The sequence below is a fragment of the Vipera ursinii genome (genome assembly GCF_947247035.1).
Source record: "Vipera ursinii genome assembly, chromosome: 4".
Classification (NCBI taxonomy): Eukaryota; Metazoa; Chordata; class Lepidosauria; order Squamata; family Viperidae; genus Vipera; species Vipera ursinii.
The window spans coordinates 84200269-84316901 of record NC_139514.1 but is presented as its reverse complement, the minus strand read 5'-3'; the positions used below and the strand labels follow the sequence as shown (position 1 = coordinate 84316901).

General features: G+C 38.9%; 1 protein-coding gene across 1 annotated transcript; it reads left to right on the top strand.

The window, feature by feature from the left end:
• Window positions 1-4584: 4584 nt before the first annotated feature.
• Window positions 4585-95355, top strand: VWA3B (von Willebrand factor A domain containing 3B; the record flags this gene model as incomplete). The annotated part of the gene is made up of 28 exons (XM_083362560.1): window positions 4585-4651; window positions 6943-7161; window positions 7379-7473; window positions 9629-9879; window positions 11224-11383; window positions 14657-14826; window positions 16395-16507; window positions 31357-31473; window positions 33883-34079; window positions 35519-35673; window positions 36841-36979; window positions 38340-38471; window positions 41659-41757; window positions 43948-44130; window positions 46697-46824; window positions 57301-57473; window positions 58222-58314; window positions 59196-59235; window positions 59339-59495; window positions 60655-60773; window positions 61448-61498; window positions 66551-66770; window positions 78611-78701; window positions 82869-82993; window positions 84901-85038; window positions 87630-87727; window positions 89875-90113; window positions 95072-95355. 28 exons carry the CDS (start codon window positions 4585-4587, stop codon window positions 95353-95355), a joined length of 4053 nt encoding a protein of 1350 aa, XP_083218686.1.
• Between the last annotated feature and the right edge of the window lie 21278 nt (window positions 95356-116633).

Here is a 116633-nt window from a genome sequence, read left to right as displayed (position 1 = left end):
AATGTTTGCACATGCCCTTTATTGTACACATACTGTATACTGAGGGTTTTTTGTGTATTAACTAATCAATCCATCAACAGCTGTATTTTAAAAGGTTGTCAAGGTGACTGTTGCTGCTGGTATTGACTATTTCACTGTTGTGATTTGGATCTATGACAGATGACATATAATTGAAAAAGGATCAAAATAAAAAAGTTGACAGGCAGAGTGATTTAGGGATTAAAAGTAGAAAGTAGAAAGCCAACCAGAGTTTCTGAATTTCAATCATTTATCAACAAAATGAATTTTCCCACTTAGGCTACTAAAATGCTCAATTTAGGTAGGGCACTTTAAACAAATCCTAGGTTTGGAATGATCTTGGATATAATATTGAAAATAATATTATTTTAAATCTGAGATTGGATTTCTGGTGAAGCCGTAATCCAGGGCTGAAGTCTGCCAATTCTGATATGGAGCCAATTTATTTATTTATTTAGCGTATGGCTGGTCACACACAGAATTAAAAGCACTTCATATTTACAAGTTAGAACAGTCAAAACAATTTTTTTAAAAAAGAAGCAATTATAAAACCTAAGAGGAAAACAGAAATAACATTTCAGAGTTTAATGTCGAGTTTGGAGATCCGGTCAGTAGCTGCCGTTGTTACGCAGAGGAAGTCCTTAAAATCTCCTGGGTATCTTCTATTAGTGCATTCCCTCACTATATGTTGGATAGTCTGTCAGGGAGCCCCGCAATCACGTTGTGCTGAAGCCAATAAGAGCCAATAAGAACAATAAGCAAGTAGAGAGGCTAATCAAGTCTTTTGAGAAAGGCACCTTAATGCCTCCTGCAGCCCTGCCTTCTGTTTTCCTGCGGTTGGATTTTTAAAATATGCATCCTAAACTGTGGTTTACTAGTAAGTGTTATATAAACTCAGGGCCTTGGATTTAGCAAACTATGGCTCAGTCAACCACGATCATTAAATGGTTAGGAAATGTTTTAGTTTACAAGGAGCTAAAAATTTGTTTGAATACAGATGTCTGAAGGTTGAGTCTGAAAAAAAGCCTGGACTGGGTGCCTTTTGGATTTGATAAATTATCTGAACTAACCAATTTCTTTATTGATTTAGTTCATTTTGTTGATATCATTTCCTAAAAGTTTTTTTTATAACCTTATTAGATTTCAGAAATGTGTAAAATATAAAGAATAAGAAAAAGGTTAAAATGGAAAAAAGCAAAATCAGGGAGTGCAGACAAAAAGGGAAAAGAGGGTATAATCTGTTAAAGTAAAACAGTATTTGTGTAGCTAATAAATGGATTTAGAGAATAAGAATGATGATCTTGACTAAAATATGTGAACTCTGTTATCAAAGCAATGACATCAAAGGAAAAACATATCTCACATTCACAGCAATGGAAAATATGTAGAAAAGCTCAGGGCGACACCTCCCTAATTCACATGAGTATAAGAAGGAGAAAGACATACCCTACAATCAAACTTGCAAGATTTTGTTATAACCAAACTGAGTAAAAGTATTTTTAGCCTTTCTGTAAAATTGTCTCGTGGGTCGGTCTAACTGGTAGGTCTGACAATGGGGCTCTTCCTTGCAGACGTTTTCCAAACTTTTTGTTCTGTTAATTTTTTCCCCAAAAGTCACTAATCTAATGAAAGATTTATTTAATTTTGTGGAACTTATCCTGGCAGTTGACAAATTCAATTTCTAATATCAATATACAGGTATCTGCAGTTGGAAATTTGGGCACCAAACCAACACAGATTGATCATGAATAATTGTTGGATAACTTTATCACAGAAGTTCTGCCCAAAGGGCATGGCTATCAGACATGCAATCTATATCAATTGACCTCCGACCCTGTCAACACAGTCTTGAAATAGTAACAAGTTTATAGTGTAATTTTAATGATATATAGTGCTACCTATGGTTTATGTTCAGGATCCATTCTTAATGATTAGATGAAATAAATTTAAAGACAAATGTGTAATAATATGAAGAGGTCTCTGTGAAATTGTTATGATTTCAAATCCCAATTCGTTCTCCCAGAGTTTTAAAAGATGTTGGAAAGAATCTCCTGTGTTTTATTATAAGGGTTTTATGTAATCTCAACCAGATTCCTTTTCAGGTAGTTCTTCCATGCAAGCAATAATGATGTCATGTGATTAAAATTCAGCTGCATGGCAACTGACTCATATTTATGACGGTTGCAGTGTCCCTGAGTCATGTGATCACCTTTTACAACCTTCTGAAGCAAAGTCAATGGGGAATCCAACCATGATACTAATTTAACACTAATGCCTCCTTAAGTAACACCAGCTGCCTGCAATTAGTGCAGGTTCGCATCCCACCAGGCTCAAGGTTGACTCAGCCTTCCATCCTTCTGAGGTAGGTAAAATGAGGACCCAGATTGTTGGGGGCAATAAGCTGACTTTGTAAAAATGCCACTGGGGCCCCCCCCGAAAGCCCTAATAAGCAGGCATATACATAGAATGAAGGCTATTGCTAAGCACATTGGTTTGTGCTTAGATTGTAAGCCGCCCTGAGTCTTCGGAGAAGGGCGGGATATAAATGGGATTTAAAAAAACACAACTCAATGAATGTCTCACTTAGCAACAGAAATTTGAGGCTCAGTTGTGGTCTACCTGTACTAGCTTATAGGGCAGAATATGCATTTGGCATGCAAAAAGCTAAGTTCCTGCATGCAAATTTGCATCTGAGATGCTTAACATCAATACCATCTGCACTGAACTACCAGGATCTAACCTGGTCAGTGATCAGAGCTAGCATCTCTAATTGTACAGGTGAAACTCGAAAAATTAGAATATCGTGCAAAAGTTCATTTATTTCAGTAATGTAACTTAAAAGGGGAAACTAATATATGAGATAGACTCATTACATGCAAAGCAAGATAGTTCATCATAATTGTGATGATTATGGCTTACAGCTCATGAAAACCCCAAATCCACAATCTTAGAAAATTAGAATATTGTGAAAAGGTGCAATATTCTAGGCTCAAATTCTCCCACTCTAATCAGCTAATTAAGCCATAACACCTGCAAAGGGTTCCTGAGCCTTTAAATGGTCTCTCAGTCTGGTTCAGTAGGAATCACAATCATGGGGAAGACTGCTGACCTGACAGTTGTGCAGAAAACCATCATTGACACCCTCCATAAGGAGGGAAAGCCTCAAAAGGTAATTGCAAAAGAGGTTGGATGTTCCCCAAGTGCTGTATCAAAGCACATTAATAGAAAGTTATGTGGAAGGGAAAAGTGTGGAAGAAAAAGGTGCACAAGCAGCAGGGATGACCGCAGCCTGGAGAGGATAGTCAGGAAAAGGCCATTCAAAAGTGTTGGGGACTTTCACAAGGAGTGGACTGAGGCTGGAGTCAGTGCATCAAGAGCCACCACACACAGACGGATCATGGACATGGGCTTCAAATGTCGTATTCCTCTTGTCAAGCCGCTCCTGAACAACAAACAACGTCATAAGCGTCTTACCTGGGCTAAAGAAAAACAGACCTGATCTGTTGCTCAGTGGTCCAAAGTTTTCTGATGAGAGCACCTTTTGCATCTCATTTGGAAACCAAGGACCCAGAGTCTGGAGGAAGAATGGAGAGGCACACACTGCAAGATGCTTGAAGTCCAGTGTGAAGTTTCCACAGCCTGTGTTGATTTGGGGAGCCATGCCATCAGCTGGTGTTGGTCCACTGTGCTTCATTAAGTCCAGGGTCAACGCAGCCGTCTACCAGGAGATTTTGGAGCACTTCATGCTTCCTTCTGCAGACGAGCTTTATGGGGATGCTGACTTCATTTTCCAGCAGGACTTGGCACCTGCCCACACTGCCAAAAGCACCAAAACCTGGTTCAATGATTGTGGGATTACTATGCTTGATTGGCCAGCAAACTCGCCTGACCTGAACCCCATAGAGAATCTATGGGGCATTGCCAAGAGAAAGAGGAGAGACATGAGACCGAACAATGCAGAAGAGCTGAAGGCTGCTATTGAAGCATCCTGGTCTTCCATAACACCTCAGCAGTGCCACAGGCTGATAGCTTCCATGCCACACCGCTGAGGCAGTAATTGCTGCAAAAGGGGCCCAAACCAAGTACTGACTACATATGCATGCTTATACTTTTCAGAGGTCCAACATTGTTCTATGTACACTCCTTCTTTTATTGATTGCATGTAATATTCTAATTTTCTGAGATTGTGGATTTGGGGTTTTCATGAGCTGTACGCCATAATCATCACAATTATGACAAATCACGGCTTGAACTATCTTGCTTTGCATGTAATGAGTCTATCTTATATATTAGTTTCCCCTTTTAAGTTGCATTACTGAAATAAATGAACTTTTGCACAATATTCTAATTTTTTGAGTTTCACCTGTATATGTTATGTATTATGTGTTTTTAAAGTCTCACCCTAAATATTTACTGCCTTTGTGGGTAGTATGAGATTTTATTATTTATTTATACCTTTCAAACCTATAAACTATATGAGAGTACGTATCTGACTGATTTGATCATTCCTTTCAAGAATACATGTAGCTAGATAAGCCTTTCCTAACCTAGTGCTTTCCAGATGTGATGGATTTCAATCCCTATCATTCTCAACAGGAAATACTGATTAAGATACCTATGCTAAGTGTAGGAGGTAAGGTTTTGCTGGATTTGATAGAGTGGGCATGCTCCTAGCCTATCCTTTGAAGATTATCAGCTGATGGGAACTAGGAAGTATACCTTTTCTGTGGCAGGCCCTGGTCTGCAGAAAATGTTTCTCCATGGAGACAGGTTTTTCCATGGACTGGAGGGGGCATGGTTTTGTGTACTGCCTGCATCTTGTGGATGGGGCTTTGCTTGTTTATGTGGCCTGGTTGCTGGCATGCCGCAGCCCTGTACTGGTCCATGGACTGGAGGTTGGGGATCCCTGCTATAAAGGTACAGGTTAAGATTCCCCTGCACATGCGCGCTGGTCATTTCCAACTCTAGGGGCTGGTGCTCATCTCCGTTTCAAAGCCGAAGAGCCAGAGCTTGTCCAAGGACGTCTCCATGGCTGGCATGACTGGACACCAAAGGCACACGCAACACTGTTACCTTCCCACCGTAGTGGTCCCTATTTTTCTGCTTGCATTTTTACGTGCTTTCGAACTGCTAGCTTGGCAGAAGCTGGGACGAGTAACAGGCGGTCACTCTGTTATGCAGCACTCGGGATTCGACCCGCCAAACTGCCAACCTTCTGATCGACAGGCTCAGCCTCCTAACCCACTGAGCCACCGCATCCCTGCTGTAGGCAGCCAAAACTGTTTAGCCTCCACAAGAATTGGAGCTTTCATACTTAATTCTACCACCTGAAAATAGGTCCAAAAAGGCAGGCAATGTGATTAGCACAGAACAGATATAATTTAAGTGTTTACCTTCTACTTTAAGAATCTTGTGGCATTTTAAAGACTATTAAAAATTCATTGCAGCATAAGCTTTTATGGTCTGCAAAAGCAGATTATAATTTGTGAAAGCTGATGGCATCATAAATTTGTTAGATTTGAGGGAGTCTTTCCATTTATTGTTGAAAAAGTCTTTAAATTTATTGTAATAGAAATCATTAAATGTATAAATACTGTTCCTAGTTTAAGTTTATTGAGACAGCCTTGAATAAATGCAGTCAATATAATAAATTATATTTGTTTTTATTGGTTATTTAAGAGGAACTGAAGCAAAATAAACAATCTGTGTCCTTGGGGTAACTTGCAACATGAGTAATCAGCTTGCTTGGAGTGAACGTGAGTATCTATTAAATGCTTACTCCTGAAATTCCTACTAGACATGTCTAGTATATCTTGACAAGTTACAAATAGCATTATATTGCAGTGTCTTACCTCAATGGTGCAGCAAAGAATTATTTTTTCTTCAGGATTGCACGTTTGGATATCCATGTAAATAAGTAATATTAATAATAGTACAGTAGGACTATTTCTCTTCCTCTTGTGGCTGGAGGATATCCTTGGCAGAAGTGCTTATTCCATTCACTCCAACAGTGGTAATAAAGATTAAGGTTTTCACTAGTTCTTCCATTCTTGATGCTCTGGTAAGCAGGCCACTTGCAGGAACTCCCAGGTGATCTTGCTTTTTATCTTCCTTTTTCTTTCTCTGAGAGTGCTTTGGCCTCTGAAGATCCAGGTAGTCCTTTGCTATTCCTTGTAGTTCTTTAGGGCCATTGTTCTCAGCGCTTGGCTTTTTGAACAAAAGGCTTTACCAGAAGGCAAAGCAACCCGTCATGTACTCTATTCACCCCAAGGACTATCCTCAAGGACTAATTAGTTGGTTGATGGCAGAAATTCCCTGTGCTGCTTTTCCTTAGTTTATCTGAGGAGGTAAGGGACCTGGAGCTCAGAGAGGTCAGAACTACACAGAGGAGAACAGCATTTTCCTCTTCCTCCTTAATAAAAGCAGTAACTTTCCCTCTGTATTTTTACTGTAGGTAAGAGATGTAGTGCTTGCTAAACACTCCCCAAGATCACTTGTCTACATAGTATACCAGAAAGGTCTGCCCTCAAAAGAACCTAGAGATATCAGTAGAAGTCTTCATTTGAATTTTCACTCTCTTCCCTGTGAAGGTCTAAAAATAAAAGGAGCATCAACACATGCAGTCCATTGAAGTAGGGGAGAACATTACTTGTTCTTGCTCTGTTTTTGCAGGTTGGCTATTTAGTGGTTTTACTTAATAAAATTGCGTAGAAATTACAGCAATTTGCAAAACATTATGTTGAAGAAATGGAGCAATCATAGTGGTTGGAAGTTCTAGGACTTATAGCAGATTACAGAGATATTATTACTTTTAGCAGTGAGTAATTTATTAGTGATAGCTTTTAAAAAAGAAAAGATAATACCTAGGGAAAGAAGGGGACATCTAAATAATTTTGCTATAGATAAGTTTCTTTCCCTTTACAGAAGGTACTGTTGATGGAAAGTCTAAAAAAGAACACAAAACATCTCAGTCACTTGTTGCTTTTAAGAATGCGATAGAAGCAAAAGAAAGGACAAATGATGTCCAATGGGATGTACAGCATCTCATTTCCTCTGCTAAATGGCTTCAACTTCATGGACTCAAGAAAAACAAGATGACTTTTTCTCAGATTTTTTCCCAAATTGGATTCCAGCACAAAGAAGGTATTTCTAAAATATGACGTGCAAAGCTATCTCTTTTATGTTACAATGTGTTGCTTTTTTAGATATTTAGACATCACTTTTGTTAATAAACAACAACGTGTATGAGTTTGTACCCTTGCCTTAGTAGGAGTTACTACTTCATGAACTTGTGAGAGACTGTGATGAAGAAAGAATGCACATGATGTAAACTATACATGAAAAACAATTTATATTGTAGATTATGTCTCAGTCTTGGGAAAAATTGTGGCTTCACGATATGCAGATGGTCTGTATCATCAGTACAGAGCAATATCTGATGGCAAGCTCTATAATGTAAGTGTGATACATTTATATTTTATTAGAGTAATGAATTCATTCCTTTTTGAAGAAAATGTGCAGGCACATAAAATGGTCAGCTGTGGAACTTACTTGTGTCAAGCATGTTTGCTGCTTGCACAAATCTGAGGAATCTTTAAATAATGGTATTGGAAAAGCTATCTTTTAAAGGAGGGAGTAAATTCTAGGGCATAAGAGCAAGATGTAGCTTCCCAAATTCTCCCCAAATTTCTTGGTCTGCTCCAAAAGCTGTCCAATGTTTGGATAAGAGATATCACATATCTATTCATGTTATTATTTATTAAACATATTTCTGTGCTATCACAGTTCAGATAACTTTTATTTGTACTATGTTGATGATATTACCTTGAAAGGCAAAAATTTAAAGGATCTGCAAGCTCTAATAATAAATGTTTAAGTACTGAAGTGAAAGAAATTGGACTAAAATTGTAAGGAAAACCACACTAATGACACAGATTGAACAACAGCCTTAGCATTGATAGTGAAGACGTCAAAGTGATGGATAGCTTTTGCATTTTAGGATCAACCATCAGTAGCAAAGAAACAAGCAGTCAAGAAATATACTACAGATTGACAATTGGTAAAGCAGCCATGAAGGTCTTGGAATAGATATTCTAATGCCATGATGTGTCTATACTTACAAAGATCAGAATTGTGCAAGCCATGGTATTTCTTGTGACACTCTATGGAATTGAAAGTTGCACTTTGATAAAGCAGGCTAGGAAGAGTATTGATACTTCTACACTTTGGTATTGAAGATTCTAAGAATACTGTAACAGCCAAGAAAACAAACTAGTGGATCATTGAACAAATCAACTCAGTTCTCCCTTGAAACTCAAATGACCAGGCTTAAATTATCTTGAATATGACATATTATGTGGAGACTTAACTGTTTGGACAAGGCTGTAATGCTAGGAAAGGTGGAACAAAAGAGAATAAAAGGTTGATCAGCAACAATATGGATGGACTCTGTTATAGCGGTGATGAGTACACTGTTGGAAGACCAAGAAGATCAAATTAGGAACAGAGCACCATGGAGAAAATCTATTTATATGATTGCTAGGAATCAAAATGATGGCCATAATCAAATCTAAATTAATAATAAAAATGCTTCAGAAATACAAAGAAAATAAAAATAAGGTAATATCAGATCAAATTGGGGAAAGTTCTCCAAAATAGCTTGGTCTTTAAGATCAGCATCTTCTTGCTTTAACCTCCCTTTGTCCCCAAGTTCCTGAAACTGGAATTGGTAGCATTTTTTTTCCTACTAGATCTAATTTGGTTGACTGAAGATGGATCTGAAGGTGATCCTGAAAGCATCTGGGTGTCAAATACTTTTTAAGTCAAAACCAGTATCTTAAATTGGACCTGGAGACCAATCGGAAACTAATGCTGGATCCACAAAACCAATGCTATATGCTCCCAATGCTAGGAGCCCAAAAGTATGGGGGCTCCTGCATTTTGAACCAATTGCACTTTCCATATATTCTTTATTAACAGTCCAATGTACAGTGCATTACACTAATCGATATGGATGATGGTAAGACAACAATTAGTGTTGCCAATTCCTCTTTAGCAGCATTCTGACCAGCATTAGTTAGATCCTGTGTACAATTATTCAGCAGATATTACTGTCCCAGATTCTATTCTAAATCAGCAGTTCCTCTTTCAATTAAAGAAATTCAAAGAATGACTGTGCTGGAAAATACTTTTGAAATATTGTCACAAAAACAAACACCCTTTGGTCATTTTTGATCTATGTCCAAATATGATTGGGCAGTAGATGCATGTAAGTTAAAGGGCATTATAATTCTAAATATTTCCACATCTTATTGCCCACACTGCTCATGAATAATATTTTCTTGTTCAGGGCAACATGGTTAAATATTTTTTGCAGAAGGGTATGTCCAATTTGGCTTCTTATTGGAAAACTCAGTTTAATATGTCTTCAGTAAACATAGATTATAATAAGCCCTTACTGATCTGTTGGAAGGAAGGAAGGAAGGAAGGAAGGAAGGAAGGAAGGAAGGAAGGAAGGAAGGAAGGAAGGAAGGAAGGAAGGGTTTCTACATTTCTCAAGTTTTCTAGTCATTACCTTGAAACTTAGTATTCTCTTTTTATTTAAATATAGCTGACAGCCAAAAAGAGCCTTCTCCTTCATTTTGCAAATAGTCTAACTGTAATGATTGAATTGTACAAACGAAGAATGGAGTGGTTAACTTCTGAAAGTCGTCAGATTTTTGGAGTAATACAAGAACAGAATATCACCATTGCTCTGGATTTTGGAACTGCTTCTTTAAGTGAGTTCAATCTCTGCCAAGAAGCACTTTCTATGGTCTTAAAGCAGCAAGTGGCCCAAATTGAGAAATTTAACTTAATCCGGTGAGTTGTCTATATTTTATTAGTGAGATATGCTAATTTTTTACCACTGCATTTTAGATGACAACAAGTTATTTGGAAAGTCATATACAATATAAATAACTGAGGAAAAGAATTGCACATTTTTTGCATATTTTTAAACTATTTCTGAGATGAGAATTATTTATTGTCCATTAGGCATAATAGAGGTGAACTTGTGATGGGAAAGTGATCAAGAAAACATGCTGAAGTAGAGGCAGCTCCCAAAAGTCATATTATTGCCTCCTTCATTTGTACAGTGCTTTCTCAGAGACAGGTGCCAGCTCATGTGAACTAGTAGAACTTTGTCACAACTTTGTGCAATTCTATCTGAGCGGCTGAGGACATGTTCTGGACATTTGGCACCCCAATCATATGTCTGTCTAGACATCAGATAATATCTTTCTGCTTTCTGGTCTTAGGAATATATATGTATATGTATATGTATATGTATGTATATGTGTGTGTATGTTTGTGTATGTATGTGTGTGCACAAACACACACACACACACACACACACACACACACACACATATATATATATATCCCTAATAAGTATAAAAATACAGATCCCAGGCATATCTGTATAGCAGTATGAAATTCTCAAACTCCAGGAACAATATAAAACAGCTGTTTATTGTATGCGGACGAGGCAGGGGGGAATGGCACCACAGTGTGTGCACACACCCACGTGCGATGAACAATCGGAGGAGATGAGATCAGCAGGATTGAATGGTAGAAGGCATAAACAATGGCTAGATGTACTAGGGAAGGAAAGGGGGAATGGTAATTGAGGGGCATATAAAACGCCAGCTCAGGACACACATCCTATGATGACTGTGGGATCACATGGCTGGACGCAAGGAGGACGGGTTGAGAAGATAGAAAAGGCAGGAGAGGAGGCACAACAACGAAGGGTAGGACTGACAGAGGTAGGAGGGGCAAAGAAAGGAAAAACAGGAAGAAAGCAAGCAATAGGACTGGAACAAACGCAAGGAGATGCGGGACAGCTAGGACAATTACGGTTAGAACAGGCGGCCCTATTACATGGGCAGAGCACTGAGTCAACAAGGTTTATAAACAAACTCCCCACCCCCTAGCATTTACTCTGATGGCGCTGGCAGTGGACCAGTGAAAGCTAAGGTTGTTTTAGGTTTGTAAATAGTTTTTATTGGTTTTTACTATTTTAGCAATAAACAGTTGTTTTATATTCTTCCTGGAGTTCGAGAATTTCATACTGCTATACGTGTGTGTGTGTGTGTATATGTGTGTCTTTGTAAGAGGATAATGTAGCATTTCCTCCAAATATTTTAGTTACTTCCTTTGCAGAGTGGCTCAGGATCTTGTGAAGTGGCAAGGGAAACCTGTTTTTGTTACAAAGGACTCTATAGAAGATGCCATTGAGTGGCTCTGGACGCTGGAATATCTACCAGCTGTTTGTCACACTGGATCTACAGAAGCAATCTTGGAGGCATTGTTTGATCATACGGTAATCTCCTATTTCCAGAAGTGTTCAGTTAGAACTAAGGATACCCCACTGAGATTTAACTGCAAGTACTGCAGGAATGAATTATGAAGGGCCCAAGTACTAATAAAAGAGCTTGGGGTTTATTTAGAAGGAATTTCTTTCAAGTTATTCTGCAGGCTGAAGTTTACCGATAATAGATGTATATGACAGCATCCTGTTCTGTAGGCAGAAGCTTTCCTTCAATTCCCCTTGAAACAAGGGGCAGAGAAATATTTCCATGACACCAAAGAGCTTTGAAATATATAACCCTGGTTGGAATGATCCCTTTTGGTTAGGTGGAAATATTCACAAACATTTTTTCTCTGCATGCAGCCTTTCATGGGAATATCAATTTTTCTAAGTCTAATTAAATATAGAGTGGTATGTTAGATACTGGGTTTGTCGCTTGATTGATGAGACAAGGCGAGTGAGTTCAGCAAAGATCATTGTTTATTTGGTTGCAGGAACTGAACTGAGAAACAGGGCTGCGAATGCAGCAGTTTATACCTTGGCCTCTAGGTGGCAGCCAATAGGTTTGAAGCAACCTATTGCCGCCCTAGAAGCAGACAATGGCGGCACTGGAGCCAGGTTGTCTGAGGAGCTGGAAGCCGTTAGCCAGCTTCCCTGCTTAAGCAACCTTCCAGCAATTAACCCCACATGATATTCCAAAGCAAGACAAAACCCAATACATCACATGGTATTTAAAAGTTGGTGAAATCTTCTGAATTTTCTATATTTAATTGGCTTTTTCTTTATGTTGTTTTAGGAATTGTAGGGAGAACAGATCATATTTTAGGTCATGTTTATGCAGTAATAATGAAAATGCACTAGGGTTCACAAACTTTTTAATTTCCTCTTTTGGCTTGCCAAACTGAGGCACAATAGTCATTGTCTTAAAAAAAAAGCCAAACTGTACTGGTTTGTTCGGAAACAATTGGAAATTTCTCGATCTAATTGTGTGAATGTGCCACACAATATATCCAGGCAAAAAATATTGGTGCTGATCATACCTTAGTAAATGAAGATATGATTATTTGAAGGTAGTTATGTATATCTGAAGCAGAGATCTCTGAACTTATTTGTTAAAACAGAAATCTTTAATAATGCATATCTTAGTAAAAGAAAGCAACCCTGTTCCCTGTTAAGTATGGAGGCTACAGATTCAGCACTAGTGAATCTAATGAAGTTGGCATCCATTCCTAACCAGAATGAAGCCAAAATCAGAAAGCTTGCATTGTAATATCATGATGCAAATATACATTTGAGCCATAACATTGCATACAAGTATGCAAGGACTGGTGTTTGCATCATAGCATTGTAACTCATGTTTTCTTACTTACCCCTGTTTGCCTTCCATGGATATGTAGGCCATACATTGCTGACACAAAAAAGCCAGGACTTACATTAAAGCTGAGGGTCATACAAAATTGTATTACAGAAAGGGAAATGTTTTTGTTAAGACTACTGTATATACAACCTCAATTAGGAAATAGCTTTCTGTATTTCTGCTACAGAAATATAAACATAGCAAGTCCAAATATTGTCAATCATTCTGGTAACACAGCATAAGAGAGAAATTTAAACAGTTCCCCTTTCTGGAAAATGGAAGCTTTATTTATTTATTTATTAAATTCATCAGGTCATCCATTGTGACCTTGATGGCACACAATATGAAAACAATTTAAAAAAACAAACCACAGAACAACAGGTATCTGGGGGGAAACATTCTTTAAAAAGAGCCATATAACACGACCCTTCTGATATAGTCAGTGGGTTCCACATCAGTCAATGAAACTGGTTTCTGATATAGAATATGGACAAATTATCACTGTGTCTAGAGCTTGGAACCCAATCACTCTTGCAAAACTTCCTGGCATAACATACAATTCCTGCATTGTCTGTGGTGATAGAATTTGTCACCAAACTCTTCTAGAGGGCACCAAATTGAGGAAATCATGAAAAGACAATCCTTTTTATGGAATAAGAAATAATAATTTTTATTTTTTATTTTTATAAAAAACTACTACTTTTATGAAAAACAGTTGATAAAACATCAGAAGTGGTGTTTTGTGAAGTGAGTAAACTCACCTTCTGAATTTGCTGCTTCAGCAATGAAACAGATACAGTTCCCAAATATCCAGAAAAACCATTTCAAGCCTCTAGACCTCCATAGATGCCCAGAAACACACTCACTAGGACTTCTGCTGAAGGCCTGAAAACTTCAGAGTGTCTACCTTGATGCTTCAAACAATGACTTCAAAGGAAATGTTTCAGTTGCTTGGCAAATGTCTCTTCAAATGATTTGTGAAGTCCTTCTTTGTAATATTGATGTCATGCAGATATCAGAAGCTCTTAGTTTATGCAACTGAATCTGGTCGGACCTAGGTTAATACTAATTCCTTCAGGTAATAAAATCTTCAAACTGCTCACATAAGCGGCAACATGGCCATAGAATGGTCATTCTTCATCCTTTCATTAAAAATGTTAACTTTGTTCCACGTAACTTTGTCCTCATAAAACTGATCTTAGCTATCAAAAACAATTTGTTCCTAAGCCTGTTTCTTCCTGGGAATAGATGTCCTGGGGATGTATTGTTTCAGTACACAATTCACTAGTTATCTGAATTCAGAATGCTGGAACCCATTTTTTAATTATTACATAGTTTTAGGATGTAGTAATTCAGTCCTGTGAGCCCTTACCTGCAGTTTGCTGTAGTATGTCCAACCCCCTCAATAATTCCCCCTTCAAGAAAGTGTATTCTAGAACCGTATATGGATACAGGTTGTAAAATTAATAGTTCTGCTACAAGACAATCCACATATTTCAGTTAGAGCAGTTTTTCAGTTTTTCACAGCTGCTTCTTTTAGTCAAATAATGATGCACCAGAATCCTATTCCTTAACTACTATAAACTTTCTTTTTTCATTTTTAAATGAAAAGTGTGATAAATTTATCAGGGCATCCAACTTCATTGTGACCCTGATGACAAACAAGGATGACATTTGACACTATTTAAAATGTGTACTGTACAAGTCCACATATGAATTGAGCATGAAGGTCCATATTGGTAATATGAAGACTGCTGTATATCTTAGCTTTCTCTGAGTATTCTGCATGCTAGGGGCATTCTTATCATTTTAGCAATTTTGTCAATCAAAAATAGAAAGGATGTATAGTTCTATTGTGCATGTGTAGCATGTTTTCCTTTGACCTGAAGATCTGTAACAGTTTTTGTTGAATGACTTCTTCACTTCAGATAGAAGCTGTATACTATTTTGTTGTGGGTGATATACCAGAATGCGCAAAGCACTTGCTCACACAGAAGATCTCAAGAGGACCATGTCCAATCCATACCATATCTTTCAATGCTAGAGAAGAAGAAACAGTTGCTTTCTTAAAGGATCTGAGTCAGCTAACCACTGGCAGGTATGAAGTAAATGGGATATCTAACAATGTTAGCTCTATATACCCCTATGATAATAGGTCCTTCTGTAGTTGCTTACACTGATGCTTTCTGGCTAGATTAGACCACATTCTTCATGTTATTTTGGGATGATGAAGTCTAACATATATCCATGTTGGAGAAATCTGGACTATGCAAATCTTTGGTGTATCACTCATTTCTCCTATCTCCTATCATATTTACTGTCTAAAGAGAATACAAATTGCAAGCAATTGACTAAGTCCATATACTGCATTAAGCTAACATCAAACAAACCTCATGATGGCTTAGCCTTAGCATGATATGTGAAACCAGCCATAGATAAAAAATAATTATGGCAAGGAATGGCTTGGTAGTTATTTCCAAGAGGCAACAATGGTGAAGGCTGAATCTTTATTTACCTTTCTATTGAAGCAATAACTAAGCATATTGGAATAATTGTAAGGGTTGTATCTCTCTGGTGCTCTGAGGGCATATCTATTATCTTTCTAGATAAAAACACTTAGAATATCTTTTCCAATCAGTTCTTTGGATGTGCTGATCTGCACTTTCTAGATTTTCAAGGCATGATGGCCAGGAACACTGATGTACTGGAAAAAAATAAGTTATTTATTAAATTTATATAGCTACCCATTTTAGTATGTAACTCTGGACAGTGTACCATGAAAGAAACCCAAGAAAGGCAGATTTTAAAATAACTATTAAAAATAATCACATACTATATATAGGAGTTTTAAAACTCATATCTCATAAAGCTGTCTAGTGACCTTGTTTTCAAGGAATCCCCAAGCCTGGTTTGAAACTCACTTCTTGAAAGATCTCTGGAAGGCCAGTAGTGTCGGGGCTAATAAAAAAAATGATTGTAAATCTGTTGTCTAATGAAGAAATGTAACAGCTGATTGAATGTGTAGTTCTACAGCAGGGGTGCCAAACTGCCGGTTTCATCATACCGAAGCCGTGCCCACTCCATTGCCAGCAATTGAAAAAGAGTCGCGATACGTCGCGATACGTCACGTGATGTGGCGAGTTTGACACCCGTGTTCTACAGTTAGAAAGTTGATGTCAATGAACTAGCTATGGTTCTTTTAAAAAAATTGATAAATTTTCTGTTTAATACTATGACAAATGCCCTGATTAACGAGCACATGGTAAAAAAAATGAATAATGTAGAAAACAGTTATATAACTTGACTTCTTGAATGACTTCTGTTTTGGCACCCTCTTCTAAATGATGTTCCAGAATAGATTTTATTAACTAGCTGATAAAGTCATGAGAGTATCATATTGCCCATGTCTGTTTACCAGCTGTTTTGGAATTTAAATTATATTTCTATCTTCCCAAGGAGCTTAAATTGGCAGAGATTGTTCTCTGTCCCCTCTATTATAAGAACTATGCGAGGTAGGCAGGGTGGGAGAAGTAAAGATCCAACATCATCCAGAATGGTACAGTACTGTTTTATTTTTAATATTTTTCCTCCTAAGGGAGGTCACACTGTGATTCCAGATGTAAATTTATATCCTATGATTACAAATTAATATGCTTTACACTTTAGGTTTCATGCATTTGCTGAAAGGACTGATGAAGTGCTTGTGATGGGCCCTTCACTCAGTAAGAATGAGAAAGCTGCCCTGAATTCAAGAAGGCTGAAAGGAAGACTCCCTTTAGGTAAAAGTAAACAAAATAATGCAGTTTGACACCCCTGTCCTAAATAGAATTATCACCAAGAACTATGAAAACACAATTTGTCCATCTTACAGCTTGTTTGAGCTAATGCTAAAGCCATTGTATTAAAAGCTATTGAAAGATCCTCCAAAATTTTCAAGGCCATATTCTTCTGTCTTCTAGATGCAGGTTATCCAAGTCAGTTTTTGTGCTGAAACCAGATTTGATACAAAGTCCTGTTATATTTGTGTCTAAAACGACCTAGAAGTACTGGTCACTTACTTGCTTTAGTTGTTTGCTCATGTACACTTGCAACCTATGTTATTTTATAGGCATTTATTACCAAATGTAGAGAGTATTGATAAGTATTATAAGCAAGGGCTGAACACACTGTTAATAGATCACACCTTTTTGACTCTTTAGCCATGTTCTTATTCACAATAAGTAGAATTCAGCTCATAACCTGGGCTTGATGAATCCTCTTAAGTGAAATGGTGATAGATTGATGATATTAAGAATGTCATGCAGTGAAGCAGGATATTTAATGGGAAAATGAATCACTAGTACATTTCAGATTCAAAGAAGGATATCAAATTTCATTGAGAACTTGATCAGAAAAATAGATGAACTTTTGATGAAATAATTGGGAAAAGAGAAGGAATCAGAAATACTGGGGAAGATTGAGATCTCTACCATATGATCTTGTCTTCATGCACCAAACTCTTGAACAGTTTAAATCTTACCTATATTTTTCCATAATATGAGAGGCTTTGAAATGATGCTACTTAACCAATTGGAGAGGAGCAAGACCCTATTTCCTTTGTTACATTTATTTTTTAAAAATGTGGGGAAGCTGACAAACTGCTCCTTGCTCCCTGCTCAGTTAAGAAAAAAATGCTAAAAAATGGGAGTCTGGGGTGGAGAGTCCAGAAGACATGTTCTTGTTAATGGGAAATCGGGTCATTCCAAATTCTATGGAATTCCAGCATTTCAGCTGGAAAGTTGAAGCAAGTTCTGATGCACCACAGTTGAACCAGAAAAAAAAATCAGAATTGGCTCAGTTTCCTAACTTAGATGAGGTACAGGACCTGATGGAGCTAATCTGGGAGTGATGCAAATGTTATCTGTGAAAGTACTCTGAGCAAAACCACACAAGAGTCAAAAAGAGAGAACTGGGGAAAATGCTGAGTGGGTGTGAGCTTTCAGTTAACTCAGTGTTGAAGACAAATGTCAGTCCATACCAAAATGTTTGGTTTTTCCCCCCTAAGACTATAAAGATGTGTGATTATAAGGAAACAAATTAAGCAGCTGCTTCTTATTCAACAGGACAGACTCTGAATGCCTTAATACATTGCTCTTGTTATGGGCATGTGGTAGGTACAGGTAGTCCTTAACTTACAATAGTTCATTTAGTGACCAAAGTTACAACGACACTCAAAAAAAAGTGACTTATGACCATTTTTCACAGTTATGAGCTTTGTGGCATCTCCATAATCATCTGATCAAAATTCAAATTCTTGGCAACTGGTTCATATTTACCGTTATGACTGTTGCTGTGTCCCAAGGTCATGTGATCACCTTTTGTGACCTTCTGACAAGCGAAGTCAATAAGGAAACCAGGTTCACTTAACAACTGGGTTACTAAGTTATCAACTGCAGTGATTCACTTAACAGCTGTGGCAAGAAAGGTCGTAAAATAGAGCAAAACTCACTTAAAAATAGGGCATGTCTCACTAAGAACAGAAACTTTGGGCTCCATTCTGGTCGTAGGTTGAATTAGCCTTTAAGTTCCTTATGGACTCCTTTGCTCAGTGAATCTAATAGCAGAAACTTTCCAGATTTATATGTATGTATCTACAATGTGTATGCACTCAGTACATGGAATGTGACAGTTTAAGCACCCACTGATTCACACAATATACAGGTAGTCCTTGACTTACTACCACAATTGAGCTCAAAATTGATGCGGCCACAGTTTTAACTTATGAAATGTAGAGAAACCTGTCTTGATTGAGCTACTGCTGTGTATATTTTGAAATCATCATAGGTCTGCTTTCATACTTACTGGTACTTTGCAAGGGAGAAATAAAAATTAAATTGCAGCAAGTTATGCTCCCTGATACTTCTGATGTGGGACATTTTATAAAATATAGTGTCATAAACAAGACACATCTAAAATGCTAAATCATAATGTAAAGGAATATTTTATAACTTCTAAAGAAATTCACTGTTTACTTTGCTTTATGGGAAGAAAAAAAGATGTTATTTCAGCAAAACACCCCCTATTTCCTGTGTTTTAGGGAAGAGTGAAATTAATATTTTTTTCTGAGAAAGTGAAGTGGGGAAGATCACCTGTTTCAAAATAGAGATCATTTGTATATTTTCTAAGTCTGTTTTAAGTGAATGTGTAGAAGTTTCCAGAAGAGGAAAGAATTGCTTTCCAAATTGGGTATGTTAATTAAAAAAAACCTATCCAGAGTGAACAGAACTAAGCAATTCTGTGATTTCACACAGATAATTTGCAAATGCCACTTATTTAACAACAGCTGAGGCAAATGCATTAAGATTGCACGTTTTTCAATTTTTTTTCAGAAGAAGTGATCTGGAACTTCTGCAAACACAATACTTTTCTAAAATTCAGCAGCAGCTCTTTTTTTTTTGAGTTGTCCAAGGATCCTGAATAAAAATTACAGCTGATTTAAGAATCCTATTAACTTTAACAGGGGATCTATTTACAGGGATCTTTTTTCAGGCTCCTGCCTTGATGTTGGAACTTCTCGTATGAAGAAAAGCTGCTTTATTTGCTAATTATTTTGCTTATCCATTCTTGTAACATTTCCATCTCTACAATATCATTTTTTGGGGGTATTGGCACTAGAGGTTTTATTACAGATACATCAGGGAACTATGGTGCTTTATTTTTGGCTCCTTAATGGTTCTAAGCATGAAATTTGCTTTGTAAGTTTTTGATAAAGTCTTGAAACAGATACAATAGAAGCTGCAAAAGATCTGGAAGTGGAGATAGCAAATTTTGTGCCATTATGGTTTCCCCATGGCTCATTGATGGATTGTTAGCAGCAATGGGGAAAGGCCCTAAGAAGTGTGGGTGGGTGGGATGATACGACAATTCGAACATGCAATGGCAGTGCCTAAGCTAGAAAAGATGAATGCTCCCCTGATTGATTTACAAGCAGTCCTCGATTAACAACAGTTCATTTACTGAACATTCAACAATAAAATAGCACTGAAAAAGTGACTTATGACTGTTTTTCACACTTAGGATTGTTGCAGCATCCCCGTGTTCATGTGATTAAAATTCAGACAACTGGCAACTGGTTCATATTTATGACGGTCGCAGTGTGCCAGGGTCATGTGATCAACTTTTCAACCTTCTGACAAGCAAAGTCAATGGGGAAGCCAGATTCACTTAACAACCATGTTACTAACTTAACAACCGCAGTGATTCACTTAACAACTGTGGCAATAAAGGTCATAAAATGGGGCAAAATTAATTTAACTTGCTTAGCAACAGAAAATTTGGGCTCAATTGTGGTTGTAAGTCGAGGACTATCTGTATTAGATTTGTAAGGCTGCCCAATTCTCAAATCTCTCTTGGTAGTTGGCATAATTAAAAGAACCAAAAAGGGAAAAATATTTAAAGAGAAAAGGGGTAAAAATATACTATTTTCTTTTTCCAAAGGCCCTTTTTATATGTTCAGGGGCCATTTCAAATTCTGGTCTGATTCTGACAACCAAGATGTAGATGGTGTTTCTCTGTAGGTTAAGGATGTCAGAATTCCTTATGAATGCTTGAATTTCTCTGGTAGGGATACTGCCTAATCCACCATATTGAGCATAAGAGACTAACAGGAGTGGCCAGCCTATATGCATCTCTCTCTCTCTCTATGCCTCCAAATCAGCTGTGACTCCTGGCAAGTGCCTGGAGCAGTCACTGCAGGGTTCTTTTTTGCAAGATTTTGAAATTACCTGCTTCCTAGGGCTGAGAGAGAATGACTGGTCCATGATCACCCAGCTAGCCTTGTGTCTAAGATGAAACTAGAACTCATGGTCTCTTCATTTCTAGCCTGGTGCCTTACTCAGTACAGTACACCAAACTGGCTCTCATGTGCAGTAGCTTTTTGGCAGCATTTTTTTTAAAAATCCAAGAAGCATTTTGTTATATACTGGGTGCGTTGCTTGATTGATGAGACGAGGCGAGTGAGTTCAGCAAGAATCATTCTTTATTTGCTTACAGGAACTGAACTGAGAAACAGGGCTGCGAATGCAGCTATTTATACCCTGGCCTCTAGGTGGTGGCCAATAGGTTTAAAGCAACCTATTGCCGCCCTAGAAGCAGCCAATGGCGGTGCTGGAGACGGGTTGTCTGAGGAGCTGGGAGCTTCCCTGCTTAAACAACCTTCCAGCAATTAACCCCACCTGATACTCTTTAGTAAGACAAAACCCATTTACTTTCCTCAGTTGGCCAAAAGAGGAAGCATTATTTCTGACTGTTTAGAAATCACCATCATGGAGAAATTGTAGATGATTTGAAACTGATACAGAGTAAAGAAGCTTTGGATAAAATGTGTTGGCTATACAGTTAGATTGCAATTCTTTAGGAGAAAGTTTTTTTAAACCAGAGGTTCTGCTTTAACTGTTTTTCAAACATGGATATATCTAGGTTAGAACAATCCTCCCTTCCCCCAGAAAATAGTTGGCTCATTAAGGAGCAAATTGTGTGGGTCTCTGTTGTTTGAACATAGCCTGCCCTGTTTGATTCTGATTAGCTGAAGTGGCTATTTTTATGTATTGCAGTATGATAGTGGTAGATGAACCCCCTTCCACTTTTGTGCCATTGTTTCCCTTGTAACTTTGATGATGTGGACTTCAAGTGATTCCCAATGATCTTTTCTTTTTTAAAAAATAATCCTCCAACTATTTTTTAATTTATTGCTAACCCCTAGGTTACTACTTGCATTCATCTTGGTTCTCCCTTGTATCATCAGCTGTTTTGTGAGGAATCATGCTCAAAGGTTTATCAAAATCCATTTGATAAATATGCTAATTAAAGCTTTCCCACAGAGGTAGGGAAAATTAACTCTGAATGCTTGGTTGATTTTCTCCAGCCCTCAGATCACAAGAGTAAATTGCAGATCTTGGAAAGATGAAAACAAAGGAAAATTACATACAATTGACATAAGAAGAAAGGATATGAATTTCTTGTTTTCTTCAAAATTGTTTAGGACCGTGAAGCTCTTCACAGATATACCTTCCTAATTCCCCTTAATTTTGATTCAGCAGTTGTTTAATAATTTCCTGCATCTAAGTAAGCATCTCTACTGGCTTTTGCTGATAGAGGGAAGCTTTCCCTCTGCTTCTCTCTAGGTACCTGGTTTATAGTTCAATGGGTGGGCTGAGAAATATTAAAATAATGCCCGTGCCTTTCTTTTTATGAGTGAATTGTGGTGTGGTTTCAATCAGCCACAAAGTGTAGTAATCTTCTAGAAATGCTCAGTATGCTGCATCCTATTTTATTTATTTTATTTATTTTATTTTTATTCCATTTATATCCCGCCCTTCTCCGAAGACTCAGGGCGGCTTACAAGCTTAGCAGTATTATTAACTATTAACATCCTATTAACACATTAAATGGGAATACAAATAATCCTGGGCATTTAACTGACATTATTGTTGTAGTTACGATGTCACTCCTAGCTATTACTGTGTGAGAGCTTTTCACCAGCAGAAAAGAGATCAGAACAACATTTTTGTTTTAATTTTACTTTTTTTCTCCCCAGTGTGCTTAAAAAGAACAGCATTTGCATTCTAAAATATTTTGTTCAAAATATGGAAAACGAAATTGGTATAAAGTATTTAAACTGAGTTATTATATAGTGTGTTCATGCTAATATTTTTTTTATTTTAATTCCATTTATATCCCGCCCTTCTTCGAAGACTCAGGGTGGCTTACAAGCTTAGCAGTAGCCTTCATTCTATGTATATGCCTGCTTGTTAGGGCTTTCACACACACACCCCAAGCGGCATTATTACAAAGTCAGCTTAATTGCCCCCAACAATCTGGGTCCTCATTTTACCTACCTCGGAAGGATGGAAGGCTGAGTCAACCTTGAGCCTGGTGGGATGCGAACCTGCACTAATTGCAGGCAGCTGGGGTTACTTAAGGAGGCATTAGCCCACTGCTCCACCAAGGCTCTAGAACAGGGGTGTCAAACTCAATTTCATTGAGGGCCACATCAGCATTGCGGTTGCCCTCAGGGGGCCAGGTGGGTATGGCCAGGGTGGGCGTGGCCTACTGGGTGGGCAAGGCCAGAGTGCATATGGCCTACTGGGTGGGCGTGGCCAGCTCTACATCGTTCGCATCAAGGGTGCCTATGGGGACCTGGGCAGGAGTGGGACAGATCTGAGGGTCTCTGGCAGAAGGAGGGTCTCTGGGCCAGGGCCAAGGCAGTGGGGGCCGTTCCCTCACTGTTTCCAGGATGGCTTCGTGGGCCACATAAAACCACTTCGTGGGCCGGATCTCGCCCCCGGGCCTTGTGTTTGACATGTCTGCTCTAGAAGATAGAATGTTGTAGTCTGTTGTTCTAAAATGTTTATGAAGGCATAAATCAAACATCAAATAGAACCATAGATGACTAAACATTAATTATTAAAGTTATTCGCCACCTATCTTACAGTTTGATGCGACTGAACAAAGACAAAGAAAGTTGTTTCCCTCATGCCATTACTCTGCTAAACACATAATTCCCACAGTACTGCCTTATGCCTAAGGATATTTAATCATGTACACATCGAACACAGAAATGTGACTTACACGTTCTACATGTTTTCTGACAGAATAGAATAGAATAGAACATTCTTTATTGGCCAAATGTAATTGGACACACAAGGAATTTGTCTCCAGGGTGTAAGCTCTCAGTATACATACAAGCAACAAAGTGATAAATCATAAGATACAATCATATATCATAAGATACAACCAACAAAGTGATAGTCATAAGATACCAATAAGAGTAGGTAATAGGAAAGGTGAGAAGGATAATAGTAATACAGTCGTATTACATGATTAGATATACTTAAGCATAAGACAGGGCTGTGGGAATTATGTGTTTAGCAGAGCGATAGCATGAGGGGAAAAACTCTTTGTGTCTAGTTGTTTTGGCATGCAATGCTCTATAGCAGTGTCCTGAGGGGAGGAGTTAAAACAGTTTATGTCCAGGATGTGAGGGGTAATAATTATGTTATTTAATATAGTTTATTAAATAAACACCAAAATAACTTTGCACACAGAAGTGACCCTGAGCAGCTTCATTTATTTATTGCTGAACTTCTGATTTTCAAAGGACTCAGTAATTTTCTTTCCCAGGTGCTTTTGATATAATTTTGTAACTTTCAATAATTCCATGATGGGCAGCAAGGGAAAAGACAGCTTGCTAAATCCTAGCAGCCATCAGTTGAAACAGTTTGGATCAGTTTCCAGGGACAGCTCATATTGTGAGCAAGCAAAATATCTAAGGAAGCAGATTTCACAGAAGTTGTTTCCAAAAGAAAGATGCTTTTAGAATTGGGCGTGAGCATACTGGTGACAATGTGATGTGAAGGCCTTTGCTATCTATTTAATGTATGGGAAATGATTTGGGTTCCTATATCAAGACAGATATAGGAATCAAAAATTTCCAGAGATTTGGTGTCATTCCAATACATAGAAACTGTATGCAATATACAGTATATAAGTATGCAATATACAGTGTATATTGTATGCAATATTCAGTATATACTATATGCAATATACAGTATATACTAAGTTAAATGCTGAATAGATAACTTCTAAAATGAAAGAAACTAATTAAAATGAATATTGAAAAGGTTCAGACTTTAATAAGCAGGAATTACCACTTTCATTTTTAAAGCATATTATTTACACATCCTTAGATTTAAAAATGGTGGAAAATATTTGTAGCTCTGGTGACAGATATTGGTGGTGGCTTGTTCTCTGAGCTTGTTGTTCAGTTTCCGAACATTTCATCACCAGGCTAGGTAACATCATCAGTCGATCCAATTGACCACATAAGACCTATAAAAACAGAAGAGAACTGAAACAAGACACTTCAATCAAAGTTTTGCTGATGATGTTACTTGCCTGGTGACGAAATGTTCAGAAACTGAACAACAAGCTCAGAGAACAAACCACCATCAACATCCTTAGATTTGTGCTGTCCAAGTGTTTCAAAGACAACTTTTATATTGAGTGTATCCCCTTTGTTTTCCCCTCTCTTTCAAAACCTGGTTCTTTGTTTACTGCCATCAATACAAATTATTCTGTTAATTCTTGGCCATTACTGCATTGTTAGAGACTAAATCCCGTTAATCAAGTATGCATTGTGAGAGAAAATAGTTTGTATTATTATGTTTGCCATTGGGATAATTTGGTGTTCTGTCATTGGGATGAGAATCAAAAAAATATTCAATAGAACACTGGGAAGGTTTCAGAAGCAGTTAAGCTGTAAACAATGATGGTGATAAAGACAGCCAGCAGTGCTCATTTTCCACAACTTATTGTAACAGCTGTTGACTGGTACTTATTGGATGAAATCCATACCCTTGATGAATTATTATGAAGTATAGGTTTCCCGTGATAAGTTTATAGAGATTCAAAACTTGGAAAAGTGTTAATGAGAGGAACGATGAGCCAAGTCTTTTGGGATGTTATATGTTTAGATGGTAAATGTTGGTATTTGGGGATTTGTTTTCTGTGATAGAAATGAAATGACATGCAAATGAAATTGGCTTTGACATGTTCTGACCTTTTCTTTCAGGGAAATATACAGGTGAAACTTGAAAAATTAGAATATCGTGCAAAAGTTCATTTATTTCAGTAATGCAACTTAAAAGGGGAAACTAATATATGAGATAGACTCATTACATGCAAAGCAAGATAGTTCAAGCTGTGATTTGTCATAATTGTGATGATTATGGCGTATAGCTCATGAAAACCCCAAATCCACAATCTCAGAAAATTAGAATATTACATGCAATCAATAAAACAAGGAGCGTACATAGAACAATATTAGACCTCTGAAAAGTATAAGCATGCGTATGTACTCAGTACTTGGTTTGGGCCCCTTTTGCAGCAATTACTGCCTCAATGTGGCGTGTCATGGAAGCTATCAGCCTGTGGCACTGCTGAGGTGTTATGGAAGACCAGGATGCTTCAATAGCGGCCTTCAGCTCTTCTGCATTGTTCGGTCTTATGTCTCTCATCTTTCTCTTGGCAATGCCCCATAGATTATCTATGGGGCTCAGGTCAGGCAAGTCTGCTGGACAATCAAGCACAGTAATCCCACGATCATTGAACCAGGTTTTGGTGCTTTTGGCAGTGTGGGCAGGTGCCAGGTCCTGCTGGAAAATGAAGTCAGCATCCCCATAAAGCTCATCTGCAGAAGGAAGCATGAAGTGCTCCAAAATCTCCTGGTAGACGGCTGCGTTGACCCTGGACTTAATGAAGCACAGTGGACCAACACCAGCAGATGACATGGCTCCCCAAATCAACACAGACTGTGGAAACTTCACACTGGACTTCAAGCATCTTGCAGTGTGTGCCTCTCCATTCTTCCTCCAGACTCTGGGTCCTTGGTTTCCAAATGAGATGCAAAAGTTGCTCTCATCAGAAAAGAGGACTTTGGACCACTGAGCAACAGACCAGGTCTGTTTTTCTTTAGCCCAGGTAAGACGCTTCTGATGTTTGTTGTTCAGGAGTGGCTTGACAAGAGGAATACGACATTTGAAGCCCATGTCCAGGATCCGTCTCTGTGTGGTGGCTCTTGATGCACTGACTCCAGCCTCAGTCCACTCCTTGTGAAAGTCCCCAACACTTTTGAATGGCCTTTTCCTGACAATCCTCTCCAGGCTGCAGTCATCCCTGCTGCTTGTGCACCTTTTTCTTCCACACTTTTCCCTTCCACATAACTTTTTATAATGTGCTTTGATACAGCAGTTTGGGAACATCCAACTTCTTTTGCAATTACCTTTTGAGGCTTTTCCTCCTTATGGAGGGTGTCAATGATGGTTTTCTTCACAACTGTCAGGCCACCAGTCTTCCCCATGATTGTGATTCCTACTGAACCAGACTGAGAGACCATTTAAAGGCTCAGGAACCCTTTGCAGGTGTTATGGCTTAATTAGCTGATTAGAGTGGGACACTTTGAGCCTAGAATATTGCACCTTTTCACAATATTCTAATTTTCTGAGATTGTGGATTTGGGGTTTTCATGAGCTGTAAGCCATAATCATCACAATTATGACAAATCACAGCTTGAACTATCTTGCTTTGCATGTAATGAGTCTATCTCATATATTAGTTTCCCCTTTTAAGTTGCATTACTGAAATAAATGAACTTTTGCACGATATTCTAATTTTTCGAGTTTCACCTGTATGTGTCAAGATTGTTGAACTTAAGTTTAAAATAGGAAAATACATATGATCAGTCAAGATTGGGAAATATGGACAGGAAACTATTGCACAATTCATTCAGTTTTAATAAAGAAATATATGTCTTGGGAATGTAATATTTGTTGTATGTAAATGCTTAGGCTATGATAGCCAATGCAATCTAGCTTTTAAGGACCGTTTTCACCCTTGCTCAATATCAGAATTTATCTTACTTGAAAATTGTAATTCTTTTCAGTCCACTTCTCAAAACTCTTTGTAAAAACATTAAGCATTCATGCACCACAGGCAATCATATAGAGTTAAGAGTCACAAATACAATAATCATAGCCATTGGCAGGAAGCTATGATGATAAGAAATACACTATGCAAATGCTGGCCTTTCATATTTCCATCCCAATGTCAGGTGCAAATATGTGAATTGTGAAGCATATATGATGGGATATCCTAGTTTGTGTTTTGTCACTTGTCCTCCTCCCAGTGCAATGGCAGTGACACTATTTAAATTGGATTTAATATTAAACGGTATTTAGAGTATTAGATCTACTAATCTATCAATCCATAAGTTCTGATTTAAATTAAATATCCTCTGTAGTTGCTTTCTAGTATTTTGTACAGACTATTTTGTTTCTCATACACTGAAAAACACTGAAATAGAAAATACAGGCTTAAAAAAACAGGAGTGGAAGTTGAATTGCTTGTTATTTGAAAAGGGGAGACAGAGTTCATGAGGCTGGGGCTTGCGTCAACTTCTACTCCTGATAGAAAACCATGCTTTCCCATGTCAGAACCAGGTAGACATTTACAGTGTGTGCAGGATTGCAAACCAGTCAAAAAAAGAAAAGAAAAGAGAATTTAAACTATATTAATAGGCATTAACATTCTTACTTGGTTTCAGCCAAAACAAATCTCTACATTGGTTAAGAAAATAATTTTTAGAAACTGTTGCTTAAGAAGCCAGGCAGGAGAATTTCTTTTGAATATTGGCTTTATCCTCTTTGAAACTCAGCATTCTGCCTTCTTTGATAATTATATGTTGTCCCATGGGTAGCTTTGTTTCTCTAGAAATGCTTTGCGTAAAGGAACAAGTGTGGGCCGTGATTTTTTCTTTCATAGTTGTAAGACAAATTAAGGACCACTTAAACTTGCCTGAATAATAAAATCTTTCTCTTGGGCCTTCTAGAGTCCCACTCTCTGAATCACAGGTAGCAATTAAGGAAGAGTCTTTTCTGCGTTTGTATCCTGCCCATATTTTTTCTCCCCTCACCATATCTACTCAAGAGAGCACACTTTGGATCCCCCCCTTATGAAACAATATCATCTTATTGGGCTCTGGAGTTATCTCAGTGGCAGCATCTATCCTATGAAACAGCATCTTCCCTGGAGAGCTGGATGGCTCTGACCCTGGTAGCTTTTCATAAGCTCTAAAGACCTGGCTGTTTCCCGGGCATTTGAGATTAGGTGTGTTCCGCTATTGATGTGGTTTTATGATTGAGATGCAGGGCTTTTTTTCCTCATAGAACGCTCAGAACGGAGTTCCGGCACCTTTTTTGGATAGAACCTTGTAGGGTAGGCAAGGCGGGTTGTATGACATGTGTGAGTTCCGGCACCTTTTTCTTTTACAAAAAAAGCACTGTTGAGATGTATTGTTTTACCTTTGGTGCCATGGATTACTGTTTTATACCTCTTGATTTTTATTCTTTATACATCACCCAGACTCACTGTTTTGAGATGGGCAGCCATAGGAATGTAACACGCATACACAAACACATTCACACATTCATTCATACCATGGCAACAGCTTATTTCTTTGCAATATGAATTACATTCTTGTTGTACTGTGTAATCTCACCCCTATTTTTTCAGAATGAAATGTTGATTTCTGTGGATTTTATCCTCAGTCAGATGGTATAGGATTACAGGCAAAGTGATTCTAATTGCTTTGCCTTTTTCTTTTAAACATGTGGTTTTTAAAAATTGGTGCTTTGTAAATTATCCTTTGGGCTTCAGAATTGAAAAATGTATTAATAGTATGATAATTGTACTTATTTTTATTTATTGTTATTAATAAAAATCATAAATGAAATGAATGAGATCCTTCCATTTGTTAAAAAAAATGTAGAATTGGTTTATATTCATTTCAGTGTTTTTTCACTCAAATAAAGGAGATATAGAAAAATCCCAGGAGATGGCAGTATACAATAACACATAAAAATGCACAATGAAAAGTAAAAATGAAAGACTCAGAATAGCTTTACTACTTCTCATAGAATTGTTCTGGAGTTTATGAAAATTATGCATGCATTATTTGTATTGACTTATATTAATGACAGCAGGAATCCATTGCTGCCAAATCTCTGACATATGGCCCTCTCTGAAATCTGCTGTGCTAGCAAATCAGTTCATGACGTGGTTCACACCAACTGCGGTACCATTGCGGCACCACTTATGACAGAAGCATTTGTGGAATAGCATTCATCTGCATTATATAAACATAATTATATTGCATTATCAATTCCTTAATTATATTGCATTCATGACTCCTGGATGTCTGGCACTTTTCTGTGCTGTGTACATTGATGAGGGCTAGATGTTTATTCGCTGCAATAATACTCACATGTTTGGGAGAGTTTGAGACATAAGGCTTTGGAATGAATGGTGGTGATACATTTATGTTAAGAGAAAGCAAAAGTGGTCTCTAAGAAGCACCATAGAACTGGAAGTTGTTGTTAGTTGCAAAGTCATGTCCGACCCATCGTGACCCCATGGACAACGTTCCTCCAGGCCTTCCTGTCCTCAACCATCTTCTGGAGTCCATTTAGGCTCATGCCTACTGCTTCAGTGACTCCCATCCAGCCATCTTATTCTCGGTCGTCCCATTCTTCTCTTGTCCTCAACCTTTCCCAGCATTAGGCTCTTCTCCAGTGAGTCCTTCCTTCTCATTAGGTGGCCAAAGTATTTCAGTTTCAACTTAGGATCTGGCCTTCTAAAGAGCAGGACTGACTGGTTTGATCGCCTTGCAGTCCAAGGGACTCACAGGAGTCTTTTCCAGCACCATAGTTCAAAGGCCTCAATTCTTTGGCGCTCAGCCTTTCTTATGGTCCAACTTTCACAGCCATACACTGCAACTGGGAAGACCATAGCCTTGACTATACGCACTTTTGTTGGCAGGGTGATGTCTCTGCTTTTTAGTGTGCTGTCTAGATTTGCCATGGCTTTCCTCCCCAGGAGCAAGCGTCTTTTAATTTCTTGGCTGCAGTCCCTGTCTGTGGTGATCTTGGAGTCCAGGAAAATAAAATCTGTCACTACCTCCATTTCTTCCCCATCTATTTGTCAGGAATTGAGAGGGCCAGATGCCATGATCTTGGTTTTCTTAATGTTAAGTTTCAAGCCAACTTTTGCATTCTCCTCCTTCACCCGCAACAAGAGGCTCTTTAGTTCCTCTTCACTTTCTGCCATTAGAGTGGTAGAAGTGGAAGTACAGGATGACAATTCTTAATTTCTGATAAGACTGTATTTCAGAATTGATCTTAAAGGGACTCATTTTCTTCATAGAATGACTTCATAGACTTCTATGATGGAAGCTGTGTGAAAGAATCTTGGAGAGGACGGTTTCTATTTATTTCTCTTCATGGCATACACACTCACTTTCCATACTGTCATGAAGAACTGCATAGCCTATCAACACAACTTTCCTCAGCTTACATGGGGCTGCACAAGAAAAGAAAAAACAACAACAGTGATACTCCTCCATTTTTCTCACTTGGTTATTCCCAGTTTCATTCTTTCAAGACAATATGCTTAAATAACCTGGATGTCTGGGTGGTTTCACCAACTTTAAGACTGGTTAAATACATGTTAAAATAATGTGTGATATTTTTTATAAAAGGCTCTGGACACAATTCAGAGAAAGGTATGTAATTAATGATTATGTGTCATTAAATTAGTGTCAACTATAGATTTTCTTCATGACAATTGGTCCCTAAAAAGGTCCTTCAGATCTTCCAGTGTTAGACATTCCAGCCATTTCCACTGTAACTGAGTTCATCCACCTTGCTGCTGGTCCTTCTCTTCTTCTCTTTCCTTCCATCTTTCCAAGCATTAAAGCCTTATCCAGGGAGCTAGGTCTCTGCATAATGCCCTGAAGTATGATAATTCTGGAATTAATAGGTTTAGTTTGTTTTCATGAAATATGAATACAGCATAGAATTGGCTCCCCAGAATTACATAGTCATGAACAAGCTCTTTTAAAAAGGGTAATGATTTGTTGTAGCTGCCCTAGGGTTATCAAATACAACAATATTTAACGATTATGAAAGGGTAGAAAAACTCTCATCAGTGTTAGCTAATCTATTCTCTGTGTCTTTATATCTTCCCTCAAATGCAGGAACTGGTGTCAGAGAAGATGTCTATCTGATTTGGAAGGAACTAGAGGAAGCCAAGAATATCTTAACCCAGATAGAGAAAATTGTCATAGAGTTTGAGAAGTCTGAAACAGTGGCAGGTATTTTATAAATGCATAATTGCCAAAGGCTTGATTTATGAACAGTTTGATGGAAAGCATTCTCAATAGGTGCAATCCATTAGAGATCAATCTACATATTGTAAATCTGTAGAAACAGTATAAATGTTAGAATAAAATTCTCCCTGACTTGACTGTTTTTATTTGTAATCTACTTCTGAACTTGAGAAAAATAACAGAGCTAAATTGGAGAAGTTAAGAAGATCTAGCTTATTAATCCTTCAGTGTACATACATATATATTCATTTACTGATGCAATAGCTACTGTTTGTTCAAATTATTATGATCATCACCTTCACTTGGTCTTTTGCCACAGCTTGCCTCAGTAGATCTGGGTTCAACATAAGATCTCTCTTCGGTGGGAAGAATTTATTACAAAACTGATCCTAACAGGCTTATTTCCTCTGATAAAAGAGATTGTTGGTTAAGGAAGGAATGAACTGGACTGTGTTCAGCATTATTGGAATTTCTTCAGTTCAGCCAAAACACCTGCTTTGTGTAGGGGGAAGAACTTTTCTCAGGGTCTTCTGCCACATTTTCTCCCAAAAACCAAGGTTTCTGTACTGGTAGTCAATTCTCTCTGTCCCCTTTAAGTCTTGAGTGAAGATGTCACCTGCAACCATGTGGATTCTTCCCAGCCTTCCAGAATCTTGAATGGAGGTCATCCGTCTGGGTCTTTGCTTCCTGTCTTCTAGAAAAGCCACCCTTGGACCCTTCTTTCTCCCCCAAAGGTCATTTACCCTGCACACTTCACTCTCCAATTTCTCTCCAGCTTCTCAATCCACAAGAGAAGACATTAGTCTTTTAGTCTCCTCTCCTGTCTTCTCCCCTCCCCTCTCCATGTCCTGTAGCTACTGAGGAGATTGGTGTTCTCCCAGAGACCCCAACACTTATATACCTTGCTGCACCAATGGAACTGCTTATTCAAAATTTCCCCACAGTAGCTCTGAATAGCAGTCAGGTCACTCCATCAGTCTCATGACAACGCAGCTGCCCCTCAAGGTCAAAAGTGAGCTGCTTTTTCTCCTTATCTCACTCCAATGTCCAGGAGAACAGCAGCCCTTCCCAACCACAAATTTCTTTTTTTATATAATATTTTATTAGTTTTTCAATGTTTACAATAATATCTTTAAAAAGCAACATGGTGTCTGAGTTACAATAGTTCCATTTCAGACAGATACTTATTATTACAAATCTCCACATTATTATAGCCAATACTTCCTCTCTCTTTTTTCTTCGATATTTATTATCTCTTATCCAAATTAATGTATTTCTTATTGCTATCCATCAATCACTTAATAGTTTATTTTATTTTATTCTTTGAATGTATATCCATCGATCTTTTAATATATTTCATATTTTAACATTCCAACTTTAAAACATCAAACACCTTATCTATTTTTTCTAGCTTTAATTTTACATTAATATTAAAATTAAAACGTTTAAGATTTAGATTGCATATTACTAAATAACCTCTTTTTCCTTTATACAATTCTCTTCAATACTTAATAATGTAATCCAGTTCTCATGTATCTCATTTCCATATCTGTATCAATTTTACAATATTTTAAATAGTAGTCATTAAGATACAAATTGCAAGGAGAAAAAAAAAGAGAAAAAGAGAAAAAAAAGATACAATTGTCCTGGTCCAAGTAAACATCCTTCCATATTTTCTCCATCACCATCTTTAGAAACCTGTATTTGTTGACTATTTAATTCTTCTGCCAATGTATTTAATTATTCAATTTCTTCTATTGAGTCCTGTCCCAATAAGATATTAGTTGTAATCACAGTCTGAGTTTGAGCTTGTTTCATCGAAATACTTTCTAACTCTTTTCCAAAGGCTCTTATTTCATCGCCAGCTGTAGAAAGAAGCTGATAAGTTTCGTAGGCTATTTCCCACAGAGCATGAATTTGTTTTTGAAAATCTTCCATTGTAGACCCTCACACCTGGTGTTCAAGGTTACTCTTTATCCCCAGAATTGCAATTTCAAATTTACCCACTGGGTGTCCTCCAAGTAAACTTTTTTTTTTGTTTCCAAAAAAGCCCCCTGAATTTGTTTGCCGCCTTCCGAGGGGAGGGTTAAATCCCCCCTCACTATCCACAGGGGGGAAAGTACTTAGCAGCTTAATTAGGTGAAAAAAAGCTGATTGAGGTACAAGAGGTGATTCTTACCCTCAACTCTTCCACGCTGCTTTAATGTTGCCTGATGTTAGCTTTGACTTCGGCTGTCTGCAGCTTAGGAGCTGGCCATATTCCTATGGTCAGTCATTCGTCCGCCAGTACAAAGGAAATGCAGGCACTAACGAGGGGGTTGCTTCCCCCTTCAGACTGATATTAGCTTCAGACTGATATTAGCACATGCTAATTTATTAACATTTTTGTATCAGCAGAAGAAATGGATAAAATAGAATGTGAGCCAGAAGTAAAAGATTTTGTGAATTCCAGAGAGTGGCTTCAGAAGAATGGTTTGAAAGCCCAGAATCTGACCATACCTAGAGCTTTTTCTGATTGTGCTTTTCGTCATGTAAATGGAATTGTAGATATAAAATCCAAGCCAGAAGATGAATTTCTTCAGACAAATGCTGTAAGAAATCTTCCCATTGTTGTATTATAATTTTTCTACTTTTTTGTGGAGTTGTGGGAGGTTAGTGGGGAGATCAAATAGATTTCCAGATCTATGTTAGCTTTGTTTCTTCTATAATAGAAAGCTTCATTTGCACTTCTGGCCACTATCATGTTGATACCCTTACAGGATCCCATTGTTTGCCTAGCAAGATTTCCTGCTGTTATTAAAACTGGTTAGGAATTGTGACTGAATGGCGTAAAGAGTATGTTTGCTATTTTCTTAGTCCTCTAGGACAGGGCTTTTTTTCAACCTTTTCATCCATTGTACCACTTTTAGGATATGGCAATATCCGAGTACCACCAGTTGCCTAGCAAGGTGTTAAAAACTTGATGACCCCCCCCCAAAAAAGGAAAAAAAGTGATAAAGTACAGGTAGTCTTCAACTTACAACAGTTTGCTTAGTGACTGTTCGAAGTTACAATGGCACTGAAAAAAGTTACATGACCATTTTTCACACTTATGACCATTTCAGCATTCCCAGGGTCATGTGATTTACATTCGGATCCTTGGCAATTGATTCATATTTATGATGGCTGCTGTGTCTCAAGGTCATGTGATTCCCCTCTGCAACCTTTGACAAGCAAAGTCAGTGGGGAAACCAGATTCACTTAACCTTTTATATCAGGGGTGTCAAACTCAATTTCACTGAGGGCCGCATTGGCATTGTGGTTACCGTGCAGGGGGTTCCTTCCTTCCTTTTTCCCTCCCACCCTGCCTCCCTCCTTCTCATTCCCTTCCCTTCCTTCCTTCCTTCCTTCCTTCCTTCCTTCCTTCCTTCCTTCCTTCCTTCCTTCCTTGTTCCCATTTTATGATCTTTCTTGCCACTGCTGTTAAGTGAATCACTTCAGTTATTAAGTTAGTAACCCGGTTGTTAAGTGAAGCTAGCTTTCCCTTTGACTTTGTCTGTCAGAAGGTTGCAGAAGGGGATCACGTGACCCCCAGCACATGGCAACCATCATAAATGTGAGACAGTTGCCAAGCATACGAATTTTGATTATGTGACATGGGGATGCTGCAACAGTCGTAAGTGTGAAAAATGGTCAGAAGTCACTTTTTTCATTGCCGTGGGTAACTTTGAACAATCACTAAATGAACTGTTGCAGGTCAAGGATTACCTATATTTCAAGGTTGTTGATCTATGTGGGCTTGTCTCTAATGTGCTAAATAATAATTCACAATATCCTAGTCTCTGTAGGGGATTGTACTTCAGTGTATTTAAATTGCATCAGCTGAGACAAGGCTAATCAAAAGTTTACAAGGCCTCTGATTCTTTTGTCCTGTTGCACACCACTTACTGAATTCATTTCAAACTCATTTACATCTACTGATTTTAAAGCTTGAGTAGATTTAGGGAAACTTAAGAAATCATACTCACAGAGGAAATCTTTGTTCTTTTAGGAGACAAATAAAAAGGTAATCCATGCCAAATACTGTAACAATTTTATATATACTGTCTTGGAAGATGGGTCTATAATTCATTTACATTTGAATAAAGAAAGATGCAAGGAGTTTGAAAATAAAGTGAAGAACGCTCTTCATCAGATGGAAGAAAGGTTAGTTTGCATCCGGATAACATATTTTCTAAAAACAGATCTTGTGCTGAAAAAAGGCTGATGTATCTTATTAAAAATATTTTTATTAAAAAGATATTTAATGCGGAGTACTGTAATTGTTTAAAAATTAAGCATGGGCAATGTTAAGGGTCTCTAACTATAATATCAAATGTGTGTATACTGTATTCATTTATGAAGATTCATTTGAGTAGCATAATTACATTCCATAACCTTAAAACCTAATATCTTATTTTTAATGAAATTCAGCTGTAAAAACATCACTTTTATTCTGCAATGCCCCATACGCTGTATATTTTACTAAAATAATGACCAAAATTCTAGAAGTATTCATCCCAACATACAGTAGTCATACATTTCCTTTAATACATTTGCATCATGTTGAAATTATGACTATTCAAGTCTTACTTTATTTTTTAATCTGAGATTTTGAATAAAATTTGAATTAAACAATTCATAATAGTTACCATGGAGCTTCTAAAAGCAAGTATTATTTCTTTAATATTGAATATTTATTCAGTATTTAGGGGATATTTAGTTTATATTCCCTCTTTGTTCAAAGCCGATGGAAAGAGAAGTCCAATTGAAATGTACCCTCTCAATCATTCCATAAAGTAGATTAGGTTATGTGATGGCACAGTTACATGGTAATATGAAGACTACAATCTGATTATTCCTAATCCTCATTTGATGCTGTAGGTCAGGAGTGTCAAACTGCCAGCCTGCGGAAGCCATGCCCACCCAATTGCCAGCAATGGCAAAAAGGCTCAGATACTTTGCATGACGTCACGTGACGTCGCAAGTTTGACATGTCTGCTTTAGGTTTTCTTTGCTGAGAATAATGGAAATTGTAATACCAATTCAATGACTGACAGCTGTTTTAACTCACTACTAACATAAAATCTACAGTATGTAGCCTAGAAACTATATTCCTGCAAGTTATCCAATAATCTTTGTTTATCTTCCAATTTCAAATGTCTTTTAATTAATAATATTTATTTGTCTTTCTTAAAGTGATTTACTTGGCATTCTTTTATCCTTTATATTAAATTAATAAAAATAAAATGATTTAGAATACTAGGAAGTGAGCATTTCAGACATCATTCTTGCTATGCCTTTCATTTCATGTAAAAAAGTATTCTTGTGTAGAATTCAGGACCTTAAGAAAGGAAGCCGAGCGCTCTTTGGAGATGTCACAGAAGGCCACATCTATATCCTCATTGATGTATCACAGTCTATGATATATAAACTGCCTGTGGTGAAGGAGAAAATATATCAACTCATAAGAGTGAGTGACAGCAATTTTGGTGCAGACAAGTGTCCTAATGTGGAATGACTGACTTTTTCTGAAATGGGTCTAGATAGAAAGTTGCCTTTTACAGATAGTCCTCGACTTATAGCAGTTTGTTTGGTGACTATTCAAAGTTACAACATCACTGAAAAAGTGACTTATGACTGCTTTTCACACTTATGACCGTTGCAGCATCCCCAGGATCACTTGATTTATGACAATTGCAACGTCCCTTGGTCATGTCATCCCTTTTGCTACCTTCTGACAAGCAACGTCAATGCAGAAGCAAGATTCACTTAACTGATTGATCCCCTGTAGCAAGAAAAGTCATAAAATGGGATAAAATTCACTTAACAAGTGTCTTACTTAGCACCAGAAATTTTGGGGCTCAATTGTGGCCATAAATTGAGGATTTCCTGTACTGTTGGTCTCTCAAGTTCAGTGGTGTCAAATTGCGGGCCGGATGCGTCCACCCCATTGCTTGCAATGGGAAAAAAGTCGCGATATGTCACAACACGTCACGTGACATCGCAAGTTTGACACCCATGCTCTAGCTGAATATGTGTTGCCTGGAATTAGTTCTGAATGTAATCTTTTCCAATCTTCCCTGGAGTTGTTAAAACTGAGCTAGAACCATATTCTTCCACATCAATGTTCTGCTAGTTCCCTCCAAGTGGAAGAGATTTCCTAAGTCCCATTTTCTCAGATGGAATGGCAGACAATGAATTAGGACATTCCCCATATCATTGTTCTCCAGTGATGGTGTCATCATTTGCTATGTTGTCACTGTTTTTGTAATGGATGGTTTTAATCTTTTCAGTGTTTTTATGTTGTAAGCCACCCAGAGTTGTTGGATACGAGATGGGTGGCAAATAAATTTTATAAGTAAGTAAGTAAAAGTAAGTAAGTTCACTTACTTACTTTTACTTACTTACTTATAAAATGTTGGGGGGAGAGAGCACAGGGGGAGGCTCAGCTAATCTCAATGTACACATGTTGTACTTTGACAATAAAGGTTTATTATTATTATTATTATTATTATTATTATTATTATTATTATTATTATTATTATTATTATTATTATTATTATTATGCTGTGTGGGAATTCTGGCAATGCTGAGCTCCCAAACCTCTTGTGAGTACCTCATAGAGAAAATTAAGTACAGGTAGACAGTGTTTTTAAGACATAGCAGAATTACAATTTCCAAAACATTTAATACGTATTTTCTAGACAAATGAAACATTATCTCATAACTGACTGCTTCTTATATATGATGACAGGGTGGAATGGTGGGTGGGCAAAGGGAATATGACTTTTCTCATTCAGAGAAATCATTCAACAGACAATTTCTTACAGGAACAGTTTCAGAACAAAACCAGGTTTAACTTTGTTAAATTTGATGCTGAAGCAATAGCCTGGAAAGACAAACTTGCTGAAGTTAATGAAGAAAATATAGAAGATGCTATACTTTGGATAAAACAACTTCAGGTAACTATAGAAAAAAAATATGCAAATGGAAGGGAGCTAAACTATTTTTGGAGTTCTCCTTCCCTTCCTCCATGCTCTATGTCAATATATTTGTGTTACAGGACTTCCGGTGGCTCCGCGGCGCCGGAGACAGCCTTCCCGGGCTGCCCGCGGCTCAGCTGTGTGATTTTTCGCCCGAAACAGCGCCGATCAGCTGTTCGGGCGAATTTGAAGCCCCCTCCTCGGGAGAAGAGGAGGGGGTGAGCCCCCAGGTAGGGGTCGAGTTCTCCGGGGCCGCCTGAGCTTGGAGCTTGGGCGGCTGAAGGATTGAACTCCCCCGTAGCCTGGGCTGCTCCCAGCTGGCTAGCGTCTCTGCTCCGGACTTTATGGAGCAGAGCCAGGCGTCTGCGACCATCCCTGCTTGAAGGAGAGACTATGAAAGGAAAAGAGCAGGCAGAGCAGTACAAGAGGGAAAGATGAAGAGATGAAGAGGATTATTTTATTTTACTCTCAAGCTTGATGGACTTTGCTTAAAACTTAAAGTGAAAGTGCGTCACAATTGTAAGTAAAAGATGGCGGCTAAACCTCCCCCTAGAACTTTTTGGAGTGCTGGAAATTCTCCGGTGCAACAACAATCATTACTGCAGGCGTTGCATTCTCCTGATGTATTGACATCGAAGGATCTTGAAAAACATACCCAGTTAATTTTGGAGTCAATGGGTGTTAAATTTGCACAGATGGAGGAGAAATTGGAGAAATTGGAGCAGAGAATGGAAGAAAGGATGGAGCAGAAACTTAGAGAGATGAAGGTAGACATTTTGTCCTCAGTGCATAAAGTAGCTAAATGTGTGGAGGTGCTGGATGATCAAGTGGAAGACTTGACTCAAAGGAATGCTATATTAGAAGCAAAAGTATTGGAAATTGAAGATTTAAAAGACAAAATGGATAGCGAACAGAGTTTGGCTCAATTTTACCAGATGCAGTTTGCTGTTAGAATTAGAGGCCTAAAAGAGAATATTAAGGAAGATCTAAAGCAGCTGGTTTCTGAGGCTTTTGAGGGGGTATTGAACCATCCAGCATCTGAAATAAAACAAGGCATGGACAAAGTGTTTCGTGTGAATTCGTGGATTGCTAAGCAGAGAAAGTTGCCTAGAGATGTGGTGGTTTATTTTGTAAAAAGGGAAATTAGAGATGAAGTTATACAAGCTGCCTATGATACTAAAGTTGTGATTGCTGGTCAAGAAGTTTTGGTTCTAAAAGAAATTCCTCCAAAGATTTTAAAGAGAAGGAAGGACTTTATATTTCTTGTGCAAGAGCTCAAGCAAAGAGATATAAGGTTCAGATGGGAGATCCCAGCTGGGTTGAGCTTCATGTATGATGGCAAAAGGTACTGTTTGGGTACTGTGAAGCAAGCGCATGATTTTTACAACAATGTTTTAAAAGCAACCCCATCAACACTTCTGGAAGCTGCAGAGGGATCTGGAGAAGGAGAACATCAAGAGGATGAAGATGGACAGATAGACGAGAAGGGTACAGGAGGAGATCAAGCTGCAACTCTTTTGGATGATCCTAGAGAACAGAGGGTGACGCGTGCTGCCTTAAAACGCTCAAAAAAGAAATAAGACCAGTAGAAATCTATGGAACTTCCACAATATACTTATAGTCAAGTGGTAGTTGTGTTTTTAAGAGTTTTGGGATGATATGTCTGGTAACAGAATGTTCAATTTGGAATTAATGGACAATTTACTACAGAGGAAGAGGAAGAAAGTTTTGTGGGTTAATGCGGGTTAATTTGTGTAAGAACTATCTATTATAGCCTATTTTGGCTAGAGAGGTTAATAGGGATAGGTGCTTGTGATGTGTAAGTGAGAATATGTCTAGGTAATAGTGAATTGTGGAAGAACATAGATGGGAATGATGCTAGTTTTCTTTTATTTTAGTTTTTTATACATATTTAGTATTGTTAAGGATTGGTTTACTCTATATAAGCTAGAGAGTGATGGATTTTAGAGTTTATAATTGTTAGTATATGATTGTTTATGATTGCTTTTTAGATATATACCTTGTATTTTGCTCTGGGAAGTCGGGGGGGGGGAGGGGGGGAGGAGGGGAAGTAGAGGGGGGGAGGCAGGGGAGGGAGGAGGGAGAGGGGGAGGGGGGGAGATAGGGGGGAGGTAGGGAGGGGAGGAGGGAGGGGGAAGGGGGGTTTTTCAAAGGAAAATTGTATTTTAAAACTTTTCAATAAAAAAAAATATATATTTGTGTTACAGTAAAATTTCATATGAAGGGAATCCTTCCAAGTAGACAAATATGATTTAGGTTATCTCTACCATCAATATGGTAATTGGTGTTTTTATAAACACTTATACTTTTATTATATTAATTTCTGTTAATGTAGTAACCATGCTTACTAGAATACAGATTTGATTTAAAATAACTCAGCCTTCTTTTCTATAGTAATATTTCTAATGAGCAAGAATGTTGGTTCAGAAGGACATTCCTGCTCCAGGAAGGAATATTGAGGGATATTGGGAATGTTCATTACTTTGAAGGAAATGACCAGGGTTTCTCAGCCTTGACAATTTAAAGATGTATGGAATTCAATTCTCAGAATTCTCCATCTGACATGCTCATTGGTGTAGATACACTTGGTAATTTAAAGCAGGACAAAGGGCATGGCCCAAAAAGAATTATTAATTGGATTGAGAGGCCGAGTATCTACTGCACATGTACTTCATATTCCCCACCACTGCTGTAAAGGAAGAGAGAGAATTCAGTAAGCCACCTAGTCTCTTGATTGTGAGATGGGTGGCATATAAATTTTAGTAATAAATAAGTTAATCTTATCTGAGAAAAATCATTTCTGAAGCTGTCTTCAGGCTAATGAAGTGCCAGTAGTCTGTCATTTAATCCAAATAGTTACTGGTAGCTGGTTTCCATTTAACAGTTCTCTTCTCTTCCAGCAAACTACAGAAATATATTTTTGTAGTCTTTCATTACAGAACTGTTACTTTCAGCTATTGAACATATCAGTAAAGAATAATGGGATTTTAAATATCACATATATTATCTACAATGTGAATTAGATTATACAGAGTTTAAAAATATGCCCCACCAGCACACCTGAGAAATAATTTTTATAACCCATTCCATAAATCTGCCCACATTAACATTTTAATTTTTCTCTGTTCCTCCACTGACTGCCTAGGTTGGGACTTCTACAAACATACTGAAAGCGCTTCAGATTGCCTTTGCTGATCGTGACATTCAAGCCATTTATCTTCTTACTGATGGGAGACCTGATCAGGTAGCTATGAAGAAGCAAATCATATCAAGACAATATGATGATGTAACACTGGCCAGATGACAAAGCAAAACAATGATGTAGACCAAGGATGGTCAAACTGACTACAAGGTGACAGATGAAGGAAGGCATACATGCCTGTGTCTCCTCCCAGTGTTTATTCCATCAACACATTGGAAACATGAGAGATTGGGAGGAGGATATGGTGACAGTGGACGGCAAAGAAGCATTTCTGTATCTAAAGTAGGGCATTCCAAAGTGTGATGTTTAGGGGAAAATGGGATTAGGTTTAGGAAGGGAAAACAACAATTTTGGAGGCTGCTATCTGAACAAGAGTCTTTCTAAATGAAAGATTGAGAAGGGAACAGGGCTGGCAATAGTCATAGGAGGATAAAGCTGCAGTGGAAAGACAGCAATTGTAACCCTGTGAAAGAAAGGTTTAGCTGATCTAAATAGAGGTGATTTTAATGGGGTATAAGAGGCAGAAACATGATGATGGCAAAAATGGAAATGCTCAGTCTATGCATAAAATAGAGAAGCGATACCAGAAATGGCAGCTGTACATTTAGCGTTGTTTTTCTTTTAACACCTGGTAAAACCTGATGCTCTGTTGGTTATTTTTTTACATATACTACTAGCAGTCAGTGGTGTGCATCAGAGAACATACACTATCAGAATTTGAGCTTCATGTGAATAGTGATGTTGGAACTTTGAAATTTGTATTGCTTATTCTGTGGAGTTTGGGTTTCCTCACTATGCTGCAAAGTAATGCTATTGTAAATAATGATTAGAAAAGATTTAGCCAGTAAATAAGTTGTGGACCTCTGAATCTAGTCTTCTCCCCAAGTGATACTCCTTCAGAGGTTCAGCTCATTCGACTATTGTTATGATATAAAACTGAGGGACAAGATGGGGGAGACTCTTTAAATACATTTTTGGTTTGTTTCTTTTTAGTTAAATATTCCATAGAAATAAGAAATGTATAAGTAAATCTGACAACCCATGGTCGAGAACTTTCAGATTGAGCATAACTATTGTTGAAATGTGAACCTTGATATTTTTAACTTAGTTCTGGCTATAAGGTGTGGGCTTCAGAAGTATGGACAATCACAGCAAAGATTTATATATCTATTTGTTCCCATCTAGTAATCATCTGGATTTTTGTGACCAAATCTGTTAGGCTGAGGTACTTTGCAAATCATCAAGAGGAAACAGGTTTCCAGCCATGGTCTGGAGACAGTAGCAAACAACAAAAAGCAAATTCAACATTGTTTAACTCTCTATTTAAAAAAACCACCCTTAAAATATTGACTACTTTGGGGAAAATAATAGGGTTCTATAGAAGGTAGAAGAATAACATTTAATGTATTATAGAATCTGATATAGTGTAAATATGGATTTTATGTGTATAGTCACAGAAATGCAAAAAATAGTTGACGTAAAGTTTGATATTTTTTTAAATGTTGGTTGGGGAGGTGTTTGCAAATACCAGCATTTTCCTATGCTTCACGCAAGTAGCTACTGTTTTTGGCATAGGGATGAAAAGTTTTAGAATGTAGTAGAGAGCATAAGCTCTCTCCAAAATGCCACTGGAGACAGAGGTTAATGCATTCTTCTGGAAAGTAACAACAGTAGATGAGAGAAGCCTGTAGTGAACATTGTAGTGCTTAGGTTGGTTTTGTCAGCTATGTAGACCAAGTGAAGCCAGATAAATCTGAAGCTTCTCAATTTATTTATTATTTGTATAAATAATTCAAGGAGAGAACACACATACTACTCCTTTGTCCTCCTATTTTTCCCACATCAACAGCCAAATGAAGTGGGTTAGGCTGTGTGAGAGAGAATGATCCAAGTTTACCTAGCTGGCTATCATGCCTAAATGTGGGTCTCTCAGTTTCTGGTTGATGCCTCAAGCACTAGACCAAATTGGCCAACCAACTAAATTATTGTCCAGAAATACTGCAACATAGAAATTAGAGCCATTTGGACAAGGGCTTTTACGTTGGAATGTAAAGCTCATCCAGTGGAATTTGGCTTCTGATTTAAGAAAGTCCCAACCACTGATTGCTATGGAATAATGATTAAAGGCTTCTACACTACTTGATTTATTGTTAAAGGCTAAGTGATCATTTAAGTACTTTCTATTTGGATATCTTTAAATTTACACATTTTCCCTTCCTTTTCTTTGCACAGCACCCGAGCAGAATTTTAGATGAACTCAAATTTCGGCAAAACATTCCAGTTCACACTATATCATTTAACTGTGATGATACTGGAGCCAATCAATTTTTGCATGAGCTGGCCAGCAGCACAGGTGGACGATTTCACTACTACCATATTTATCTGACAGATCCTGATTCCCCCAAACCTTTTGAGGTAAGCCTTTAAAAATGGTCCAGGCCCATTTTTACCAAAGAGAAAAATAAAGAATAATTTAAGAATGATTTTAGACACATTGGAATATTACAAAATGCACCCAGGGAAACAAATGGCTTTGATTTTTTTTAGATGCATAGAAAGCTTTTGATAATGTCAATTGGCAATTTATGGTCCAACAACTAAAATATATGGATTTTGAAGAAAATTTCATGAATATAATTCAAACAATTTATCATAGACAAACTGCCAAAATAATTGCGAATGGAGATTTTACGGAGAGTTTCAACATTAAAAAAGGCACAAAACAAGGGTGTCCATTATCTCCACTATTTATTTTAACTCTGGAAGTGTTGAACAGGAATGTTAGACAGGATCTAGAAATTAAAGGAATGGAGATAAAAGATGAAAAGTAGAAACTACAAGCATTTGGGGATGTCTTGGTTTTTATATTAGAGGATCTGTTAGAGACAAGTTCTAAATTATTAGCAAAGATTGAAGAATTTGAAGAAGTAGCAGGATTGAAAATCAACAGAGAAAAGACTAAAGTTATAGTTAAAAACCTTACAAATAAACAAAAAAAACCAATTATCAGAAAAAACAGACCTCCAAGTAGTTAAGAAAGTTAAATATTTGGGAATATATCTAACAACAAGGAATGTAACAATAAAAGAAGATAATTATATAAAATTATTAAAACAAATAAAACTAGATTTGGAAAAATGGAAAAATTTACAACTATCAATGTTAGGAAGAATAGCGACTGTGAAAATGAACATTTTACCAAAACTACTTTTTTAATTTCAAACAATACCAATAAAAATTAACAATTTTTTTCAATGAATTAAATACATTGATATTGAAATTTATCTGCCAAGGAAAAAAGCGAGAATCTGACTGAAAATGTTACAAGAAGCAAAAGAAAATGGAGGCTTTGGGCTACCAGACTGGGTCTTGTACTATCAAGCAGCTGGATTAACATGGTAAAAAGAATGGATAACTCTTAGAACAGGAGTATTCAAACTTGGCCCTTTTATGACTTCTGGACTTCAACTCCCAGAATTCCTCAGGCAGTTATAAAAAGGCCAAGTTTGAAGACCCCTGTCTTAGAAACAAAAGAGTATTATACCTGGAAGGGCATGACCTACAACTTGGATGGCATGCTTTTCTATGGTATGGGAAGAACAAAATTCACAAATACTTTCAAAACCACTATGTAAGAAATGCACTCCTTTTCACATGGGAAAAGGTAAAATCAAGAACCCACATGAAAATACCAGGATGGATTTTGAAAACAGAGGCGTTTGTACACCCAAATTTAATTAATTATGAGAAATTTGTGACTTATAAAGATATTTTGAATACTGAGGGGAAACTACAAACTAAACAAGAATGGGAAGAACAAGGCATTGAGCTATCATGCTGGCCACATCTGCAAATGGAAATGAGATATGAAAAAGATGCAAAAATATATAGTTTTTACAAAGATCAGTTAAAGGTATAACTTCATTTTGATACCATTTTAGTTTCTGGCTCAAATTATTGTATTTTCTCCACTGAATATAGTCTCTGGGGCACTTGAGGAAATTGCTGCTCTATGTATGGCAATGCTTAATTAACATGTGGAAAGTGTTGATATCAAAACCAACAGTAATATGGTGATAATTAAAATAAGGTTATTTATTTTAGGGACATTTGCATGCTTTTGGGCTATATAGTGCCTACAAAACTAATTAGTAGCTCATAAGCTATTGTGAAGATAACATTATAAAAATCTCTGGCTAAAAATATTACATACTTTGTGCTCTCTGAATTTGGTTGTTTGTTTGCAGACATTTTATTATCTGACTAGGTAATATCATCAGCACTAATCAGGTGTTAGTTGGTGAGGTAACAAAATGTTTGCAAGAAATCAATGAAGCTCAGAGGGAGTCCATAGTTCAACCCCAAGCTGTGTAAATTCTTTTCTATTGGAATTACATTCTTTTAGTTAAGAGAGGGGGGGGAAAAGGCTAAGAACTACTAAGGGTTAAGCCTTTTGCTGTCAGGATCCTTTCTCACATTTAAAAATTATGGAGGACTCTAAAACAATTTATATTTCTATGGGATATATTTATCAATATTTCTGAATTAAAAATTAAAATTCATGCATTCATCAAATATTTATTGAATATTAAATCCACTAGATATTAACTAAAATATTTTGCATTCAAAAAACATATTTTTGAACAAATAAAAATAAGAGGGACATTATTTTAATTTTTTGCAAATATCTTCAATGTGTGGCAAATAATTTTGATATTGTGGACCCCTGACAGACATGCAAGGACCAAGGACCATACTTTAAGAAACACTATAGAAAATTCTTCTTGGGAAATCAATGCTCAGAAAGAATAGGTGAAGCAATAAAATATTACTCTAAAGCCTGCTTAATACGTGAAGCGGTTGCACTATAGACTGTATACTGTAGATAATGCCTTGTAATTATTTGCTTTTTTCTCCCCAAAGATGTTCTGTGGTGTTTGTGCTGCTCAACAGTTGTAACAAGTGGTTTACTTTTTGACAGAGTGAGGATATATATTTGGTTAGAAGAGAGATAGAACGAGGAGCAAAACAACTGAAGGAAGTACAATCCCTTTACACTGGCAGCAATTTGATGGATTTGTTTAATGGAGCAAAAGATCTTCACGATAAGTATGTGCTTCTTCTTTGTTTCTTCATTCTTTAGCTCTTATGTCATGATTTTACTTGACTAAAATATGCATAGGACAATTTTTGTCACAATGGTTTTTATTTTGAAAGACAAGGGTAAGGAAATAATCATTGATGTCAATAAAATCAAGCACTCTATGAGACGAAAGAAACAACTAGAAAAAGCCAGTGCTTTTATTGCTCAAAACAATAATGAACTGGAAAATATACTGCTCAAAAAAAATAAAGGGAACACAAAATAAGACATCCTACTATTAAATACAGTACGTTGTATTGTTTAAGTGTTCCCTTTATTTTTTTGAGCAGTGTATAATACTCCTCTGAAAAACCTCAAGGCATCTTTACAGGTAGTCCACAACTTGAAACAGTTCATTTAGTGACCAAAGTTACAATGGCACTGAAGAAAGTGACTTATGACCGCTGCAGCATCCCCATGGTCATGTGATCATAATTTGGACGCTTGGCAACTGACTCATATTTATGACAGTTGCAGTGTCCCAGGGTCATGTGATCCCCTTTTGTGACCTAACAAGCAAAGTCAATGGAGAAGCCAGGTTCACTTAACAACTGTGTTACTAACTTAACTGGAGTGATTCACTTAACACTTGTGGCAAGAAAGGTCATAAAATGGGGCAAAAGTCATTTAACAACTGTCTCATTTAGCAACAGAAATTTTTGAGGACTGCCAACATTGTAAGACAGTCTGAGATAAAATAAATGTACCTCTATAGCAGGCATGTCAAACTGCCGGCCCGTGGGCCAGATGCATCATGCCGAAACCGTGCCCACCCCATTGCTCTTTTTTAGTTTTGTTAGAACCCATGTTTTTGTGCAAAGATTCCCATTTCTTATGGGAGGAAATGATTTAAGTGCTGATAGTTCCTGTATTTTTCCCCATGAATGGGCATCAGACACATCCCTTACTCTCAAGTGGGATTCCTTTATTAAATCAGTGACAACTCCTTAATTCTAATACTGAGTCTGTTTCAGACTGTTTGTCAATAGCCCCTTCAGAATCAGATACTATTTCAGATTCTTCTGACTTATTTTCAGTAACCGCTTCTTTTTTTGAAACAAGTTTTATTAATTTTCCAATTTTACAGATATTTATGAAGCAATGTGGTGATTGGGTAATCAAAAGTCCAATAACAAAATCTTTTTGTACATATCTCAGGTTACATCAGCAGAAATTCCCTCTCCAATTCCCTTAATTACAATATCACAATCAAATTAATACATTTCTCGTTATAGCATGGTCAGTTGAGACAATTATCAATATATTTTAACTTATACTTATCCATGTCCTGTTTATAAATTTTACCTAATTTCAATTACAGTGTCTAAATTAGCCTTTAGTATACATAATACTTAGTTTTCAAGTAACCCAAATTTCCCCTATTTCATTATATAGTAGTTGTCCGATCTAAAATACATACCATATACTTGAGTATAAGCCGACTCGAGTATAAGCCGAGACCCCTAATTTTACCCCAAAAAACTGGAAAAAGTTATTGACTTGAGTATAAGCCGAGTATAAGTATAAGCTTGGCCCCTTCTTAGCAACATATCTATATTCTGTGCCACGACGAGCTGCTCGTTGACTCCGCCGGCGGCTGTTTCTTGCCGCCTCTCAGCTGATGGAGCTGCGCAACCACCGGCAGCCGTCTCCAGCCTTCTCCCAGCCATCCCTGCCGGCACATGTGCTCTGTGGCCGTTCATGGCCCCCCGTTCGCCCCTGACCGTGGGTGCAACCGCGGGTCCGGCGTTCGCCCGCCGACCAGCTGATGGGCGCGGGCGTGGCCGGGCTGTCCCCAGAGCCAGGCGGGTTCCACCGGCGTTGGGTGTTCGCCTGCCGAACAGCTGATGGGCGCGGGCGTGGCCGGGCTGTCCCCAGAGCCGGGCGGGTTCCACCGGCGTTGGGTGTTCGCCCGCCGAACAGCTGATGGGCGCGGGCGTGGCCGGGCTGTCTCCGGAGCCGGGCGGGTTCCACCGACTGGGCTTCCCACGGCTGCCTCAGCAGTTGGCGCGGCCGCAGGTCCGGCGTTCGCCCGCCGAACAGCTGATGGGCGTGGGCGTGGCCGGGCTGTCCCCAGAGCCGGGCGCCTTCCACCGGCTGGGCTCCCCACGGCTGCCTCAGCAGTTGGTGCGGCCGCGGGTCCGGCGTTCGCCCGCCAAACAGCTGATGGGCGTGGGCGTGGCCGGGCTGTCCCCAGAGCCGGGCGCCTTCCACCGGCTGGGCTCCCCACGGCTGCCTCAGCAGTTGGTGCGGCCGCGGGTCCGGCGTTCGCCCACCGAACAGTTGATGGGCGCGGGCATGGCCGGGCTGTCTCCAGAGCCGGGCGGGTTCCACCGGCGTTTGGCGTTTGCCCGCCGAACAGCTGATGGGCGTGGCCGTGGCCGGGCTGTCCCCAGAGCCGGGCGGGTTCCACCGGCTGGGCTCCCCACGGCTGCCTCAGCAGTTGGCGCGGCCGCGGGTCCGGCGTTCGCCCGCCGAACAGCTGAAGGGCGCGGGCGTGGCCGGGCTGTCCCCAGAGGCGGGCGGGATCCACCAGTGTTGGGTGTTCGCCCGCCGAACAGCTGACGGGCGCGGGCGTGGCCGGGCTGTCCCCAGAGTCGGGCGGGATCCACCGGCGTTGGGTGTTCGCCCGCCGAACAGCTGACGGGCGCGGGCATGGCCGGGCTGTCCCCAGAGCCGGGCGGGATCCACCGGCGTTGGGTGTTTGCCCGCCAAACAGCTGATGGGCGCGGGCGTGGCCGGGCTGTCTCCAGAGCCGGGTGGGTTCCACCGGCGTTCGGCGTTTGCCCGCCGAACAGCTGATGGGCGCGGGCGTGGCCGGGCTGTCTCCGGAGCCGGGCGGGTTCCACCGGCTGGGCTTCCCACGGCAGCCTCAGCAGTTGGCGCGCCCGCGGGTCCGGCGTTCGCCCACCGAACAGCTGATGGGCGCGGGCGTGGCCGGGCTGTCCCCAGAGGTAAACTTCGTGACCCACCCAGCCCATGCATAAAACAGAAATGAAAAGTCTTAAAAAAGTTTTGCGCGGTTAAATAAACAGCATTTGCATATTGTTTCTCCATGGAGCACCGACAAAATTCGCTCGAATTAAGGAACGTGGGGAGCTAAAGAATCGGGCTATAGGGAATGTCTGGCATGACGGGTAACCCTGGGAAACACGAGGACTATAGTGCAGTGGCATAGCGTGGGGGGTGCAGGGGGGGCCCGGCCGCACTGGGCGCAACATCTGGGGGGGCGCGACCGGCGGGCTAGGGCAAGGCTGCTCGCGAGCGAGGGGTATCTGTGCCTGCGCCGACACAGAAACGCTTCTCTCTCCGGGTGGGGGAAGGCTCGGCGGCTCCCTGGGTCTATATACGCCTCTGTATGCACACGCCGCCTCGCGCTCCCGTGAACGAGAAAGAAAGAACGGCAGCGGCGGCGTTCCTGGGTGTGGGCGTGCCTGTGTCTTTGGGTGTGAGGCTTTCGGAGAGGCTGCCTTTGGCTCCTGGTACTTGCAGCCGGTGTAAAAGAAATGAATTCTCGCCCGCTTTCACAGACTTGTTCTTTTACACCGGCTGCAAGTACCAGGAGCCAAAGGCAGCCTCTCCGAAAGCCTCACACCCAAAGACGCAGGCACGCCCACACCGAGGAACGCCGCCGCTGGTGAGGCTCGCAGATGACGGTGCTGCCGTTCTTTCTTTCTCGTTTGCGGGAGCGTGAGGTGGCGTGCCCATACAGAGGCGTATATAGACCCAGGGAGCCGCTGAGCCTTCCCCCACTCGGAGAGAGAAGCGTTTCTGTGTCGGCGCAGGCACAGATACCCCTCGCTCGCGAGCAGCCTTGCCCTAGCCCGCCGGTCGTGCCCCCCCAGATGTTGCACCCGGTGCGGCCGGCCCCCCCTGCACCCCCCACGCTACGCCACTGCACTACAGTCCTTGTGTTTCCCAGGGTTGCCCATCATGCCAGACATTCCCTATAGCCCTATTCTTTAGCTCCCCACGTTCCTTAATTCGAGCGAATTTTGTCGGTGCTCCGTGGAGAAACAATATGCAAATGCTGTTTATTTAACCGCGCAAAACTTTTTTAAGACTTTTCATTTCTGTTTTATGCATGGGCTGGGTGGGTCACGAAGTTTACCTCTGGGGACAGCCCGGCCACGCCCGCGCCCATCAGCTGTTCGGCGGGCGAACGCCGGACCCGCGGGCGCGCCAACTGCTGAGGCAGCCGTGGGAAGCCCAGCCGGTGGAAGGCGCCCGGCTCTGGGGACAGCCCGGCCACGCCCGCACCCATCAGCTGTTCGGCGGGCGAACGCCGGACCCGCGGCCGCGCCAACTGCTGAGGCAGCCGTGGGGAGCCCAGCCGGTGGAACCTGTCCAGCTCTGGGGACAGCCCGGCCACGCCCGCGCCCATCAGCTGTTCGGCGGGCGAACGCCGGACCTGCGGTCGCGCCAACTGCTGAGGCAGCCGTGGGGAGCCCAGCCGGTGGAACCCGCCCGGCTCTGGGGACAGCCCGGCCATGCCCGCGCCCATCAGCTGTTTGGCGGGCAAATGCCGGACCCGCGGCCACGCCAACTGCTGAGGCAGCCGTGGGGAGCCCAGCCGGTGGAACCCGCCCGGCTCTGGGGACAGCCCGGCCACGCCCGCGCCCATCAGCTGTTCGGTGGGCGAACGCCGGACCCGCGGCCGCGCCAACTGCTGAGGCAGCCGTGGGGAGCCCAGCCGGTGGAACCCGCCCGGCTCTGGGGACAGCCCGGCCATGCCCGCGCCCATCAGCTGTTCGGCGGGCAAACGCGGAACGCCGGTGGAAGGCGCCCGGCTCCGGAGACAGCCCGGCCACGCCCGCGCCCATCAGCTGTTCGGCGGGCGAACACCCAACGCCGGTGGATCCTGCCCGGCTCTGGGGACAGCCTGGCCACACCCGCGCCCATCAGCTGTTCGGCGGGCAAACGCCGGCGGCCGCGCCAACTGCTGAGGCAGCCGTGGGAAGCCCAGCCGGTGGAACCCGCCCGGCTCCGGAGACAGCCCGGCCATGCCTGCGCCCATCAGCTGTTTGGCGGGCGAACGCTGAACGCCGGCGTAACCCGCCCGGCTCTGGGGACAGCCCGGCCACGCCCGCGCCCATCAGCTGTTCGGCGGGTGAACGCCGAACGCCGGTGGAAGGCGCCCGGCTCTGGGGACAGCCCGGCCACGCCCGCGCCCATCAGCTGTTTGGCGGGCGAACGCCGAACGCCGGTGGAAGGCGCCCGGCTCCGGAGACAGCCCGGCCACGCCCGCGCCCATCAGCTGTTCGGCGGGCGAACGCCGAACGCCGGTGGAAGGCGCCCGGCTCCGGAGACAGCCCGGCCACGCCCGCGCCCATCAGCTGTTTGGCGGGCGAACGCCGGACCCGCGGCCGCGCCAACTGCTGAGGCAGCCGTGGGGAGCCCAGCCGGTGGAACCCGCCCGGCTCTGGGGACAGCCCGGCCATGCCCGCGCCCATCAGCTGTTCGGCGGGCAAACGCGGAACGCCGGTGGAAGGCGCCCGGCTCCGGAGACAGCCCGGCCACGCCCGCGCCCATCAGCTGTTCGGCGGGCGAACGCCGAACGCCGGTGGAAGGCGCCCGGCTCCGGAGACAGCCCGGCCACGCCCGCGCCCATCAGCTGTTTGGCGGGCGAACGCCGGACCCGCGGCCGCGCCAACTGCTGAGGCAGCCGTGGGGAGCCCAGCCGGTGGAACCCGCCCGGCTCTGGGGACAGCCCGGCCATGCCCGCGCCCATCAGCTGTTCGGCGGGCAAACGCGGAACGCCGGTGGAAGGCGCCCGGCTCCGGAGACAGCCCGGCCACGCCCGCGCCCATCAGCTGTTTGGCGGGCGAACACCCAACGCCGGTGGATCCTGCCCGGCTCTGGGGACAGCCTGGCCACACCCGCGCCCATCAGCTGTTCGGCGGGCAAACGCCGGCGGCCGCGCCAACTGCTGAGGCAGCCGTGGGAAGCCCAGCCGGTGGAACCCGCCCGGCTCCGGAGACAGCCCGGCCACGCCCGCGCCTATCAGCTGTTCGGCGGGCGAACGCCGGACCCGTAGCCCGTGCGGAGCCCAGCCCTCCCTTCTCTTAGCAGCCTGTTCCGAACGAAGGGACAGTTCTTTTTTTTTGTTGACTGGAGTATAAGCCGAAGTGGAGTTTTCAGCCCAAAAAAGTGGGCTGAAAAATTCGGCTTATACTCAAGTATATACGGTATATTGTTTGCTTAAATACATTCTTATTTTATTTCACAAATATATTCTATTTCTCATCTTAATGGTTCAATTATTAATAAAGTATTATTATATCATCCCCAGTTCTATAATATAATTCAAAACTATGTTCTAATAGCTGATTTTCATTTCCCTTGCAAATCTAAATCCTAAATCTAAAAACAATTTATATCTTTTAAAAACTCCGTTTAGCCCATTAAAAGAGATTTCAGGCTCTGTCATTATAAATCACAAAAGAAAAGAACCCATTTTTAAAATCTAACTCTGGCTTTCTTTTTGGGCCAAGCAGGCTTCCATACCAGTGCCTTTAAGTTCTCAAGTGGGTCTCCCTTCATTCCTACACATGTTGTTTCAATCAAGTGAGACCATCCAGTTGTCAATTTTTCAAAGGAACTGGCCCCTTTATATTCATTAAGTTGTTGCTCTAATAATTCAAATCCCCATGTTTGATTTAGTATAGTTGTCGTTGGTTCAGTCTGGTCTTCTTCTTCTTCCGGTCCTATCTGGATTGGATAAGAGGTCATGTCCAGTGTTGTAGTTGTTGTTTGGCTGGCTGGATTCTCAATATACTGTGCTTGAAGATCTTTAACACCCTCCATCTTAGTGTTGTTTTCTTCGGCTTCTGTTGTTTTTTGGATTGTAGGTTTTGTAATTGAGATCAAGGTTTGTGTGTCAAAGCTCTCAGTAGATTGTACTTGTTGTTCTTTAAACTCCCCTGTTTTAATATTAATTTCTTCCTCTTCTGTTGGTTTTTGGATTGTCAGTTCATCAATTGCAATCAGGGCTTCATCTGGTAGGTTTAAGCTGGCACCTTTATCTTTCAGTCTGGAATTCATTAGTTCAGTCACTTCAAGGATTTTTTCAAGTATAAGTTTATAGTTAAGTTGTGGGCAGTATTCCTCCATTTCTACAGTGTTTACAGATAGGTCTTTGGTGGAGGCTATTTTTGATAAGGGTCAGCAAATGTCCACCTCCACAATTCCTAGAAGTTGTTTTCGCTGTCAGGTGTTTCAAGTTCTTATATTTAAAAATAGTGCCAAGGACAAATCTGGGCTGCAGCCAGATCTCACAATAAAAGGAAAGTTTCCTTGCTATACCAGGCTTCGCCACAAGATGTCCACAATAGCATGTAAAATCTTTTTCCAGACTCAAATAAAGCTTTTATCCAGTTAAGTTTTTTTTTCATTTTTTTTCCTTTTCCAGCTTAAAAGGTAAATAGGGTAATAGGTCCCCATAGAAATAAGAACTTTTTGGTACCCCAAATATTCCAAAGGTGCAAGTCCAGTTGTTTAGTTAGTTAGTTTAGTTATGTTTTTCATTTCTTTTGAAGCTTTAATTCCCCAAGTAGGCAGACACCGCTATTCCAAAAGGGGGTGAAGAAATTTTCAGAATGCTCCCATAGGAAAGTAGTTGGGGAAATAAGAAAGGTAAGATCTCACCCAAATCCTCCACGTTGTTTTCATTGTGCTTGGTAGTAATTTTGGCTTTCAGCAGGAAACAGCTTAGTGATCGGCCATGTTAATGGTGAATCTTTTCTTCGTCGGTCCAAAGGAGCTGCTCTGGATCAAATGGAGGGCTGCCGCCCTTCTGCAATTGATTGGAGGGCCTCCTCACAGTCGTTGCCCCTCCAAGGTGACTTTCGACCCTTTTCAGGGTCTCTCAGTGGAGAAAAACCAGATGGCGGAGAGAGCGCTCTCCTCGTATGTCCGCGAACGCAAACCGGAAGCCAGTAACCGCTTCTGAATGTGTGGTGTTATTATTAGCTGTTTTCCCTTGTGTACTTTCTGGGTTGACCCAGATGCTTTTGGTAAAATCAGGTTGGTGTGTCTGTCTATTTATTATATATAGATATTGTAGTTTATCTGGGATTATCCTTCATTAAAATAAGTAATAATGCCTGGATTTACTTTTCCAGTTTTAATTTTTCCAGTTTTAAAAGTCTAAAATCCTGTAGCCTTTGATATCCCAGCATTATTTCTAATTGGCTTTTATAATTTATTCCTAAGGATATATGCATAAGCTTTGCATCCAAATATCTTTAGGTGTGACACATTTGATTTGTCCCTCCCTCCTTCTATAATTCATACTGGGGTTATCTGCACTTTTTGGATGCAGATAAGTAGCTGTGTTAAGTGCTTCACCCCAGAAATCATTGAATAACCAACAAAAGGCATCTTATCATAGTTAGCGGGCTTTGATTCTTTCTTTCTGCAATCCTATTGTGCTCAGGTATATTATGCATATATCCTGCTACTCCTCTGGTTGCTCTAGATTGCATAAATTTCAGCAAATTAGTTTGATTGTATTTTCTTTATATCATGTGCATTTTAAAGAACAACCTCACATTTACACTGCATAACATAAGATTTATGTAATCTGCATTCATTTCAGGTATGTATGTGCTTCTTGGAATATTATATACCTGCTGTCATAATTTATTATATTATTTATAACATTTATATTATTATTTCAGTTTACTACTGCCTTTTACACATTTACCAAGGTTCTATTAGCAAAATTAACTTTAATCAAGACTTTTAAACATACCCGTGTTGCAGGTATATCGAGTATGCACTGTTTACATGCAAAAATCCGTTTTTCTTTTCAAACTAAAATCATGTTCAATTTCAAGTATACAATGCTAATATATATTCTCCATCTATAGCTATTTTTTTACAGTCCCTGTGCAGGTTCAATATTTCTTTTAGGATCTTTGATTTCACTATCTCTTTCCATTATGTGAATTTTAGTTCTTTAAAGTCCCTATCCCTTTAATATGTTCATTACCATTACAATAATGTATGAATACATTTCCTTTTTTATTTTGTTTAGAGAAATGTCTTTAGCTATGTCACTCAAAGCATGCTGGTATACCTCTAATTGCCAAAAATTCTAAAGGGAAACTTTATCATGAAATCTGATTAATCTACAATATATCAACATACAAAATATGATACATTGTATATATTGGACAAATATATTCCATATATTTACAATTTTCTGATTATCTTAATAAGAATTCGTTATTAAATCATCAGAAAAGTTCATGCTTTGTCACTTCAGTATCTTTTAAATAGAATGGTACTAATATCTAGTAAACTTCCAATCCTTAATAGTTCCAGATTCATAAATTTTTAATATTAAGGTATTATTGTTCATTTCATTGTGTCCCTACATCTGTCTTAACTTGTCCTATATTTCCTTTCCTGAAGTACAGTATTGAATCTACTATATGTCATGCTCAATTTCAGAATTATTTTAAACTTTAGTATATATATCCTCTTTTCTCTAAGTTACCCTGGTTTGGGCTTTTTCTGGTCATGGCATCTCTAAAATGCCAGAGAGGTTCTACTTTTCAACCAGTGCCTTTATCTTTGTTTTCCAGATGTTGTACTCCTTCCTATCTGTATGAAATTTTTGGTTCCAGTGTAATAATTTAAAAAAATGTTTTATAAGAGGTAAAAATGTGTCTTAATTAGGACATTCTAACTCTCAATGAGTATCCATAATCTGTGGCTCTAAATGCTAGTTCAACCATATATTTGACCAAGTGCCTGAAATAAATTGGGTTAATTATTTTTACATAACTGGAATCATCTCAGTACTCAGTGTTTAGTTATGGTCCATAGCCTTTGGTTGGAAAATGACTTTGGGCAATTTCCAAATTTCCATTTACACCCAGCATACTTCCCATTAATCCTATAACCCAATCAGAGCATGCACATAAATTCAGCTAGCAAAAATATAGGTTGAAGCTTATTTATTAAACATCAGCAAATATCAAAATAACTGTCCAAATGGGACAAAAGACAGACAAAACTGGGTAAGGGAGACATGAACAACAAGCAAGAAGTACAAAAGGCAGAGAGGACTTAATAGCAGCAATCGATATTAGCAATATTTCTATATCTATTTCAAAAGGCATAGAACTTTACAGAGCCACTGAAGGCAATATTGGAAATAATTAGCATGGACAGTCCCAAGAGGAGAAGTTTTCACTTGTTCCACTTTAACCCTTTTTATATACATAAAAGCAGCAGAAGTGACTAAGTGATCCTGCTATTCTGTGCTATGAAAGAAGCAATATAGCGGATGGGGATGTTGTATTCAACAAAATCTTGATATGTGGATTAGTTTGATTGCAGTTCACCTTTCTCAGATATGTATGTTCACCTTCTCACATATGTATTTGTGAGCCTTGGCTTAGGTAGTGACTTGTCTGTTTCTTAAACAGACAACCCAGGCAGACTTTTGCTACAATCCCAGTAACCATAGAAGTTGAGGGACTGAACCCCTCATCTCGAGTTAGGTCCTATTCTGCCTTTGAAGAGACTGCATCAGCTTCATCAGAACCCGATATGGCATTCTCTGAGAGTCCAACCACAAAGAAGAAAGTTTTATATGCAGGTAAAGGAAATTACAGGGATTATTCAGTTACAATATGTCTCATCTTTTGAGTATAGATTTTCTTCTACATTACATGTTTCACACTGATGCTCACTGTAACAGTCCTTATGATTCCCAGACCTATGCAATCAAGGATCTGAAAAATGACCATTGTGTATGTGATTTAATAATACTAGAGGTATGTGTGGTCAAGTAGTTTTAGATACCTCTTTCTTACTTCATAGTATGAAGTCTAATAGATAAAGCTTGGAGTGTAGAGAGAGTGTTTTCAGATGGGAAGAGTCCCACTTGTAATCATTTTTATGGCTTTTTCTGATGTTTCTTTATACATTTCTTGTGCACACACACAATTCTCCCTGCAACCTCTTGAGAAAGAAAAAAAAAATAGTCACATATTGTAGTGTTCTGTAGGAGATAATGGTAAGAGTCATCTATTTAGAAGCATCTTAGGGTTTGTGTCTTAAGATCTATTGTCCTTGGTAAAAAAAGAGGAATAATCTCTTAACTTGGAATTTAAAGTACAAATTGAGGAACTGTTGAAAGCTACTTCATTCCCACAGTCATTAATTTTCTAAGTTAACTGGGTCCTTTACTGAATTTTAATATCCACCAATATCTAAAAGTTGAAAAGTACAGAAGAATTGATAGAAAAACAAGTGATTGGAAAAACATTCTTGCCTAAAATATATTATTGATCATTGTGAGACTTCTTTCCTTATTTATTTTTATATGTAAATGTCTTTTGTAGAGCCAACAAAGAGTAGCATGCTTAGAACTCAACGCTACATAGCCAAGCCTTCTGAACAAAGTCAAGATGGAAAAACTTCAGCTGAAAGAAAAGGTAAGTTTTCCAGGTGAGCTTTCCCACTTATCTATCTACCATTCTGCATCAACAGCTTTAACAGTTACCTTTCATGCATATTGTATCCCTCTTGTGCTCATTTTCCCTTGATTTGGAGGCAACCATTTGCTTCACAGAGGCTGGCTAACTTAACTGGATAGCAAATAGTACTTGGTGTTTATCACTGGATTGATTGTTTTTAATAGACTGCCTTTTTATCTAATATTTTTTCCATTGAGTCATGGGAATGGAAAATGTTCATTTCCATTCATTTTATTTATTTATTTATTTAATTAGTTTTCTATACCGCCCTATTCCCAAAGGACTCAGGGCGGTTTACAGGGCAATATTTAAAAGACAATATAAATTAAGATAAAAATAGAATTAAAAAGAATTAAATTAATAATAGCCCAACAATAAAACAATGTTAAAACTTAAAACTAAACTATCCTGGAAACATTGCTGTGAGGATTTAAGATGAGAGATGGGTGATCAAGAACACCCATGACTGAATATCTGAATCTGTTTTAATCCAAGAAAAGTCATGTTCTAAGCCTATTATTTATTCTCTTTTAATGTAGTAGTCTTATTGTGTAATACCTCTGCATACTCCAGTACTGTGGTTGTCTTACTTCCTTTGGCCTGACCTGCTATAAATGCCTCTGGGTTTCTCCTAGTTTGTACCCCTGAACACTGTTGGTTTGGCTGCCTAAACAGTATACAACTTTCATACACTGCAGTTTTCTTACCTATTAAAATTGCTTTCAGTCTTTTTCTATTTAATATCCTAGCCCAGATTTTATTCTGCTGAACTTGAATTTTTGATTATCAAAGTAAACAACACTGACAGTATAAAACAAATTTTTAAATTTCCCCTACAGAACAGAAGAGCCCAAAACCTGAACAAAAGATAAATGACAAGTAAGTATATAGGCAACAAAAAGAGTATGTTCATTCTTTTGAGAATAAACTGTCACTATTGGGTTGGTCATGATGTGTTTCTCTCATTCTTTCTTTTAAAAAGCTCTTTGGATATCCCTTCAGCTCAATGGCTAAAGATTCACGGTTTGATTGCTAAGAGACTTACCATAATGGATGCCTTAGCCCCAACAGCAGTTCCTCGTACAACTACTTATGTTCCAATTTTAGATAAACATGTTGTTTCCAAAGTATTTGATGATGTAAGTCTTTCTTTGTGATTTTTTTTTGCTGCTTTTAAAACATTGTATTCTCTATTATTCTAGTCACAGATTGTAATCAGATCTGTGCTACCTACTGTATTCTTTCATTTTAATTGTGGTGGAAAGTAGAACACCTAGCAGAATCTAGGAATGTTTTCTTGTAGATGTTTCCTATGTTCTGAGGCTATTATATTTGGGACTACCCTTTTGGTTTCTCCAAATTAATAGTATGCCATCCTAAGAACATGTTAATATAGTGGCTGGTTGACAAGAGTAGCAATGGCAATAGCACTTAATATAACGCTTCATAGTGCTTTATAGCACACTCTAAGCAGTTTACAGAGTCAGCATATTGCTCCCAACAATCTGGGTCCTCATTTTACCAAATTTGGAAAGTTGGAAAACTAAGTCAACTTTGAGCTGGTCAGGATCGAACTGCTGGCAGTCAGCAGAATTAACCTGCAATACTACATTTTAACCACTGCACCCAATGGAGTAAGGTAATTGGTGAGGTTGTGTTTCAGAAGACATGCAACAGGGAAATGGTTGTGCCTGCATTATCTTAGTGACACTGTACAGCACTGAGGGTTAAAAATGATGGCCACAAATAGCATTCCCCTTTTGTATGTAATAAGCTAGCTAGAAAATGGTTCATTAAATGTGTAATGATCTCCGAGAGCTTTAAATAGCAATAATAACAACTACACACTGTCTCAATTTAAGGTAAACAATAAAACTAGTAAAAGCTTTTATGAGATTTTCAACAATTCTATAACATTCTTTTTTGCTAATATTCTCTTAAAGTGCTCCATAATTTGAGATAATAATTTATATCTTATTGTTACTCCAGTGATGCTGCTTATATCAGTTGCTACATGAACACTAGGCAAATGTATTGCCATTTTTGTTTGTTTTTTGGTTAAATAAAGTGGATCTTTTTCTTTATGATACTTGAAGTCAGTTTTATTATTAATATGAATTACTTTTAGCTGTTGTCAGGCTTTTAATGTCATTTTAAACTATACTAGGAATTTTGTAAAAGGGGTGTGTGTGATACCCATTAGAGTCTAATAAATGTTAAATTATGTGGGAAAGCTGGGAAATTAGATTCCAAGGTCTTTAGATGTAGGAATAAATGTTTTGTTGTATTATGCTACAGATATTCCCATTTGCCCATGTGAGCAGTGATAAGAAATGTGTCACCCTTCTTAATCCTCAAGCAGTAGATCTTGATGCCTACAGAAAGAAGGTGCAAGAAGCAATAACAATGTATGAAAGGCAAGTCTGATTACAGGATTTAACCAACTGGAAATTTTTCTGGTGGTGAGAACTCAAGTTCACCTATTGATGGGCTTTTATGGGTGAATGATTATTATTGAAGAATAGTTTATGTTAAGGTGCTACACTCACCAGAAATTTTTGAGTGGGTGCTGGGTTTTTCCTTTCCTTTTTGTAAATACTGATTGATGAGAACGATTCCCACAACCAGCAAGAAGTACCTACATATACATTCTTCTTTTCTGAAATATTTTGATATTAGATGAATGTTTGTTGTGTCTCTGTTGTACTATTATGAATCAAGTGGGGGTTTTATTTTAGCAAAATATTTTTGAGAGAGGCAGCTTTGTGAGCTGTTTAGCAAAACCAAGACAGTTTTGTGATTTCCAGAAGACCAAAGTTTTTATTTTCCTGTGAGCTTTTGAAGATCACAGTCCATATCAAATGTGAATTTTCTTGAGGTAGATTTGTCTAGGACAGACCTAAGATTCAGAAAGCTACAAGGATAATCCTTGACATCGCTTGTTAAGCTGATAGAAGACCTTAGTCAATAGAAAGCCATTGCCAGGCACAAAGAGGATCCGCTTCTATGCATACACTTATTCTTTTAGATTGTTCATTGCCTTTAAACAAGTGAGCTGCACTCTGAAAGATTGTTTCATTTATCTTTATAGACGCCTTGACCAAATTGTTTGGAAAGCATTACCGCAGAAGGAAAAAGAGAAGTAAGATGCCACATTCTGTTTCCTTTATAATATGTTGAAAGGATTAATGGGGTGAATGTTGCCGTTACCTTATTTTGAACACACTATAATATTAAGAACTTTTGTATATCTTCAGTACTTCCCACATTCATATTGGATTGGGGAATGAAAATTATATGGAAATTCTGTCCCTGGTGCCTTATGAATTATTGTTGTTTTCATGCATGGAAACCATATTTGATGCTTCTGAACTGGGAAAAAGCTTTTTTTTCTAACTGACCTCAACAGAAGTGCATTCAACCTGCCTTGAAAATATAATATGGTTAATTTAAGGTTTTTTTTATTTTTTACTAAGTTTATTTTATTAAATATGAGCCTAAGTGCCATTAATTATAATGTAAAGTAAAAAGCAGGAGCTTGTCACACTGTGCTCACACTGTGAATTCTTCATACTGAAACTACCCAATGGTAGCATTGGGATCAAATGGAACCTAATTCTAGTTGCTAGTTTCAGTAGTTCTGTATGACAATTTGCAGTGAATTAACAGATTTCTATGTAGGACAAAGCAAGAAAATGCATTTCGATACCCTTCAGATCTTTTTAATCTCAAAGTCAGCTCTGTTCTAGGAGTGGCTTTGGGCCTTAAATGCCATGACTTTAGTTTTCTTAATGATTGAGTTCTAGCTGGTCTTCTTTGCAGTATAGTGTTTCTGTTTTCCATGCTCTTTTTAAGATTTTTGTTGGTGCATCAGCTGCATGGTATAGAGATGCAGCAAGGTTTGGGGAGTGAATGTTTGGTTGTGGAGATGGTCCATCCTGGAGTTAATATAGAATTTGACAGAGTGGCCAGTATGCAGCCATGCCTTTCACAGTTTCAGTGGCACTGGTGAGATGGCCCTGGGTGGTTAAACCTTATTTAATTTTCAAGTGAGGTCTCTTCACCTATCATACATTTTAAACAAAGTAGATGTTAGTCAGTTAAGGTAGCCTCCAGTGTTTTCCACAATTTAGCTGAGGATATGGAATTAAATGCTTTGAAGTTTATGAAAATGGTATAAAGAGAGGTTGTGTTGCAGGAAAAACATTTTTCAATTTGCTGATGGAATACTAGGCATTAATGAGTGGCGGATCAGCCTTCCCTAAAGCCCAGCTTGCTCCGCTACAATTATGTTTTCTTGTTTCAGTCAGCCTGGGAATTTCCATTACAGGTGTCTTCCACAGAATTTGCTGATTGCCTTAAGGAAGTTGGTTGGTTTATAATTAGCAGGATCATCCTATCTCCTTTTTTTATATAGGGACAAAGATCACAAGCCCCTAGTCCTTGGGAACTTGCCCATACATGTCTATTCAAGTAAATAGTGAGGCCAGAGTGGGGCCTCAGAAGTCCATGTTGTTTTTAATGGCCTTTAGACTCTTTGAGGTATCACAGTCCAAACCAAGAACTCAAAAGTATTTTCTCAAAATAAAATGGTAGGGGAGTCTTTTCATACCAACCTTGATAAGGGCAGTACAACAGTTACTTGCTCTACAAACTTCTCATTATTATCCTTTGTTATCTGCTGTTTCACACCACCTTTATATATAATTCCCACACCTGCCCTTTCAGAAGAGTAGTCTTTAGCTTTGCTAGCCCTGAGTCTGCACACACTTAAAGTCAGGAGGTGTTGCTTAATTACAAAGAGGGTGGTGTTTTCTCTTCACCACAATCAGCTTGACTGAACTTGTTCAGGAAGATCTGTTTCTTCTTTTTTATTAAATATTTTATTAACTTTCTAATTTTACAATCATAAGTACTTAGTAAGCAACATGTTGTCTGAGTCTATTAGTAATTCAGTGGTACATATTAACTTTCTCATTTAGTCCAATACTACACCATCCAGTGCTTCCTTGGTCCTCTCTTCTTCCAGTAGTATGCATTTTTCCATACTGGGCAAATACAATTCTTGTTACTGTTAATACATATACAATTAAACATAGACATCTTTATCACATTTTTCTGGTATTATACATAATATTGATAGTATCAATTTATAACATCTTTTCTAGCCAAAATATATTTCAATTGCATTTGCACTTAAAATCCATTTATTCAATCAATATCCTGTTTCTCTGGCTTTTTTAAAGTTTTAATTTCCCATCAAAGTTCAAAATATCACTATCGCTTATAATTTGCTCATAATAAATTATATTTGGATAACCAAAAGCTTCCCTTATTCAAACCCTTTTAGAATTTTCATATTTCCCATCTCATAACAAACTATAATATTCTAGCTACAAATCCTATCCTTCTAATTATAATAATACTTTTATTTCCAACAGTTATCTATTTTCTTAGCCATATTCAAACATCTGTTTAGTAGTATAATATCCCATCTAATAGATCAGAATGTTAATTTTCTTCAGTGTTACTCTAGCTTTCTTCCTTTGCCAGATAACCTTCCAAGTCAGTACATTTAAATCATCAAGTAGTTCTTCCTTTGTTTTTGTATTTATTATTTGAAGTGAGGAAAGGAATTTGGCTGAAGTGTTTTTGGAAGAACACTTAACCCATTTATATTCATTAAACAGCCTCCATCCTTCTCCTTCAGTTTTTCTTTTCATTTCTTGTTTGTCAATATTCAGCATTTCTCCTAACAACTTTATCATCCATTCGATCAACTCTTCTTCCTTATCCTCAAATGTGTTCTGAGATCTTGACAAGTACGATGTCTTTTCCATTTCCGGTGTTATCACTGCATCTTCTATTGTTTTATTTGTCTGTATCTGTCTGTTAATTCCTTCCTTTAGGTCCTCCATCTTTAGATCTGTTTCTTCTAATTTTCCTTCTGTTTTCTGATTATTAGTTCCTTCTTTGCAGATTGTCTAGAGTTATAAGTTTAGTTTAGAAAATTGTTCTTTTATCTCATTTGCATTATTTTAGTCTCATCCTGAAATAAAACAATTGTCTATTGGATTGATTTCAACATGGAAAGAATTTATTTTTGAAATTCATTAACATTTTCTTGTTGATATATTAAGCTGGGAGCTTTAGAGACAAGTGTTGAAGATGATTATTTACCATTTAAGGCAAATATTTACCATTTGTTTTTATATGTAGTCTATATAGTCCAATAGGGTCCTCAACAAGATAAGAACTCCAAGAGGTTTTTTCCCTTTTTCCCCAGCTACAGTCTGCAAAAGTGAAAGTGTCCAGGTACAACAAAGTGTCTTATCTGAGTCTGGGCTTCAAGCCAAGTTTCCCTTAAGCATAATAAATTGTAGTGCCATAATTCTCCACTAGATGTTGTTGACACTGTCTTCCAGCTTTCCAAATCCAAGCTTATTTTGCAAACTTTCAAATATTTTTTTTACAAAAGTCTCAAAGGTACTTTTAGTCCCCAAATTTGAAAGCTATAGATCTGTATTAGTTCCAAATTGATCTTGCAGTTTCCTCTGTTTTCTCCAAAAGCATTTAATTTGCCGCTTTTCCTTTCCTGAGGGAGCAGGGCAATAACTTCCCTTCCCTCTATCATTGGGGAGGATTCTTTGCTTTGGGCATTCTTTTTTCCAGGAAAGTAGTGGTAGGGCCATAAAAAGAGGATAAAGTCTCACCCAGTTCCATCCATGTTGCTCAGAAATTGCTACTTAGTGCTTGTCTTCGGTTGTCAGCAGCTTCTGACTGGCCATATTAATGTAGCCAGTCTTTCCCCTGTTGGTTTGAAGGGCTTCCTCAGATTCAGCAGGCCATCATCCCTGTGCAATCGATGAGGGTCCCCTCTTTCTTTGTTGCCACTTTGGGGTGACTATCGACTCTTTTTAGGGTCCCCAGTGGGGTGAAATTAAATGTGGAGGACGGAGCCCCATCTTCCTGCGCCCGTTATGCCACAGTGTCAAACCAGAAGTCCAGGAAGATCTGTCTCTTCTGTTGGTCCCTGAATCTGATACCTGCTGTGTAGTCCTGTCTTGACTGTGAGAAGACTACAACCTCAGTATCCGTAGTCATTTCCATTTCTGTCCTTTTAAAGGCTAATATAATTGGAGGCTGTGAAGTTGAATAGCCCTGAAAGAACTTAGCTCATATGCTTCTATTACTCATTAGGGAATGGTGTCTTCAGTGGCTGCTCATCAGTTCTTCTCAGGGCAGGTCCACCATACATGTAACTGATACAGATAGGCTTTGACATTTTTATTTCTATTCTTTTGAATGATCAGAGCTATATATATATAGTATAGTCTGACAACAGAATCATTAAACTGATTTTTCAGACTCCAGTTTGTCAAGATTTGGCTAGTGGCTACACTCAGCTGCATAAATTTGGAGAATTAGTAGATGGAACCTACACTGTAGCTTTTCATTGCCACCTGGTGGTTGATAGGTCAGCAGGTCAACAAATATTAAGAATGGCTGCTGGAATTGGGTATGTCTAGTTTAGTGAAAAGAGGGACTAGGGATGACATGATAGCTCAGGGGTTGCCACAAAGAAGAGGGGGGGGGGTCAACCTATTCTCCAAAGTACCTGAAGGCAGGACAAGAAGTAATGGATGGAAACCAATCAACGAGAAAAGCAACCTAGAACTACAGAGAAATTTCCTGACAGAGCAATTAATCAGTGGAATGACTTGCCTCCAGAAGTTGTGGGTGCTCCAGCACTGAAAGTTTTTAAAGAAGAGATTGGACAACCAACTGTCTGAAATGGTATAGGGTTTCCTGCCTAAGCAGGAGTTTGGACTAGAAGACCTCCAGGGTCCGTTCCAATTCTGTTATTCTGTTATTCTGCTCCCATTCCAAATGCATACTGACAGCACTTTGTGAGGTAGCTTTATTTATGCCCTGGTGATTTCTTCCCAATTTTGGGTTGGAAAGGAAACATAGCAATGGAGCTATGGGAGAGCCCTAGAATGTTCCAAGTTATCTGGAGCAAATGTAAGAAAAGGTGAGCATGGTAACAATAGGAATCTTTTAGCCAACAGTTGCCCTTCTCTTAATAAAGGACACACTTGATACAGTTAATATATGTAATTGATTTTGGAATGCTAGTATCATAATACATATAAATAATAATACATAATTAAGACATAAACTTTGTTTCTAGATTTGAACAGGATCAGCCAGTGTCCTATGTGGAACATAAAGAATCTTTGCTTGAAGCCTTAGCCAATGCAAATTGGCCTGTTGCCAACGAGGACCTTGTGATGTTGGAAGATGAAATTCTAACAGCATTAACATACCTGCAACAGGCTTCTGATCTTCAAGTAGCCTCCAAAGAGGAACCCCAGAGAATTTGCCCACTCCACATCTGTCCCACTAAAGAGGTTGGTGGTTGCTATTATTTATAATTTCCAAGGAAGCTTCTGTAAATGAAAGAAGAATGAAGAAATAGAAACAAGACTCCATAAACAAAAACAATTTACAATAGCAACCAGTGTTTCTTAACCTTGGCAACTTGGTGATGTGTGGATGTCAGCTCCCAGAATTCCCATGCTGGGAGGGGAATTCTGGGAGTTGGTCCACACATCTACAAATTACCAAGTTTGAAAAACACTGCAATAGTGGCCAAATATGCAGAATGTGTGATTTTGAAAATTACTTTTCAAGTATTTCTAGCATGTTGCAGTCAAAATTTATTTTTGAACTGTGTACTGAAATGATGCAACAAGCACTAAAAATGAAAAATACATGGATTGTTTTAATTTTATTGACAGTTTCTGTAGCTCAACTAATTTGGAGATTTTGGGTAGTTAATTACAGGGTAATAGCATCAGATAATATTGAGATCACAAATAACCACACTAGACATCACAAAACATTCAATAAATGTTAAACCTTGGCAAAATAAAAATGCATTGAAAGGCTAGGAGGGAGTACCTGTTCAAACCATGGGTGGGAAGGGTGGAGAATTCCAGAATGTGTGGACCATAACAGAAAAGACCATATTTTTCTAATCTTCAACAACATTTGTTGAGTGATCCTGACTAAAGTGGGAAAATGATCCTGAATATTTATTGTATACAGCAATTTGGAGGGATAATATCTGAGTTGCTTTTGCTCAATTCAGCTTGATTCATGCTTTCCACAGTGTTTCCAATTCATCCTGGTAATGCATGCTTAAATATCATTAGCATACTGATGACATTTTCTCCAAACAAATAGATGATCTCTCCCAGAGAGCCCATATATCTGTTAAATAAAAAATGCAAGGCTTCCAAACCTCATGGGACTGCACACTGAAGCCACAACAAGTTTAGGTCCAGCTCTCCATAATTATAGATTAACATTGCCTACTCTAGTTGGAGTGCAATTATCATGCCATAATGCCCACTTCTGGATGATCAAGCAAGATGGCATGGTTAATGGTGTTGAATACCATTAAAAGATCTTATAGGACCAACAAAAGTACACTTCCCCATCAGAATCTCCATGAAGATCTTTGATCAGAACAACCAATCTAGTTCAGTTCCATGACTTGCTCTGTCTTAGCAGAGATCAAGCTAACCCATTTGCTTTAGGATGCCATCAGCTTCTCCAGGAACATTGGAGACCAGGTAAAAATTTTCAAAAACTGCTTTATAACAAACAGTATTAGGAAACCTAGATTTTGAAGCAAACTTTCTAGCAGATTGATCAGCTGGGAGTTGTAATTAAAAGTTATCTGCAGGGCAATAGGTGCCTTACCCATGCTTTGAGAGCAAAATGTACTCTGACATTTTGTTATGAAACTTCCTGAAACTCTCCTTAGTTTCTGAGGAACTTGAACTACTTATTCTGTAAAGATTCCAAGGGCACTTCGAAAGAGCCCTGGTGTTAGCATTGCAATGCTTTGTTAAAATATGGCTGCAATGTAATATGTAGTTTGTTCTTAAATTTTTTAGTCTGGAGATGTAGTCTCCCTGTTTCCTTCTCCTACCTCGAGGTCAGTTCATTACAGTAGGAAGGGAGGCACCATTTTTATATCAGAAATTGCCTTTTAAAGAAGCAGACCTACATAGGGATTGTTTCTTGATTGTAGCAAGTAAAAAAAAAGAATGAAAGAACCAATTAATGATTGATTGATTGATTGATTGAATGAGTAATATTGAAAGTAGCTGTTAAGATTGTCTGATGTGTTTTCAGCATGGTTTTTGATTAAGTCTCCAAAATCTGCTCTATTTAAATATCTTTAAGAATGTATTACATGCTATGTTGATATTTCCCTGAGAAAGCAAGGCCAAATAATGTGAATGTATTATTTGGAGTACTATTTGGAGTATTGTTAACATTACTTCATATTTGAATAATGCTTTTACTGCATTTTAGTTGTTGTTGTTAGCTGCGAAGTTGTGACCAACCCATCGTGACTGTATGGACAATGTTCCTCCAGGCCTTCCTGTCCTCTACCATCTTCTGGAGTCCATTTAAGCTCACACTTACTGCTTCAGTGACTCCATCCAGCCACCTCATTCTCTGTCGTCCCCTTCTTCTCTTGCCCTCAATCTTTCCCAGCATTAGGCTCTTCTCCAGTGAGTCCTTCCTTCTCATTAGGTGGCCAAAGTATTTGAGTTTCAACTTCAGGATCTGGCCTTCTAAAGAGCAGTCAGGGTTGATCCCCTCTAGGACTGACCGCCTTGCAGTCCAAGGGACTCGCAGGAGTCTTCTCCAGCACCATAGCTCAAAGGCCTCAATTCTTTGGTGCTTGGCCATTCTTATGGTCCAACTTTCACTGCCATACATTGAAACTGAGAAGACCATAGCCTTGACTATACACACTTTTGTTGACAGGGTGATGTCTCTACTTTTTAGTGTGCTGTCTAGTTTTGCCATGGCTTTCCTCCCGAGGAGCAAGCATCTTTTAATTTCTTGGCTACATTCTCCATCTGCAGTGATCTTGGAGCCCAGGAAAATAAAATCTGTCACTACCTCCATTTCTTCCCCATCTATTTGCCAGGAATTGAGAGGGCCGGTTGCAATGAAGCAGAAGTAGATGTTTTTCTGGAACTCTCTAGCTTTCTCCATGATCCAGTGTATGTTGGCAATTTGATCTCTAGTTCCTCTGGCTGTTCGAAATCCTGCCTGTACTTCTGGTAGTTCTCGATCCACATACTGCTGGAGTCTAGCTTGTAGGATTTTAAGCATACTAGCATGAGAAATGAGTGCAATGGTGCGATAGTTTGAACATTCTTTGGCACTGCCTTTCTTTGGAATTGGAATGTAAACTGATCTTTTCCAATCCTGTGGCCACTTGAATTTTCCAAATTTGCTGGCAAATTGAGTGTAGCACTTTTATTGCATCGTCTTTTAAGATTTTGAATAGCTCAGCTGGAATACTGTCACCTCCACTAGCTTTGTTGTTGCTCAGCTTTTCAAAGGCCCACTTCACTTCACATTCTAAGGATGTCTGGCTCGAGGTCAGTGACCACCTCATTGGGAGTATCAGGGACGTTAAGCTCATTCTTGTATAGTTCTTCTGTGTAATTTTGCCACCTCTTCTTAATCTCTTCTGCCTGTTAGGTCCCTACCATTTTGGTCCTTTATCATGCCCATTTTTGCATGAAACGTTTCCTTCATCTCTCCAATTTTCTTGAAAAGATCTCTGGTCCTCCCTATTCTATTGTTTTCTTCTATTTCTTTGCACTGTTCATTTAAGAAGGCATTCTTATCTCTTCTAGCTATTCTCTGGAATTCTGCATTCAATTGTGCGTATCTTTCTTTTTCTCCCTTGCCTTTCGCTTCCCTCCTTTCCTCAGCTATTTACAAAGCTTCCTCAGATAGCCATTTTGCTTTCTTGCATTTCTTTTTCTTTGGGATGGTTTTGGATGCTACCTGTTGTACAATGTTGCGAACCTCTGTCCATAGTTCTTCAGGCACTCTGTCTATCAAATCTAATTCCTTAAATCTATTTGTCACCTCTACTGTATATTCAACCAGGATATGATTTAATTCATATCTGAGTGGCCTAGTGCTTTTCCCTACTTTCTTCAGTTTAAGCCTAAAGTTTGCAATGAGAAGATCATGGTCTGAGCCACAGTCAGCTCCTGGTTTTGTTTTTACTGACTGTATAGAGCTTCTCCATCTTTGGCTGCAGAGCACATAGTCAATCTGATTTCTGTGTTGACCGTTTGGTGATGTCCATGTGTAGAGCCATCTCCTGGGTTGTTGGAAAAGAGTGTTTGCTATGACCATCGTATTCTCTTGACAAAATTCTATCAACCTGTTCCCTGCTTCATTTTGTATTCCAAGGCTAAACTTGCCTGTTATTCCGGTTATCTTTTGGCTTCCTACTTTAGCATTCCAATCCCCCATGATGATAAGGACATCATTTTTTGGTGTTAGTTCTATAAGGTGCTGTAGGGCTTCATAGAACCGGTCAATTTCATCCTCTTCAGCACTGGTGGTTGGGGCATAGACTTGGACTACTGTAATATTGAATGGTTTGCCTTGGATTCGAACTGAGATCATTCTGTTATTTTGAGGATTGTATCCCAGTATTGCTTTTCCTACTCTTTTATTGACTATGAAGGCTACTCCATTTCTTCTGAGGGATTCTTGCCTGCAGTAGTATACCTGATGGTCATCTGAATTAAATTCACCCATTCCTGTCCATTTTAGTTCGCTGATACCTAAGATGTCGATGTTCAGTCTTGTCATCTCTTGTTTGAACATGTCCAGCTTTCCTTGATTCATGGATCTTACATTCCAGGTTCCTATGGAGAAAAAAAGCTTTATTAGCATCGCACTTTCCTTTCACCACCAGACACATCCACAGCTGAGCGTCCTTTCGGCTTTGGCCCAGTCACTTCATTCTTTCTGGCGCTACTAGTACTAGCCCTCTGCTCTTCTCCAGTAGCATATTGGACACCTTCCGACCTGAGGGGCTCATCTTCCAGTGTCATATCATTTTGCCTTTTGGTACTGTCCATGGGGTTTTCATGGCAAAGATAGTGGAGTGGGTTGCCATTTCCTTCTCCAGTGGATCACGTTTTGTCAGAACTCTTTGCTATGACCTCTCCGTCTTGGGTGGCCCTGCACGGCATAGCTCATAGCTTCATTGAATTACGCAAGCCCCTTCGCCACGACAAGGCAGTAATCCACGAAGGGGTGCATTTTAGTATGCATGTTTATATCCAAACAGTGAGTATCAGGCAAGCTCTCTATTCAGAAGTTGCCTGCTAAGGTAAGGATTTGAGAAACTAAACCCCTCAGAGTAGTTTGACTAGAGGGGCCTAGAAGCCCTGTCAATGAATGAACAAGTGAATAAATTTGTTGAATCCTTAACCTTTTTTTAAATGATAAAATTGCTGACTTTATCTGCATAATGGAAGTACTCTTGGATTTTTCCAAATAAAATGGAGATGTGTTGATTTTCTAAATCATTACACTTGGGGTGCAAGGGACATGAAACATCTTAATTTAGCTATTATATTACTTTAAATATTCATTTCAAGGAAATGGACACCTTGTACTTAGCTAGGAACAGATGCTTTGCTTTTTTGATTGACTAATGTAATCTGTAACTGAAATGGACAGATGATAAATGAAAACTCTTGCCTTTCAAGGATTACATTCAGAGAAAAATGGGAATTATTGACAAGGAAGGTTATTAAAATGCTAATAAAGACTTTTAAATAAGGTCTTTGGCAAGCATAACATAGGGAGATTATCAGCAGGAAAAAGCCAGACCTCTGGGAGATTTCCAATTGTGTGTTTCTTTTATCTTTTTTAAAAAGGAAATAAATGTGAAAAGCTTTCTTTTCACTTGTTTGGGATTTTTTGGGGGTGGGTGCTATTCAGTTAGCTTTTGCTGTTCCAGTTGGAAGCCCTGTGTTAATCTACCATAATCTGTTCAAAAGATTACATAATATTTCAGTGTTAATAGTTATGTGCAGAAATGATCAACCCATTTTCAAGGTTCCGACTAATGAACCCAAACAAATCAGAATTCCAAGGCTTGAAGTTTCCTCAAAGGATATGTTTATTGGATACATAATATTAGTGAAACCAACTCTAAAATTCTGCTTAGGGATTCAGTGTTCTGAGGGATGTATTCATCTATCTGCCTTTACATCTCTACTCTTCACCCATGTAGCTTCAAACACTCCTTCCATTGAACTAGGCACTGTAATTTCCCTTTATACAATACATAGAATCAAGAATTTATTTGATTTCATAATGGGTGTTACCCTCCACCATAATGGGACCTGGAGTGATTTGAGATACTGGTCTCAATGTTGATTGTATAACTGGTTTTAATAAACTGCAACGAAACCTGTATGTATTTTCCCTAAGAGTCGTGGGAACTTTAGCTCCACTGTGACAGGATTTATGATTTTTATGATAGGGAAAGGACCAATAAATTTAGGTCCAACTTTTTACATGGTAGTTTTAATCTTAGGTATTTGATTGAGAGATACACTTTCTCTCCTATATGAAATGGTTTCAGGGGGTATCGCTTCTTATCTGCTTGCTCCTTTTGAATTTTTGTGGCTTTGGCTAAGGCACATTTGACATTTGCCCAAGTGCTCTGCAGCGGGTTAACCCACTTGGTCAGTGTTTGTGAGGAGAGGAGTTCTTGAGGGTATTCTGGCATAGAAATGAACTCCCTGCCTGTAGCTATTTTAAAAGGAGTAAGTCCAGTACTGCTGTGCACAATATTGTTATATGCCACTTCAGTAAAAGGCAGGAGATCTGCCCAGTTAGTTTGCTGATAGTTGACATAACATCTCAGGTATTGTTCCACCACTGCATTCGCTTGTTCAGCAGCTCCATTTGTATTCAGATAAAAGCCAAGCTGAGCCCCTGAGAAGATCCGATCAGCTTCATGAATTTCCTCCAGAATTTTGCTGTGAACTGGACCCCTTGGTCTGATATGATTGTTTTTGGTGCTCTGTGGAGTCAGTAGATATGTTTTAGAAACAGTTTCTCCAGTTTCTGGGAGGGAGGAAGACCAGGGCAGGCTATAAAGTGAGCCTGCTTTGAGAAAAGGTCAACAACAGTCCAAATTATAATATTTCCACTATTTTCAGGGATTTCTACCATGAAGTTCATTGTGATTTCCTCCCAGGTTCCACTATCTGCTGTAATAATCCAGGGGGCTTTCCTGGTCTTTTTTTCATGGTGGCACAAATTGGCAGCACAGTTCTAAGTTTCTGGGTCAAGCTGCTGTCAGGGTCAGTGGAGTGTTTTTGAGCTTGATGTCTAGTGGTGATTTGAGAGGCTTTTTGTGAGGGGATAATAGCATTGACCACTTCCTTATGATGGCTCTTGTACTGTGGCATTCTAGACAAGGCATCAGCTAGCTAGGAAGTTCTTCCCTCCAGAAATGTAGTTTTAATAATTTTTGAGCACTTCACGAACCAATCTGACATGTTCCTCCATTGTTTTTGTAAAGATGAGAATGTTGTCAAGGTAAGCTAGTCATAGTGGTAGGGGTGGTCTTCACTTTGGGAGCCAGCGCCAAGCATTCAGCAGCTCATTGTCCTTGCTGGCTGTACCTGAAGCACTTGATAGGGGAGCCAGTAGGAGTTCTGGGGGACCTGGCAACTGAAGCCACTGCTGAACTTTGTCTGAACTGGTACCTTTCCTGGCTTCACCTTGGCTTTGATTTGGGAGCACTGGGCTTCTTGTAGCACTTAAGCTCAATGTCCTGTGTCACTGCCATCTGGTACCACTCGCAGACTTGCTAAGGAATCCCCCTGTAGGTGCATGCTTGAAACAGGTCGCAGTCCAAACCCTCCTTAAAGCAGTGGATTAACAATCGCTCTGGCCACTGTCTTATTCTGATTGCAACCTGTTGGAACTCTCAAACAAACTCCTTCATGGGTTGACCCCTCTGCTTTAGGTTGCGTATCTCCACCTCGGCTTGCAGAACCTAAGACCCATCCTCAAATCTGGCTCTTAATTTTTCCAGGAAAAGATCTATGTTCCCCAGTTCCAGTGTGGTACTCATTGTGAAGACTGATCATCCACTCTGCAGCCTCCCCTTCTAGGCTTGCTACCACTGCATTCACCATCACTCTCTTGTTGGGGTAGGCTGAAGCGTAGTGGTCTAAGTGAGCCCACACCTGGTTCATAAAGAAAGACAGCTTATTCGGCACCTCATCAAATGTGATCCTGATTGGTGGTGGGTCTGCAGGGGTGAAGGTGCCCAGTGCACTGGATGCCAACCAGGATACTGGTACTGGAGCCATGACTGAGGTTGGGCACATCTCTGGAACTTTCCTGGTTGCCCCACTGGGCTCGTGGCTCACTGTTGGAGAAGAGGGCTTCACCTGAATCCTGGGCTCGATGCTGTTGCTGGCCTGGGTGGAGGGGAAGCCGCACGGGGCATGATTACTAGACTCAGGCTCTGACGGGTGAGGAGAAATTGGGTTGTCTTGGCTTTGGCTCCAGCTGAGACCTCGTACCTGGCAGTCAGGATCACTTCTCTAATTTCCATTCGGTCGAATTTCTCCTTCAGACTTTTGACCGAGTGCCCATGGACTGCTGTCAGGTACTTCCATTCCCCTGATTCACCCCATCCTGTTTCCCTTTTTATTCTCCATTTTGGCATGAGAGATAGAGGTCTATGGGAATAGACCAAGGGGAACTCAGCCTTGGCAGCCTTGGGGTACTCTTGAGCTGGAAGTACTCCTCTGCTCAGTATAAATCCCTGATGGCTAGAACTTCATCCTGCACCCAGGTCTGTCAGGCTTGTCTGCACAGACTTTCAGCCGAACCCCCATTAGTGGAACTCCATCCTCAGTCTGGGTAGCTGTCCAGGTCCCATCTGCAGGGGTTGCACTGGGGTTAGTAGTTGCTTCCTCTTTATTTCCTATCCTGGAATCTTCCCTGAGTCTTTTCCATTCTTCCAAAAGAATCAGGTAGGCGGTCCGGGCTCAGGACCCTGAAGAGTGCTCTTCAATAGCCTTCTATCTCAGAGCAGGAAAAAGTTTTTAGAGAGTTGGTTTAATGTCAAGGTTCTGACTAATAAACCCAAACAAATCAGAACTCCGAGGCTTGAAGTTTCCTCAAAGAACATGTTTATTGGATACATAATATTGGCACAGTCAAAAGTGAAACCAACTTTAAAATTCTCCTTAGGGATTCAATGTAACTAAATGCAACAATTCCCTCCCCTCTGCTGTGCAACTGATTACGCTACCCAATAAAAGCAATTGGTGGGCTGTGTGAAACTTCTTTTCTCCACCTTCCAGCTTCTGTGGGAATGGCCTTGGTTCCCATGGGACTGTTCTATGTTTAGTCTAGCAATGCTATCATTTTCCTTCCCCCTTTCCCCCCAACCTGTGGCAACTTAGAACAACAAAGATGGCTTCAGCCAGGTTTGTTTGAGAAGTTGACACCCATAAACAACCCAAAAATAAGATACAAGCATTTGGGTATCTGGATTTTATTTAAGAGTCTCATGTATAGGGACAGTCAACATAAACCCTTCTGTCTCCCCCTCTCCTGCAATGAATAGTCCAGGAAGTTCAACTCTGCCTTTCCTTCTAGCCTTATATCTATAATTGGTAGAAGAAAAGGTTGCAAACATGATTTTAAAAACAGGGAAGTGCATCTTGCCTGGATGGTGCAAATAGGACAATTGTAGCAGACAGTTATGGCATAGGCAGAAACCTCCCATATAATCCTTCTGCTGTGCCTGGACAAACACTTGTTCAAGCAGGAGGAAATGAATCCTGGCAGCAGTTCTGCTTTGATAGAAGAGAATATTTGTAGCTCAGGGTTGAACTGTGGGGTCCTTGGTGCTCTCTGAGCCTGGTGATTTTCTTGCAGATATTTCATTACCAAATTAGGCAACACAATCAGTGCATTGATGATGTTACCTAGTTTGGTAATAAAACATCTGCAAGAAAACCACCAAGTGCAGAGAGCAGCAAGGACCCCACAGTCTGCTTTACCTGGATAAGTCTCCTAAATTGAAATATCCTCTTCAACATTTGGAAGGGTTCATGAACTGCCTTTTGAGAACCCCTGCATTAATGTTATTGTTCTCCATACTTTCTTAAATATTTGATTTATACGTCTTCTCAGATACATCAGATTGATAAATTAGACAATGATAATTTTGCTGTGACCTTGATTTGTACCAACTCATTTCCCTAGTTCAAAGGCTTATTCTGGCTCTTCCCTGCTCCTCCCCCCCCTCCCCCAACTGCCAACATATGCTGTAGACATGATATGATTAACACAGAGCAATCACTGATCCTGAGACAACCTTTTTTAGCAGCCCAGTCAGAACATCATCCTTAGTAACTGTTAATCTGAATCTTTAAAGCCTTAAGAACTGAAGGGCAGATATGTAGGCAGCATTCAACATTTCATTTTGCTTCAAGAATGAATAAAAAGCTTTGGCTTTTTGAATTACATCCTCCTACGTGAACATACAAGTTCTCTTTCCCCAGTAAAACAATTATTTAAAAATGTGACTAGCAGACATTAATAATTGCTCATTTATATTAGCAAATCCAAGGTAATTTCTGTGAAATAATTAAAAGCTGTTTTTTATGTGAGAATAACTTTTCTTAAGACCTCTAACTTTATTAACTATCAAAAAAAAATAGAAGTCTTTTATTGATGCCTTCTGTGACCAACTCTTTGCTTATTGATTTATTCATGTGGATTATTAAATAGATTAAAGAATTGCATAAATAAATCTGTAAGTGAGGCTCTATTATCACCATAATAGGATATAAGTAGTTTATTGTGAAAATTTGCTTTACAAATCTGGATTTTGAAAGTCTTAAGATGACCACATGTAATTCAGTTTTAAACAAAATTCAGTGAAAGTTATATTTGACTAATTAAAATCAGTTTATTTGGAGAAAATGAATCATACAGTATGCCAAGTCTTGGGATCAAAAACAAGATAGAAAGAGACAGAAACAGAGAGAACACTTTGTTTTTTATACAGTACATACAATGTATTGTATAAATACATGTTTGATGTATATTATGTTTACTTCAGGGAGAAGAGTTGTGTTTTATACTTCATTACTTTTTTAAAATATTTTTTATCCCACCTTTACTATTTTCATAAGTAACTCAAAACAGCAAACATACAGTATCTAATATTCCTTCCCACTCCTATTTTCTCCAGAACAACAACCTTGTGAGATAGGTTGGGCTGAGAGAGAATGACTGGCCCAAAGTCACCCAACTGGCTTTCATGTCTAAGGCAGGATTAGACATAGTTTCCTGGTTAGAGCATGTATTAGACTTGATAGCCTAAATGGCCCCTTCCAATATTGTGATTCTGTCATGATAGTCCTATTGTATGATCTAACTGGCAAAGACAATCTGAGGCCAAAACTGGAAGTTTCTTTTCCAGCTTTATGACCTGACAACCAGTGGCGTAGCGTGGGTTGTCAGCACCCGGGGCAAGGCAAGTAATTTGTACACACCCCTCCACAGTGGGCGGCGACCCGGCGGCTCGGATCGGATTCGCACAGCCAGCACTGCAGTGAGAGAGAGTGAGCCAGGCAGGGGCAGAGAGCTGCGAGTGCGAGCGCGCCCCCCCTAGATGTTGCGCCCGGTGCGGCCGGCCCCCCCTGCACCCCCCACGCTACGCCACTGCTGACAACTTTAGGAACTGAAAAAATCTCTTATATGTCTATTCCAAAGAACTGTGGAAATATTGTGTCTGGAATGTTATGAAAAAGGTGATTAGGTTCTTTTGGGCTGATGATTATAAACCAGACTTAAAGATTGGCTGAACATAAGCTTTCAGCCTTTGAATTATATTGCTGAAGATACAGTGATCAGACAATGAGATTCTTAATAGCTTTGGTTTAATTTATTTTTCAGAATTTGATTGACCCATTTCTTATAAATCCCATTTGATTATTTTTTGATACTATAGAAAAGTAGAGAAATTTAATTTGTCTATTGTATTTTGTTTTCTTTTAAATTGACATAACTTTGGAATTCAGTAATTTGTACTGGTCAAAAAACCATCAGTAACAATTATATTATTGAATCATAATACTTCAGTTCATTATAAATAGTGTTATTATATAGGACCAAATTTTTGTCAAGTCTATTATCTTTAAGTCTTAAATGTGTTGTGCATATCTGTACTTTGTTTTCTGTTGATTCTGTTATGATACATTGGAAAGAGCAAATATCTGGTATTGAAAAAAAGATATTTCTTATGTAATACAGGCATTTTTATTAACTACAGGCAAAGAAACAACCAAAAACAAAAATATTTGATTATCTCAAAGGCCAAAAAGTCATTGCAAGATCAGAAAGCACAGGATTTTATTACCCAGGTAAATATTGCCTATAGGAATATATTTGGGCTGGAATTTTATTTAAAAAATTTAAAAGATCTGGTGTGCACCTGTAAATTCTTTGAATAGTAAGTACAACTAGTAGCACAGGGATGATTTAACCAAGTGTTCCAACATTCAGATAGCACTTCTGAAACCAGGTACTTAACAGAATTTACTGCAACTCTTTAAGATCTAATCACAAAAAAGAATGTTGGTAGCAAAAATAAAGATTTCAAAGAACAGCTTGGATGATTATATGTGAAGTAGGTCTTGCCTGCTGTGAACACAATTTTGGAAGATGGGCTTCCCATCTGACCCAGTGCAGCACTTCTTAGATGTGTATCAAAGCAGCCTGTTTTTTTCTAAGTTTTCCTGTAAATGTTCCAAAATGTGCCAATACTTCTGTTACCATTCATAAGTGGGTTCTTGAATGCCACAGCAACTTTTTTCAGACTTACAACTTTAATGAATAACAGAGTGTTTGATGCATACTTGCGGTCTAAACTATTTTTAAAAAGTCCACAATGTGAGAGTTTGTTTCCACGCAGGTAGTAAAGACAAAAGCAAATCTGACCAGTTCAGAAACAAAGGACAGAGGAAAACAGGCCAGCTCATTCAAATAAGACAAATACAGGTAGTCCTCGATTTTCAACCATTCATTTAGCGATTGTTCAAAGTTACAATGCTACTGGAAAAAAGTGGTTTACAATGAAACTGGTCCTAACACTTACAACTGTTGCAGCATCTCCATGGTCGCATGATCAAAATCCAGGTGCTTGGCAACAGACATGTATTTATAACTATTGCAGTATCCCAGAGTCATGTGATTGCCATTTGTGGCCTTCCCAGCTGGCTTCTGACAAGCAGACACTTAACAATCACATGATTCTCTTAACAACTCCAGTGATTTGCTTAATAATTGTGGCTAAAAAAAGGTTAGTTTCTACTTAGTTTCTACTTATTACCTAGCAATAGAAATTCTGGTCTCAATTGTGGTTGTAAATGATAAATTGTAAATTGAGGACTATCTGTAGTCAAATGGCAGGTAAGACAATAGAAGGGAGTTTGATAACTGTATCTTTACATAGGGCTAGTCCTGAACTACAATAATTGGTTTTGCTTCCTAGCTATCTTCAATAAATACAGGTGAAACTTGAAAAATTAGAATATCATGCAAAAGTTCATTTATTTCAGTAATGCAACTTAAAAGGGGAAACTAATATATGAGATAGACTCATTACATGCAAAGCAAGATAGTTCAAGCCATGATTTGTCATAATTGTGATGATTATGGCTTACAGCTCATGAAAACCACAAATCCACAATCTCAGAAAATTAGAATATTGTGAAAAAGTGCAATATTCTAGGCTCAAAGTGTCCCACTCTAAGCAGCTAATTAAGCCATAACACCTGCAAAGGGTTCCTGAGCCTTTAAATGGTCTCTCAGTCTGGTTCAGTAGGAATCACAATCATGGGGAAGACTGCTGACCTGACAGTTGTGCAGAAAACCATCATTGACACCCTCCATAAGGAGGGAAATCCTCAAAAGGTAATTGCAAAAGAAGTTGGATGTTCCCCAAGTGCTGTATCAAAGCACATTAATAGAAAGTTATGTGGAAGGGAAAAGTGTGGAAGAAAAAGGTGCACAAGCAGCAGGGATGACCACAGCCTGGAGAGGATTGTCAGGAAAAGGCCATTCAAAAGTGTTGGGGACTTTCACAAGGAGTGGACTGAGGCTGGAGTCAGTGCATCAAGAGCCACCACACAGACGGATCCTGGACATGGGCTTCAAATGTCATATTCCTCTTGTCAAGCTGCTCCTGAACAACAAACAACGTCAGAAGTGTCTTACCTGGGCTAAAGAAAAACAGACCTGGTCTGTTGCTCAGTGGTCCAAAGTCCTCTTTTCTGATGAGAGCAACTTTTGTATCTCATTTGGAAACCAAGGACCCAGAGTCTGGAGGAAGAATGGAGAGGCACACACTGCAAGATGCTTGATGTCCAGTGTGAAGTTTCCACAGTCTGTGTTGATTTGGGGAGCCATGTCATCTGCTGTGTTGGTCCACTGTGTTTCATTAAGTCCAAGGTCAATGCAGCCATGTACCAGGAGATTTTGGAGCACTTCATGCTTCCTTCCGCAGATGAGCTTTATGGGGATGCTGACTTCATTTTCCAGCAGGACCTGACACCTACCCACACTGCCAAAAGCACCAAAATCTGGTTCAATGACCATGGGATTACAGTGCTTGATTGGCCAGCAAACCTGCCTGACCTGAACCCCATAGAGAATCTATGGGGCATTGCCAAGAGAAAGAGGAGAGACATGAGACCGAACAATGCAGAAGAAGGCCGCTATTGAAGCATCCTGGTCTTCCATAACACCTCAGCAGTGCCACAGGCTGATAGCTTCCATGCCACGCCGCATTGAGGCAGTAATTGCTGCAAAAGGGGCCCAAACCAAGTACTGAGTACATATGTATGCTTATACTTTCCAGAGGTCCGATGTTGTTCTATGTACACTCCTTGTTTTATTGATTGCATGTAATATTCTAATTTTCTGAGATTGTGGATTTGGGGTTTTCATGAGCTGTAAGCCATAATCATCACAATTATGACAAATCATGGCTTGAACTATCTTGCTTTGCATGTAATGAGTCTATTTCATATATTAGTTTCCCCTTTTAAGTTGCATTACTGAAATAAATGAACTTTTGCACGATATTCTAATTTTTCGAGTTTCACCTGTACTCCTGTGTTCTTAGAGGTCTTGTGAAGTTGTCTGAGTGGTTTACATTTCTGCTTGATTGAATAAAGCTTAATATCCAGCTCTAGTTTCTGTAACTGGAGAAACTAAAAATGATGTATGGCAGGAAAAAGAGTGGGAATTATGAAGGTTGGGAGTTGTGCTTCTTTTTATAGTAGGCATTGCTGGTAAGATTATCTTTGGTTCCCTGATCTTAATATAGTTCTTGTCTTTCAATTTGTAACCTACAGCTCAATTTTCCAGAATGTTTCCAAAAACGAGAATGACTTAAAACAGGCTTTTCCCCCAAAATTGATGGGATTCAATAAGACTAAGGGGTTAAAAAAGAAGCAAACCTTAAAACATAGCCAGTTTTCTATTACTAAAATTTTGCCTCTTGATCAGAGATTCCAAGAATGCATTGTTTTCCCTAACAGGTTTCACTGCCTGAAAAAGTTTGAAAACCCCTGTCTTAAAAGATCCAATACAATTTGTTTAATGTGAAAATACATAATGGTATATTTTCAATTATTTGCCATTGATAAATTGCGGATATGAAATTGGAAATAGGGCCAGCCAAATATCTAATCACATTTTATGCATGAACATGAAAATAGGTTGCAGGGATATTTCAGAGGAGGGGAGTTAATTTTTTTGCATGTATTTATATAGATTTAAAAACACCCAACTCAAAACAAGAAGATTCTCTGCCATCATGGAGGAATATGCATATAAATACATGCATATAACCAGTGCTTTTTTGTAAAAGAAAAAGGTGCCGGAACTCACACATTGCCTACCCTACAAGGTTCCATCCAAAAAAGGTGCCGGAACTCTGTTCTGAGCATTCTATGAGAAAAAAAGCCCTGCATACAACCCTTTTGGGTTTTGCCAGATATGTGGTTGAAGGGGGAATATGCTCCCTTAGTCCAGCTCCTTAGTTCCTTAAATAGCCATGATACTCTGAAAACACTGATTTCATCTGATTTTGAAAGCTAAGCAGGGTCAGGCTTGGTTAGTATTTGCATGGAGGACTGTCTGGAAATACCTGAGGCTGTAAGCTTTTATTTGTACACAGCCCAGAGTCCCTCTGAGGGAGATGGGCAATTTCTAAATTTGATTGATAAATAAACAGCCTAAAATCTTCATCTCAGCACTCTTCAAAGTCCAATTGGTGGTGGGGCCAGAATGATAATTTATCACATTGAATCAACTGAACTATAGATCATATTGTTTAATCTCATATTATCTTTTCTTGAGTAGCAGTAGTTCTCTTGCTTTTTCTTCAGGCGGGAACTTTTTCTGTTCCATTACTTAAATTCCATTGAAATAGAGAGAATAGTGAATGAAATATGACTGTGTATTTGGATGTTCTACATGCAATTTGAATTGTGGAGGTTTTCACCATGTTTTTGTTTCAGGAACAGTGGTGAGAAGCATCACGTCATTTTATGCACTCGTTGATTTTGTTAATGGCCAGACTGAGATTGTCCCCTTGAAATTCATTTTGTTTATTGGAGGTGCAACACCTTGTCCACCCTTGCAAGTAAGTAACATGGTGTTTCTCAAGATATTTTTAGGTTGCACGATGCTTTCTTGAGGAAATATCCTTTTTATTTGAATGTGTTTGGAAGTTCTGTATGAATGCAAGATCAGAACCACTGGTTTACTGCATCCGTATGCTAAACAACCAGTTTGATCTAGGGAATTCCTCATTCCTGGGAAAATGACTAGAGTAACAGAGTTCGAAGGAACTTTGGAGGTCTTCTAATCCAACCCCCTGCTCAAGCAAGAGATCCTGTACCATTCCAGACAAGTGGCTGTCCAGTCTCTCTTTTTTGATGGAGCACCCACAATTTCTGAAGGCAAGCTGTTCCACTGGTTAATTGTTCTCACTGTTAGTTCTAGAAGTAATTAAGTTCTCCTTAATAAGTGTCCATTCATTATTTCTTGTCTTGCTTTCTGGTGCTTTGGAGAATAGGTTGACCCACTCTTCTTTGTGGCAGCCCCTCAAATAATGGAATACTGCTATCATGTCACCCCTAGTCATTCTTTTAATCTTTGTTTCTAGGTCTAGAAAAATCATCTTTCCTAAAAAGAAATATTTCTCCTTAATTTACTGAGTGAAAGGGATATCTTTTTACTGTACAATACTCTGGGCTTATTTCTACTTTCCATATTTTATAAAGGATGAGGGGAACTCTACATTCTACAAACTCTGCATTCCGATGTCATTCATTCATTCATTCATTCATTCATTCATTCATTCATTCATTCATTCATTCACCTTTAAGCAGAATCTTAGGTGGCTCGTGAAAATGAAAGCTTAAAAAAACTCATAAAACTACTCAATTGTAAAAACCACAAATCATTACACCCATGTAGGTAGCAGCATCTAAAGGTACCAGAAGTGTAAAGATGCATGTTAAAAATAGTTGACAAGACTGAACTTCCATAATGCTTAATACACCTCAAAATCAAGTGAAGTGAATGTAGTGAAAGAACCACAGTAACCAAACAGGCAGTGCTACCATTAGGCAGCAACTAGGAGAAGCAGAATTTTTTTTTGCTGCCATTTAGTGGCAATCTGGATATTTACAACCTAGATGTGTTTGTCCTAGAATAACTATGTCAGTGCATTTCCCATCAAGGACACCTGAAGAAAGCAGTCTAGATCAGCTTTAATGACTTGCATGGTATATATAGTATTGAAGAGGCAGTATTGTGACCTTGATGTGTGTTTTAAGAGAATTAGTATCCAGTGCAGGTAACCTCAGTACAATGCAGAGAATAGCATTTTGAATCAGTTGAGGCATGTGTCTTCAAAGGTGGAATCCTGTAAAGTACATTATAGTAGACAAGAGGTTATTGAGACATAATCATTGTAGCTAAGCTATCCCAGTTCAAGACATACTGTTATTAATAAATCAGATGGAACTGAAACTGAATACATTCTGCCCTTTCAGCTTGCACCAAAGACTATATTTTATTTTTACTTTTAGTGGATAAAGCATAGGTTGATTTCTGTTGAATTTTTCGGGATGGAGTAGAATTTAAAAGCCATGGTGGCACAATGATTAGAATACAGTATTCAGACTATACCAACTGCCAGCCAACTGCTAGCAGTTTGATTCTCATCAGCTCAAGGTTGACACAACCTTCCATCCTTCTGAGGTTGGTAAAATGAGGAGCCAGATTGTTGGGGGCAATATACTGACTCTGTAAAACCTCTTAGTGAGGGCTATAAAGCACTGTCAAGCGGTATGTAAGTCTAAGTGCTATTGCTGTTGCTATTGCCATTTAACTACGGAGAAGAATCAGACATGGATTGAAATTTTTAACTAAAAATCTGTATATACTCTTACTGGATTCTCGTCTTTCTTCAAATTCAGACCTTAGGACAATTACATTTAAGATAGATGTATTCAATCCACATTTATTATTATTCAACAGGTTGGAGATTATGTATTCAGCAGAATAAGGAAGCCGTCAGGAGAAGAGTATTATGTCCCTGGTGTTGTCATAGCAATACCAAATAAAGCTGATTTAGATGATAAACTCTACACAGTTTTGAAATACAACAATAAAAAGGTAAGCAATCAATGAGCAAACCATATCTGGCTGGAATGGCAATGCACTAAATGTACCAATTCAATCCTCTACCAGAGGAGGAATTACTTCCTCATCTTTTGACTGGTTAACTCAGTGTACCTCAACCTTAGCAATCTAAGATACTGGCTGAGGAATTCTGGAAAGCACATACATTGTAAAGTTGTGAAAGCTGAGGAACAATCAATTAACTTTTTTTGTCTTTTCTTAATTTAAATTCCTACAATGTGTTACCTGAAAAGTACCACAAGCACTAATTTTATTGATACATGGTGACTTCTGAATCTTTACTTCAAGAATATGCTTTTTTTCCTCACCTAAGTTTGTTCCTGATAATCAAGTATCTCAATCATTAATCAGATAGACAAAGTAGATCCTATAGTAATATTCAGTTATATCCCAAAAATAATGAAAAGGAGAAAGAGGAGAAAAAAGTCTTACTATTTTATCCAGGCTTTTAAAAATTTCATTATTAAAAACTAAAGCTTTTATAAAAGACATGAAAATTATTTTGAAGAATTCCTCTTTTTCATGGTTGTACTAATGTATATTCTTTGCTAAAAAATTAAAATTTATAAACAAAAAAGAGGAAAAATATAAACTTCTAATTACGTATAGAATACAACCTATGCTAAAATTATATAAAGTATTTATATTTGATAAATGGGCACGTAATACAGATATGTGTTTAATTCCAAGGATTTTGGAACAAGGAAAAGTTGGATAAATAATTGTCCTCTCAACTGAACCAGCTACCACTAAGTAATATTATTTCTGCTACTAAGAATGCTCAGGACAGAATGTAATAAATTTTTAAAAATTATATGGTTCTTCCATAACATTTTAAAATATTTTTTTCAGAAGCTACATACAACGAAGCTGTATATTTAGCTGCACTTTTCCAGAAATAGATACTATTAAATCTATGAAAACACTTGTTTCTCAGATTTATAATCCTGCATTAATCAGATGGTCGGCAGTTTGGCGGGTCGAATCCTGAGTGCCGCATAACAGAGTGAGCACCTGTTACTCGTCCCAGCTTCTGCCAACCTAGCAGTTCGAAAGCACGTAAAAATGCAAGTAGAAAAATAGGGACCACAACGGTGGGAAGGTAACAGCGTTCCGTGCGCCTTTGGCATCTAGTCATGCCAGCCACATGACCACAGAGACGTCCTTGGACAAGTGCTGGCTCTTCGGCTTTGAAACGGAGATGAGCACTGGCCCCTAGAGTCAGAAACGACTAGCACGCATGTGCAGGGGAACCTTTACCTTTTAAAAATACGTTTACTCCCTGTTTATAGCCAGCTCTTTGTTGGTGCAATGGAAAAATAATAAACTTCCAGAAATAGATACTATTAAATCTATGAAAACACTTGTTTCTCAGATTTATAATCCTGCATTAATCAGATGGTCGGCAGTTTGGCGGGTCGAATCCTGAGTGCCGCATAACAGAGTGAGCACCTGTTACTCGTCCCAGCTTCTGCCAACCTAGCAGTTCGAAAGCACGTAAAAATGCAAGTAGAAAAATAGGGACCACAACGGTGGGAAGGTAACAGTGTTCCGTGCGCCTTTGGCATCTAGTCATGCCAGCCACATGACCACAGAGACGTCCTTGGACAAGTGCTGGCTCTTCGGCTTTGAAACGGAGATGAGCACTGGCCCCTAGAGTCAGAAACGACTAGCACGCATGTGCAGGGGAACCTTTACCTTTTAAAAATACGTTTACTCCGTGTTTATAGCCAGCTCTTTGTTGGTGCAATGGAAAAATAATAAACAAGATTTAATGATGTGATAAAAATTTGAGTTTTGCTAAATGTGCACAATGTTTTAGAAGACTGGAAGACCTGCAGGGTCCATTCCAATTCTGTTATTCTCTTATACATTTTTTCTTTTCAGTATCATTATTTCTTAGCAATAAAATGAGTGGTGGTGTGGCCTAGAGTGAAGTGCTCGGCTCCCATTTGGAAGGCTGAGAGTTCAATCCTAGGTAGCAACAGATGTTTCTTTATCAGGGTGCAAAAAGACGATATCTGCTATGAACTCCATGTAGGCATCAGGAAGGGCATCCGACCACTGAATGCTCAGCTCCATTCAGTTTCTCTGACTCTACCCTGAATTAAGGGATTACAGGGTCATAAAAAAAATTCTTAGCAATAAAAATAGCAGACAATTATAAAATGGTTACATATTTTGCTCTTGACACCAATTTGTCTCTAAAAAAATTAGGTTAACATTGTTGTCTATACTTCTGTTCCTTATAGGTAAAATCAGTATCTAGCATAAAAAAACATGCATAATAAATAACATAGAGTGATTATTCAATATTTTATTTAAACCATCTTATCTTTGATGTTACTTTGAAGATGTCTACTGTAGTAATCAATCCTTGTTGTGGAAGATAATGCTTGTCTTTTAAAATATTATGAGAAATTGAGGTCCAGTACATTGTGCCCTACAGTTAATCAACTCACCACTTTTTCTTGCTGTGTAATAAATTTCTTTAAATTGAATGATTTATAACTCATTATATTAAAAATCAAAGTTTAATTTTTTAAAAAAATGTTTTGTTGTAGGATCATTGTGTACGAAACGGGCTAATAAAAATTAGTCATAGAAGGTATACTTGTTCCTGCTGCTACATCAATATGACCAAGATGATGGATTACCTCATGTGAGCATGAATAAATGCTTCTTATTGTATAAATTAAATGCATGTAATGCATATAGTCAGATATTTGTTAAATCAAGTTCCTGCTAAAACTGCTAGTGTAACTTTCAATAATTTTGACAGATTCTTCATTTCAAAAAGTATGAACACTATTTCCAATGACTTCTGCCTTCTGTGGATACTGTTTGATTGGAAAGTAAATCCTTACGGGTTCTGAGAAAAACCATCTGCCTGTTGCAAATAACTGAAGATGATACTTGTTGGAAATAAAATAGGGGAAAAAAATTAAATCTTCCCTCCCCATCATAAGATCTCAGTGCTACATAAGTAATGTCCATACTTAGTTTGTTCTTATAATAAACCTTTATTGTCAAAGTACAACATGTGTACATTGAGATTAGCTGAGCCTCCCCCCGTGCTCTCTCCCCCCAACACACAGTGACAACGAACCCTCCATCCTACCACACCATGTGAACCAACTACACCACACACCGGCCTCCCAAGTCAATTCTGCATAAATTCACAGAGATTATATCCCATTTAAAAGCCTAACAGCCCACGGATAAAAGCTATTTTTCAGCCTGTTGGTATGGCTGGCTATACTCCTATATCTCCTACCGGATGGTAGGAAAGTAAAGAGATACTGTCCAGGGTGTGAGTCATCCCTGAGAATCTTCCTCACATTTCCAAGGCAACAATCCCTGGCAATGTCATCCAGTGGTGTCAGGGAACAGCCCACAATGTCTTGTGCTGTGCTCACTACCCTCTGTAATACTTTCCTGTCTGCGGCTGTCAAACCAACATACCAAACCACAATACCATACGAGAGGACGCTCTCTATAGTAGACCGGTAAAAGACGGTCATTAGCCGTTGTTCTACCCTGTTCTTCCGCAAGACCCTAAGAAAGTGAAGCCTCTGTTGGGCCTTTCTCGCCACCTGGGTTGTGTTAACTTTCCAGGTCAGATCTTCACAGAGGTAGACTCCCAGAAATTTAAAGGAGGAAACTCTCTCCACAGAGTCCTCCCCGATGTAAAGTGGGGCAGAAATTTGTCAATGCAACTTTAGTGTAGCAATACAATCAAGTATGAGGCATCAAAGCCTTTGTAATCAAGACCTGTAAAAAATTCAGAGTTTTGTTATAGGAAAATGGAAGACATTCTAGCAGTGACACTGGGCTTTATGTTATTTTTCAAGAGCTACCCGTATCAGGAACTATCATGTAATCCTCTGCCCCAACATCAAAGCTATACCTTTACATTTCAGTTCTGTTTTATTGAGTAAGAGAAGGCATCTCCATTTAATGGACAATATTATGGCTGACATCCAATTTATTTAAAAAATCATTGTACTGTTTAATAAATGAATCATTTTAAAGCTATTATCTGGAAATGTTCTTTATCAAAATGAGTCACATCATTTTCTGAATTGCAGTGAGGTCAGGAGAATATATTTGCTAAAATTTAGCTAACTGCCATAAGCATCTGCAGCAAGCCATAATGACCAAAAAATGACACATGTGCAGTGATGTCTCAATGCAAATCCTCTTCTTCCTTGTCGTTCTGATACACCTAAGGAATCATGATGTCATGACACAGGTTTCATCAGATGTTACCTTCTACTTCTGTAGACACCTTACAACCTTACAACAAAAGAAAAATGGATAGTATATAATAGTAGGAAGGAGAATAATGACAGGATTATTACAGCAAGGACTGTTAGGTTAGTTTCTGTATGAAGTATACAAGGATGATCTGATGATGACATCTGTCACTCTACTGATCATAAGGTTTAATTCAGCTGGCTAGGTGGGTAGCCCTTAGCTCCATCACTGTGCCATGTGTGTCCCTCCTGAAGCTATGCGCTTAGCGGAAGGCGAAGAACAGAGTGTACTGTTCTTCAGTCATTAATATACAAGAGCTAATATGTGAATTGCAATGTGATACTTAACCATAAATGGAAAGTATGTAGGATGGGGATTATTAGTAATGTATTGGAGAGTAGATATAATAATGAATAGAACAGATATAGAGGACAGATAGAAATATATTGAGAGCTCCTTGTCATTGCATAAATAAAACAAATAAAATGTTGGCTGAAATTTGAGGTGCACCATGCCTACCTTTATTCTATTTCCTCCTTTGAATTATAGACCAAATGTAAAGGTCCCAAAGCATGTCCATAGAGCAGTTGCAGATGCTGAGAGACAGAAAAAATCTATTTCCGTAGGAGGGGATTGGAAGAAAAAGAATGAAAGAGGAAGAGTTAACAACAAAAAGGAGCGTTGTAAAGAATGGACTTCATCTGTTTGTGATAAGATGTTTGACCCCAGAATTAAACGAAGAGGAAATAGTTCATCACCATCTTTTCATCGCAAAAAAGAAAGTACAGGTACAGAAAGTAAACAGGAAAAAAGTAATGCAGGTTATACGTTCAAATGTAGCTAAGGTGGAAGTGCTCCATTAGGTCTTTTCATCCATTACCTACTTGATTATTTTTGTTTTAATATATTTATGTCTGGAATTTTGCCATTTATTTTATAGATTCTAACATAGCCCAAAAGGTAGACTGTCCAGATGCTATTTCATGCATATGTATACATACATATACATTCTACATGCACATAGACCCAAATAGCTCAACTATTGTTTCAATGATGATGGCTGTTCTCTTACAACAGGAATTTTCCAATAATTCCTTTTATCATTTCCATCTGCTATTATCTGTTTCTTTTCTCTTCCTCACTAAACCTTACTGAATGGAATAATTGGTTCTAGTCCATCATCTGCTCACACAATATGCTCACAATATGTTATTTTCTGCTTCATGTACAGTCAGTTTTATCTGGTTCAGAACTGACTGATTAGTTGTTCTTTTGTTCCATAGCACTGTTGGTAAATTTAGAGGTTCTGTCCTTGGTCAGAAAGATACCTGCCACACACATCAACTTTAATATATTCCACATTCAGACATGATTTATACACTCAAAGGATGAGTTGGAATTAATGAAGCAAAGATAAATCTTATTATATACTCTTTTCCTCTGTGTTATCTCTTTTTCATTGGCTGTTTGATTTTGTGCTTCTTTTTAAATTGACTGTTCATTTGGCATTTCTAATGTAGCTTTTTTTCCTTTGTAATATTTTAAGAAAACTTGTGTGAGAAATCAGTGCAATGGTTCTCTAATCTGGGCATTCTTTTGCATCCCCCTTTTTCAGTCCAGGTGTATATAATGTTCTTTGCCAGTCTTTGCTTTCACACTGCCTGTTCTGTATCTTAAATTATCCAGTGGTGGGATTCAAATATGTGAACAACCAGTTCTCTATGTGGATGCTGCTTCCGGAAGTCCATTCTGGGCCTGGACAACAAAAAATTAGCTACCAGTTCTGTTGAAGTGGTGCGAACCGGCTGAATCCCGCCACTGAAATTATCCCATGGGCATGTCACACACAAGTACATCATTATTTTGATGAAATATTGACTTACTATGAATGCCTCTAATGTCAGTTTGGTATTTCCATCTTTCTTTCAACTCATTTGCCCATATCAGATATTAGTCATACTCTTGAACATTTGTATCCAAAGCAAAAATTTGTGATTGGCTTGTCTTTATAAAAATATCATTTTTCTTTTCTTGTTATATTCCTCCATTGGTTGAAATAGCTTTCCTTGTTCTTGCGTAATACAGATAGTCCTCAGCTTATGACCTCAATTGAACCTAAAATTTCTGTTGCTAAGTGAGACATTTGTTAAGTGATTTTTGCCCCATTTTATGACCTTCCTTGCCATGGTTGTTAAGTGAATCACTGTAGTTGTTAAGTTAGTAACACGATTGTTGAGTGAATCTGGCTTCCCCACTGACTTTTTCAGAAAGTCAGAAAAGGTGATCACATGACCTGGGACACTGCAATCATCATATATATGAGTCAGTGGCCAAGCATCTGAATTTTGATCACATAAGCATGGGGATGCTGCAATGGTTGTAAGTGTGAAAAATGGTCATAAGTCACTTTTTTCAGTGCTGTTGTAACCTTAAACTGTTGTACATTGAGAACTACCTGTATTAACATCAGTCTACACACAGTGTGCGCAAGGCTTCCATCCTCTTTGTTTCACAGCTTTTATCACAATGCCTTGTTCAGAAAGCCACTTTGATCTTTTTCTCCTTGAAATGTGATTCCCCCACCACCACACGCACTGGTTTTCAAGATATCCCTTATCTCTTGCTGAGAGATGCTATGTACTCCCTTGAACTCCAAATAACTTTTCAGAATTACATCAGAAACACTGAACAAAAATTCTGGATATAAATATAATGGATATAAATATAATAAATATTATTGATATAATAATATAATAAATATTCTGGATATGATCCCAATATTCAGAGATATTTCTTCACTAGATTCCTCAATGCCCCAATGGCAGAACTTCTGATGTACAGCTTTGATGTATCTGCCTTGAAAATAGCCCATGTTGAACTGAATAGCACAGTCAAACATCATTTATGACACTTTGCATTAGATCATAAGTTGTTTTATGATAATGTTTATGTCATTAAATGTTTTATAAATTTTGCCATATTTCAATTCCATGTGAGTCCTAGGCCCCAGAATTTGGATTCATTCTGTCAGTTATCCCATTTGAGATAGCTTGGTTCAAAACTTTTTGCTCTATGAAGTAACGTTACACCCAGTTAAAAGTTACAGGAACAAGAGTTTTAGTGGTTTATAGATGATTCTGTACTATATTCAATTTTAGCCTAACACACATCTAATGAAGTTCTTTTTTAATATCATTGTCATCCATTCCTTAGTATGAACATCCCTTGAATTGTTTATTATATAATTATCTTTTTTTAATTATCCCATTCTGATTTACATTTATTTTTTAAACATGGAATGCAATATATCATATTTCCATTTTATTAATTTCAGATTTCCTTGATTCATATTTCTCACAGTCCATGTTACAATGGTATGTGCCCTGATAAATGAGAAACTTTTATTTCAATACTGGCCCCATCAGTGATCTGGATGGCATTCTGGCTTTGCCTTGACCATCTCACAATCTCAAAATCTATTTAAGGTAGTTTGATGCTATTCCTCAATAATTAAAAGAGTTACCTTTGAGCTGATATCATCACCTGGCACCAGGCTTGTCTAAATGTTAGGCTTATGCTCCTGCCAGTGTCACTCTCTGGGTCATTTATCTGATAGGAGGGCTCAGAAACTCCAAAGTACAGGTAGTCCTCAACTTATGACCACAACTGAATCCAAAATTTCTGTTGCTAAGCAAGATATTTGTTTTGCCCCATTTTACAACTTTTCTTGTCAAACTAAATGACTTAGGTTGTACATAATCTCACCAAAAATGTTTAAATCAAGGTTTCTAGAACAAGCTGCAGTCATCACATTATGTCTAAGTTCCCTTTTCACACTAAATCAAAATGCTCTAACCATATTAGCCTTAGTGTAATATACAAATAAAATGATTGTAAACCATAGATAATGGATTACGGTATGTCTTGCATGAAGAATGAACACAGCCTTTTGCAATGTATTCCATTTGAAGTAGCCAAATAATTTTTAACAATTGTATGGTTTACTTTAGGAACTACTAAGAGTTATTATAATGCAGAATGATAGCTCCTGACTCATAATAAGTATTCATTTTTGGTTTTGCATGTTTTGTAGAACATGAATTCTACATAGATGAATTCGAAATAGTAAACTTTGAAATGAATGAGTTAGTATTGAAATTTGCTGTCTCGATGGAATGTGTCCACTTCCTATTACTAGAATCTATCTCTTGAATAAATTTTAATCTTGTTCACTTACTATTATATTACTATAGTTTCCTTTAATTTCATTAACTTTACTTACATTTATTGATACAAAGTTTTCTCATGAGTCTTTTATTGTACACAAAACCATAGCATATCACATCAATAAAACAATGTGTTCATAAAACATTCTTATGTTTTTCTCATTTCAGTCATTCCACAATTTTGTGGAATTTACATGACACACTGGGCCACAATTTCACTATGTGAATTGTGTTTGCGCATCATGGCAGACTAAAATATGACTAGTTTGTGATTCAGTGTGTTGTATGAATGTAGCCACTATTTGGGTGGGGGTGGGTGGATTATGAGATCCAGTAAGGTTTCTGTAACCCATTAGTAGGATAAATAGTAATACTAAGCCATCATTTATATACTGTACATAGCAATAAGTTTACACATTGTATTAAGTCAAATTCAAACACACCCCATACTGAATGAGTTCACACAGCACATTAGATTAGGATAAAGTGAGGCTGAGCAGTTTATAGAAATTCAAACAATTGTCTCAGCATGTTGTGTGAATCAGCCATTATATGGTAAATGTACAAGTTCCCATTATCAAGTCACAGATTCTGTTGTACCCTGATCTTCAAAATAGTACCAACTTGATCCTTAATACATTAATAAAAATCTTATTAATACCAATAATGCCCATTCATTTAAGAATAGGGAAATTCTGGCTCTCCAAAATTCGAGAGCAATCTTCTCAGTGTTCCTCACCATTGGTATAGATGTTGGAAATTTAAACCTTAACATCTGAGAGCTATTTGGCTTCCCATCCCTGGTTGAAGCTTTGGAAGGAGATTTTTAAACATGCTTAAAAGAGTACAAACAACATGAAGCCTTTTCCCCACATTTCTATATATCCATTTTTCACATTGCCATGCAAGACAGCAGAATTCCACCCATGCATTCTTTGACCATAACAACATGCTTATAGTTACATCATTTCAGTATTGCTGATGGAGGAGCTCCATGCAGCTAGTCCTCGACTTACAACCACTTACAACCACAAATTGAGCCCAAAATTTCTGTTGCTAAGTGAGACAGTTGTTAAGTTAGTGAGACAGTTGTTAAGTGAATCTGGCTTCCCCATTAATATTAGTTGTCAGAACATCTCAAAAAGTGATATGACCCCAGAACACTGCAATCATCATAAATATGAATCAGTTGCCAAGCATCTGAATTTTGATCATGTGACCATAAGGATGCTGCAATGGTTGTGTGAAAAATGGTCATAAGTCACATTTTTCAGTGGTGTTGTAACTCGGAGCAGTCAGTAAATAAACTGCTGTTAGTCAAGGACTACCTGTATTTATTTTAGCCAGTGACAGATTTTGTGACAAAGACAGCTTGGTTCATTTGTTCCCTTTATTCTCTCCTTTAAGGAACTGTTTGCATTATTGCTAATGATGTATTCTGTGGTTTCTGGCTAAGAGGCAGCAGATCAGTTTCCACTGTTCTCACTAAACTCTTTCTCCCTTAATCTTTTTTGTGCCAGCAGCTGCTTGCAAAAGCTTCCCACTTGGCTTTTCCTCAAGCGGTGAAAAGATCTGTCTGTCTTCGAAGGCTTCTGAGTATAGGCCACACAAGGATCTTTGGGGCTCTCACTATACTTCTGTGTACCAGCAGACTACCTCTGATCAAACTAGCAGTTATAGCAGCAGCAGCAGCAGCAGCAGCAATGTCTCCCTTTCCAGCATTGAGAAGGTGGAAGAATTGGCAAGACGGCTTCAGCAGTACCACATAGCTCAAAGGAAAGACAATTCCACCAGTTGCAAATAAATAGCATGCAGATGAAAAACAAGAAAAGGGGATTAGTCACCACTTTTGAAGCTGTACTATATCAATCCTGAATAAACCATTTGATATTAAACTTTTTATATTAAAATTATATAGCATTACAAGATCTTTGTAAGGAGATCTTTTCAAATGTGGCCGTCCAATTGCCTGATATATTGGCACAGAATCAAGCATAGATATTTAATGTGTGACCAATGTGTCATGGTGCTCATTGTAGGTCTGTCCTATACTCATCATAGGACTGTCCTATACTCAAAGCTACTACCAACAACTCTCACATTGTTTCAGTTATAAGCCCTCTGTCTGCCTTTTCCTACCATGCTGCTCTATGTAGGAGATGTATGTAGGTGTTAATCGGAGAGTCTGGCAAACAACTTTGAGAAGGATTTAGACAGCAGTTTAGAGAGCATAATGAGAATGCTCAAGAACTTAGCAACATGAGTCCTATAAGGATCTAAACGTGTTCATTCTGGACAAGAGAAGATGAAGTGTGGCTATGATAGCATTCTTCAAATACCAAAAAAGATATTCCATAGAAGGTTAAGTGTTGTTCTCTGTTGAAAGCATGGCATAGAAGAATGGATCTGTGTTATGAAAAAATAGAGCCCAATCAAATTTTAGAAAAATCTTATTAGATAATGAAATCTGATAGAGATGGTGGAATTCCTAATACTGAAGGGAGATAGTCTATGTAACATCTTTTAATTCTGAGCTTTAATCTTCTAAGGCTTTTAATTGAAACGGGGTAGCAACTACTATATATTTAATTTTTTACCTCCACTCACTTTTTTAAAACAATTTTTATTGACTCTTCTCCCTTTTGTAGCAAGCCTTCAACTTACTATTCAAAAGGAGACATAGCTTTGTCCCAACCAAAATTCATTCTGCATAAGTAAAGCATCTAGCTTAACATATACTGACAAATTTTCACAGATTTTCTTGACCCCTCTACCACCATTATAGCTAAGATATTAGAAGATGGTAGTTCTGTTTCCAGTTTATAGGACTGAGTGCTGATGTTCATGAAAGCAAATAACACTATGCTTCTCAAGCACAAACATCTGACAGCAGCATCCTTGGAATATCCCAAGTGCAGAAAAAAAGGAGTGTAATAGAATATAGTATCATAGATAGATAAATTAATTAAATTGATTGGCTGACTGAACAGGTTCCACCATGGTATGATATTGCTACTAATATTTATGAAAACGTATGGATGTCAACTTAGGCAAAATTGGTCTTTAAAAATCTCCACAAAATCTGTAGGAAAATCTCACCGAATTTCTCCAGAGGAAGAAGAAATAGCCAGAGCGCCCTCATGATATTGTATGTTTCATAAATAATTCTTCAGAATAAAACTTCTCATAAAATATTTCTACAGAGTAAATACATTACAGAAGTTTTCTCATGCTAAATCAAAGTAGGTGGTCCAAACTAGGTTCCTCCTTTCTAGTGACAATCTCACTGATGTATTACTGTACTCCTCCCATTGTGCACCTAGTAGGAAATTTTGCCTAAATCTTGCTGCTCTGTAGCACATCTGCAAATAATCCATTCTATGTTACTGTGTCAGCCCTCCTGGATAAATGAGGCTAATTCTGCTTTATTGTAAAACTACATTAACAGAATCTTGCAAGTTTGAAAGTATAGACTTTAACCATCTGACCAATTATTTATTTATTTATTTATTTATTAAACTTATATACTGCCCTCCTGTAGGACCCAGGGCGGTTCACAAGGCAATTAAAACAATATTACAATACAAAATTAATAACAATTAAAATAGATTAAATTTCCCTTAATTAAAATCTAAAACCCCTATAACTCTGATTAAAAACCCAATTACAATAAGTTAAAAAATTAAAAAATCCTCAGTCCTGGCCGGAAAGCTCAAAGAGCCAGGTTCTCAGGTCCTGGCAGAATGAACGAAAATCAGGGGGGGGGCAGTCCTAAGCTCTATGGGTAACTGGTTCCAGAGGGCAGGCGCACCCACAGAGAAGGCCCTCCCCCTGGGTGTTGCCCGCTGGCAATCCTTTGCCGGTGGCACCCTGAGAAGGCCCTCCCTGTGGGAGCACACAGGGTGAAGGGAACTTGATGCTGGCAACAGGTGTTCCCTCAGATATCCCGGACCCAAGCCATTTAGGGCTTTATAGGTCATCATGAGCACCTTGAATCTCACCCGGAGGGCAACCGGAAGCCAATGCAGCTCGCAGAGCAGAGGTGTTATATGGGAGTATCGGGAAGCCCCCATCACAACTCACGCGGCTGCATTCTGCACCAGTTGAAGCCTCCGAGTGGTCCTCAAGGGCAGCCCCATGTAGAGAGCATTGCAGTAGTCTAACCGGGAGGTCACAAGCGCATGAGTGACTGTGCGCAAGGCATCTCGGTTCAGATAAGGCCGCAACTGGCGCACCAGGCAAACCTGGGCAAAAGCCCCTCTGGTCACAGCTCCTATATGATCTTCAAGGCTGAGCTGCGAGTCCAGGAGGACACCCAAGTTGCGAGCCCTATCGATGGGGGGGGGTAACACCTCACCCCCATCATTAAAGATGGAATAGAATGGTTCACTCGAGATGCCTGTACGCACAGCCACTCAGTCTTGGCAGGATTGAGTCGGAGCCTGTTTCTCCCCATCCAAACCCGAACCGCCTCCAGGCAATGGGACATCACATCGAGGGCATCACTGAGTTGGTTTGGGGTGGAAAGAAAAAGTTGGGTATCAGCGTACTGATGATACCCCACCCCAAAACCATGAATGATCTCACCCAGCAGCTTCATATAGATATTGAACAGGAGGGGAGAGAGGACCGACCCCTGAGAAACTCCACAAATGAGAGACCTCGGGGCAGACCTCTGCCCTCCCATCAACACCAACTGCGAACGGCCCAAGAGGTAGGAGGAGAACCACCACAAAACAGTGCCCCCCACTCCCAACCCCCTGAGACGTTGCAGCAGGATACCATGGTCGATGGTATCAAAAGCCGCTGAGAGATCTAATAGGACTAGGACAGAGGAACAACCCCTGTCCCAAGCCCGCCAGAAATCATTCATCAGCGTGACCAATGCCGTCTCCGTGCTGTACCCGGGCCTGAAACCCGATTGGTATGGGTCAAGATAATCAATTAAGATAGATCCTTCCTTCCTCTTACCATTAATCCATTGGGGGCTCCTGTCTCTCTGGTCTGTTTGTTTCTAGGCAGCAGCATCAACCAAGGTCATCCACACATTCGGTGACATGCTTATCAATAGATCTTTAACACACAACATTCCAGGAGCTATGAATGGCAACTTCTCCAGCTGAAATGTTCAGCTGTGCCTAGGGTCATCCATCATGTGAAAAGTCTCCCCCAGACGACATACACATAACTCTAGTTACTTCTAGCACTAAATCATTGTACAATTCATTGAATTCTGTTTTTCCCCCAAAATCCTACTTCCTGTCATCATTTAATCAATAGAAGGCTGAAAACCTTTTTGAAACCCTTGGTTTCCATGGAGTTGTTACTCAGAATTGGGCAGGTAAGTTGTAGCCACTGATTAAAAACTAGTGAAGAACTAGAGTTTGAGAAAGGGATTTAAATATATGGTGATCAGTGGGGAACTGCAAACTTCCCTAAGAACATTGTGTGAAAACAAAAAGTGAAGAGCTAGGGTTTCCTTGGGTATAATGCCAACTGGGAAGACTTCCCTGCCACACAGGCTACAGAAGTACAATTTTGAATCTGAAGCTTCTCAATTTTCATAGACATGCACTGAATATTCTTATAGGTATCTATAGTTTTGGTTAACCTAGCAGTTCACTGACTAATATACTGTATAGTGCTGTTGAAAACCAGAGTAGTACAGTATATCATACTCAACATACTATTGTTTTTAAGAACTGCCCACAAAGAGCTGTGCTTCTGGACAGATGTGATAGTCTTCCCCTATTAATGATGTTTTCCCCACTCCCCACATCCCCACTCATGATGTTTTCATTCCAAATCCATTTTCTTAAAAAGCCCATAATGTAGTAAGGTGAATTAATAATTTAATTATGCAGCTTGAAACTCTAAGGAATGCTGTTTGACTCCAATCAAATTCAATTAACTATATGCAGTCTAGCATGTTCTCAATTGTTTATTCTCTGTCCAGAGTAACAAATACAGATGAAATTCAAAAAATTAGAATATCGTGCAAAAGTTCATTTATTTCAGTAATGCAACTTAAAAGAGGAAACTAATATATGAGATACTCATTACATGCAAAGCAAGATAGTTCAAGCTGTGATTTGTCATAAATGTGATGACTATGGCTTACAGCTCATGAAAACCACAAATCCACAATCTCAGAAAATTAGAATATTGTGAAAAGGTGCAATATTCTAGGCTCAAATTCTCCCACTCTAATCAGCTAATTAAGCCATAACACCTGCAAAGGGTTCCTGAGCCTTTAAATAGTGTCTCAGTCTGGTTCAGTAGGAATCACAATCATGGGGAAGACTGCTGACCTGACAGTTGTGCAGAAAACCATCATTGACATCCTCCATAAGGAGGGACAGCCTCAAAAGGTAATTGCAAAAGAAGTTGGATGTTCCCAAAGTGCTGTATCAAAGCACATTAATAGAAAGTTATGTGGAAGGGAAAAGTGTGGAAGAAAAAGGTGCATAAGCATCAGGGATGACCACAGGCTGGAGAGGATTGTCAGGAAAAGGCCATTCAAAAAAAATTGGGGACTTTCACAAGGAGTGGACTGAGGCTGGAGACAGTGCATCAAGAGCCACCACACACAGACGGATCCTGGACATGGGCTTCAAATGTCGTATTCCTCTTGTCAAGCTGCTCCTGAACAACAAACAACGTCAGAAGCGTCTTACCTGGGCTAAAGAAAAAGAGACCTGGTCTGTTGCTCAGTGGTCCAAAGTCCTCTTTTCTGATGAGAGCAACTTTTGCATCTCATTTGGAAACCAAGGACCCAGAGTCTGGAGGAAGAATGGAGAGGCACACACTGCAAGATGCTTGAAGTCCAGTGTGAAGTTTCCACAGTCTGTGTTGATTTGGGGAGACATGTCATCTGCTGGTGTTGGTCCACTGGGCTTCATTAAGTCCAGGGTCAATGCAGCCGTCTACCAGGAGATTTTGGAGCGCTTCATGCTTCCTTCCGCAGATGAGCTTTATGGGGACGCTGACTTCATTTTCCAGCAGGACTTGGCACCTGCCCACACTGCCAAAAGCACCAAAACCTGGTTCAATGACGGTGGGATTACTGTGCTTGATTGGCCAGCAAACTCACCTGACCTGAACCCCATAGATAATCTATGGGGCGTTGCCAAGAGAAAGAGGAGAGACATGAGACCGAACAATGCAGAAGAAGGCCGCTATTGAAGCATCCTGGTCTTCCATAACAACTCAGCTGTGCCACAGGCTGATAGCTTCCATGCCACGCTGCATTGAGGCAGTAATTGCTGCAAAAGGGGCCCAAACCAAGTACCGAGTACATATGCATGCTTATACTTTTCAGAGGTCCGATATTGTTCTATGTACACTCCTTGTTTTATTGATTGCATGTAATATTCTAATTTTCTGAGATTGTGGATTTGGGGTTTTCATGAGCTGTATACCATAATCATCACAATTATGACAAATCACAGCTTGAACTATCTTGCTTTGCATGTAAGGAGTCTATCTCATATATTAGTTTCCCTTTTTAAGTTGCATTACTGAAATAAATGAACTTTTGCATGATATTCTAATTTTTCGAGTTTCACCTGTAGTGTTAGGACTAAACATAGCTCCTTTAGGAGAGCATTTCAAGATTGGAGCACCTCTCCCAATAAGCTGTGTCTTTTATACACATATAATTTGCTTTTCTGTAGTTTGTACTATAGAGAAACTCTAATTATCATAATGCTCTTGTAATTTATATAGTAGGAAGTGCTTCTTCACATATGTCAGAGGTGTCAAACTGCCAGCCTGTTGGCCAGATGTGTCATGCTGAAACTGCGCTCTCCCTATTGCTGGCAATGGAAAAAAAATTGCAATATGTCGTGACAGGTCACATGACGTTATGAGTTTGACACCCCTGACATATGTGAACCCCAACCCTTTTAGAACTTTTAACACATACTTTGAACAGGCAGTTTTCATTCTAGGTCCTTGGAATGTATGTCATATACTCCATTAAGACTAGATGTATAGGCCTTTATGGGCTATACAAATTGGTTACTAGCAAATCCTTTATCTTCCTAAGAATATGAAGGGCTGCTGCTGATAGAACAGCAGTGGATGTACCAATGACATGCAAATAGGGGCATGGCATAATGTAACATCTATATCTGTCTGCTCTGAGAGTTTAAGGGAAGGATGACTATGTACCATTCAAATATACCTTTCTGTAACCATTGAGCTTGAAGACTTAGATAGCTTTTAAAGTTTATGCACCTTTTACAGTAGACGATTTTGTCCCCATAAATAATGTCTGACTATTCACCTCTGATGAAAGATTAAATTAGTTACCTGATGCTTCTGGTGGTCAATGTACAGTAGCTGATCTCCCTTTCTCCAAATTCCTAGATCCGGTAACCATTAAACCACAGTGGCATCTTGATCCAAATCCCAAAGACTTTATCCAGTAATTTAATATCCATTTATAGACTACTAAAATTCTAATTGTATTTATCTGTTTGTCTGTTTGTACCCTCAAGTTAGCCTAATCAGTGCATTATGCCACAACAATTTTTGAAACTTAAAGTACCTAAAATCTGCTAATTTAAAAAATGTGTAAAAAATCCAAGACTATCATTTCTATGAATTGAAATTTTAATGCTGTTCAGACCTATTTTATTTGCAAAAGCAGTGGCTTTGCAATATTCCTCTAATCACATGAACATGATTTCCAAAGCTTTCTGCCAGCTTCCCACGAGCAAAATCAATGGGGAAGCTATAGTCATTCTGTTTACCTATTTAGGTAAGTAAATATTGACTAATTATTGAACTAAATTTGCCATTACAATTATTTTCCTACTTATTATAAATAACCTTCTTAGATAATCATGGGTCATCCAGCACTGGGGTAAAAAATCTACAGTCAGCCTAAAATTTCATGTTCATTCTGATCACATCAGACTGCACTACCTGACTCTCAAAGGATATCACAATGATATCTAGTACTGTAAATGATAAAAAGTAGAGAGAACAATATGAAATAAGCTGAAACTTCCAGTTCAGATATTACCAGGTTGAAATATATCTCCAAGTGCTCTGTTGGTATAGCCATAATTGTTTCAGTGTCAAATCTTAGCCTGAATCTTAACTGAAATGAATATAACCAATTCATTTAAACATGACTACTTATAGTTGTTCCACTATTACTCACTCAAGCTTTTCCCTAAAACTTCACAACTGGCCAATAAATTGCTACACATGACCCAGTGAGGATTTCTTAAAACCCAGTTTGGCATCCAACTACTTCAAAGCAGATGGGGCTATTGGATAGGCTTAAGACATTGCAAATGCTTCATTGAGGTTAATGGTCTCGGCTGCTTTGAAGTCAATCTCTTTTGGAGAATCCAGTATTAGAATGAGAGGAGGTTAGCAGAATCTCTCCATACAATTTAACCATTTTGCCAGATAACAAGTGAAAATAATTCTATGAAATTAGACTAAACCATAATTTGCCCAATTTTCTCTGGAACAGTACCCATGTTTGTATTTTAGAGAAATTATCTCCAAAAATGTGCCACAAATCCTCAAATATTCTCATATTACATATATTAATATATTAATACTTAAGTGTTAAGTATTACTTTATTCACAGGAGTTTAGAAAGGCTTGTTGGAGACTGTGAGACCATAGAAAGGATGTGGATTTGGTTCACAGGCAGGTCATCTGTTAAAAGTGATGAAGAGAAAAACCTCAAGGAGCTGGTATGTCCTATCATTTGGTAGGCAACCTGTAGCAATAATTGAAAATCAGAGAGTAAAAAAACCCACAATACTTGGAAATTGTATAGTAAAACAATTCTAAGAATACAGGCTACCAGAAACCAGATGAGGGCAGTGCAAACCTACAATAGAAATGAATTTGGTACATCACCAAATTGCCCAGTAGGTTGTGTTCACTGATAGAATTTTAAAAATCTATATGGTGGATTAACTTAATCAGTTCTTAATTATGTAGAGAAGAATTCAAGCTCATTCTAAATGTGAATATAATTATTCATATATAGCCAATTTTACATTACCATCTTGTGCATATTTACTCTGAAGATCTTACTGAATTCATGAGGCTACAAACTTAATCAAAAGAGGTTCAGACTAAAAAGCTATTTTCCCACATGGAAAATGCAAGAGGGAAGGAGGAGAAATGTATTTTTCTGCTGTCACAATTCAGGTCAGTGTATGGTATTGTGCAGAATTGATTCCTGGGAAGTAGTGAGTAATTGTTTTTCCAAATAAAGCATTAGTTGAATAAGAAGTCTTTTTTCCACCCTTTTCTATTTTCACAGGACATAAAAGTTGAAGGTCTACAAGTGGTATTCCATCTACTTTCTTCTTTCATCTCAAATCATGTTATAGTTGTTATCACTGAATTACGGTAGTCATATTTGGAAAACACCATTTTCTATTGCCTTTCACAAAAGGATGGACTCCAGCAATTATTGCCTATGGCCCTATGATTATTTCATGTGGTTAGAACTAAGTATATATAAAAAAGAGGCTTCTAATTAGCTACTTTTAAATATAGAGTTCTTCATGGAGTATTTTTACATGACAAATTGCAATTTATTACTCTTGAACTTTTTTATTTGATAAACAATTTTTTAGAAAAAGTAATTTATTTATTTTAAATTGCACTGGAGGAAAAACAATCCTATACATTACATGTGTACTGCTCCCTAGTTACAGTTATTAGTGAGAAACAAGAAGAATATTATATTGTAAATGGATATATCTTATATTTCAGCATCTATGATCTTGATAGGGAAAAACATATATGTAATGGATGCCAACTGTTATCCCTAGTAGAGATTGCATCCTTTTTGCAGTAGCTTAACAGATAGCAGGGTAACAGAAGTGAATAGTTTTATTGTGTTACATAACACTTTGTCACTAAATCTGCCAGGATACAGGAGCTACTCTGATCATGATCTTGATCTGCTTTGATCATGAGCACGATTATCTCTTGGTCCACATGGAACTGGGTTCAGAATCGATCTTATATCTGAAGCTCCTAAACTCTGCCATTCCAACATATCCACACAATGAATATGGATCGTCTATCGTGGAAGCATTTACATCCCTCTGGGATATATAATCTTCCTGTTTTTAACCTAATGCCTTAATCACTACACCAAATTGGGTGTTTCATTTTTTGTTAAGGTGTAAAAGTTTATAGATAAATAGATACATTCCTGTTTATCTTAAATTATTTTGAAATATCATTCTCAGAATTGGGTCATATAAATTTAGCTTGATCAATGCAAAACAAAAGTACTATTTTCCAGGATTTGAAACTATACTTCTATTGATTTAAAATAGAATTTGTCTTTTTAGCAGACACTTCATATTCCAGACTCATATTGAATTTACAATCAGCTACAGTTGCAAATTCCTATTACTAATCAGTTATCACCCATCCTCTGCCTGGGATTACAGCTGTAAGCAAAACTATACGACTGATGGGCTTTGCAGAGTGATGGATCATATTATTGTGTATATCTGAACTAGAAAGCCAGTCTTCTTTTAAGACACATTTTTCCTTATGTGGCTTTGTACAAATTACTACTATTGTTTCCCAATTATCAGCGGATTTATTATTCTGCTCATTCTCCTCTTATTCAAGAGAATGCAGACAAGCCCTGAATATCTGTACTGAAGTTAATGAATCTAAAACTATCTGCATATTTTTTTAAAATATAGTGTTTGGCAATAAGCATGGGAAAGAAGCAACAAAGCATTTTGTTCACTGGGAGTCCTGGAAACAGAGGGGTCAGAACACTTATCCTTGAAAAGAAACTATTGCTCTATCCTAAGAGAATTTCCTTCAGAATTTTCTCAGCCGCATTTTCTTTAAAACATTCTTTGACTATCAAATACAAACACATGTCTTTTGAAGTGAAGGTTTTTGCCATTATATATCCAGTTCTATTAATAATAATAGTATGCCTTGTAATACAGGTAATCCTTGACTTACAACAGTTTATTTAGTGACTATTCAAAGTTACAATGGCACTTTGTTATGACCATTTTTCACACTACCATTGCAGCATCCCCATGGCAATTGACTCATATTTATGATGGTTGCAGTGTCCTGGGGTCATGTGATCCCCTTTTGTGACCTTCTGACAAAGTCAATGGGGAAGCCAGAGTCATTTAACAGTCATGTGACTCACTTAACAAATGTGGCAAGAAAGATCATAAAACGAGGGATAACTCACTTAACAAGTGTTTCACTTAGCAACAGAAATTTTGGGGTCAATTGTGGTCGTAAGTCAAGGACTACCTGTAATCTGTATTTTTATTACTGATGGTGTATTGCAGGGGTGTCAAACTGCTGGCCCGTAGGCTGATTGCATCATATGGAAGCCATGCCCATCCTGGATCTGGCAATGCAAAAAAAGACACGATACGTCACGTCACATCGCGTGACGCAGCGAGTTTGACACCAGTGGTGTATTGCATATGAATGTCTATTCCTGAAACCTATTTATGTTAATCTGCTTGTCGGGTGCAAGCCTCAGCTCATGAGCAATTTCCTTTTAACTTAAGAGATCTGTGGATTTGACTTGCAAGTAGCTTGTCAGGTAGGTTTATGTCTGCATGCATGTATTTGTTTTGCTGTGAAGGGGATAATTAACTCCTGCCATTGCAAACTATATATTTTTCTTATCCTGTTTTCAGCCATTGCATCAAGGACCCATGTTTTATGATAATCAATGAGCAAATATGTTTTTCAATAAAATCTCTTAACTGAACAAGAGCAAATTTATAGAGGAAGAGGAAAGATAATTACCTCAAGATGCACTCAGAAATCCTATGTAGCAAGGCTTGCTAATAATTAATTATTTATCATGTTTTATACCTTAATGTGTGATGAGTTGTATTGAAGCTCATATCCCTGCCTTATTCTGCCTCACATGACTCTTGCCTTCTGGAATTCTCCCCCCCCCCACTTCTCTCTTGCAAAGTAATCATCACACTTTTTACACATTTACTCCACTTTTGGAACTTATGCTCTTTTCTGTCCCTTGAAAAACATACCAGAATTGCTTTCTTATGCATGTTTGCTCAGAAGTCTCCCTTTTTGAGTGGGGCTTGCCTCTGGGAAAGTTTCCATAGAATCACAAATATTTATTTTGGAAATTCCTTCCTTCCTTCCTTCCTTCCTTCCTTCCTTCCTTCCTTCCTTCCTTCCTTCCTTCCTTCCTTCCTTCCTTCCTTCCCCTCCCCCTCTTTTAGTGGTGGCAGGGCATACAACATACACGAAGGAGAAGACTAAGGGTTAAAGGAAGGCAGCCTACCCCCCCCCACACACACACACTTTTCATCACCTTTACACCACATCCAATCCAATCTATTTGTGGGGAGGTAGGGACAGTGGAGATCTCAGGGAGAGACCCACTCCCATGGATGCCAGGACTGCTATTTAAGAACAATCCTTAAGTCCAAGTTCCAGGCTTTCCCCTCTATTCAGCTGATTGGATCCTCAGAAGCGTAGGCTTTATTGAGACTCCTGCGCCAGGGAGGCCTTTCAGATTGCCACCTGTGCCTTAATCACTTCACAAATGGACTACTGCAATCAGATCTACAAGATGCTGTCCCTGAAGACTATCCCAAAGCTATAGCTGGTCAGAATGGGGTCTTGAAAAAGGAGTTGGGGCATATGGCAGCTCTCAGGCCTCAAACTGCCTGCTTATGCCATCAAACTGATAATACCGTAATAAAAATCACTATTTGGGAGCAGTAGATGATATTGTTACTATGGAAGAAAACTTCATATGGAATAAGCAGCTCTAGATTGGGAAAGTCGCGGTTCTAAAGGATTTTTCTGCTCTAACTAAAAATAATGGAATGTTCTGTGTGCATGTATGGGTCTAAGAGAGAGCTGAATAATTATACTAAAATAACATAGAGATACAAAATATATTTTAAAAAAGACATTAATAAAACTTCAATGCAGCTTTATTCATTGTGGTTATAGTTTAACTTTTTCTCACACATACTCAGGTTCAATGAGAAACTTTATTATTTTATACAATTATGTTCTCCATTTATAAGTTAATATGCTAAAACAGTTATAATATTTAAACTCAGAAATGAATAGCCGTGAGGCTTCAGAGGTAATCACATAACTGACCTATATTGATTTTTACATGGATGCTAGCTTCCTAAGTTCTAGTAGTGTTGAATATAAAATCAGTTTACATACATAGAATAACTTGCTAGATTCAAAGACATTTCATTTAGCAAAGATCATATTTTGCTGCTGGATCCTATTTGTGTTTATACAGCGGTAACTATCAGCATGTCTGATATGGTGAATTCCCTATTTAATATTCTTTCAGTTTTGACCCTGGTAGATAAAAAGTATGCAGTAAATAGTCAGGAGGATTATTTTAAAATCTAGTAGGTTAAAGGGATAAACAAGGATCCTTCTAAGCAAAGAAGCTCAAGATCCATTCTGCTTAGTTAGTTCTCTTTTCTCCCATTTCCCTAAGAATCATGACTGAGTTTGGAGAAAACAGAAAACTGCAGTTTATGGTTCTAAAAATGACTCCAAAGACATGCTCAGTTTCTGTGAGAATCAATATTCCGATTTTCAGAAGTTCTGCTATAGACCAGGGGTGACAATAGTTCTTACAATAAATGAACTATGAACTCAGTAGTATGTACAGCAGGTATGCCTGGGTTTGAATAAGAAAAATTCTATAACCAAGGTGGATCCACTTCAAAACCAACTAGCCAATGCTCAAGTCTTTGAGAACTGAGAAGATTTGTATGTAATATCTAATTTTCATTATTAAGACTAGGGACCATCCAATGAAGTTGGTGGGACAGAACTTTAAAACAGACAAAAGAAAACACTTCGTGATGAGTCTGAAAGAGATGTTCCCAATATGACAAGTGAATGAAGAGAAATTTTGGGGAAAAAATATTGTGCTACTTTGAGTTCTTAGAGTACAGGAACAGAAAAATCCCTGCAGCAGAACTGTAAAAGTGGTAGTGTCATCATAGCCAATTGCCTCAGCAAGAACAGTAAATGTACTTCAAGTAGTAAGTCAATTCCCTGAAAGACTGGATTGCTTTCCTTGCAACAAAAAAGATAAGTAGCTGGGGATTATTGCTTTTTTTCAACATTAGGCTATGGTTTCTTCCTGATTACACTCTCTGTTCCACTGAGGAACTGCTGAGCTGTTTCCAAGAAGGCAAGATGAAGCAATGTTAAAACTAAGATTGAAGCATTGATGTTGAAGCACTGCTGTTCCTTGAAATATCCAGATAATCCACTTAATGCAAGGTGGCTGCACTTGTTGGAGCTTCTTGGGTTAGAGAGAAAACTCTTGACTGCTCCTAGCATGTGTCATGGTCTTCCTGGCATGAAAGACCAGTATTAGCTAGTCAGGTTATTGTTGCTGGGCTAACACCTTTTTGCAAGAAATGTAAATAGGTTTTGCTTCAAGGAACTCTACATTCTGTGGTGCTAACCTAAAGGCTGAAAATAACAGCTACAACTAAAGGGTCCAGGCAACTATTTTGGGCCTATCATTATGTCTTTTTTGACCCCTCCCCAATTTAGACCCTCCTAACTGAATATTTTAGTGTTAATTTACTGTGGATGTTTTATGTGTACATGCCATGTAGGCTTTATATGTATAAAATGTTGGTAATCTTGGGAATCCTACAGGATTTGGTAATATACAGGTTGTCTACAAAGAGAAAAGTAGTCAAACCAAGATTTTTTTTTACCACTTTCAGTTCATTAGTGAGGGAGGCAGATTCACTAAAGTTATGTAGTATGAAAGTTATGTAGTATGAAAGTAGTTATGTAGTATGAAAGCTCTGTCTTTCCTTGTATGTTCATTGTAACATCACATGCACATATGAAAAGGATGGGGCTTATCTTATGATGGTACAAAGCTGCTTAAATCATTTTGAAAGGCACTGCGATGGAATGTAGTAATCTGGATTTCTAGGAGGGAAGGTGTGCATACCAGAGGAATAAAAGGCAACTCAATTCAGATAGTTTGTGGGAGAGAAAAAAAGTGAAGCCAGCCCTCCCTAATAGTTTCCAAGGTACATGCTTCATGTGGCCTGTTTCAGTTTAGCAAGATTCTGTCTATAGGTGTGGAACATTAAAGAAATCTGTTTGGAAGAATCATCACATGTCTTCCTTGATTTTGAGAGCCTGACAGGCACTTATATTTATAAGGCCTTTCAGATAAAAACCCACTCCCATTTTCTTCCATTTTAATTTCTTCAGCCAACTTATTTTTGTTACTGCTATTTATGCATTGCAATTATTAAATAAACAGTAGTTAGAAAAGTTTGCGCATCTACTGATGATTACTCAGAGATCTAAACTAGACCCTAATACATCTTTGACCCAATCTTTCTATCCAATACTAGTTATTCAAATGGTGATTTGCCCTTCTATCCCATTCAGCACCCTGAATGAAAAGGATCAAACCTCTGTAGAAACTGACTTGCCCAGCTCGTTCACTCACCCCTAGAAGCGTCAGCTATGCCCTCCAGGAAGTGGCTACAAGATATCTGAGGCTGAGCAAGGGGGCAGAATTGTGCTGTTTGAATGTGGGAGATTTTGCTGGGCTAAGCTATGAGCGTATCTGTTGCTCAATCCACTGTCCTCTGAAACAGACGGAGGAAGAGAAAGACAGGAGGGCTTAAAGAACCGGAGAAAGATAAAGAGAGGAAAGGAAGGTGAGGAAACCGCTCCTGTGGGCGCCTCTGCAACCCCCGCCTTGTTCCGCCTTGCGCTTCCCTTGGATGCTGTCCGTGGCCACCGGTGCTGGAGCTCCTCGGAGTCGAGCCCTCACACTGGAACAAGATATCGGCCATTTGCTCCCCTTTGCTGCTGAAAGATAGCAGGAAGGGACGAATTTCCAGAACAGCAAATTGAAGCTTTGCTTTTAAAAGGAATTGCCTCAAAGGAGAGGAGCACGCGTGGAGGATTGTGAGTCTGGGAAGATTCGTCTCGGGATAGATCCAGGGTTGCGCTCCCTTAGGGCGAATCTGAATGCTTTCCTCGGAATATAGCTGGCGGTTTGCTTTTTCCCTGTTTTATTTCTTCTTCTTTGTTTTCCGTCTTACCTCCATTGTTCCGAGAGGGTAAGCCTTGCCGTGCCTGCAGTTAGCATTCATGGATCAGAGCAGGTAGGAAACTTGCTGACAACTCCAGCAAAGTATATACTTTTACGAAGGAGCATTAAGGAAGTGGAACATACCCACCCATCTACAGGGGCTTTTATTAAAACAAGGTTTCTCCGCTGCCTTGCACACATACAGCTACAAAGAAGTATCTGCATCTTGTTCAGTTACAAAGGAAAATATGACCCACGTAGTAATTATTATTAGTGGAAAGGTTTTTGTTCTCACTATTTGGGCTCAGATCTGGAATGTCTGGAATGAGGGGGGGGGGAATCGAAGCATGAGCCAACTGTCTTTGTGCTCATTGCTAAATTGATACATTCAGAATCTAGGTTTGTAGGAATAACGGAAGGGTTTCTGTGACATGATTCCCATGGAATCTGACATTTTTTCTACAATATACACACAGAGAGACAATCTCCCTACAGAGAAAACCCATATACAAGCCTCTCAAATCACGTCAAAATTTCTTCAGGTAGGGACAGCACTTAAACCTATTGTTCTGAGGTGACTAGAAATGCACTCAGAGCTCATGGTTTGACTGTTTGATCCTTCCAAAGTCCTTAACAAGATAGTCAAAGCCAAAAGCTGCTTTTCCTTTTAGCTGGTTTTAACCCATCTCTTTCTCTCTCTCTCTCTCTCTCTCTCTCTCTCTCTCTCTCTCTCTCTCTCTCTCTCTCTCTCTCCAAAATGTGAGAATCAGAGAGGTTCTCCTGAAGAATTCAGAGCTCCCTGACTCTACAGTCTCTCCAGGTAAGGGAGCTCCACTGGTATCTCCTCCATTTTCTCATTTATCAGCCTGCAGTACTTTCTGATTTTCCTCTTTCTTCTGCACCCAATTTTGGCAATCTCCCCCCCCCCAGATATCTATGCCCCAAATAAGTGTGCACATGCTATCACATCAACTTTTTTCTTAAAGATTCGTTTCTCATGTTACTTCTTGATGGCACCTGTTTCCTTTTCTCTGAAAATATATGAAAAATATTAGTTGCATTTGCATTCTTTTCTGAAAAGTGTTATGTGACTTCTGAACCATGTTTAATTTTTCATGCAGAACTAGTTGGGAATAGCGTAAACCATTAAAACTGGTAGATGCTTCAAATTTTCTTTTTAAAAAATCTGGCACATAAAACTGTAGGACCAATGAAAGTGGATCAGGTAGTTATTTTGTGATTGACAGATTTCCCTCTCCTCACAGTCATGAGTTCTTCATACTTATTTAGGATCACTTTTAGATGTATGGACAAAAGCCTAATTTGAGAAGAGTCTTTGAGTCCTGCTTTGTTTTACATATATAAAGAAATGGAACCCAAACTGAGATTATTCCAGTGAAGGGATGGAGTTGTACTAAGTACTGACCTCATTCAAAACAATCTCTTTTTAATTATAAAGAGCTATGAATTCTGTGGCACATCCATCCAGAGTGAGAACATTTCACAGGCACTTAAATAAAGGCCAGATGCATCAGAGTAGGACCAGTCTAGGTATCAAATGAACGGGTTGTGTCTAAGGAGTGGAATTAACTATTGCTTGGTCAATTTAATAAAGTTTCTGGCAATATGCATATACCCTCACTAGTATATTACTTTCAGGATGCTACACACCATGTTGTAATGACAGTAAAAGCCCTATTATTGCCTTCTCCTGTTAGGTTCTAAAAGTACAAATGGACCAATTTTTCTCATAGAAGTGTTTCTGCTCAGAGATCCAATCACCTAAACACATCCTTTTCAAGGATATACCATTTCATTTTTCTATAATGCCTCTTAATAAATATTTAAAGGATATGCCTTATTTTCATTTGGTTCTTCAGATTGTGCCCTCTTAGGTCTCTCTCTCCCTACAGTCCTGGTGTCCTAAAAGATCCTCTTCTACCAAAATCAGCTGAACACTGAGTGAGAGAAAAGGAAGAAAAGCTCCCGGACAGAGGAACAAACAAACATATTATCAAATGAAGCGCATGGAGGTTAGTCAGTGTATAAGAATAAAATTCAGCTCCCTTATTTTTTTGTAATCATGACAAAGTGGCAGTTTCAAAAATCACTGCCAAATTCCTGTGAAGCACTCCTGGGTTCCCCAGAGAGTATAAGAAGGCTATAAAAGTTGGATAAGAGGGACACATATGCAGTTGAGACTCTCAATGGATTGCCAGCTTATATTAAAGAAATGTCTACATGTTAATGGGATTTTCAAAGATTTGTGTACACATTGAAGACAATAAGAGATACACTGATGCACAAAGGTGCTACGAGATCATTTTTCATTGGTGCTTGGAGGGTTTATTATTGTTTTTTCCAATATTATAATATGAACGTTTACTTTTAAAGGGGGTACTGTAAAAGATATTGTTTCCACTTTCACTTTTATTTAATAAATTTGGGGTCCTTGTACTAATTAATATCACCTTAAATATGTTTTATTCCGCTTGAAAACTCACAAAGCTAATGAGTCTATATTGGGACTGCAAAATCTATTTAGATTGTAAAATTGACTCCTTTGGTAAGTTGCATTTAATTTGTTAAAAGAAAAGGGTGATTCATTTTATCCAATGAGTTGCTTCAAAATAGTTTTTCCCCCCTGACTGAAACTAGAATAATCTACCTCTTAAAATCTGGACTGCTTTAAATAATGAGTTGTTTGATTTACACTTCTTATTTAGGGAGAACAGAGATTTCTTTTTTCCCCAGACTGGGTGATAATTTCCAGATCCTGCTACAGATTTCATCAATTCTGATTGGTCCACAAAGCTGACAAAACTCTTTGAGTAGGATTGTCATATAGATAGAGCAAATCTTCCATTTGGCTGCTCAGTGGCCCTTTTTAACTCCTGACACTGAATATACTGATAAAGGGAACAATCTCTTTGACTCATCTCTTACAAAGTTCCATAGCTCATATTCTCTGTTGTCCTATCCATTCTGTCATATGGCTCAGATCCAACTAAAGTTTTGATTTGGTCCTTTTTCTGTTGTTTCTCTTATTCTATTTTAAAGTTCCTACTTTTCATGCCACTACTTTTATTGCTCCATTGCATTCATTTATCTTGGGATTAGTCTTCCCACTAATCTTTCAGAATGCTATATTAACTCCTTCTGATCTTCAGCCACAAACCTAAAAGGAGTCCCTGAGGATTTTACTCCACTAGCTTTTGCTGAATATAGGGGACGGTGCTCATCTCCGTTTCAAGGCCATTGAGCCAGCATTGTCCAAAGACATTTCCATGGACATGTGGCTAGCATGACATCATGGAGCACTGTTACCTTCCCACTGAAGTGGTACCTACTTATCTACTTGCATTTGAATGCTTGTGAACTGCTAGGTGGGTAGGAGCTGGGGCAAGGATGGGATCTCACTGCATCGTGTACAGCTCAGATCTTGAACCTGGGCTGCTGACCTTCCAGCCAACAAGCCTAGCATCTTAAGCCATATCTTAACTCAGTTTTCATTCCTCCATCTTTTTTGCCAAGTTTCATTAGCCCACTTCTCTTCCTTCAGAATTCCTCATCTCATTCTCTATTCATGGTTGCATAGATGGAAATACATCCATCACATTTTCTATGTCATGTAAGATAAGATTTGAAAAGATTTTTTAAAAGGGAATAATTCATGAAAGTGTCATTTTTTATTTAATTTAAATTTTCCCAATATATGTACTTCTCAAGATAAAATCTCTGACAAACCTCTTACGTCAAATTTCTATTATGACTTCTTTTTGATGTAAAATTTTCCTAGGCAGACTTTTTAAAGTATATATTTCTCCAATATCTATAGTACCATATATCTTTTAAAATGGCGGTGATGTTGGGAAAACCCAAAGCTGTGCTTTCCCTTGGCAACTTTGAGTTAAAAGGATTTTTTTTATTAGCATACATCTTTCACAATTTGGGAAGATTTGGCTTTTTAGCTAGAGACAAACAGCTCCTGTCCGAAAAACAACAGAGTTCTTTGTAGCTGAGGACCCTAAATTATATTTTTTAAAAAATTAGGTAGGAGGCTGACATACTCTAGAGAAAAGTGCCAACCTCTAAGTGAGAATTATTTTCAAGAGTTCCTAAGAATTCCTTATCTGTTATAGTGCTTTTCTTTTTTGAAAATAAAAAAAATGGGTGGTGTACCTGATACTTTGGTTGTGAATCATCTAGATGCCTAAAAAGCAAAAGTGATATTACATGCTAGGATGATATAAAACATTTGGTGGGAAATAGAAGAAGCTGTACAAAGCAACTACACCAGTTTTTCTTACATAAATGTTGTTTAGTAATTAACTATGCTCATTGTGTTAGCCATTTTATCAACAAGGTAGGCCCTATCCCTTGTACTGCTAGACACTTAGTAAGTACTCAGACAAAATAGCCTGAAGATTTCAACTGTATCCAACCAGTGCAAAAAGATGTCTACTCCTCTGCTGCATCTACCATATTTTTACGTGTATAAGACGCTATTTTTTTCCTGCACTCTGTTCAAAAATCAGGTGCGTCTTATACAAGTGCAGTATCTTATACACAGAAAAATAATGCTAACCTCCGCAGCCCACGGCATGCCTGTGTGGGTTGCCATGCCGCCTGGTGCAGGTGTCAAGCCCCTGTGGGCTTGCCACTAAAGGGAGAGGGAGGGGCAAGATCGTCAGCCAGCTGAACTTCTGGATTTGCCAGCTCAGCTGTTTGGCACTCCGCCGAACAGCTGATCAGCACGGAGAAACTCGCATGCCAGAGCGTCTTATACAAGGGTGTGTCTTATAGATGGAAAAATACGGTATCTATTAACTATCTATCGATCTTCTATTTATCTATCACCTATCTATCTATCATCTATCTATCAACAACATTTATCAGTCAATCATCTATTTCTGCTTACCTGCCTGCCTATTTTTTGGCTTAGCACTTTAGCAGAGCTCAAAACTACCATAACAATTCCTCATAATGCCAGCAGTATAAAAACATTCATGGGCATTGCAGAAATTAAGTAGTGTCCCTTAGTCTACTGTTACTGATGGCCAGGTCATATTACTACAACTGAGAAAGACTTCCCAGAATCATTAGGAAAGACAAGATCCATGAGAAGGTACTATGTTTCTCCCTCACCTGGATCTGCATTTCTGGAATCATTGACTGATAGGACCTCTATCTTGCCCAAAATGTGTTTCAGTTTATTATATTTATTTAGTCCACTGTTGATCCATGCATTATTTCATCTAATATCCAATGAGAACAATGGCATAATAGATTACTTCTTCTTCACTATATTTCAAAATTAGTCATATTGGGAGACAAGGAACCATTGTGGTAGAGTCCTCTGCTTGTGCAATTGGTTACTAAATGATCTATCAATTAAATACTATAGACTTGGTAGCTGAATCTGGCTCTGAAATACCAGAGTTCCAAATACTGTATTTAAGGATTAGATTTTTTTATTACAGTCAGTAAAAATTATATCCAGATCATACTAATTCATTTCTCACCAATCCAATTCCTTGTGGAAATTGTGGGTGTCACAGTCCAATGCATCTGGAAGACATGCTATTATGAAGGTAGCACTACAGTATATTTTGGACAATGTCTCTTAAACTGTCCCCAAATTTTTAAAAGACTACAGTGAAGAACAGAATTGTACATTCATTCAACCACTGGAGTCCATCACCACACCAGTTCTAATCAGGCATGAAAGCAGTACTAAGATCTTATTCTCATAACCATTTGAGACATGTTAATCTGCTTCTTATTCCCTAGCTATAGATTGAGCCAATCATGCAAAAACCAGTACTTCTGATACATACTGAACAAAGCATGAAACAGATTTGTGCACACCATTGCTATGGTGGAATGTTGTCAAGAGTCGCAGGAGGGAGGGAGAGCAAAGAGACAGTGTAGTTTGAAATATCTGATGGCAGGAAGGTAGC